The following is a 142,052-nucleotide window of genomic DNA, read 5'->3' on the forward strand; positions in this document are numbered from 1 at the left end:
GAGAGAGAGAGAGAGTGAGAGAGAGAGAGAGTTAACACCAATACTTCTCAAATTATTCCACAAAATAGAAACAGAAGGAAGCTTTCTCAATTAATTTTATCAGGCCACAGTTACCCTGATACCCAAACCACATAAAAACCCAACAACGAAATAGAATTACACACCAATTTCCCTTATGAAAATAGATGCAAAAATACTCGATAAAATACTTGCAAACTGACTCTCAGAACACATCAAGATATCATCCACCATGATCAAGTAGGGTTCATCCCAGAAATGCAAGGATGGTTCAATATATGAAAACAAGTAAATGTAATCAATCGGTTGGGAGTATAGCATGGAGGTCCTTGTGCTCACAGGTCTCCAGAGAAACCAGAATGTTAAGCACGCAGGATTATCTTCCCAATGAAAAGGAGAAAAACCTGTTCTTCCACCCAGAAAGCAGAGAATTGGAAATGGTTAACAGCCTGGTGATCTGTGTTATCTATTGGGCCAGACCACATCAAGATCCCACAACTGGGACCAGAGGTGGCAAACAGGCCAAATGACCTTCATGCTCTCTGTATGACTGAGACCAGGCCAGACCCTTAGGCCCTTAAGCTAGTACTAATAGCCTATCTCTAGTCACCATCTTCTAGGAAGAAATGACATGTACCCTGAGTCAAGTTCAATCTAATTATACTCCTTTGTGCACCTGTATAAAAGTCTGGTCCAAGTTGATGAAGTCAGTCTGCACCAGGTTTCCATTCTATCTCTTCCCATGGTTCCCTTCCCTGTATGTCACCTGCAGGGACCACCTCAATAACTCACATGTAAATAAACTGAAAGAGAAAAACACCCACATGATCATCTCATTAGATGCAGAAAAGGCCTTTGACAAAAGTCAACACGCCTTCCTGAAAAAGTTTTGGAGACATCTGGGACACAAGGAACATACTAAACATAATAAAGGCGATTTTACAGCAAGCCCATAGACAGCTCCAACTTAAATGGTGAGAGGCTCAAAGCAATTCCACTAAAATGAGGAACAAGACAAGGCTGTCTACTCTTTCCATATCTATTTAATATAGTACTTGAAGTTCTAACTAAATCAATAAAACAACTAGAGATCAAGGGAATACAAACTGGAAAGAACAAAGCCAAAGTCTTTGTAGATGATATGATACTATACATAAGTGACCCCAAAAGTTCTACAAGAGAACTCCTACAGCTGATAGACACTTTCAGAAAAGTATCTGGATACAAAACTAACAAAAAACAGTAGTCTTCCTATGTACAAATGACAAAGAAATCAGGGAAACAACACCTTTCATAAAAGTCTCAAATAATATAAAGTACCTTGAGGTAACTCTAACCAAGCAAGTGAAAGACTTGTATGATGAAAGATTCAAGTCATTGAAGAAAGAAATTAGGGAAGATACCAGAACTTGGAAAGATCTCCCTTGCTCATGGATTGGTAGGATTAACATAATAAAAATGGCCACCCTACAAAAGAAATCTACAGATTCAATGCAATCCCCATCACCATTCCAACACAATTCTTCATGGAGTTTGAAAGGACAATTCTTGGTTTCACATGAAAAATCAAACCAAAAGCCCAAGATAACTAAAACAATCCTGAATAATAAAAGAACTTATGGAGGTCTCCCCATTTCCAATTTCAAGTTGTACTATAGAGATATAGTAATAAAATCCATGTGGTACTGGCATAAAAACAGACATATTGATCAATGGAATTAAATTGAAAGCCCAGACGTAAATCCACACACCTATGGACCCTTGATTTCGATAAAGAAGCCAGAAATATACACTGGAAAGAAGACACCATCTTCAACAAATGGTGCTGACAGCCAAGGCAAACACAGAAAGACCCTGTCTCAAAAAACAATAAAAGAAAAAAAAAATAGGACCTCATGAAACTGAAAAGCTTCTGTAAGCCAATGAACACCATCTTTTGGACAAAGCAGCATCCTACCGCATGGGAAAGGTTTTTAAAAAATTTTTTTAACCAACTCCATATCTGATAAAGGAGGACTAATATCTGAAATATATAAAGAACTCAAGAAACTAGATATCAAAAAACCAAATAATCTAATTAAAAATGGGATACAGATCTAAACAAAATTCTCAGTAGAGAAATCACAAATGGCTGAGAAGCACATAAAAAAAATGTTCAATATCCTTAGCATCAAGGAAATGCAAATCAGAACTTCTTTGAGATTCCATCTTACCCCTGTCAGAGTGGCAAAGGTCAATAACAAAAGTGACAGCTCACTGTGGGAATGATGTGGTGATAAGGGGAACTCTCTTCCATTGATGGTGGGAGAGCAAATTTGTACATCCACTATGGAAATCAGTATGGCAGTTTTTCAGAAAGATGGAAATTGGTCTACCTCAAGGCCCATCTATAGCACTCTTGTGTGTATACCCGAAGGTATACACCATCCTACCACAAGGGCACTTGCTCAACCATGTTCACTGCTGCTGTAGTCATAATAGCCAGAAATGGGAAACAACCTAGATGTCCTTCAACAGAATAATAAAGAGAATGTAGTACATTTACACAATGGAGTATTTCTCAGCTGTTAAAAAATGACATCATGAAATTTGCAGATAAATGGATGGAACTAGAAAAAAAATAATCCTGAGTGAAGTGTTCACTTATATGAGGATACTAACCACTAAATAAATGATAAGAATGTGTGGTGGTTTGAATTAAAATGACTCCCATAGGCACATAAGGAGCAGCACTATTAGGAGGTGTGTTCTTGTTGGAGTAGGTGTGGCCTGTTGGAGGAAGCTTGTCACTGAGATGGGCTTTGAGGTATCACAAGTTCAAGCCAGTCCTAGTGGCTCACTCTTTCTTCCTGCTGCCTGATCCAGATGTAGAACTCCCAGCTATCTCTTCAGCACCATGTCTGCCTGCATTCTGCCATGCCATAATGGACTAAACCTCTGAACTCTATGCCAGTCCCCAATTAAACTCTTTCCTTTGTAAGAGTTGCCATGGTCACAGTGTCTCTTCGCAGCAATAGAAACCCTAAGGCACCAATCTATAGTCCATAGGCCCAGAGAGGTTAGGTGCAGAGGAAGGGACCATTAGGGACACTTGGATCTCCCTGGGAGGCGGGAATAGATTTTATGGGTGAACTGGAGACAGTGGGCAGAAGGGGAAGATCAGGTTGGGAGGGGAGATGGGGTTCAGGGAGGGAATGTGGGGAGAGACAGCTAGAGGTGAGGGTCATATGAGGGGTGGTATGGAAACCTTGTGTAGTGGAAACTTTCTAAAATATTTGAAGGGGATTCTAATGAAGTCTTCAAATAATGAGGGAAAGAGAGCCCCAACTGGCCACCTCTTGTCACTAAATGAAGCTTCCTGTGCCAGGACTGGGTTACATTCAATTGACTTGTTGGCCAAAGGTGTCCCATGAAAAACTCCCAAACAACACAGTCTGTTGCTTCTAGGACAATAGGATGCTTTTCACAAGCTGGCAGCAAGGCCCCATTGCTGGACATAACACCCACACAACTCACTGAACGTGGGAAGGTCAAGCTAGTGCCTATATAGACTCTTTACCCCACTGTTCTAATGCCTTTGGTGGAGGAAGGTACCATTCAGGCTACCAGAAGAGAGATGTAAACACCAACACAGCCACAAAACCTTTGATCTACAACCTGACCTGCTAGAAAATTTTGCTAGGGCAATGGTGGCACAAAGCTCATGGGAATAACCAACCAATGCCCGATTTGACTTAAGTCTCACTCCACAAGATGGAACCCATAACCAACTCTGCCCGGGCGGCCAAGAATTAGAGCCTAGATATCCCAAAGACCTAGGGTAAAACCAAGTACTACTGGTCTAAAAAGAAAAAAATAGTAAAATGACTCATAATGACTTTTTGCTATGGTCATAGACCAGTGCCTTATTCAGCCATCACCAGAGATGCTTCTTCCTGTAGCAGATGGAAACAAGTACAGAGACCCACAGCAAGACATTATAGAGAAAGGGTGGAGGGAGGGAGGGAGGGAGAGAGAGGGAGAGAGAGCTGGAGAGAGAGAGGAGAGAGAGAGAGGAGAGAGAGAGAGAGGAGAGAGAAAGGAGAGAGAAGGAGAGAAGAGAGAGGTGGGGGAAGGGAAGACCTGGAAACACACAGTTCTAAATGGAATATCTCCATCAAATCCCTCTCCTCATAGCTCAAGGAGCCTTTTACAAGAGGAGGAGACAGAGAGGGAAGACAAGACCCTCTGAATCAACTGAGCAAAACTCATGTGACGTCACAGAGACAGAAGCAGCATTGCACAGGGCTGACACAGGTCTTCACCAGGTCCTCTGTGTATGTATTATGGCTTCCGGGTCGGTGGTCCTATGGGACACCTGAGTGTGTGAGGGAGTGGGTCTCTGATTTTTTATGCTTTTTCTTGGGGCCTCTTTTTCCTTCTGTTGGTTTACTTCCTCCAACTTCGATGTGATAGTTTCTGTTTTACCTTATTATATTTTATCTTGTTATAAAAAAAATAAAATCACATGTACAAGAATGAAGTAAAAATTGAATTATTGGCTCCCATTTTTCTGCTTGAAAAATGGAGAAGCCTTCTGCCCTAGTTTGCTTTCTGTTGCTATGATAAAAGGCCACGGCTGAAAGTGAGCTAAGGAGAAAGGGTTATTGGTTTGCAGGTAGTCAGCAGTCAGCTGTCATCCAGGGAGCTGAGGCAGGAACCGAAGGCAGGAACTGAAGCCGAGGCCATAGGAGAATGCTGCTTACTGTCTTGTTCCCCTTGGCTTGCTCAGCCTGCTTTCTTATCCACCCCAGGGTCGACCTGCCCAGGCTGGACTCTCGCATACCAATCAACAGTTAAGAACTTGCCCTGCAGGCTTGCCTACTGGCCAAGTTGACAGATACATAGATGATAACCCGCACACATTTCTTTCCACATTCACCCTGTCACCATGCCAACTGCTTTTCTCAGTCTCCACAGAGCATCTGCCTTCCCACACGGTGGCACCTTCCTTCCGCTCCAGATGCTTCCAGGACAGCAGCACAGGCCTGTCCTGGTAAAGCATCTCAATCACAGGTCCAACCCAGCTCCCAGTCCTCCACAGGGGGCCAGAGCAGGAAAGCCAGTGACACCCTGTGTCTGTGGTGCCAGCCTATACCATCTGAATCCCACAACTTCTTGTGCATGACCTTTTTAGTTTCCCTAAAGTCTTTCTCAAATGATGGTTTATTTTATTTTATGTGTATGGGATGTTTTGCCTACATGCATGTCTTTGCATCGTGTGCATGCCTGGTGCCTGCAGAGGTCAGAAGTCATGGCATCCCCTGGGATTGGTGCTATGGATGACTTTTGGAAGATATGTGGGTGCTGGGTACCAGCCCAGTTCTTTACAGGAACGACAAGTGCTCTTGATCACCAATTCATCTCTCCAGCCCCCAACTCGTCCTTGTCTCTGGGCTGGGGGTTTCATCCAACTCAAGGCCATCAGGTTAAGACTTCTCTAAGGAGAACACTGTTGGAAAATGTCCCACTGAGGGTTCTGATTGGTCAAGCATGGGTCACATGCTGATCTTTGAACCAATCAGACGGTAGAGTATTTCCTCTAGAAATTCATAGCTCCCCATTTGGGGAAATAAAATAACTTTTGAAATATAATTCAGTGGGCTGGACAGTTTCCCTCTTCCTACACTTTGTGTTTAAGAGGCCCTAGAAACCTGGACCCCTAGAAACTTACACACACACACACACACACACACACACACACACACACACACACACACACACTCCTACCCCATCCCCACTCTCACCTATTGTTATCTATCTTACAGGTAAAACCTTATTTACCAGTTGTCCTATTTTCACTTCTGTTTGTGTGACAAAATACCCTGAAAGCGATTTAGGAGGGGATTATAGCCCATCATTATGGGGACGTCAAGGCAGGAGCCGGAAGTAACCAGTGACATCACATCCACCATCAAGAGCAGAGAGAAACGAATGCAGGCGTATTTGCTTGTGCCGCTAGATTTCTTGACTCTTACACAGTTCAACGTGCCATGTATAGGAAATGGTGCTGCCCACAGTGAGCTGGGTTTTTCTCTTAACTTAAGATTATCTGTCACAGACATGCTTCCAGGTCAACCTGACCTAGGTAATGCCCACTGAGATTCTTTCTGAGGTGATTCTAAGTTGTATAGTGTTGGCAGTTAAAGTATCCAGCAGGGTACTGTCCCACAAGCCTTTTGTAAATCATAGCTTTCAGCCCTAATGTCTTCTTCTGAACTGTGACACGCAGGCTCCAATCCTTGTCCCCTAGGCATTCTGTGCCACTCTGACTGCCTGTTCAATGTTGTCACCCTCCCCCAGAGGTGCTAACACAATAGCTCAGAAGTCTTCTTCCTTTATTCACTGTGTGCTTTCTGTCATTCCTCTTTGTAATATCTCAACTTTGCCTCTAACCTTCATATTTTGAGCTTTTCTGGAATTGCTTATTAAAAAGAAATAATCTTTTGGAGCTTCGGGAAAAATTAAGATTATTTAAAAAAAAAAAACAACAACTCTCTTTTAGAGTAGGATTTTCTGCAATGTTCAGGCCACTCACCCCAAGCTCTCCACTGTGCTTACGCTGTGCTCAGTGTAAAACTGCAGTTGCATGCCAGACTGTCTGCCTAGCATGCACACACACCCATGTAGAAACCAAACCCTCACTCAAATGCCTGGGTGTCATCACAACCCCCAGCACTCTGCAGAGGGTACCGAAGAGGAAGTTCTGGTGTGAAACAAGAAGTGTGAGAGACCGAGGAAGGGCAACGGTCACAGGAAGCTGTTCTCTGAGCTACTGTGTCTTGGGCACCTCTTGTCTTTTCTTTGTAAGGGCGCTGCAGCCCTGGATCTACAGGGAGGCTTCGACTGAGCCTGAAGCTTTGCCACTCCTCAGAGAGCCCCCTCTCCCCCACGGCTTTCAAGTGAAGATATTTTTTCCTTCCTTTAAGAAAGTTTTGCTGGTGAGATGGCTCAGAGGTTAAGAACACTGTCTGCTCTTCCAAAGGTCCTGAGTTCAATTCCCAGCAACCACATGGTGGCTCACAACCATCTACAATGAGGTCTAGTGCCCTCTTCTGGTGGGCAGGTGTACATGCAGGCAGAACACTGTATAAATAATAAATAAATAAATCTTTTTAAAAAAGTTTTGCTGTACTTTGAGAGTTTCTATAAACATCTGCAGCTGTGGCTGGAATGGGCGCTGTTTTCTGTTAGCCTAAAATTGCTTCCCTCTTTCCCGGGGGTGTGGAGCACACTTCTCAAGGAAACCTCACCTCTTCTTACCTCCAGGGAGTGAATTTGGCTCCACAGCAACCATTCACTGTTCTGGACTGCTATTGGTTCGAGGATCAGCATGTGACCAGTTACCAACAAACCAATCAGAATCCTCTGTGGGGGCATTTTTTTTCCCTCCTGTTTCGTTTTTGTTTTCCACTTGAAGTCTGGTAACAGGTAGGGCTCAGTTGTAGGTGGCTGCCAGTCACACAGGAAGCGAGCTGGTAAGGACAAAGGCTGAGCATAGAGCTTGAGCTCCTGGATACAGCCATTTCTGAAGTCCAGAATCCTACGATCTCTGGAGCCAGTCCCCTTTTGTTGACACCTGAGTAAATAAAACTTTTTATTATTTTATTTTATTTTATTCGAGACAAGATTTCTCTGTGTAACAGCTCTGGCTGTGGTGGACTCTCTTTGTAGACCAGGCTGGCCTCGAACTCACAGTGATCCTCCTGCCTCTGCTCCTGAGTGCTGGGATTAAAGGCATGCGCCCCCATGACCGGCGAGTAAGTGAAACTCGAGTTACACAACGCCAACACGATCCTGAATGAGGCCCCTGCTGCCCTTTCCTACTCTGTTTCGTGTTAGCGGGCATCTGCTGAAAGCACAGGTTGAAGGGCCCCTTGAACAACTGGAAAGAGAAGCCATTTCAGGGTGAGTGGATGGCTCATCCCCCATCCAAAGGCCAAGTTCACTCCTCACCATGAGGGAGGGAGCAGGTGGGCTGGAGAGATGAGGGCGGAGGACGGGCTGACTCAATCACTTCTTGTTTTTAATGGCGCCTCGTTAATTTCCTCTCCTGAGAGATGGCTTCGCCCTTCACCTCCAGCCTCCATTAGCCATGCAGCGCTTTGTCAGCGCATTTATGACAAATTAACTGCAGAGGAGGAAACGGCGTCGGGCAGCAAGGACTCTGCTCGGGCAAGCTCCGGAGCTGCACTCCGCTCCTGATAGACACCCTTCACTATGGACCTCACTCAGGCCAGCTCTGAGAGCTGCCTCCGGCTTTCAGCTGGGCGGAGGAGGATGATTGGAAGAGCCTGCCACCCAGCACTTAGCTCGCACTGACAATAGGACGTCCCAAAGCAGCCTGCTCTGGAGACTGCAGCACACCACTGTGTGGTGGCACAAGATCCCCGTCCACAGCGAGCCTTGTTGTCGAAAATATGACTATAGCTAACTGTTTATTTTTAAAACCTGTAATTATCGTGGTGATATTATTTACCCAGTTATCATATCACAATAAAAGGTACAGACACTGGATAGATTTTTATAAGCCTCATTTCACTAGGGTCAGGGCAGATACTAACCCTTTAGCTCTCAGTCCCACAGCCTATGCCAATTGCTCTAATCATTTCTGTTTGGGCTACTTTCCACCTATAAATCCATAAACACTTGCACACGCTTCTTATCTGGGCTGTTTTCCCTCATCCCCGCTGTCCAGCCTTGTGCTTCTCTCTCTGCTAGCCCTTGGTGGCTCAGCTTCCTTCTGCCTCTCACTTCTGCCTGAGGCCCAGGCTTCAACATCTTTATTTAGGGATAATTGGGGAACATTCCTTACATCACGTGGGTACAGGAGATGGTTCAACATTCAGTAACCAGATCTCAGGGCGCTGAAACCAGCATCTGAAAACACAGTGCCGGAGACCCTCCTCCACCGGAGCCCCATTGCCCAGCTTCCACAGAACACATTAGAACCGTCTGGCTTGTGGCTAAGACTTGTGCAAACAATCTCTGGCCTTGACTCCTCCATTTCCTTTGCTCTTGGCTTCCTTTCGTCCCAAAGTGCCCCCTCATCTCTGTTGCCATACTCTGGGCTCAATGCTCTTGGTCAGATCAGGTCCCCATAAAGTATGGTTCAGATCCCAGGCTTCCTCCCTCATCTGACCTCAGAGGTCTTCAGCTCCCAGTGTGGCTCTGGTGCCCAGGAGCTGCTGACCCGGATCCCACACTCCCGTTACCCACTGCCACCATCCCTGCTGAGGTGGACCACTGATGTCCAACTCCTTGTAGCCGAGCATCCCTCTCTGTAGTCCCAGGGCCCAGCGTTTGCAAAGACCCCAGAGGCCCCAGAGGATTGAGAGTGAGGAAACCACACTATGAGCCATCGTTCTCCGACGCGCGTGGCTCCTGAGGCTCTTGCCTGACCGGCAACTCTTTCCTGAATGCTTCAGAGATCTGCCCATCCACCCTTGGCCCGTCTCTGCCCTCCACCTTCCACAGCCTTAGCGTCTGTGACTGTAGTGGCTCTCTGGCTCCAGGCATAGCCTTTGAACACTAGTAGCCAAACAGGAAAGCATCCTATTGCTCTGGCCCATGACTGGTTAGAGATAGCACATTACTCAAAGCTGTCATATGTGCCTTTCATTATTGGGAAGGAGGTCTCCCCACTCTGGCAGCCATATTGGGGCACAGGGACTGGGTGGCCAGGAACCATCTTTACCAGTACAGACAGAAGCAGAAAAAAGAAGGAGGGGAGTAGAGGTTCTGGGTCAGCCAAATCCCTGGGTGCACATATCCCTGAAGCAGGAGCTACGCCTGCAACACTCTACTTACACTTAGAAGCAACATCTTGTCCCTTGTTGTGTACACACACACACACACACACACACACACACACACACACACACACACACATCACAGCTTTCTGTCACCAATAAGCAAGTCAGTCTGGTTATCTGGAGAGCTGAGTGGTGAGCCTCGCTGGAGGAGAGTTGACAGCAAGGATGGGGAGCATGTGTAGAAAGGATGGAGCCTGGGAGAAAGCATGCAGGGTGGAGGCTGGGTGAGAGCATGCAGGGTGGAGGCTGGGAGAGAGCATGCAGGGGATGGAGGCTGGGAGAGAGCATGCAGTGTGGGTGGAGGCTGGGAGAGAGCAAGCAGTGTGGGTGGAGGCTGGGAGAGAGCATGCAGGGTGGAGGCTGGGAGAGAGCATGCAGGGTGGAGACTGGAAGAGAGCATGCAGGGTGGAGACTGGGAGAGAGCAAGCAGGGTGGGTGGAAGCTGGGAGAGAGCATACAGGGTGGAGGCTGGGAGAGAGCATGCAGGGTGGGTGGAGACTGGGAGAGAGCATGCAGGGTGGAGGCTGGGAGAGAGCATGCAGGGTGGAGGCTGGGAGAGAGCATGCAGGGTGGGTGGAGGCTGGGAGAGAGCATGCAGGGTGGAGACTGGGAGAGAGCATGCAGGGTGGAGGCTGGGAGAGAGCATGCAGGGTGGGTGGAGGCTGGGAGAGAGCATGCAGGGTGGGTGGAGGCTGGGAGAGAGTATGCAGGGGATGGAGGCAGAATAGTAGACAGAATGAGTGGAGGTGCTCCAGAGGCTTCAAAGGCATAGAGCCTGTGTGAGCTCAGACACTTCTGGTGAGCAGTAGAGGTCGTGGGTGCGTGAGAGAGAGAGAGGATGCACTGCACTGGATGTCCAACTTCAACACTAAGATTTTCTAAGCGGCAAGTGCAGGATTAGTCTCTGGTTCAGGAGTGGCTGGAACCAGGAACAGACACCACATCACAGCACTTCCTGCAACGACAGGGCATCCCATCTGAGTGTTGCATGCAACACTCCTGGCTGGGCTGGGGAGGACGTCAAGATTCCCTCTGAAACCCTGTGCTGAGCCGCACCCCTCCACCATCATAGATTGGCCCAGGGAATAGCTTCTGGGCGTGGCATCCTACACCTCACAAGGGGAGGCAGAGCAAAGGGGAAGAATGCTCGCACCGCTGGGAGGCTGCACGTGTCTCCATCCTCAAAGCTCCACTGGCCTTCCCCAAGCACTCAGAACCCCAAGGTGCTGGAAATGTTACAGTGACCTTGCCCCATGCATCTGATGACATCACCTCACCAAGGCCACAGCGTAACCCTTGCTTGCTGATTGGCCAACGCCAGTTGATTGACACATGAGCCAGCTAATCATTCCCGCCGGGAGGAGCAAGGACAGAAGGGACAGATGCTAGAGAAGTAGGGTGGACTTGGTGCACCTTAAGAGAGAAGAGCGTGGGGCCCCCTGCCCACTCCTGGCTTGAGTGTGTTATGATGGCAAAAAGTTGCTCACAGTGTGTGAATCCTGAAGGGCTAAGGTCACGCTGACAGGTTCAGGGTCTAGCGATGCACTCTCATTTAAAAACGATGCCTCACAGCTACATAGTGTAAGGAGAGCTTCGTATAGGGTATTAACCTGGTGCGGGAGGGCGTCCTGCGTCCTGGGACCTGAATCTAGGAGGCAACCCCTTTACCACTGACCATCTCACTGGCTCCTGGTTTGATTTTTAAAGTCAGTTTTCGGAGTGACTTGATGCTCTTTAGTCCGATGAGACACTAGCTGTGGGGGTGCTGGTTATGGCTTCTTCTAAGGCACCGAATGTGGTACTGAGTTTCAGAGGTACCCCTTTGTACAGATGTATGGCAAGTCAACCGTGATACCCCCACCCCAGTGTTTCCTCCGTCCTCCTGTTGGTCTCTTTTGTTCCCCTGACTGGTTTCACTTCTACTTTCAATTTTCACTTCTATGTATGTGATTTTTTATGAATCTATGCCACAAATGAGAGAAAACATGACTCTCGTCTTTTTGAGATGTCTTTTATTCACTTAGCATGGTGGGCTCTGCAGCCCTTTCCCAGCAAGTGACACGACCTCATTCTTTTGTGTGGCGGTGTGCATACGCCATACATCCTTTACCCTTCTTTTACTGTTGGACAGCAAGGGTGGTTCCATGTCTTCGCTGCTGGGGACAGCACACAGTCTACATGGATGGGCAGGTATCTGTGCTCTGTTGACTTTTCCCTTCTGGTTAACACCCAGGAATGATAGGGCTGGCTCATATGATTGATGGATTGATCTTGAGGCAGGAAAGGCTGGTTTTGGCTCGTAGTGGCAGGTGTCAGCTTATGGTCCCATGCCTCCATTGTTTTCTGTCCTGTAGCAAAACACAAGGGTGTGGCAGAGGAGGGATGCTCGCTTCAGGGCAGGCAGGAAGAAGGGATAGATAGAGACCGCAGGGGAGACGGCCCAGGCCAGGACTGGGGCTGTGTTGGTAAAGCCCTGTGAAGTGTGCGTGGAACTCTGTCCTTAGCATCTCATAAGCTGGATTTGGTGGAACATGCCTATAATCCTAGCACTGAAGATGTGGAGGCCAGAAGACCAGAAACTCAAGGTCATCCTTGGCTACATGATGAATCAAAGCCAGTCTGGACCACATGAAACCCTGATGTCTTCAGTGACTCTTTTCCTCCGCCCTGCCAAAGTCTCTACCCCTTCCGGTAATGTCCTCAGAAAGCAAATCCATCTGGAGACTGGCATGTGGATGATCTCGGAGCCCTTGGAATGACTTCACAATGATCAGTCCTAGCCTAGGGCCAAGCTGTCAATACCTTGGCCTTTCCAGGGAGTATTATATCACATCCAAATCTCAAAAAAAAAAAAAAAAAAATCTACTCGGAGCCCTGAGTGCAGCCACAGGAAGTCCCACAAGCCACCTGCCTGTGCCCTCTCGGCCTCTCACCTCACTCCTAAGTCTGACAGCTCTGTGTCTGGGACTCCGTCCTCTCTAAGCACAGGTTCTGTGGGCTGGGGGCTGCTGTCTTCCAGAGTCATAGCTCTCAGCTCAGAGGTGAGCATCATGGAGTCGCTGGGGGTGTGGAAAGTGCTTCCGAGGGGTGTGGGTTTAGAACTTGCACCTGGAGGGCGGGTGGGGAGAGAAAAGGACAGTGAAGGAGGAAGGGAGGTCACAGGTCTCTGTGCTGTTTAGTTCTCTAGGGGTTACAGGTGTGCTGCAGACTCCTCCAAAGTGTGTGCCCACACCCACTGCAGTCGGTTTCTACTTGCCCACGTGCTCCACGACCTTGTTCTCAAACTGTGTGTGTGTGTGTGTGCGCGCGCGAGCGTGCGCACGTGCACGCACATGTGTGCTGAGGTCAGATGGCATTGGGTGGAAGTTGGGTCTCTCCTTCAACCCTGCGGGTTCTGGGCATCAAACTCAGACTTGGCAGCAAATGCCTTTACTCACTGATCCATCTCACTGGCCCAGGAAAACTTAAATTCTACATCAAGAGGCCACCGTTCACACCCTCTAGGTCTCCCAGCTCATTTTAAATGGAATGGAGGCATTTCACATGTGCCTTCAAGCTCTGAAAGGCCGGGCACCCACCAAAGCTTTGGGCTCATGGGTGACAGCCCCTCTCATTTTCCAGAATACTGTCCCTGTACTGCTCCCACCTCAGGGCATTGGCAATTGCCATTTTTTTACACTTGCAGCCCCTCCCCAGGATTTGTTGGCAGGTCCCTGTTGGGCCCCCCTGTTTCAATTTTCTCACAGATACACCTTGACTGCAGGACTCACACTTCCCCCATCTGGGAGCACCCATGACTTATCCATCCTGAAGTGTCCCTTCCCTGGGCTCGGTGACAGTGACCCATGGCCCACGGCCTGTTTTCCCTGAGTGAGCCATACAGCACTCCACCATCGGGGTGTGGGGTCCACTAGGGACCTGGGCATCCTGGCCCCTCCATGCTGATCCTAACATAACCATGTGTGGGACTATTTGTGTATGGTCCTCTTACTCAAAATCCAAGAAGTTTCTGCTTCTGTCCTGCTCAAAGCCCTTCTGCAGCTCCCGATTGCCTTGGTGTAAATTTCTACATCTTCCTGCAGCCTGGAGCTACACGCTAACTTTTGGTCCACTCCCTGCCTTCCAGACCCTTGTGTCCTTGCAGCAGTCACTGCCGGATGGTCAGAGGCAGGGTGGATGAGGGAGGAGGGGTACACACAGACACCTGTGTCTTCTTTCGGTTCTTCCCCGTCTCCAGACTCCGCGACTCCATCCTTTGACCCAGGGTGGATGGTCATCTTGTTGCTGTTGCCAATGGTGGCATCCTCCAGCAAGCAGGATTTGATGTGGACTCTCTGGGCTATGTCCCCCTCAGGATGACAGCCTGGCTCAGGTGTTTGCACATTGAATGAAGTTCCTGGGTCAGCCGTGGTGGCTGAGACTTTGAGTAAATCAAAGAGAGAAGCCGGGAGAAGTGAACAGTTGCACGGGGACCTGGCATCTACCTCTAGGCTGGCTGTCCCATCCCCACAGCTGACTCTCACCAGTGACCTGGTAAGCCTTTGTCTTGCCACCCCACCTCGGTGTCCTGGCACATGTCGCCACAAGCCTGGGAACCACCTCTTACCCTGAAGCTCAGCAAAACCACTCTGGCCTCAGCATCTTCCTCCCAGCCTCTGGAGCCCTCCCTCCCTCTTCTCTGTGGCCAGTTCCCGGACAGACGGCAGATCAAGGACCTGCTAACCAAATATGGTTCACACCTTTCCTCTCCCAGCCCCAGCTTCACCCCAGAACCCCCTACACCCCGACTGACTCCCAGAATCCCCTGGGCTCCTCTTCAATTCTGCACTCAAAAAGTCAAGGAGTGTCCATGCTCAAAAGCTCCCTTCACTCCCAGAAACTGTCACAGAAGGCCACCTCAGAGCCCTGTTTGCTATTCTCCTACTCACCATTTTCTCTCTGGGGGCACTTCTCCCAGGCTCTGTTAGTTCCCCCTGAGACCAGTTCCTGCCAGGCCTCTGGCCAGGTTCCTTAAGTCACTGAGCACTGTTAGTACAGTTCACTGTGCTGGTCTCCCTCTCCGCTTCCTTAGGCCATCATGCAGGCCTCTGCCTGTCCCTATGACCTGGCTTCCTCCCTCTCAGCCTCCACTTTGTGGGTGATGACTGGAGTTTGCTGCATGTGGATGCTTGGAGACTGGGGACCCCGAGAGCCAGATCTAAAACCTCAACATGCTATTCAGAGACCCTTCCCAGGGATCAGGGCAGAAAAAAATTCCCATCATGCTTCTCTTCTCACAGAGACACTGGCTGGCTTCAGGTCTTTTCTAGATAATGTGAGGTGGTGGAGGTCACGGTACCTGGAGGGCTGCCACTAAAGCTATAAGCAGAGTGCTCCACTGGATCCCTCGGGAGGGTCATCTCATTGCCATGGCCCAGCTGCACGCGTCGGAGCATAGACTTCTCCAAGTGGATGTGCTGAGCTCCACAGGCACCAGGTGGGATGCCCTGAGCAGAGGGGTCCTCTGGCACAGGGAGAGAGGGATGATAGGGCATCCTGGGACCTGGGAGGAGCAGAGCATTAAGGATTTGCTAGAGACTCTAGATGGCTCTGTCCTAAAGGTCAGGGCACCAGAGGCAGCTGGAGTCATGCGGTCCGCAGCATTCCCAGCTGGGCTCCGGGTACTGTTGGGGCACCTGTCTCCTGGCTGTCCTCAACCTTTGACCCCATCAAAAGAAAGCCCCCTGAGTGGGAAAAAGTCCTCCGTGCCTCTTGACAAGAAAACTCAGGTCTGCCCTGGGTTTATTTCCTGTGTGCTCAGTTTTAGGCTCATTTTTATAATTTTCACATTAAAGAAATGCAAAAACTTTCAAACACATTTAAGTCTGGAAAAAAAAAAAAAAAAGGTGAGCCATTTAACATCCATAATTAAAATAGTCCCAGTCGGGGAAACAGGCCTGCAGTAGAACAGATTTCTCCCAAGGGCATGGGGGAGAATCTGGGTTTGGGACTGACAGTTTTGTGCATGAGTGACTGGGCCAGAGTGTGAGGTCCCCACACCCTCATATGCTTATTACAGAGGAAACACTCACTGGACAGCACCGACTTTCATCTAAACCAGGTGCTGAGGCTGGGGCATGGCTAGGAATGGGTAAGAGCATAGCTGTGCAGGCAGGAGGACCTGGGTATGGATCCCAGCATCCACATAAAGAGCCGGTGTAGCTGAACACACCTGCACCCTAGTACTGGGTGGCACCGAGACAGGAGGATAGCTGGGGCTTCCTGCCTGCAAATCTTGCTACAGGTTCAGTGGGACACCTTGACAGGACAGGACACCTGACATCATCTTCTGGTTCTGAATGGGCTTCAGTAAACACACACACACACACACACACACACACACACACACACACAAATACACAAACATACACACACGTAGACACACACACCATACACACAAACATGCACACACATACACAAACATACACACACATGCAACACAAACATATGCCCATACACACACACACACACATACATAAACATACACACATGTACACACACAAACACATATACATAGATGCACAAACATACACATATGCATGCAACACACACACACACACACACACACACACACACATGTAGATAGATTCATAGACAGATAGAAAGCCACTGAGTGCAAGATGACCCCAATTTTTCAAGGCATAATTTGAGAGTGAGCCATGTGTCCAGAGCAGAGAAGTGCAGCTCCCACCATGCCCAGTTGAGAGAGAAGGAGCTGAATTCTCTCATGCAGATGGACTAGTGGGATCCCTGCTCCTCATTCTGAGAAAGGCCGTGCCTAAGGCCCCGAGGATAAGGAAGTTGCCTTCCCCTCGAAGGACCAAGTCCCCTTTCCATTTCTTTCCCGACCCAGGTACAGCAGGTGACCCGGCCAGGACGCTGCTCTTACCGGATTCACCACATGCTCCCTGTATTTGCATGACGTTCCTGTGCCCGATCTGGATGGCTTCCGATTTGGTGATGGAGATGTGGCTGTGGGGTCCTTGTTGGCAGATCATGTTGATTGGACTCTGCTGGTAAATAACCGCAGGGGACTCTTGTCGGACTCCAGAATGAGCTACAGGATAATAGTCCATTGATTTGTTGTCTCAAGGGCATAGGGCTCTCTCTCTCTCCTATGGGCAAACCCAAACTTCCCTGGGAGCTTGCTGTAACAAGAGCCCAGACTCCATCTGGGGCTCAAGAAAGAGGGCGCAAGGTAAGATTCAGGAGCTGCCTGGGCCTGAGCCCAGCCTTCCTTCCTCCCATCTGACGGACACAGTGGAGCCTCAACTGGAGCATGACCTCAGGTCCCTGCAGCAGGTACCTTAGCTGTGTATCCTAGCCACAGTGGCTCATGGCAAAAGATTGTGGCCACTCCCACCTCGCCCTGTCCCTGCTCTCAGATCCCTCAGTGCTGAGCCTCAGGCTCCTCCCACTTCAGCAATGGCTAGAAAATGCCTCATGTGTTTTGCTGTGCTCTGTTGGCACTATTGAAGATTTAGATATGTCCCTGTGTTTAAAAGCTGCCACCTGGGGTTGGAGAGATGGCTCAGAGGTTAAGAGCACTGACTGCTCTTCCAAAGGTCCTGGATTCAATTCCCAGCACCCACATGGTGGCTCACAACCATCTGTAGTGTGATTTGATGCCCTCTCCTGGCCTGCAGGTGTACATGCAGCCAGAGCACTATATACATAATAATAAATAAATAATAAATCTTTAAAAAATGAAAGAAAGAAAACCAAACCAAACCAAACCAACAAAACCCAAAACAACATTTTTCCCCTAACTACATTTCTGTAAAAATGAACATACTTAGGCTGGGACATTTTAAATGTTCATTTCTTCTTCTGTCTTTAAAAGATATTTTTTCAGGTGTAGTGGTGCATGCCTTTAATCCCAGAATTTGTTAGGCAGAGGCAGGCAGATCTCTGTGAGTTCAAGACTGGCCTGGTCTACATGGTGAGCTCCAGGACATCCAGGGCTACACACACACACACACACACACACACACACACACACACACACACACACACACACACACACACATTTAAAAAGAACACTTAGGGGGTCCCTGAGAGCACTGGACCTCAAACACAGTACCACTACATCTAGGGATCTGCTGGGGCCTCCAGGCCTCTATGCAAGCCCAGCCCAGCACTCCCTTAAAGAATCCCACTCATTTATCAATTTAGGTTTTGTGGGGAGTTTTAGGGTTCAGGCTAGTCTTGAATTTGCAGTTCTCTTCCCTCTGCCCCCTCCTGTGTGCTGGGATACGTGCCCTGCAGCGTCATGCCTGGCTTCTTCAAGTGACTAAAATGCCCAAGATGGACAAAATGCTCACAGAGAGTCATTGTCACCTTCAGGCTGACCCCTGACCCTGTGTCCAGGCTGAGCGATGCCAGCGTGTCCCTTCCTCCAGACCTTCTGCGTGTGTAGCTCTTAGCGCCCTCTGCAGAGCCCCAGGCTCCTCTCTCCTTGGCAATGGCTACAAGAAACCTTGTATGTTTTGCTGGTTCCCACTGACTTTATTAAAGATTTGTGTGTGTGTGTTTGTGTTTAAAATCCAGCTGCCATCTACACTATCACTTGTCTTCCTCTTGTAGCCGGAAATGCTATGGGCACTGTGAGTGAGGTAGGCGGGCCGGCCCACACCAGCCAAGGCCAGAAGCTGGACAGCCCCCCCTCCTCTTTAGTCCTGCCAGCAGCCCCCACCCTGGAACCCCTCCCAAAAGAGGATCAGTAAAATCGGATCCTGAGGCTAGAAAGGTGGCTCAGTGGTTAGAGCATTGGCTGCTCTTCCAGAGGGTCCAGCACACAGCACCCACATGGTGGCTCACTGCCATCTGTAACTCCAATTCTAGCCAGGAGACCCTGTTCCTTCCTTTAGTCTCTGCAGGCACTGCATGCATGTGATGCATATACATACATGCAGGCAAAACACTCATACACATAAAATAAAACAAATCTAAAAACAAGAGAAAACAAAAAAATCTGACCCTAGACCATCCAATCCTTAGCCTTGACTTTTCAACCTGACCCTGGATGACCCTCTCCTGATCGTTGACCTTCCTGACCTGACCCTTGACCACCCACCCTTGACCCTTGACCTCCCCAAACTGACTTTGACCTCTCATACCTAGCTCGTGACTTTCCCGACTTGAGCCATAGATTTTCCATGTCTGGCCATCATAGCTCAGACGGTGGCTGTTCCTCATGGCATACAGCCGTGGGTTCACATCTTTGGCCGTCTTCATCCCCAGAGCCTTGGAGATGTGCAGGGCCCTGCAGGGCCCGTTGGCTTCTAGGAATTGGAAGATTCTTTCATCTGCAAGGTGGGAAGCAGGCTTTTAACAGGAGGAGGGTCTTGGGCTTGCATCTGCCGACCCCCCACTGGCTGTGGCCTGGGACACCTACTGAAGCCCAGGAGCATGGCCTGTCAGAAGCACAGGGTCATCATTCTGAGTACAGTGGTCATGTGGAGACCAGATATGTGAACGAGGCGTTAGCCCTAGAGGCTGGCTCAGGCTGGCACCGCAGTGTCCACGTCTTGGCCATTTAGAGCCCTTGTCTTCTAAGTGTGGGTCTGGCCTCTAAGAGCCCCGTGGAGCCTCTGTGTTTGGCACAATCCCATTCCTCTTAGGGACACAGTGGGCTGGGGTTCAAGGGCTACCCATCTGCTTGGGTCACAGTTTGGGGGTCCTGAGACTGCTTCCCTTCCTGTCTCCATCTGTGAGGTTGGGTGAAGGCAGGTAGCCTTGGGTACAGCATCAGCTCTTGGAATGTGAGTCCTTTCTGCTCAGTGGCTATCAAAGTCGCCCGACGGCTCCGAGGGAGCCCTCACCACCAGCCCTCACTGTCATTGTAACTGCTGTCTGGACGGTGTCTTCACTACTGCTAGAGTCTGTTGCACATCTACTATACACAGGCCTCGGCTCTACATTACCTCCATCGGCCAGAAGAAATCAAGAGACAGGGAGGATGGCAGAGCTCAGATTTGAAGCCAAGTCTAAATCTGGGCTTGCCCATTGTCAAAATGGCGCTTAAGCTGGGGGCCTCTGCTCTTCCCCTACATGGACAGAGTACCGAGGCTGGGCTGCGCGGTGGGGTCCTCGGGGATGGCAGGGGTCCCATCTGCAGGAGCATCCTCGCCTAAGCACCATGTGGCAGGGGCTTCCGAGGACACTTTGGCCTCTCTCTTCAGGCGGTAAAGGACTTGATTAAGTGCTTTCTTGGGCGCTTGGCACTTCTTCACCAGCTGGGCAACCCTCACAGGGCCACCAGCATCGCTCAACACCCGCAGGATCTTTTGCTCCAAATCATCTCAGGGAGGAACAGAGAGAAGAGCTGAGTCAAGCTTGGTCCCCATGGGCTGCCGGCATCCATGCTCCAGAGGTGAGAAAGATCTCCCCAGAGAGCCCAGAGCAGAGAAGGCACCCATGACCTGGGCCAAGCAGACAGCAGCGAGGGTACCACTCAGGGGCAAGGGTGCCAGTCAGGTTGGACCCTGGGTCCAACCTGATGTTTGAATGGCCAAATGGTAGAGAAATGTGCAGGGCTGTCCTGTGTGCCGGTGTGGAACCCCAAACAGGTAGGGACCCTTGCTCTCAGACGGTGGAGCAAGAAGGAGAGGCATGAAACCAAGTCTGGCCTCCAAAATGCCTCTATGATGCCCCAATGCCTCTTCCAGCATGCCCAGGGAGTCAGTCCCTTGCTCTCCAGGTCAGCACTCACATCGATGGCATGGGTATTCCCAGGTCAGGACCCAACAGACATGAGACACACACGCCTCCCTCTCCCATGCCTGATGGAGAAGGAGCCCTGAAAGCCCAGCCCACTTCCCCAGCCTCATGCTCTGCTAGTCTCGCAGATGGCCACCACCCAGCCTCCTCTGTGCCTGACCCTGAGGGCCACCCAAGCTCCGCCTCAAGCTCCTTTCAACACACCTGCCTGCTTTTCCATGCACCTTCTTTTACCTTAGCCCCGCCCCTCCCCAGACAAAGTCTCACCATATGGCTCAAGCTAGCCTGGAACTGACAGCAATCCTCCTGCTTCAGCACCACCTCCACCCCAGTGCTGAGGTTATAAGACTGAGCATCTATTCCTGGTTTGGCTTTGCCTTGTCTTGCGAAAAACTTTGCTGGGGAATGTGTCCTGTAGCTCTCCTGCACTCTCTCCTACCACTGACCACTGGCCCTAAGGGTACACAGGGCACGCAGAGGCATCTCCAAAGGGCGAGCTTGAAGGACTGACTGGATGCAGGGTCTGAACTTGGCAGTTTAGGAAACAGAGGGCTGGAGGTGACGGGCTAGAAAGGTTTAGGGTTAGAAAATCCCCAGGATCCAGGTGAGCTTTAGTTCCTGGTCTTCTCTGCCTGGCCCCGAATCTGCCACCTGGCCTGGCCCTGAATCTGCCACCTGGCTTGGCCCCTCCCTGATAGCTTTCGAGCAATAATGTCTAGTATGTTGTGAGGACTGAAGTAAGAAGTGATTTTTAAAAAGAAAGAAAAAAAGAAAGAAAGAAAAGCAGTAAACTAGGTCCTGTCCACAGCCTCATGCCCTGCAGCCTTGTGGCCCCCAGACAGAGCCCAGGGATTACAGCAAAGATTCCACAAGGTTGGGACTGGATCATGACTACAGAACCAAGGCCACACCTCCTTTATCCAAGCCAAGTCCTCTCTCACAATGGCAGTGCTGAGTCTGAGGCCTGTCACAGGTCTCGGTGACCTCCTCCAGGTCAAGGGTTAACGCATGATGTGAGAGTTGTGGGGTGAGGGACCCCTGACCTAAGCTGGCTTCCCTGTGGTGCCCTGTTCCTGAGCCTTCCCTGATGTCCCTGAGAACTGCTCCTAGGGAAAGGCTAAGAGCCATAGACACCTCACCAGGGACTACAGCTTACCTCCTGTGCTCAGGTCAGCAGGAGCTTCAGCCATGCTCACAGAAGCCTCAGGACACCTTTGGGGCTGGGGGAGGCAGGCTCCAGCACTGTAGCCAAGCCTGAGACTCTGAGTCCCCAGGAAAGGGATGGCTTCGTGGACCTGCAGACACCAGCTGCTTCCACCCCGGAAACAAATACCAAACTGGCTCCATCCCCACCCTCCCCGGCAGCTTTCTGGAGAAAGAGAAAATGAAACTTTGGGGTGGTTCTCCAAAGAAACGATGTCGAAATCGGGGTAGGATAGGCGAGCAATCTGGAGTTAGTTGCATGGTGTGACGTAGGAGAGGGGAGCCTTGGCCTCTGGCGTGGGAATGCCCACCTGGACCCCAGCTTGGAGAGCGAGACCTTAAGGAGCGCCCTCTGAGAGTTCTGTGAGGATGGAGATGGTGACCTAATGAAAAGGCACCTCCTGTGCCTCCTCTACTTGTCCACAGGGCAGGGCTAGCGCTGTCTACCCAGATTCCTTCTAGAAAAAGAGCCCCTCAGGCTGGAGAGATGGCTCGGTGGTTAAAGGCACTGTCTGCTCTTCCAAAGGACTTGGGTTCAATTCCCAGCATCCACCTCAGAGCTTGTAACTTCAGTTCCGAGCGATCTGACACACTCACATCGATGCACATAAATAAAAAATAAAAATAATAAAAAAAGAAAGAAAGAAAAAGAGAGGCCCTCAGTTTTCATAAACACTCAAAGGTGAGTGATCCTCTGACAGTTCAGACATCACTCTGTTCCAAATTACAGAAGCACACAGAGATGGCCTTGTGCCCACAACTTGGCCTAAAATGTGCCCGAGTCTGGGTCCCAGCTACAGGGTGTGGGTGAGGAGCAGAGGGCAGGACCTTGGGACCCCTGTTCGGTAGCTTTGGTACACAGGTCAGGACAGGAGGAGGAAACGGTGAAGGAGATGAAGTGCCTGCAAGAAGTCTGCAAACAAGCAGCAAATGTCGGGCCCCCAGACAACTTCACCTCACAGAGCTTGAGAAGAGGCCACCGGACAGTGGTTTTTATCATTTCTTTGAGGGGCGGGGCAGAGTCTGCAGAACCAGCCAAGGAAAAAAGCAAATTGTACTGCCCATTGCTATCCAAAATAAATAAGGTCACCTTTTAAATGAGCTCTCAGCAGGGCTCCCTATAGGTGCCATTTGGAGACTGGCCACAAGGGGGCGCTCGCTCATCAATCGCCTTTTGCCGAGAGGGTGGTCTTGGTCCCAGGCTGTGGTAGCTCCACGCTTAGATAGGCTTCTGGTCACCCTTGCTCTCCTCACCTCTTTTTTCAGCATCTTTTATTTCCCCTCCTTTTTCTGAAAGGAGTCAGAGCCTAGGTCAGTGGTTCTCAACCTTCCTAATGCTGTGATCCCTTTAATACAGTTCGTCATGTCGTGGTGACCCTCAACCATAAAATTATTTTCGTTGCTACTTCATAACTGTAATTTTGCTATTGTTATGAATTGTAATGTAAGTATGTTTTCTAGTGGTCTGAGGTGACTACTTGATCCCCACAGGAGTTGTGACCCACAGGTTGAGAACCGCTGGCTTTTTTGGTGGTTTTTCTGGTCAGCCTTAGAAGTCAGTTCCCTGATGGACTTTGGTCTCATCCAGTTGCATTCCCTCAGCTCTGCCCTTGTTTGATGACGGCCTCTGCATGCTGAACTCCCCTCCACCCCTATGCTCCAAGGCCCAGCCCGGCGGAGTTACCTCTGTGTTTGTCCAGGACTCATTCACGCACAGTGTGAGGAGGGTCCCGTCCTGTCTCTGAGGTCCCCATCATGAAGCCGTACCATGCCGCACTGTGCTTCCCTGAGATGTTTCTGGGAACCAGCATCAGAACCCACAGCGGGGCGGGGTGGGGAAGGCCAGGACACACATGGGATGGTCTGGGAGTGGTCCCAGCCTCCTTCCAAAGCAGGCTGGAGCCAGGCAGTGGTGGCACACACCTTTAATCCCAGCACTCGGGAGGCAGAGGCAGGTGGATCGCTGTGAGTTCAAGGCTAGCCTAGTCTACAGAGTCCAGGACAGCCAAGGCTACACAGAGAAACCCTTCCTGAAAACAAAACAAAACAAAAGCAGGCTGGAGTGGGACCCACTCCTTTGTGGCTATGGGCACCTAAACCTCAGTTTCCTTAACTAGAAAGACAGAGATAACAAGCAAGAAAAGGCATTTCTATCCCACACCCCACATGCACTCACAAAATTTGTGTAAGCAGAAAACATGTTTGGTGTTTTCTGGAAACAGGAAAGGAAGTTAGGTTCATGAATGCCCTGACCTTCCCAGCATTCCACCATGTCAGAACCTTAATGCTGTGACTCTGCCATGGACAGCTCAGCATTCACGACTCTTTTTTTCTTTTTCTTTTTAATGTTTGAGACAGGGTCCCACTGTGTAGCCAAGCTTGCATTCTGTTTCCTGACCATCATAGCATCATTTCCTGAGTGTCAAGACTATGTCATACTGTGTACTGGAATTCTTACCTCTAAAGGTTTGCAGTACCTTGTAACCTTTATCTTTGTTTAAGATAGATGTCAGAAAGAAAGATTTATAAAGATGTCAAGCTGATTTCCAACACCGGGACGACCTTTTGCCTCTGCAGCAGTAGATTAGACTGTGCAGATGTACCTGTTGTCGTTGCTTGCAACCGTTGGCAGGCACCCCAGATTTGGTGCAGTCACTCGGGTTCTTTTTATCCTGTTTCTCTGCCCTTAGTAGCCTCTTGGGGGCAGGGGTTTGCCTTAACTCTCAGAACAGTTGCTGGAGTTTCACCCGTCACACGCGCATTCCTTCGCACAGGAAGGGTGGGTGTCTCAGACAGCTCCCGCTGTCAGCTAAATACAGAACAACCTGAGGGAGTCTCAGCTGGGAGGGTTGCCCAGGCCCAACTGGCTGTGGACATGTCTGTGAGACAGTAACATGTTAATGATTGATAGGGAAGGACCCGGACCACTGTGGGCAGCATCATTCCTAGGCTGGTGTCCTGGCCTGTATATGAGACAACTGGTCAACCAGGAGCCAGTAAGCTGCGTTCCTTCACGGTATCTGCTTCAGGTTCTTGTATCACTTCTCTCTGTGATGGGCTGTGAAGTATGAGCTGAAATAACTGTTTTGGTTTGTTTATTGTGGGGTTTTTTTTTACACCCAAATGTTTTAATGCAGCAGCAAAACTAAGCGAACACAGTAGACAGCCCACCCCCCCCCCTTTGAAGAGCGCATCTTGTGGGCTACACATGCTTTCTACTAATAACCTATCATACAGAACTTAGTCTTACGGTTCCGACCTCCATGGAATGCTGGGAAAGGTGGCCTACATTCTGGATCACTGTGCACCCAGATAAAATTGGGGCTGTGCTACTTCAGATCACAGCCATATCTATCCCAGTAGATACTGGCAGAGACCTAGGTATCCTTGCCAATTCAAGGCCCTTCCTCAAAGAGAGCAAGGACATTGCCTTTGTGTCTAAGTGTTGAGGTTGTCTGTCCCCTGTGTCACCCAGCCTCTTTCTCTAGCAGATGCTGTGTGGGGTCTAAAGAAGCTGTGTCTGCAGCCTCAGAGCCTCTGCTGTGTTCAAGGCCAATGGGGAGGGAAGGAAGGTGCGTGCTTCCTCTTCCAGGATAGGAAGGGCCCAGAGGTACAAGATGGCATGCCAAGCTGGTCTCTCTTTATCCTGGAGAGAGCACTTTATGTTTTTCTGGAAACTACTAGAACTCTCCGCCCAAAGCAGGGGATAATTACATGTTACTGATCTTGAGGCTCCAGGTTTTGTGATGTCTCTTTGAAAAGAGATATATTTTTATCACACACCGTGTTGGCAAAACCTATCTCCTTTCCCTCCCCATAAGCAGGACTGTGATGTAAGACCCTGGGGAGGCTGGGAGCTAGCGTCGGTCAGAGACGGGAGGTGGCTGGTGACAGCAAGGGGATCCCAGGTGTCTCAAGTCCCCACCTAGAGAAAAGAAAAATGAGCATTATGGCAGGTGTGTTTGGGTGACAAGCTTCCTCTTTCCCTAGAGGTATGGGTCCTGTAAGGCAGAGCAATCAGTGGACCTCAGTGTCTCCCTGTCCACTAGAGTCGGGCACACTTGGGCATCTCCACTTGTTGGCCTTGGACCTTGATGAAGGCCTTGTTCTTTACGGTCTCAGTCCACAGTCCTTAACCCGGGTCCAACTGCAATGGAGGTCCCTTCAGAGAGCTGAGCATGTGTTGCAGGATGCTTGTCTTTTTGCCGCTGTCCCCAGCTGCCCCTCTGTGTGACAAAGCCATCTCATTTGTCATCCTAGTCATTCACCAAACAGTTTAGACACCTGGTGTGTCTAAGTGGTGTGTGATATCAGTCCAAGGTTGAGTTAGAAGGCTAGGCACCTGCCCAGGCCCTCAGAGAAACCTTCCACCTTTCCAGCTGGGGTTTGGGGAAGGTAGCCTATCTTGACTTGGAGCTGGCCATCAGCAGGAAGTGGGCCAGAGGCCAGGGAAGACCGCCACTGGTCAACTGTGGTGTCCTTCCCTCTGAGCCACCTGTTTCAGAATTGCTTTTCCTACATTTAGACAACTGCCCTGGGCTCAATTCACACCTTCTCTTTTGAATTTTATAGTTGCAACATTGTGTTTTACCAACTTTAGTTTTTGTTTTCTTTTGTTTTGTTTAAGCAGAGGCCCTCACTCTTTTCCAGGCTGGCCTCAGATTGGCACCAAATCTCCTATCCCAGCCTCCAGAGTGCTGGGATTACAGGCATGCATGGCTGGACTTCACAGTGTCTGTGGTGTGTGTGTGTGTGTGCGCGCGCGTGCATGTGCATACACGGAGTGCCAAGTGTCTTCCTCTATACTTCTCCACTGTATTTTTTAGTCATGGACCATGGAGTTTACTAATCAGGCCAGACTGGTGGGCCAGCAAGGCCCAGGATAGCTAGGTTCTGGCAGCCCCAGCACTAGAGTGTCAGAGCTGCAGATAGGAGCTGCCTGCCACATCTGGCTTTTATGTGGGTGCTAGGGATTTGAACTTGGGTTCTTAAGCTTGCATGGTAGATCCTTTACCACTGGACCATCTCCCTAGATTTTAAAAACACAAGAAACTCCATCAGTTAGAGCTAGCCACAGTCTCCTCGCCAAATGTCACACTGAGAATGCTTAGCGGGCTAGAATATTTCACTATAAATTCTCTTCAACTATAGTGAAGTATCATGAAATTTTCATGACAGCTAAACGGGGCGATTAATGCATTTGACACGATGCTTGGGTTTCCAGACATTTAATTAAACATTTAAGGTGGTATTTTTTTTTCCTTCTCCCCATAGTTTGAGGCTGAAACTCTTCACTTTCCTTCACGCTATCAGACCCTCACCTGTTGGGTGTCGCCAGCACTCAGTCTGAGCTGGGCACCTGGGACGCACACAGCCAGCACTGTTCTTGTCTGGGCTAGATTCTGGCTCTGCCTAGGAACTTGTGGCTCTCTGTGTGAGTGACACAGAGGCTTAAGAGGCACCTGGTTCCAAGGAACCTCAGAAGCTCAGGGTGCTGGTAAGGGTAGCTGATGTGTGTGGACACCAGGCCCCAGTGGCCTGCCACCAACCACTTCCACATATGCTTTGTGGAGGTGACCCTGGAGAAAATGTGCCCCAGGAGCAAGCTGGGAGTAGGGGGCTGTGCAGGTGGAACCCCAAGAGTGGTGGGGGAAGCAACCTCTGTAACGCTTGGAGTCTGCCACCAGGAAGCTTGTATAGAAGGTGGGCAGACAAGTGCCCCTCGTCCTGCTGGCAAGCTTAGGTAACCCTGAACTGAGGCCAAATGGCAGCCACCCCTGGGCCTCCACCTCTGTATTGACTGAAGGTTTTTAAAACCTTGGGCCTTCCTTGGCCTGGAAGGATGGCTCAGAGGTTAGGAGCGCTGACTGCTCTTCCAGTGGTCCTGAGTTCAATTTCCAGCAACCACATGGTGGCTCACAACCATCTGTAATGTGATCTGCTACCCTCTTCTGGCCTGCTGGTATACATGTAGGCAGAGCACTGTATATATAATAAATAAATAAATAAATAAATAAACAAAAACAAACAAACAAACAACAACAACAACCTTGGGCCTTAAAGACAGTTCTATATGAAGTAAACAGACTATGTACCGGGTAATATGAGTGTGAGTGTGTGTGTGTGTGTGTGTGTGTGTGTTGGGGGCAATGGTAAAACCACCTTGGATCTCTTTTGTGGGGGTTTGTGAGCCCCACCCCCAGCTTCCAAGAGCCTTGTGTTATAGGCCTAGCACACAGGGATGGGCATCCATGTCTTGATAGGACCCCTCTCTCTATTCCACTTTTGGGTAGAGGACCAGGACCTGGTGCTGGCTCACCTGAAAGGCCTCCCTGGTATCCACCTGTGGTTGGGCTTCCTTCACCAGCAAACAAACAGCTTGCTATCCCCTCCTCCGGGGTCAGGGGCTAACATTAAACCTCTCGCACACAGCCTGTGTCTCAGAGCTGACTTCTGAAGACCTTACTTGAGTTTCCTCAGGTAATGATGAGTGATTATTTCCCAAGAGGGAAGAAAGGTCATTAATGTCTGGGCACGTCCTTTAACAGCCCTCCTTTATTGGGGCCACTTGTGGAAGCAAGGGTTCCCTCTGACGCTCCAGTACCACAGGAACTGAAATAGAGGTTGAAAGGCTGTCTAAAGGTCCCCAGGAGCCTCTGTCTTTCCTCCATGTGTCCTCGGTTGTTGCACAGGATGGGAGTGGACAGACAGGAAGGGAGAGCTACACAGGAAAAAAAAAAAAAAAAAAAAAAAAGAAAGAAAGAAAGAAAGAAAAAGAAAGAAAGAAGAAAAGAAAAAAGGGAGAAATTCCACTCTCCAATGAACTGTAAGATTTATTGTGTATTGTGGCTTTTCAGCACGCCATCATTGGTACCCAAGGTTGTAGGTGCATAAAGAACAGCGAACAGCTTCTTCAGGCCTGGGCCCGGCCTCCCACAGCAGCGGGCTCCAGGAATGGAGGAGAAATCACAGATGTTGGCCAGGAATGGGAAGAGGGTCCAGGAGACAGCTGCAAAGGACAGCATCCCCAAACCCAGCCCCAGGACAGTGTGCCGGGGGAGGGGTGACAGGCGACACAGGTGCTGTGGCCCACAAGACAGAGGGCAGTGGCATCTCAGGGTAGGGCCAGGCTCTGAAGTCCAGAGCACAGATCGGAACATTTATTTCACTTATCACTGTAATATTCCATGGTTCTGAGAGCTGAGGGGCACAGAAGTCAGTCACGCAGGCCACTCCCAGGACCAAGAACAGAGAAGGGATCTGCTTTCTGCCTGGCCCTGACATGGGGGTGATGGGGGCGGGGGGGTCACGTCTTAACTGTTTGCTAAGACAATAGAAGGTTCTTTTGCAGCAGGCAAAGTCCCGAAGACCCCAGCTCTGCAAAGCCTGTATGCCTTACACAGCCTCAAGCTCTGCAGTGGAAATGACCACTCTGGAGCAAATGCCTTCCATGAGAATGTGGGGCAGAAGGAACCAAGACCTTTCTCATGACCTCATGGGGCAGCAGACCCCCTTCCCCCAGGCCAACCAGGTCAGGCCCTCTCCCATCAGGGCCTGCCTGACTTGCTGCTAGAAGACAGTGTGGACCAGCATCCAGAGAGCATGGCAAGAGCTCAGGCGCCCTGCAGTGTGCGGGGCTTGGTTGGTCTGCTCAGGACATGAGGTACCTGCCTAGGACAAGCCCTTCCCTTCAAGCTCCTATCCAAGGGACCCCTCTTTTCAGCCCAGGGTTCTTACCTGAGGGAGTAGGTCTGGCCCTAAGCCAGATGAGGTCAGCAAGCTCCCACAACAACCCATAATAAAAAAGCAAAGACAGTCAGTTTGGCTACCGAGGACAGTGGGCACACCAGCCTGGCGTTCGGCTGAAGTCACATACACAAATGAGGTTTTGCTTGTCTAGATTTCCCACCTGGACAGGAGGCACATGCAGAAGGCTGAAGGGACGCTAGGGGACCTCACCAAGCAGGACACATCCACTGTGGGGAGGAAATGGTGAAGGCAGGTAAGCTCTTGGTGAACTGGCCCCAAGAGTGAGACATTGTACAGTAGGGTCCCTGAGCCCTGAGGGAGCACTCTTCCTCAGTAAGGCATCAGATATTGTGCACACAAGGATCATGGGACATCTTAGTGACAGCAAACTCCGATGTCTCTCTTCTTTGAGAGAGGAGTTGGTTTCAGGTCAACCCCTCCTGGCGAAGTGGGTCTCCCGGGAATGTTCTGGTAGAGCGGATCTGCAGAGCTCCAGGCTCAGCGGCAGTGGGGCACCAGGAAGTATCCTAAACTTAAAACATCGTGTGTATAGACAGACATGAGGGCCTGAACTCCAGAAGACTTTCAAGTGCTGTGTACAAGGTATGGCCTCTTGTCTCGTTTACTTGTTGGCTTTCTGCAGAAAATGAAAACACCTCAGGGATGGGAGGGTGAGATGGGGGGTTGCTCCCTGAGTTCCTGCAGAGCCACATGAAGAGGGGTGCCTCTGCCCCTAATAAACCAAACCCATAGAGCTCACACTACACACACACACACACACACACACACCCTTTCCTCTTGTATCCACATAAGACAGAACAGCAAGCCCCCTAGGAGTCCCATCATACCCCAGGAAATGAGGCCCCCCCCAATCCCCACAAAGAAGTAAAGAAAACAGACAAGTGATCAGATCAAAACCAACTGTTTTCCGGGTTGAAGTGGATGGTGCCAGGGAGGGGGAGAAGGAAAGTCATTATGGAGGCTGATGTACGGGCTGGTGTTGGTGGTCGTTTCTTCTAACCCTTTTGGGCTTCCTGGGGGAACACTTGGGCTCGTCCCTTTCAATCTTGGGTTGACTGTTAACTGGCTTCTTGAAGTGAAAATCAATATGGAGGGGAAATAGACGGTCTGAGGTCATGCAGCTAACACCCTGGGCCTTTCCCACTTGCTGCTGTAGCGCTGCACACACCCCAGCCTCGGATCACTGGACTCCAAACCTCTTCTGCAAGAAGTGAGCCGCTGAACCCCCAGCACCGAATGCAGGGAGTCGCTTTAGCTTTGGGGGCACACCTTGCCCCCTCCACTGAACCTTCATAGCTTTTGTGTTTTAAAGAGGAAGAAAAAAAAAAAAAAAACTAAGATTCCTTCGGTAACAGTTTATTTTCATATTGGGAAAGGCATCTGGAACTGGGTGCCTCTATGGGGGCGGTCCTGACTCAGCTGTAACCCAGAGGGACACATGGGTCCCCTTTGGCAGGGAATGTGTAATTGTCCACAGCCTGTCTGAACAGAAACATCTATTGGCTGGCAGGCGCGTGGACCTGGGGGCCCCGGCCTTCCTGCATGGGGGGGGGGGGGAAGTGGGGAGTGAGGGGGGGGTATCTGCTTGCAGGTGCATGGACCTGGGGGGCCCAGCCTTCCTGCACAGGGGTGGGGGGCCTCTGAGACCCATGGGGACACCACCAATGCTCTGCTTAGACTGCAACTCTTGATATTTCTCCTTCAAGTCTCAACACACTCTCTAGAAGTTTCCATCAAACAAGCACTGATATATTATATTAAAAAATAGTGCAAAATCTCAACATTTATATAAATAGCTCTAAACCCCTGCTTTGTAGGTTTTTTTTTTCTTTACAAGGTAATACACACTTTCGGAGTTGGCACTCAAAAAATTGCCATTTTTTTTTTCTCTTCTAGTTCAGAAAACAACTTTTTTTTTTAATAGGCCTCTTCTAATACAAAAATACTCCTGCTCTCCCACATACAGTGTCTCTTATTTTATATATATTTATATATATAATATTGCAGATCTTAAACAAAGGTTTTTGTGCAAATATGTCTTTAAAGTTAAGTGAAACCATCATAAACAAAAGAAATTAAGCATTCACGCACGGAGCTCAACTAAGAACAATGGAGAAAAAAAAAAAGACTAGTGGATGATTTTTCTCTTTTGCCTTCAAGACACGGCTCAACAAAGAAACGTGGTTTTTTGTTTTGTTTTGTTTTTTTGTTTTGCAAGCTTTCTGAGCTTTTGCATTCAGACCACACAGAACATGTAAATATTTATACACAGGGAGGATAACTGACACATGCCATATGGCCTGCGTGCCCCCTACCTTCCTTCCTCTCTTCTCTTGTAAGAAGTGCAGAGTGTTTTTTTTTGTTGTTGTTTTTTGTTTTTTTGCGGTTTTGCCTACTGGTGCCCCTAGGCCCCACTCTTAGAGGGGGTGGCCTTTCTGTTTCTCTTTTTCCTTGTTCTCCAGGGGGGCAATGTGATGGTGATGGAGCCGGGTCCCCTCTAGCAGGGAGGGTGGCCCGTTACTTTGCTGGTGCTGGAAGGAGGACCCTGGGTAGTGACCGATGACCTCATTGTAGGTGGGAGGTGGCCCCTCCATGCGCCCACCACTGCTATAGCAGGTAGCGCTGATGCCCGAGTTACTGCTTGGGGGACAGGGGCCTCCCAGCATGGTGCTGTCCATAAGGTCGCTGTCGAAGATGGTCCGATTGGGGGGTGCACGCACAGACTCTCGGTTCAGTTCCAGCTGTTGCTCAGGGTCCCGTAGCTGGAGGGTGCAGGGGCCCTGGTAGGGTGGAGGCTCCTCCCCGTCAGACAGTGAGATGGTAGGTGGTAGGGCAATCTCATGCTGCAGGTAGGGGTACGTGGGCTGGAAACGGCTCCGCTGGACGAAGGGGGGCACAGCCAGGCGGTCAGTGGGCCGAGGTGGGGCATAGACCTGTGGCTGCAGGGGACAGAGTAGAGTCATGGAGGGAAGGCAGGCTCAGACTGGGTCCCCCAGACTCAGAGACTGAGCTGTGTGGGGTCAGGAGGGGCTGCCCCAGGTAAACCCCTGGAAACAGAGCTGGCTGGAGATGTTGCTGTGGAGGCTCCCCCGAGTCAGGGAATGTGTGTGATCCTGGACAAGGCCCAGCCACTGAGAGCAGGGGGTACCGCAGGAGGAAAGGTGGAATTTGGTCTTACCTCTGCCATTCCGCCTGACACTGTACTCTCTGAGGGCCAGAGGCATCCTTCCTGTAAGGTAGAAAGGGATATGGAGTCAGCAGTGGACACAGCTGGTGACATAAGTTTCCGCCTATCCCAGATGCAAACTTTTCACCCTGGAGTGAAGTCTTGGGCCTATCCATTTCTCGTCCTCCGCCCTTGCCACATCTGTGTGTGTGTCAAAGACATTGACTGGCTTTGTTGGCTCCTCCCTCAAGGCTCCTGCTGCTGTCCTGTCAGGCTTTCCAAAGCACATATCTGATCTCTCAAAGCCTACAGGCAGCTTCCCTGGGCACTAGAGCAGACCCCTAACTGGCTTATCAGGAAGCCCAGCATGGTCTACCTGCCTCCGCCTTCTCTGCCTTATCTGCTCGCTCTCTGTATGACCGTGCCCAAAATGTTTTACCTTTGACCTCACAGGTTTAGCACCTGAACATGTGGACACGTACACTTGGCTACAGAAGGCAGTGCATTTAATGTTGAGTCGTCACAATCAGCTGACCCCTCTCTCTCCCACAGAAGCCACGTCTGGCAGGTCTCAGCACACTAAGCGTGGCCACGGGGGCCTTTGGACTGGCCACTCCACCGCGGCCAGTTCCCTGTTGGTATTCAGTGCCCGTGTGCCAATAAACTTTATCGCTTAGAAACTCTGACATCTTTATCGATAAGCAGACATGCAGTCGCTTGTGGGATGACTGTCACTGAGGAGGATCATGTCCTCGGCTGTGGGGGTCCCAAGAGGAAAGCCAATTCTCCCAGGAAAGAGGGTTTCCTTGCTAGGGCCAGTGGCTCTGCGCTACCCTGAACGGCCCTAGTGTAGCCACAGGCCTGCCGAAAATCTGTGTTAATTTTGTCTTGTTATGTACCTACAGGAGCAATACACTTGGACATTCAAAGCCTGAAATTTGGTCAGGTACCAACATCCTGTCACCACAATCCAGGTAAAGAAAGACACATCCTCCCATCACTCTAAAATTGTTCTGGGCAGCCCTGGCTGTGAAGTTTGAAGAAGAAGTCTCGCCTGGTGCTGGAGCAGCCTGCAGTTCGCCCATTGGCCACTAGGCGGAGATTCTTCATCTGCAGGTGGAGATTATCTCTGCATAATGGCCCAGGCTGCCTTTAAATTATACAAGCCAGACCCACAGGTGTCTCCTGCCAGCTCTCCTGCTGTCCTCATCCCACCCACTGGAGCCTCCTTCAGTTCGCTCTCCCCTACACAGCCACCCAGTCTACCTTGCCTGGGCACTTCTGCCTGCTGGCCGGTGAAGGACTGAGCTGGCCTCCAGCCCTGCCTTGCAGGTAAGTCAAGTACACACTGGCTTCTGGAAGGGAGCCAGCTGGGCATGCAAAGAGCCTCAAACAGGCTTCATATGCTGCACCCCCCTGCCCCACTCCCCAGGGTCCTGCCTACTCTGGCTCTGCTCCCTCCTACAGGGCCCACTTCTTCCTACTCACACCCTCCCCCAAATCTGCTTAGACTCTTTAGCATCTAGCCCCACCCACCCACCACCACCCCAGCAAACCTCGAAGCCCTCACACGTGGTCCTTTGCCTAAAGCATGCACAACGCAGGCACCACTCCCCTGCCTCCGATCCCAGCTGTCCCAGTGAACATTTACTGTCAGTTTGACATGACCCAGAGACATATCCCAGAAGAGGGAATCTCAACTGAAGAACTGCCTGAATCAGACTGGCCTATTGCCGCCCACCCGCCCGTTGGGGAGATACTGTTTCCGCTGATGACTGATAAGGAAGGCTCAGCCCACTGTGGGCGGCACCACCCTTGGGCAGCCTGGCCTGAGCTACATAAGAAAGCCGGCTGAGCGTGAAGAGGACAAGCAACGCAACGCTCTGCCAGTTTCTGCCCCAGGTCCCCCTCTAACGTCCCTCAGTGATAAGCTGACCTGGAAGTGTAAGCTGGGTATAAATAACCCCTTCCTCACCGAAGCTGCCTTTGATCACGACGCTTTAGCACAGCCACGGGCAAGTGAACTACAACACTAGCCCTTCCCTTCCTACACACAGTCTCATCTTTGCTCAGAATAGCCAGGCTGCGTGCCTCATTCTCCCTGCAGAGCTGCAGCTGTGTCGGAAGGGACTACCACATCCCCTATGCCTAGTGTCTAGTGTGGTTCATAGCACGTGCTTAGGCTACAACGGCCTATCACTTAGCCTTCACTTAGTGTACCTTAGCCCTGGAGTTTCAGGCAGCCACTGTGGGGAGTGGAGGACAGGGATCAATCCTGTAGCCAATGCTGCCAGCCTCAGACGGCAGTGGGGACAGCCCCTCTCTCCCTTCATATGGCACTGTGTTCCTTGACCCTACTGACGATGTTGAGGCTCCTCCTTGCTCTGTCCACACTTCCTTGGGTGCTGGCCCCTGTCATGGGATCACTTCTCAGTTGCAATGCCGAGTTCACCATGGCTTCTCTATAGCCCCACCCTCTGGACCTCCTCCGAAGTAGGAGCCTGCCAACCATTTCCACAACATCAACTCTCCCCACAGCATGAGCTCTCACAGAATAACCAGAAACATTATACCAGAAAACAAAACAAAACACCTCCCCAAAAAGTATCTGCTTTGTTAAACCCTAATCCTCACAAACACTAACAGGCATGGTTGTATGCCAATAAAACTTTATTTATAAGCCCAGGCATACAGCCCTTGGGCCAGCCAAATTGTTGAGGCCTGATAATGCCCACCTGGCTTCAACTCCAGATTAGAGCTACTACTTGGGAAATCTCTTGCTTGGAAAATCCCTTCTGGCTGCTTCCAGACAGGGCTCTGCTTGTCCTCAACTCCACAGTGACAATCATTCCCTCCTCATGCACAAGTGGCCACCATCAAATTCTGTAAAGCAAACCTCTAGAGGTGGGAAGCTGGGAACCACCCTGTCCCAGGCTGAGAAAGGTCTGATGGATCCAGGCTCTGGCTCCCGTTCTGGCTAACCTGGGCATCTGGTTTTACTATGGTTTTGCCTTTGGCTTCAGAACTCGGACTCTTGGCAGGCTGTGTTCCCATGGGTACTAGAAGGCCTAGGCCAAGCGTTGATCCGAAGAAGATAAAGCATGACTCTATCCCAGGCCCTAGCTAAGCTCCTGGTCAGAGGTGACCTTGTTGACAGGCCATACTCCCCCAAGGAGCCACTGATGGGCAGTACAGCCAGTCCAACAGCAACAGTTGCAGACACAGGCTGTGAGGGGTGGACAGGAAGTCAAGGCAGGGACCAAGTGTCTGAACGAGCGCCTGAGGTTAGTGGATGCTTAGGAACAGGCATGTGGGTCCTTCCCTGACCTCCCGTCAATCACTTTTCTTACTGTTTATCACGGGGAAAATGTATCTCAGAGAGAGAGGGACAGAGAGAGAGAGAGAGACAGAGAGACAGAGAGAGAGAGAGAGACAGAGACAGAGACAGAGAGAGAGAGAGACATGAGAGGAGAGAGACAGAAAGATGAGAGACAGAGAGAGACAAGAGAGAGGAGAGAGACAGAGAGAGAGAGAGAGAGAGAGAGAGAGAGAGAGAGAGAGAGAGAGAGAGAGAGAGAAGCAAGGTGAGGGTGAGAGCTGGCTTTACCCTGCTCCTCCTGTTCCGGGTCTGGGGAGAGGTGATCTTCCCAAAGGCAGGTGTGCTGAGGTGGAACTGTGGCTTATTCATACACAGGTAGAGAACCCCCACCCCAGTTCCCAGAGACATCCAAAGCGCCAGGCCTGGATGGGCAGGTAAGCCTAGTGTGACACACTGAGCCCAGGCAGACAACAGCTGTATCTAGGTCTCTCTGGGAGGCCTCAAGGCCTGGAGACACCTCAGAACATGCTATGTTGGAAAGAGAGGGAGTCCCAGGGCAGCTGTCACCTCCTGCTCCAGGCCTCCCCTGGGCTCCCTGTTTATCCAGCCAGGTGGCACTGGGGAGACAGCGAAGGAGACGCTCTCTTTGAAGCTCAGTGTCTGGGGTGGAGGGCCAGAATCGTGTCTGTCTCAGCAGCTGAGCATAGGTGCCCATGTAGAAAAAGCTCTCCCGCTGCCATCTGTACCCAGAGCCTCTGTCTTTTCATCCACTCTTGGCTAACAACACCGGTGCCACAATGGGCAGTGAGACCTCCACACGACGACAGCACCCACGAGAGCTGTCTGGCCTCAGGCAAGTGCTCCACCTCTATGAGCCCTAGTTTCTTCTCTGTGAAGGAGTAAGCTGGTACTGTGTGGGGAACACTTGCCAGGTAGCTGGCAGTGCCTGTTGCTAGGTAACAGAGATAACAAATGAGCCAGGTGCGCCAGGGCATGGCAGGCAGGATTCCTACAAAGCAGGTGCCGGCTTTGCCCTCAGGATGTGTCTTGGGCTTCAGTCAGGAGTGCCTGTGCCTGTGTCACGGCTCTTGCCCTGATGAACTGGTGACGCACTGAAACTGAGCCTGACGCAAGCAGAGACGCCCAAACCTGCCAGGAACAGCTCTGCTTCTCGGGCCACGGCCAGCTCTATCTTGGCTTAGCCCTTATACTCTAGGTGCCTCTGCCAGCTTGGGACATCCCCCAAAACGGGGGGCACTGTGCCCAGTGTGCCCCTCCTCCTAGCCTCCCTGCACCTGCTGAGCCACGCTAGAGGTGGACTGCCTCCTAGGGCTGCACATGTGCTAGCTCCCTCCTGCCACTGCCTGCCTGTCGGGAGAGTGGCTTGCTATCCTGCATGGTGAGCCACAGAGAGACTATGCCTTCCTTCACCCTACTGAGGGCAGGATAGAGCTCCCCAAGGGGGCCTGATGTACAGTCAGGAGGGGCTAGTCCCACCTAGGCCTTGACTCTAGTATCCCGAGTTGGGTTCCCAGGAAGTCTCCAGCACTCGTAGTGCTAACCCATCAAAACATAAGCTTATAATGTCAACCGGGGAACCCTCTGGCGCATTGGTTCATCCTCAGGAACACAGACAGCAGTTTTACGTTCCTCAGGGGTACCAAGACCAGTTTTGCTCAAGGCTTTCATTTGCACGTTTGCTTGCACTAAGTTACTCTAGGTGACTGCCCTTGGGATGTAAATGACTTGGGACTAGTCACACAGTCTCACATAGGCTAACACGGGGCCCAGCACACATGGGAACACTTGCATCTTGGACTCTGAGGATGGCTGAGCCCCAGGACACTGAACTCCGATGCCAAGGCTAGCTGTATTTGGCCCTCCCTCCCTCTTGAGAGTGTCATGTCTCCAACTGTGAGGCTGGACCTCAGAGATGCTTACTCCCAAAGCCAGAAGCCCTCTGTGTGGAGGCCCTGCCTGTATGACTTCTTGTCACTCACAGTCTTAGGATGGAGCTCCTGCCTGTTGTCTCCTGTGTCCGGGCAGCTTGGGCACACAGGGAGCATTCAGCAGAGAGCTGGCGGGTGAGGCAGCTGGTGGATGAGGTTGCCTTCCAGCCAGAGATGGCTAGCTTACTATGTCAAGCCTGGATTACCCAGGAGGTGCCCTTGCTGGCTCATACACCTGAGGAGCCAGAAGAGACTTGGACCCTGGGAGAGGACTCCCCGGTGTCCTGTTGCTTCCAGGGCCTCCCAGGGCACGTGAACTACATGGCCCAAGTGCTGGTGGCATGTTGGCAAGAGGGTAGGACTGTCACTTCCTTCTATCTAGGTCACAGCCCAAGACTGGTGACATCTTTCCCACACCTCTGTCCTGGTGGGCACCGGGTCAAGCACCAGCTGCTGTCTCATTGCTTTGTCTCATGTAGCTTCTCAATGGCCTTAGGAGGCATGACATGCCACCGCATGCCCTAGCTGTCTCCCCTGAACTGCCCTCCCGACTCCCAGCTCCCCCAACGCGGTGCCCACTCAGCCTGTAGCAGTAGAGATTAGCATAGTGGGGCTCGTTGGAGAGGCTCCGCGGCGCCCACAGAGTCATACCTGAGGCCTGAGCTCCCTCTGGAAAGACAGCAGAAACTTCTCTGCTGCTGTTGTTGGGGGTGGGGGTGGGGGTGGGAAGCGCAGAGCCTGGCACACCCTCACTTCTGCCCTGAAAGTGCAAATTCCCAACTTTCCTACAGCTAAAACCTCAATGTGCCCCTGGGCCTCAGAGCATTGGTTCCTGTTCTGCTGACTGGGGGAGGGGCAGCAGGGGACTTGGTGGGGGGTGGGGGGGGGTGGAGGGAAAGCCACAGGCTTCCAGGCTGACTTGTCACCCATGTTCAGTCAGAGTGTAGTGTGGAGCTGGCAACCTGGGCTGCAGCCCCAACGGTCACTCACCGATGACAGTCCGTCATCTCTCCTCCTGGCCTGGCTGTGTCGGCTGATGAAGGAACGGGCTGACAGCTTGTAGTGGCTCAGCAGGCACGTAATCATCACCACCATCACCATCATCACGACCACAATGACCACTATCTGCACGAACTCCAGCTCCGCTGTGGGGCAGAGGGACACATGAGACTTCAGAGCCGGCCTCCAAAAGCTCCCACCTACAGAACCTACAGGGGTGGGTGGGGTGGGATGGGGTGGGGGTGGGGTGAGGGCCCAGCTCAGAGACCCTGACGGGGCCCAGCTCCAACCATGGACAGGCATGAAGACCCAGTCTCGGCCCTCAGAGATGCCAAGCATGGCTTGGCTCTCAGAAAGGAACTTGTGTTTTGTATCCCTGTGGCCAGGGTCCTTCCACCTGTGACTCCTGGAGAAGGGCAGTGGGGGAAGGAGGAGGGGGCTCACATGGGCTGGAGTGGGGTGTAGACAGAGGTAATACATGGCCATGCGTGTACGTAAGACCAGCCCAGTGCAGGGCTCTCCATTATCCTAACACTCACACACCCCAGCAAGCAATGTTTCAACTTTCCTACGCCCAAAACAACGGCCCAATTGATGTTCTACTCCCCAACCCTCACCCACACCAGCAATACTCAATCCTGCCTACCAACAACATTGCAACCCACCTGTATATCCCCAAAAGAACATCCCAGTACCCCTACACACCCCAACTCCCCAATAACATCCCAGTCCTCCTACACATCCCCCCAAACAGCCCAACACTCCAACCCTTCTTCATTCACCAAACAGCCTTGTGTCCCTATCTCAACACTCTCGCACACTAACACCCAAACCCTCCTATACACCCCAAAATAACAGCCCTACACCCCAGTGTTCTTCACATAACTTTCCAACCCTCCCACTCTGCAGAACAACAGCTTGAAGTACATACATCCTGTATACCCCAGCACCCTCATGTTGGGGCCAACACTCTTAAATCTCAAATACCCCAAAACCCTTCTACACCCCTCAAAACAGCCCCACCATTCCTACATATCTCAGCACTCCCACATGCACCCCTGAAACCACATCTCAATACTGACACCCCCCACAAATACCTCAGCAAGCAACAGGACAAACCTGGGACATACCTCAGACACCCCAGGAAACACAAGCCAACTCACAAGCACACACACAGACATACCACAAAAGCAAATGTGCACATGTGCGCAGGCGTGCGCACACACACACACATACACAGCCACACTGATAATGTATTAGAACATACACCTTACAGGCACAAAAGCTTAGACTCACCACACAGGGTTATGGTTAGAGGCCCCTCCTAGTGACAGACTCAGACAAAAGCCAGGTGCTGCACAGGTTGCAATTCTCATTTGTTTCAGTCTACACTCCCCCCCACACCCCCACAGGCGCCTCATTTTCGGTTTTGGTTTATTTCTCCCCTAGAAGCAGGAAAAGCCTTCGAGTGCTCGGAAGGGAAGGAACTATTTTGATACCGTGTAAGCGTGTAAGTGGGTGGTTCTGCTGACTCTGGGCGGCCAAGGCACAGCAGCTGGCTGCAGCTGGTGCCAGTAGAGACCCCAACAACAGGCAGGATGTCAGGGGCCATGCAGGGCACTGGATTAAGCAGGTAGAGGGACAGCAGCCCTGCCAGAGGTGGAGGGAGGCACAGTGTGATGAGCACTCCCAGGCCTGGGGGGAAGACCTGCTCACAGGACCCCCAAGGCCACAAGTTCAGTTGCAAGGTGGCTGACTCAGCTCTGTGCTTACCAGTGACAGGAACTCAGGAGGGCCTGAAAGCCACCATGGACCCAAACCTCAAACCCAAGCAGGACTGACCCTCTCTGGCTACCACCATGGTTTCCTCAGTGCCTTGAGCAGGACAGCACACCCAAGATGGGCACTTTACTGTGATGACTCGGCAGGAACTCACAGAGCCTCTCGCTCCCACCCCACTGTCCCAGGAGATCCCTCAGCTCCAGCCAGTCTCTGCAATACCCTCCTCTCCCGCTCCCCACAGGTCCCTCACACCACTGGGCCTCTGCGTGTACTACGGCCACACTCAGGCAGGGCCCACTATGCTACCAAAATCTCGGCCTGCAGGACTCATCTCCCACAGCAGAATGGCCCCATCAAGTCCTGTGAGCCGTGCAGTGTCCTTCCCCTGACATAAGCGCTTTCTCAGATGGGAGGATCACAATGTCCAAGGACCCAAGCGTGGGCTGCAGTTGGGAGTTTCTGAGCCAGGTCCACCTCACCCTGGAGGAGCCAGGCTGGGACAGCGCGGAAGTGATGAGCTACAGGGCTCTGTTGAGATTCACCTATGGGACCCCTTCTACTGGGCACTCAAGCACCATATATACAGAGCCTGAGTGGGGTCAGAGTGAGGCCGAGATGAGGTCGCTGCAGCCACGCTCACTCCCGTCTCCCCAGGAGAGGCGGGTCCAGGGCTGGACAGCTTGCCCTGAATGTGCCAGGCACTCAAGTCTGGCTGTCGGGAGCCAGGATAAAGCCCTGCATTCAAGGAACACAGGGCCGGCTTTGTGCAACACCCACACTCCTCCAAAGGGCCCGCAACTCCCTTCAGCTCAACTCTGCACTCCTCTCCCTGGCCTGAGACACCCCCTCTGGCTTTCTCTGGGGCTTCTGCCCACATCAGGCCTAAAGGGAAAAGGAGATGTAGGCGGCCTTTGTTCCTGTCCTCTGGCAGCCAGAGGGACTGACTGGAGAGGCTGCCACACTCCTCCTGAGGGTGGTCTGGGGCCCTGGGAAGGCTGGCAAGACAGGAGCTGAGGCAGCAGGGAATGACAGACGTTGACAGGATGTGGGGACAACAGGCAAGACTCCTGCAGGCCCAGATGCCGTTGACAAGTCTGGGTTCCTGTGTGCAGGAAGTGGGAGAATTGCTTCCCCCAAGTGAGGGGAGGAGTCTGTACACACAAATTTGGCAACGGGGTTCCACAACTACCAACTTTTGCAAGACAAAGGCCCAGAAAACTTATAAGCCAGGAAAAGGATTCAAAATGAGAAACAGACTCCACAGAGTTATATAGCAAAGGCTTTGTGTTAAACATGGCTGACCATTGACCAGGACAGGAAATGCCCACAGCACTGCTCCTGTAGGGGTCTGCAGGGTGCCCAACACCCACTGAAGCAGAGGAGGGTAGTATAGTAGCAAGAGAGGCTACAGAAGACTCCAGTACCTCCAAGGCAGACAGACACACAGACAACCTGGAGGACAGCTTCCTCCGTATTTCACACAGGCCAGGTACAGCTGGACCCACCCCTGCAAGGCTGGGCGGACAAGCAAAGCCAGGGTACAGACCACGTAGCCCGCAGCAGAGCTGAGAACGCACACTCTGGATTAAGGCTCTTTTGAGAAAATACAGGTTTAAAGTGAAGTGAAGCCAGGCTCACAGTTCATGTCTGGCATCCCCGTATCTGGGAGGGTAAGGCAGGAGAGCTGTTGCCAGGTCAAAGGGCAGCCTGATCTACACAATGGTCCATGAGGCAAGACCTTCTCAATAAATAAGGAGTCCAGTGACATCCTAGCAGTTATCAAACCTTTAGCCAGCGGTGTCGAGAAGGGAGCCGTTCTGTGTGGCAAGATGGGAGAGCGCCATGGTTGGTCCCTAGCGATGATGGCCATGAGAACCTGTCTCAGAACAACCCAAAGTGGGTGTAGCGGCACACACCTTAAAATGCCAGCACGGGGCAGAGCTTGCATTTGTGCCAAGGAGGTGGTAAGTCAGTTTCGGGCTGTTAAGGATAAGGTGACATCCTGTCAACGTCTTTTGGCGCCTGCTCTAGAGAACGCACTGGGTTTGAATCCCAAGCTGCCACTCCTTCCCTCTACAGATTGGGGTGTGTGTGCGCGTGCGTGCGTGTGTCAGGATGGACATGCTGCCCTGCCCCCAGGCCTCCAGTTAAGAGTGGAGTGCAATATGGGGCTGGAGGGCTGAGTAGATCCACCTGGCTCCCTCTAGCCTCGGTGAGGGTTTTCCTAGACCAGATCACCCCCCCCCCACACACACACACACAAAGCCTGTGCCTCAGGGGACGGCAGCAGCGTCCTCCTTGGTTAACAAGCAGCTTGCACCAGGCCCTGTCTGGCCTCCTGGCTGCAAACGGAGGAATTAGGAATTGGCACTGTCTGAAATTTATGAAAATCTAATCTCATTAGGCCTGCCTGGTGGAGACTCGGCGGGCGGCCTCACTGTCATTCTGAGGAGCCCTAGTCGCTGGGGTTCCGGCCACTCCATCAACACTCCTCCCCCACTGCCTCTGGTATTTGAATATGAACTGGCTCCCCCATGCCCTTGAATTCAAGTAAAATTAGACCAGACGTCAAAGTTATAACTTTGTCATCTCGGGTGCCATTTCAAACACCCCCGAGGGTGCATTTATTTCTTAGTGTAAGAACTTTTATGATTTTTTTTAAAAAATTGCTTTTCCTCTGAAGGATTGGGGAGCGAGCAGCAGGTGGTGCTGACGTTTCTGGTTTTCAGGACAGACAGACAGGCTTTCAGAGTGCTGCCAGCTTCTGCTAGGTACCTAGCTCTGGCCAGGTGACTTTGAATGACTAGGTGAGACTTCCCACGGCCCTGTATCTCCAGTCACTGCTACCCTGAAAGCAAAGGGAAGAGAGAGACCTGTCTCACGAGGGTTAGAAAGGGCCTTTCCATTTTTTGGTAGTTTTGTCTGTTTAAGGGTTTCATTTTGTTTTTATGTTTTCCTTTCATGACAGGGTGTCACTCAGGCTGTCTTGAAACTCACTCTGTAGACCAGGCTAGCCGCCAAACTCACAGAAATCACCCTACTTCTGTTTCCCAAGTGCTGGAGCCAAAGGCTATCCTATGCCCAGCTTGTTTTGAGGCAGGGTTTTGTTTTGTTTTGTTTTGTTTTTTGAAGATTTATTTGCTTTATTTATTGCATATGAGTGCAGCAGATCTCATTATAGATGGTTGTGAACCACCATGTGGTTGCAGGGAATTGAACTCAGGACCTCTGGAAGAGTAGGTGGTGCTCTTAACCACTGAGCCATCTCTCCAGCCCCTTGAAGCAGGTTTTTATGTAGCCAAGGCTAGCCTCAAACTCAATATACAGCCAAGGTTAGCTTTGAACTTCTGATAACCTGCCTCTACCTCCCACTGAGATGGCAGTCATGAAGCCAGGCATAGGGAATGAGGTCCATACCTCAAGGTCCCGGGGTTCTAATCCTAGCCCTATCACTTACTAGGCAGGGGGAAGTGGCAATCTCAGTAGATGATATTCAAAGATTGCTCTGGGAGTCACTCTCACATCAACTCCTCCCGACACCCGGCCCCAGGGCTCTGTCCTCTGATGACTGTTCCTCACGGCAGCCACCATGTCCCAGTCAGGACCCTCACTGCCTCTAGGAAAGTTTTGTTTGGGTTTTTGTTTTGTTTTTCTTTACACTCACATGCTTGTCCCCACAGTACTTCCTGGTCTTTGCTCCAGCACTAGCACCAGCACCAGCACCCGTGGAATTTTGCCCCTGGGGCACACTGTCCAAAACAGTCCTAGGATCCCATCCTTTAGTTTATTTCTGTAGCATTCATCCAGAATTCTCTATATGACCCAACAGTTCATGCCTTGCATCTGTCTCTAGGACACTGTTATGAGCCTATCTATGCTCTGTGGTGTCCCCAATATCCGGTAGACTACATACAACACACGTGTTCGATCAGCGCACACATCTTTTCTCTTGTGAAGGGGTTAGTGTGCCTCTGTGGGTTTGCAGAAGAGGTTGAAACCAACTGGGAACCACAGGACTCCTCAATAGCAATCAAAACAACACGCAAAGCATGGCCTTGGGGCCAGGGAACGCTGACAAGAGACCACCACATAGGACGAGCCCACTTTAGCTTGACTTACAAAGCTGAGGACCTGCGTCCAACCTGTGAAATGTCAGCCATGATAGGCTACACCTACAAACCCAGCACTTTATCCATGGGGTTCATCAGCCAGCTAACCAAAGAGCCACAGGTCCCTGAGAGAGACCCTGCCTCCAAAAACTCCTGAGAAACCATACCAGAGGCTGACCTCTGGCCTCTGTGCCTGTGCTTGCAACCTGTATGAACACACAAATATATTCCATTAAGAATAAAGGGCCGAATGTGGTGGCCCATGCTTGTAACCCCAGCCAGCCGGTACACAGGAGGCAGAGGCAGGTGGGAACTCTGTGAGTTCGAAGCCAGCCTGGTCTACAAAGTGAGTGCCAGTACAGCCAAGGCTACACAGAGAAATCCTGTCTCGGAAAAAATAAATAAACGTTGGACTTTTCTACACAGATCCTACTTTGAGGGGAACACAGGGAACAGCAGGTATATGCAAGATGACAACCATGAGGACCCAGAGCAAACTTTGTCCCACCCAGGAAAGGGGATGTCTCTTCCATAAGAACACTTCTGTATATGACAGTTACGAACGTATACAATTATTATATTTTTAGTAATATTTATAATAAAAAAAAACAAGGTGGAATTAAGAAACATGTCCATTTCCAGAGCAACCGAACTTGTAACAAGACCAGACACTCAGGAGGTTTCTCTGCTGAGACTATCACTCACCCATGTGTGACAAAGACTTTTGGGGGCACTGTCTGGGATTGGAGGTGGGGGCACAGGCTAGCCGCTGCACTGTGTACCCCCTCCTCGAGGCAGGGAGGGGCACTAGGCATTCCCCAGGTTCCATGAGACAGTCAGCTCACCATTTCCTTTAGGCCTTTCCTCTTTATGTGGAAGAGGAGGAGGACCCGTGGCCACACCCACATCAACAGCTGTGACAGCCAATGGCCCATGGTCTCTCCTCAACATCAGGACTCCAGAGACAAAGTTGCTCTCTCTGGGCCTTCACATACTTTGTAGCAATGAGGATGAGGAGGCCCCCCCCAGAGCACTTCTTCCCCACCATGTTTCTCATGGTCGGGGAACCCACCTGGCCTTCTCATAGCTCAGCACTGTTTACTCCATGTGCGTGCGTGTGTGCATGCGTGTGTGCGTGTCTGTGTATCCACCCACCCATTCATCCTCAGCCACCTATTCCCCCATTCATCCATGTTTGCATCTGTCTATCATCCAACCATCCATCTAGGCAGGGCCTCACCCATTCTCCATCCACCTTCTTCTCCTTGCTGGAATCGAGACTGACACTTTGGGCCCTAAGAAGCTCTGTTAGATCCGGGCACATCCCTGCACCTCCTTTCAAGGCTCAGTGTGCTCATCAAGCTTCCAGAGTTGACTGGAGAGCCCTGGACTACCCTTTCCCTGGCCAGGAACAGGGTCAGGCATACCCCCCCCAACTGTGCAGGCTCCACAGGGGTCTCCTCACTGGAGGAGGGACAGGCACTGTCTCAGCTCACTACCAGCACCAGCCGGTTTTGCGTGCTTCTCTCCTGGGTTGCTGCCTTGAGCTGGCTTGCAAAGGACTGCCAGGTGGGGGTGGGCCGGCTTCTCCCTGCTCATAGCAGAGAGAGAAACTGCAGACCACAGTTCCACCTCCAGGCTAAGCTGTTGTGGCCACACAGGAGGCCAGCACTGAGCACCACGCACTGAGCCTTCAGGCGCGTGCAGGGCCTGTGAAATACAGAGTCCCAGGAAGGTGACAGGCCTGTCTAATCACTTGAGAGCCTCGTGATTAAATGCTGCTTCAATAAGGTAAGGCAAAGCCGCACCTTTTATCTTCCTCGCTATTACCCAAATGGAAAGAACTAATGGGCCTTTTTTCTATTGTCACCAGCATCGAACATCTTTTAAACACCCGCTGTCAGCACAGTCAATCCTGTTCATGAGTTATTGGCAGGGCAGAGAGAATTCACAGTGAGAGAGCGCTTCCATCCATGTGACTGGGGATGTACCCAAAAGATATTTAAAATAAGTCAGATGGAGCCAGTGGTGAGAGGGCCCAGGACAGGAGCCTGTCTGCAGGTGGCAGTGTGAATGGCCACTGCTTTGGAAGGGCGCGCTGGTAGTGACTTAAAATCAAGCGTGCTGCTGGGCGAGGTGACTGCATGCCTGCAATCCTGGCACTCTGGGAGGCAGAGGCAGGAGGATCTTTGTGAGTTTGAGGCCAGCCTAGGTCTACAGAACCTAGGCCAGGCCAGCCAAGGCTACATAGAGAAACCCTGTTTTGAAAAAAAATTTAAAAAACCAAGCATGCTGGTAACCTTTCAACCCTGCAATTCTAACTTCCAGAGTTGCATGTGACAGATTTAACATTAGCGTGCCCTGCTGATAGCATACATGGGTGTGTGGGGGTGGGGTGAGGTGGGGTGGGGGGAGTACCACTGCGTAGAGCATTTCTGAAATGGACAGCTAGACGTCCCAAAGTCACCCAAAAAACCTGACACACATCATTACAGGAGTCAGCGCTATCAAAAGACGATCTCTGTCACTCAGCCTTGGTGTGAGCAATGTCTGGGGCTCCGCAGTCCCCACTGTGGGACTGCCCTGTATATTTAAGGGTGCTCAGCAGGTTTCCTGGGCTGTACAGTCACCTCCTTTGTAGCATCTGGATGTCGTTCCAGATGTTTTCCTATGTGCCCTGGGCAAAGGTCACTCTGGCTGAGAGCTGCTGGCTCACAGGCCTGCTGCCAAGGGAAGGAGTCAGTTATGGTGGGACAGGAAGAAAGGGACACACAACAGAGACCCATTTCACAGAAAATGGAAAAAAGCAAAGAAACAACAACAACAAAACAAAAACCAAATTGAAAATGGTAGCGTCTGAAAGAACAAGACTGTATTTTTATCTTCTGTATTTCTCTGTTGTTTGCATTAGTGTATGCAGTACACACACCACACACACACACACACACACACACACACACACACGCTCACACATGAGTGCAAGTAATCTTGAATCTAGCTGTCCGATTTTTTATGTCAGGTCCTCATTCTTGCCTACTGAGCTATGTCTTAAGGCCTGTTGTTCGCCTTTTTAAGAGAAGTGTTCATTCAATATTTTTTTACCTTTTGAGACAGGGTCTCACTACATAGATCAGGCTGGCCTCAAACTTACAGAGACCCTGCCGGGCGTGGTGGCGCACGCCTTTAATCCCAGCACTCGGGAGGCAGAGGCAGGCAGATCGCTGTGAGTTCGAGGCCAGCCTGGTCTACAAAGTGAGTCCAGGATGGCCAAGGCTACACAGAGAAACCCTGTCTCAAAAAACCAAAAAAAAAAAAAAAAAAAAAAAACCTTACAGAGATCCACTTGCCTCCTAAATGCTGGGATTCAAGGCCTGGGCCACCATGCCCGTCTACGGTCATCATCTTAAAAAATCTCAATGACATACTCAAAAGACCCCTCGTACAACCTCCACGTCTGTTTGCATGTGAGGAGTTTTTGAGCGTTGGCCAACACCGCGCAGCACGCCCTTGCACCCTGGGAGGTGCCTGTGTTCCCTGGAAACCAGCATGTATTTCCCTCAATTACTTATCTTCAAGGGCCTGGTATTTCCCAACAGGAGTCAGGACTTCAGCACCCAGGAGAAGGGAAGTGAACTAGGGCTCTGTTTCCAAGGCTCTGGGACAAAAGGCTCAGCTCTGAAGCCGGGACACAATGCAGTGGGCATTGAGCCTCTTCTCAATGGCCCTTCATTCAGCATTAGGGGCCTCACTGACGCCTGCCGCGTGCTGAGGAGCCAAGGGTCAGCTGGGAGGAGTCTCAGAGCTCGCCTGGGGAACCAGGGACCCGGGGACAGGGACTGCTCTGTCTTTCAGGCCCAGGGAGGGGTGGCCATTATGCTTGGCCCTGCCTGGGACAGAAGAGAGAGGCTGGGATGGGGGGCAATGAGAGCCTGCCTGTGTCCTAAGCCTAGGTCAAGTGCCTGATATTGCAGTGTGCAGGCTCCTTCTCTGTGCCTTAGTTTCCACTTTGGGAAAAGCAGAAATTCCCAAGCTGCTTCTCTGTGAGGCTGCGGTGCTGATGGAGTCAACAAGTATATAAAGTGCAATGTGGGCAGCTCCACAGTTAAGGTTACGAACAGTGCTGCTCTCACAGGGGACCCCAAGTTCCATTCCCAGTACCCACTTAGGCCGGCTCACAACTACCTGTAACTCCAGCTCCAGGGGACCTGACATCCTCTCCTGATCCCCCAGGGTATTCATACACATATACACAGACATACACACACAGAGGGAGGAACCAACCTCTTTTAAGTACAAGGAACGGAGCACATAAAGTCAGCTGCCCTCAGTGAGGACCACTGGGAAGGGAGGCCTAATATACCTGCCCAGTGTCTGCCCAGTGAGGGCAGACCCTTGAGGGCCACCATTTACCACACGTGACCTCTCTCGTGCAGCCAGAGCTACCCTTCCCTGCTGACCCTCTCGCCCTGTACTGGAAGCCATCTACCTCCCTGTTTTGTTTGTTTTCCTGGCAACTTTAAGCTCTTCCGTGAAGGACTTGGTTTTGCAAACACCACCTGATCCCACCTGCTAGGACGTCTAAGAAAATGGTTGAGTCAAGAGCGACAGCCTCTCGGCCTGTCTGGTAGACTCTGTCAGACGCAGCCCAGTCCAGAAGGCACCCACAGTTGACATGAGCATGGCCTCCTATCACCCCTCAAAGCCCAGCACCAAAGAGTTGCCACCTGTAACCACCAGGCTGCAAAACCAGACCATTGCAGAGAGACTCTCAGAGTTCCCTTGCCAGTCTCTCCTCGGCGTTGGTGGCTACAGTGGTGTTCATACAGCAAGGACGCTGGCAGTGTATCCACATGTGGCTAGGCAAGCAGCAAGGACCTCACAGGCCACACCCCTGTCCTAACTTGATGCTGCTGTTCTCTCTGTGCGAGCGTGACTGGCTGCCTCACCTTCAAGGGCTTGTTTTCCCCAATGTAGACACCTTCCACCCTTGACCCTCTTTTAGGAGAAAGTTTGATTACATTTCATTTATTCAGTGGCTGTGGCACAGTGCATGCCAGAGGACATCTGCAGTAGTTCCTGGGAAGTTCTTGGGAAGAAAGGACGTGATCCCGCTTCTGGTCTCCATAGCACTGCATGCAAATAAAGCAATGCCTACGCATAGGCAGAATACTCACACATAAAAAATAAAGGCAAGCATTTTAAAATTTAACACAATACAACCCAATCTGATATATGCTGAAGAATGGTGGTAAGGAAGTAGTAAAAGACTTGGTTTTCTATAATTAAGCTAAAGTCTTTGTTTTCCCATAATTAAGCCATCCTCTTTCAATCAGAGCAGAAAACAGCTATGTTCAGCAAAGCACTGCAATCCATGACATACGAAATAGTCTCAGATCTGAGCTGAGGCACTTTGAGGCAGCGTCTGTCCACTGGCGACATGTGGTGTGTGATGGCATGCCCGGTGCAAAGAGCACATGTTCCGTGTTTGGAGTCACGGCTGGGGTAAGGCTGAGCGAGGCAACGCAGACCAGCAACCGTGAGCAACACCTGAGACTTATTACAACTTGACGGCGTTACATTTTGCTTTTTCAGTGCATTTGGAAACCTGTGCCCATGGCCAGATTCTTCACAACCCCCAAATCCAGTTATGCAGCCCCAGATGGGGTGACGGCCCACAGTTTACAAAGCTGGGGCTTCCCAGCCTCCAGACCCCACGACCAAATGGTGCTACCCTCATTCAGTAGGCGTGAGAATCCCACAGGAAAACAACAACAACAACAACAACAAAAAGAAAACACAAAAAAAAAAAAAAATGGATTGCACGCTGCCTCGCTCACCAGAAATCTACAGGACACAGCTTATTGCTGGAAAAGGAGATCGAGGATTGCCATACAATCCTTCATCTTTCTAACATTTGTACACGTGTGTCCACCCCCTGCCTCAGTGTGCAACTTTATTTGGAGCTTCTAGTGTTCTGGGGGAGGGGGGGCGGGCCCTGATCTATCTAACAGGCTTAGCACCTTCACAGAGATCCCAGGGGACTCAGCTCTTCTTTCTTTGCCTCTCCTCATCTGTGCACACCACAGAAGTAAGGATATAGGTATAGAACAAGCCAGAAGGCAGCCCTCGCCTAGCCCCAATGTGCCAGTGTCCCAGTTGTAAGCGCCTCTGTTCCCAATAGCTCAAGAAGATACTTGTCTGCTGTCTGAGTCACACAGTCCCCTGGGTATTGCTCTAGTGGCCCGAGGTGACTGGTACACTGTACAGACAGAAAGTCAGCCTTCGGCTGAGCTGCGGGTGTAGGAGTCTCCACACCGGGAGGTGGACTGATGCAAGTTAGTGGCTCCTCTTGGGGACAGGGGATGTCAGCAACCCACTTCCTGCATGCATGGACACAAAGAACTATGTCACATGAGAGACTTTTTGCTCTTGACGGGTCTTACCTTGGAGCCCTGACTGTGCCACAGACTCATCTGAGTTGCGCTGACCTGCTGCCAGGCCCCAGAGCATGGTGACTCAAAGTTTCGAGCCCCCACCCCCCACCCCCAGAATGCCCCACTTCTGCTTAGACTTATTTGGACATATAGTCAGTGATCTAGAATCTTTTTACAGCTACTGACAACATGCAGAGTCGAACAGGCAGGTGCAGGGGGGCACTGTCATTTCACAATTGTCCCTGCAGCTCTCTCCAGGGCAGGCCTTTAAGTCAGACTTAAAGATCTATAGTGATTTGTTCTGAGTCACACGGTTTAATGGTTAAGGATGGACATCTCCTCCACAGGGGACACAGGGACCCGGTGATGCAGGCAGATGCTCTATAGGTGTGTAAGACAAGGCATATTGGTGCCTGCAGGAAGTGGCCTCAGTGATAACTCGCAGGACAGCCTCTCCCCTGGCTTTCCTACCTCAGTCTCTAGAAGCAGCAGCCGGAGGGCAGAGGCCCAAGTCCAAGGGGCTTATGGCAATGAAAGGCCAGATCCTGGTGACACATGTCCTCTTGATAACCTGCTGAGCCAGTCTGAGGAAGAGCCTGGGGCCTAGATTAGCCCTTTCAGGCTGTTTGGCAGTTATGTAAGCAGGGTCCCCTGGAAAAAGTGTTCCAGCTAGCAATCAAGGAAGAGTGGTGCTACATACAGGAAGGGGCATGGCTGGGCTGGTGGCCTCAGATACCAGCCACAGATCACATGGGAGGGTTTCCGGAGTCTGTGGGTCCGTCCCTCCCTCCCAGAGGCTGCTCTGCCCGCTTAGCTCTGTCTGGCCCCGTGGGGCCCTCCCCAACACCTCCAACTGTCTATGTCGCTTCCTGTTCCTTTCCACTCACTGTGCAAAGCAAACCCCAAGGAGGCAGTGCAGTTCCCCAGCTGCCCCAACTGAGCGTCCTAGAGCAGGCTCTTTCTTCTAGCCCCAACTGCTGCTTCCTTTCCAGGGAACCCCCTAAGTAAAAAGCCTCCATCCCAGGAAGGGCAAGGAAGGCTCTGATAGCATCACCAAGGAAAGCTGGGAAGCCTCAGAGAAGCCTTGCTTCTGAGCTCTGAGACTGTGGGGGGAGGGGGCAGTGAGCAGTGCTAGCAGGTGGCCCAGCTCTGGGTTCAAATGCAGAAATGGTACCACCCACCCCCAGGAACTGTGGGTAGCCACTGAATGGCTTGACTGGCCCAGAGAGGGCATAATGTGACAAAGATGTCAGACACATGTTTATAAATGACCTGCTGTGGCTGGTACAGGCAAATGCAGGTAAACGGAAAGCAAGGAAGAAAAAGTGACAGAAACCAAGAACTAAAGCATTCCATCTCAGGACAGACCCACAGGGGCCCAGCAGTGGCCGCAAATGTTGAGGCAGCCCTTCCTGAACTCAGGACTCAGAGCTGTTCATCCAATTACAATCACCCTATGCCCTAGTCATGGCTTAGGGATCAGGAGGGCCGAGGCCACAGAGACCCTGTGATCAACCCTCACAGGGTTTATCTACAAGTCATCCTGCTTTCTCTGTTGCACCTCCCACTTCCTGCTCCCCCCCCCCCCCTTACCCCCCCCCCCCGCACTGTTCTGACACCAGCACTACAGGGGTTTGTTGATGACTCCTCAGAGCACAGTTAAAACTCTGCAAGGCAGCCAGGCATGGTGGCACACGCCTTTAATCCCAGCACTCGGGAGGCAGAGGCAGGTGGATCGCTGTGAGTTCAAGGCCAGCCTGGTCTACAAAGTGAGTCCAGGATGGCCAAGGCTACACAGAGAAACCCTGTCTCGAAAAACCAAAAAAAAAACAAAAACAAACAAACAAACAAAAAACTCTGCAAGGCTTGCCTCTTTCCTCTCGCTGCACTTCTCAGATCCTCTACTGCTTGCATTTTCCAGCCCTCATAGCGTGGTCGTTGTCCTGACCCCCCAGAGGCCTTTATATGTGGTTTTGCCTGCTAAGAGCACCCTCACCAGGTCTCTCATCCCAGCTACATCTCACCCCTCTGAATCAGTATAAGGTCTGTTTTGGTTAGGAAGGACTTCACAATGTCGACTCTGGAGTTTCTCAATATCTAAACTTCCTCCTTCCTGGTCCTAATAGCAGCTGAGTCTCTTGGCTTGCAAGGAGGACTGCCAAATAGCCTGAGAGTAGCCAGCACAGAGGGAGGTTCAGGCAACAGCTCACCAGGAGCAGGCCAGGAGAATGCTCTTTATCCACCTGCCTGCCAGGTTACTGGTGTTTGTAATATCACCTGCTGGGAGGCACTTTGGGAGGGCCCCTATCTGTTTCACACATACTGTACCCACCATGCTAAGCATCAAAGGCCACATGGAGTGCCACTTGACATTCGAAGGGTTCCACCTCCAAAGTCCACGCACCAGAGGCCCAGAAGGACATGGGTTGGAGAGGGGGGGGAGAGTTATGGAGAAGGTAAGGGTCTTTCCAAAGCAAAGAACTCCTGGCCACTGATCCCAGCAGACAGCAGCTTCCACTCACCCCAAACCCTGGGCCAACTAAATAATCACAGAAGCTGTATGTGAAGCTGGCACTGAGGTCCGTTCAACAGGGTAGGGTCAGATAAGTGTCCTAGAGTCACACTCTGGAACACTACTTGGCAATTAAAAGAACCCAGCTACAGCTCTGCCTGGCAACCTGGGTACATTTCAGGGAATTACCGAGTGAAAAAAGAAATCTCAGAAAGCTATACACCATTATGATTCCATTTATATAACATTCCTGAAATGACAAAATTATAGAGATGGAGAGCAGATTAGACGTTGTCAGGAGAGGAGGAGGTGGCTAGAAAGGGAAGGACGCTGAATCTCGCGGATGGGACTGTTGGGGGCTCAGCTGTGGAGGTCACACAAATCCACATGAGATTAAAGAGCACAGAATGAACATGCAGGCCTCAAAGGTCAGCTGCTCAGTGGAGAGCTGGAACGGTGGGCCCTGGCCTCAGTGCTGTAACCACAGGAAGTGCTGGAAGCTAGGTGCCATGGCCATCTCAAAGATTTTGGGGGTTCCCCCCCTAAGTGAATTGTCTAGGAAGGCACCATCCCTCCATGTCACTGGGACCACCCTGCAGAGGGCATCCTCCCGGGGCACAACTCAGACAACCCCCAGGATAGCGCTGAGCTACCAGAAGAGAACAAATGGCAAACTGAAGCCCGTTCCCCAACCCCAGCCTCTCCCTCTCTCTCCCTCCCTTCCTTTTCTCATCTCATTCTCAACCCCTGGGCCCCACCTTCTACTCCTCCCAATCTCCAGTTTCGTCCTACTCTGTACCCCAGCCTCCCCCTCTCTTTCCACCCCAGCCCTCACCACCCCCCAGCCCCCACCCCTGCCATCTGGCTGCTGCCGTCAACCACATGGAACCAGCCCCCGGCTGCCATCCTTCAAGTAGAAGTCTGGCTCCCAGTTTTGAAGATTTAATTCTAAACACGCATTTAAAATTTAGAAACGGAGAGAAAATCCCAAGTCACCTGGAGGTGGTGGCTCCTGTTATCTCCCTCATGAGAAAAGACCCTTCAAAGTCTTTCCTAAAGGCTAACAGGAGGGAGGGAGGGAGAAGGGTGTGTGCCTCCCCAAGCCATTGCACCCGGGACGCAACCAAGTACTCTCAGCGCCAAAGCTAAGCATCAATGCATCAGCCGCGCAAAGTACTTCCTGATGTGCCCAGTGTTCGTGGGCTCTAAGCTGCAACAGTTACAGCACCGTGTGGCAAAATGTGCAAAGTGGCACAATAAACTATCAGTGTAGCCCCAGCACAAGCAGCAACCCAAGTGACTCAGAGAGCCCTGGTACACCCTCCAGGGACAGATTCCAAGGCATCTCTCAGGACAGGCTCCAGCTGTGTGAGCGAGCGAGCCCTGGGGAGAGAGGAGGGCGTCGGCACCAGGGGTGATCAGGGTGACCTCTCTGGGCTGGTGAAAGATGAGGCCGAATTGGAAGAGAACTGACTTCAGACTAGAAGTGCAAATGACCTGAGGCAGGAGTGCTGGTCTCATCTGAGGAAAAGAAGGCCATTGCTCCTGTGCCTGGGATGAGATGGCAGTTGCTGAGGGCCGGGGAGGCAGTATCAGGGCGTCCCAGTGGGAAGTGGCAGTCCCAAGGCACAGGCAGCACAGACAGTGGAGCTAGAAAATGATCGAGGGCTTTGCAATGTGAGCCTGAGTCTCGCTTACAGATCAACACTGCTAGAAGTCCCACATCCAAAACCAACCCCCCCTCTTCCTCAGATGACTGCTGCAGCCTGGCTGGGCCCCATCAGGCTCCCCTTCCTCCAGCTCAAATATAAGAGGAAATGCTGTGACCAGCTGGCATTAGGCAGCTCCAAAGTCCTTCCGAGATCCCAGGTAAGAACACGCTTCCACTATGCCCGGAGTCTCTAGAGTCAGAAGAATCAGCAGACCAGAAAAGAGAACGGCTCAGCAGGCAGAGCCGGATCTTAGATACAGGATGCCCATGCTGGGATCCACGCTTGCACATAGCACAGAATCTGGCTCATACCAGGGAACCCAGGTGGGGCTTCTTCTCAGAAGATGCCAGTGCAAGACACTACACCCGGCACTGCAAGTCTCTGAGCAACTCCTCCTTAAGACTTGTGCTGGACAGACAGGGACCAGCTGGGCAGATGTTAACTACTCCACCTGCATCTAGAGACTGCCTCAGACGAACTCCAAACTCCCATGCTCTTAAGACACTCTGTGTTTTACAAAGGAGGGTCCTCTCTAAGCTGACACAGCCAGTTGAGGCTTGGGCACTGTCACAAGAGCGTCAATAGACCCCCTCGCTTGCGGCATCTCCCTCGGTGGGAGACTCTCCCCTAGATCTTCCCACGCCAACAGCTACCTATCCCGACACTGCTTCCTCATCCCTCACCCCTACCCACAACTACTTCATGAGTTGTATGACCTTCAATCATCAGAGCACCCGAGACTTCCCTCTACCTCCAGGTCTTAGCTGCTTAGGGACAAGACTCCCTCACCACCAGCCCATCGCCAGCCCCTTAAGCAGCACCCAGGGGTTCACTTAATCAACAAGCAAACAATGTGATGGCCCAGTCTCCCAATGTCACCCTCTTTCCTTTCCCTGGCATGCAGACACCCACGGCCAGGCATGGTTAGGCAGAAGCAGAGGTTCCGGTATTACAAGGGTGATGCTTGGCCATCAGACCACTGTGGGACCTCAGGCATGCCACCCTGGCTGTTCTCACAGGAAGAGGGAAGCACCAGCCAAGCCCCCCCACTCCCAACCTCAGCACAGTCTGAACTGGGGTGGTTCAGACCTGTCTCTCTCCTGGAAGACGGGAGCACAATGCCTGCTAAGTTGTTTGCCCCAAGGTTGGCTTCCAGCTGACACCCCACAACCCAGAAAATGAGAAAGGATTGATGGGTGTGCCCCCATGTTGATTTCTGAGATGTTCCCAAAGCAGCCCCGCCTCCCCACCACCTAGAGCCCAGGTCCTAAAACCAACACACCCCACCCCAGAGGAAGGCAGGCTCAATGGAGCTATAAATACTTCAGCTAAAGCTGCTGGGGAGTCGAGCTTTCTGCATGAGCAGGCTCCCCTGGAAAGGGAGGCGGCTCGCCAGATTTGTTCCGAATTATGAAAATAGATGTTGTCTCCCCGCCACATCTGTTTTGCCTGACACATGAGCAGCAATTCGCCTCCTAAATACAGCATTGCCCAGAGCCAGCTTGAGTTCTCAACTACAGAGGGAGAAGGGGGAGGGAGGAGAGAAGGGGGGGGAGAAGGGGGGAGAAGCCCAGTCATCCCAGACTTTACCCCAACTCCTCTCCTGGGTGTCTGTGCTGTGAGCGGCCTTCAGCTCTCCTTGAACAAGACGAGACTGCAAGTTACAGTGAGCAGGGGTCCCTTGCCACTTAGAAAGAGGTCACTAGGCAGGATTATTATTTTAAAAATGCAAAAATAAAATAAAAATAATAGTAACAAGAATCCCTCCGACCTCCCAACTCTAGGCAAGAGTACATGACATTTTTAAACATTTTACTCATTTTATTGGGGGCAGGGTGAGTTGCAATGGCACACATGCAGGTGGAGATCAAAAGACAACTGAGGTCAGTCCTCTTTTCACCATGTGTGTCCTGAGACGTTGTCAAACTTGGCGATAAGTGTCTTTACCTGCTGAACTGTCGTCTGCCTGAGGGTGCGTTTTTGTTTGTTTGTTGGTTGGGTTTTTTGTTTGTTTGTTTGTTTGTTTTTGATGTGGTGAGCAAGGCCAATTTAGAGAGAGACCAGGCACACTATCCCACGATGGCTCGGTGACCCATCACTGTCACCATGCCCCACTCATCCCTTCAGGACAGACCCAATCATGGCACAGCTATGGCTGCCAATGGAGGACCCAGAACTTCATGTGTGGCCCAGCTTCTCATGGGCGGCACATGCCCATGGGTGTCCTGGGAAGCAGGGACAGAGTGAGGGCACACACATACTTTATAGACTAGCAGGTTTGCGGTCTGTCTCTCCTGAGTTGTTCCTTAAGTCTCTTCCCCTCAGATACCTCCTTTTGGAGTTTTCGCCCTAAAGACCAGGAGAAAAAACTCAGTGACATTTCTATGGCAAGCCCATCCTCGGTGCTGCTTGGGAGTCTACTGGCCTTTGGGCTGGGAGAATGAGGAAGGGGAGGAGGAAGGGGAGAAGGAGGAACAGGAAGAAGGACCTCAGCGGTGACAAGCATGCTGGAGCTGCTCACCCCCTCCCCCAAGTCACACTCACGCCTGGACAGTGAGCAACTGCCTGCTGCCTGAGATCCTGAGTATTGGGGTGCATATGGAGGGCTCAGGCCCAAAGGGGACCACTGCTTTCATGTAGTAGAAAGAAGATCAGCCCAGGGGGACCCCTGGAGACATCTGATGAGTCAAAAACCCTTATCCCTTCCCACTTTGTATGCCCCCCAACTGTGTAAAAAAGATGGCGCTGCCCAGGAAGGGGTGAAGATGTACGCTTCACTGCTGTGAGGACAGTTTGCGGAGCAGAATGAAGGTCTGGCTGGAGCTGGCCAGGACAAGGCTGGACTCTATCCTTAGCCTCACTCTGGAAGAGGCTGCAGAGCCTCCTACAACCCCAGCCCTGGGCCTAGACAGACAGCTGGGCCTCAGCTCCACTGGGTTCCCACTGGGTTCCCAAGTCCTCAGGCTGTGGCTGCCTCACAAGGAGGGGAGGGCCTGGCAGAGAGTTGGGGAGAAGGCTGTGAGGGAGGTGCCACTCTGGCTATTGTAGATTTGAGGGACTTGACTGGTATCTCAGTTCCTGTGGGAATGGGTGAATGGGGGGACCTAGAGCTTCTCCACCAAATCATTCACCCCCTCTTTGTCCCTAGCAACAATGGCCCAGTAGCTATGGCGATGAGGCTAATTACTCAGAAGTGTGTATTAGAACAAAGCCTCGGGGCCCATTTAAGTAGCCCCAATATTTACTTCCTTTAGAAGCCACTTTCTGGTCTCTGTGCAAGGAGGAAAGGGGAGGAGGGAGGGAGGGAGGGAGGGAAGGAGGGGGAGAAGGGGGGGGGAGAGAGAGAATACAGAAGAAAGGCAAAAAGAATTAGTGAAACAAGTTGCAGAAGGGAATGTAGGCCCTGCTCACCCTTAGAAAGGAGACCGAATGTCCTAGCATGCCCCGCCCCCCACCCCTGGTATAAAATTAGCACAGTCAAGTAAATGTGTTATAAACACAAAGACCCTGCCAGGAGGCAAAGTGCTTTAATTTAAGGGGGTAAGGAGAGAACATTCTGGGGAGGGGCAGGCGGTCCACCGGGAAGCGAGGAGTCTGCAACCTTCCCACTTAGCGCAGGCAGAGGGAAAAGCCATTTCCCCGGAGAACACGCATCTGTGGGATGTCTAGACAGTCATAAAGAGGACAATTACACAAGAAAGACGCTGTACAGTGCGGTCCCTTGGCCTTTGCCAGGGCACCGCCGCACGCGTTGCTAACTGCCCAAGCAGGCAAAAAAAAAAAAAAAAAAAAAAAAAAAAAAAAAAAAAAAAAAAGACAGAAACAAGAAAGGCTGGTGTGGGCTGGAACAGGCAGGGCCCACAATGCTTTATGAGCCAGTGTTTTGAAATCCCACTTGAAGTAAGCTGGTAAATGAACCCAACCAGGTCTCTCTCCTCACACAGACCAAATATTCTGCTGGCGTGCAGTCTAGACACACAACAAAAGACTTTTTACAGCTAGCAGAGACGCACTGACAAAGTAGCCATTTACAGACCCTGCTTGCTTTCTCTGGCTACAATTTGTCAGATGGACTTAAACGAAAATGCTAAGTTATGGGTCTGGTTTTGGTCTGCTGGTGGGCAGGGAGAGGAAGGGGGCTGGAAAGAAATAGGAAAAAAAAAAGTCACCTGACTGAGCTGCTCTCTGGGATGTTCTGAGGGCTCTCCCACCTAGAAGCCACAATGTTGGGGTGGGGGGACGGGGGTGATGTTTACTCAGAAGTGTGTATTAGGCAAAGGGTTCTGTTAGAAAGCATAGGAGTGCTTATTTGACCTGGGGTGGGGTGGGTTGAGAGGGAACTTTGGGGTGCACCTTCCACTTTGCATTGTGCAGATGGAGCCCTTGTTCTATTGTCTGCAGAGTCACTAGGAAAAGGGTTATCCTCAGTTCCCAAGAAGGGGTTGCTCTGATGTGTCCATAGGGACAGACTCAGGGTGACCCTAAGCCCCTGTTACTCATGCTAGTTCGAGAGGAGCTGGCACCACACCCTGGAGGAACTGGGCTCCAGCACTGGCCTTGTACCATCACCTCCTATGTAATAACCTGGCAGTGAGCGGGGACAGGGTTCCCTTGGCGTTATGGGTCCCTGGCAAGTGCCTGAAGGGCGTCATTCCTTCCGGCAGCTTCTTCTCCCCCTTTTGCCACGTGCCAGCCACATGGTAGTCTACAGGAAGTGGTCTGTGGGCCGTGTCTGTGCTCCTTACTCTTCTCCCTCACTCCCCAGAGGTTGGCATGCAGACATGGGACCGTAATCACAGACCGAAGCCCCACTCGGCCACTCAGAGGCTGTGGTCCAAGGTCAGTCTCCTCTACGCTTCTTCTATCTCCCCAACAGGGAGGCTTAGTTCCAACCACCACCAGACTGTTGTCACAACTATTGCCCTCATATGGCCAGCCCTGCACAGGAAGCAACAACCCGCTGACCTCCTTCTAGAACCAGGCACTCAGCCCTGGCTTGGGGTCACATGTAAGGTAGGTGACACGAAGTACCCTGAAGCAGGAGGATGTGGGGCGGGAGCAACTCAGTGGGGTGGGTATAGTGCTGGTCATGGGAGGTGAAGTGCTGGGCACAGTGAGTGGAGTGCTGGGCAAAGTAAGTGAAGGGCTGGGCACAGTGAGTGGAGTGCTGGGCACAGTAAGTGAAGTGCTGGGCACAGTGAGTAAAGTGCTGGGCACAGTGAGTAAAGTGCTGAACACAGTGACTGCTTGGAGAACTTCCCAGCCCGACGTACAGGATCCCCAGGAGAGATTGATTACACAAGCCACTGGTGAGGGAGGCCTTGACAGTCCTAGGGACGCTCAGGGAATGCCTTCTGGAGAGCCACGGCCTCAGAGTTCTGGGATTGAGCCTCAAGCACTTTTCTGGGCATTGGATTCTCACGCTCATTTTTAATGGCTGTTCCTCCTATGTGCCTATGTAGCAACAACCATGGCTCGTCTGTCCGGGAAAACGCTCAAGTTTATCTAGACAGATATGCAGGTCCCCAGAGCATCTGCCTGGGACGGGCACACACCAGGCCCTGGAACAGCGTGTTCTTTTGTTAGGGACTTCCTTCTTACCCAGGCTGGACTTGCCCCAGGCTCTTCAGAGAAACCAGCTACCACAGCCTGCCTGTCACTTAGCACCTGACCCTGAAGCCAGAATAGGGCCTTGCCCAGGATGCCCAGGGCAGGAGGAGAAAGAATTCACTTAGCTTCTGCATCTAGGGCTCCCACTACATACACCCACTTGTCACCAGAGCAGACAAAACTAATCAATTACCACACCTTTCTCAAACAGCCCAGGCCTGGCAGCAGAAGCTAACCCTCCCCAAGGTCCTGAAAAGCTCCTAGCCAATCAGGTTTAAAAAAAAAAAAAAAAAGAAAGAAAGAAAGAAAGAAAGAAAAGAAAAAGAAAAACAAAAAACCAAACTGTCTGGCAGGGTTGTTCTCCAACACAGGGTCTCTGGTCTGAAGGGAATGTTGAATTATTCAGGAGAAATAGGAAAAACCGAGACGGGGTTCAGAGCTCACTTTCGGAGCAAATGAGGCAGTGGGTCCCAGGAGCCGCTCACAATCCCCACTGCACCACTGTCAAGAAGGGCCTTTTCTGTCGTCTCTCACCCACCCACCCCCCCCCCCACTGTGAGTTCTGTCCAGGGACGAGTCTCTCACCTCATACCGACCCGGGCTCTGGCTGTCATCCACAAACACTAGGCATGGTACCCTGGGCAGCCAGGTCTGTCCCTCTGCGGTCTCTACCTTCACCATAATCTCAAGTTTGCCCCTTCAAGTGGCCCAGTCACCCATCACCGGTGTCTTGGAGCTGGAAGAGTGACCTCTCACTGCCCTCCACCCCCACACCACAACTGTTGAAGATTCACTGGCCCGCTACCCTCTTCTGCTCTGAACCCCACAAAATCCCCCAGCACTTAAGGCACCTGTTCCTCCCAAAGTCCAGGAAAGCTCCACCCCAAGACTAATGGCTTTTTTTTTTTTTTTTTAAGATTTATTTATTTACTAAGCATACAGTGTTTTGCTTACATGCATACCAGAAGAGGGCACCAGATCTCATTACAGAGGGTTGTGAGCCACCACGTGGTTGCTGGGAATTGAACTCAGGACCTTTGAAAGAGTAGTTAGTGCTCTTAACCTCTTGAGCCATCTCTCCAACCCTGACTACTGGCTTAGCTGGTGACAAGGCCCTGTGACCCCAGCCCTGGGGGCTTCTCCTGGGCACAGAGAGCCTCAAAAGGACAGGTGTCACGAGAAGACAGATAACTGGGGACATCACATAGCAGGTAGCTACAGCTCAGCCACAGCTCAGCTGAGTACCACTAGTTCTCTTGCTCGCTTGCTCTGTCTCTGCTGTCTCACCACCACCAGTTTTTCCAGACAGGGAGGGTTTCTCTGGGTAGCCTGGGCTGTCCTGGACTTGCTTTGTAAACCAGGCCTGCCTCTGCCTCCCCCTGAGTGCTGGGATTATAGGCATGCGTCACTGCACCCCCTCACTGCATCCCCCCCCCCCTGAGTGCTGGGATTACAGGGCATGCGCCGCTGCACCTGACTTCACTGGTTTCTCACCACCCTCTGCATCCAGGTGGCCCCTTCACTTTCGGGAGCCGCTCTAAGGGCAGCTGGCCATGGCGCTGAGCCGTCAGAACCTATCTGAGGGCTGCTGATCTTCCTCACCAGGTAGCCTCTCCATTCTCCTGCCTAGCTTGAACCGGTAAGTTTGCCTTTGCCTCTTTTAATTATGAGGGCATCGCACTGGGGATGAAGTCTCTAGGCCTGGGATGCACTGAACCCCAATCCCTAGGATGACTGTCCTTAGCACTGTGTATGTGGTGGCGGTGGCAGCGGCGGGCGGGTGGGGTGGTGGAAGGGATTTTACTGTACGTTGTGGAAAGTTGAGCCGTGTCCCAGGTTCTACCATTGAGTGCCACTAACACCCTCCACACACTCGTGCTTTTTGAAAGAAGTCTGCAGACATTACCAAAGCCCAAAGCATCATGGTCCTAGAAAGGCAACTGAGGCTCCACGCAGTGAGGACCCTCCTGATGAAAAACTAGAGCTGGGGAGCCAGCCTCTCCCTGGCCAGATGCGGCTCTGGCTTGGTACATGCTAGACCTTCTTGTCACCAATGGGCATGGTGACTCGGCACACAGCTGAGGTTCCTGTCGCACTGGGGACTTTTTCCAATCGCCCCTCTCTTGCCAAGACCTCAGACATCCTGGCCGGGCAGAGGCAAGCACGGAGTGCCTGGAGTTCCTCTGGCACAGCCTTGGCCCGACACTGCCTCTGGGCCTTTGTCTCCACTGGCAGCCTGCCCCAGACTTACTGGCACAGGCAATGGGGTTTTATTTAGCCAGTGTCAACTAAAGCTGGGCACACAAACCCAGTGGGTGTCAGCTGGACTGGGCAGGCAGGGGTGTCTCTGTGGGGAACAGCCTGGGTTTCCGTGGTGGGCTGGTCGCATGCTGGGCTGCCTCCTTTGAAGCTCCCTTTCTTGTCTCAGGCCAAATCTCACTTTGGCTCTTCCCCAAAGCCTCACCCTTCAGAACTCAAGGGAGCAAAGGTTCAATGCCAGGCTCAATGTGAGGCAAAGCTTTGTGTGGTGGGGACAGGGTCTGATCTCCTCAGGGAGAAACGCTGGTTAGGGAGCCTGGCATTGTGGGAGACACTTCTGGGACACCACACATGGCCTATCCTTTCCAGGGCAGAGACACAGCCCTAACCCAGTGTAAGGACTCTGGCTTGGGTCTCTGTGAACTTGGACGGCTGGAACCCTCTATCTGCCACAGATCAGTACTCAGGACAGTATCCACGCTCTCACAAATGGTCACTCTTACCCTAGTCAGTTAAGTGCAGCCAGGCCAGGGTGACAGGCCAGACCAGGAGTCTTCCCGAACCTGATTTGAATCAGGGAAGGGGGCCACATGCTATATGATCTCTGGCTCCTACTGACCCTCTCTGGGCCTCGGGAATCTGATCTGTAGAGACTAGAACCACATGGCGGCGCTCTCACGTGCTATACAAGCCTCTGGCTTAGGATGAAGGCCTACCTCTGGTTCAGAGGGGCTCCTAGAAGATGAGGAGCCACGTCATGCCCAGTAGCAGCTGAGGTCTCCCCAGCCGCTTTAAACGTGATAGTCACTCCCTTCCCAGCAGCCCAAGTCTGGACACCTGGCATCACACATGTGCCAGAGAAGACTGAGGTCCAAGCATGTCCTTACCCGTTTAAGCAATGGCCACAGGGAGAGGTAGGCCTGTGTTCATTCCCAGTGGCCCCCCGTTTCTATGGTCACTTAAACCCCATGGCAATTCATTTGTCCCGATTCAAGGGGCAGCCTATTTCCCTATGGCCTCCCATGTGACCGTTCAGTGTTTAAGATCACTCATTCTCCACGGAGGCTCCTACAGAAGCCCATTTCCCTGTGGCCAACCGCTCTCTGTGGTGGCTCACGTGGCTGCCTGCTTCCAACAACGCTCAGGCGACAGCCTGTTTCCCCATGGCCACCCACTCCCCATGGTTACTTACTCCAATGACCACCCACACCATGTGGCAACTCAAGTATGGTGCACACCCCATGGTCCCTCACTCTCACGCCAACTCCCACAACTCCCAATCCTCACCGCCTGTCCTCCTCCAGACCTGGGCAGCCACACCTGAGAATGCCGTGTGTAGAACAGCCCCAGGACAGGGACACTTTGGCTTTTTCCCTTATTGTCCATCAAATTCTTTGAATTTGGAGTCAAATAAGGAACTCTCTGCTGTCTCTCCAGCCTTAAGAATTAGAGTATTGTCACCATGAGCCGAGAAACACACCAGCTGGCTGTCTGCAGTCTGTCCTCTGAATGGTCACTTAGATACACTGTGCCCATGTCCACAGCATAAAGCTCTGGGTTCTTTTTCCAATCCCCTCTAGGTGACTTATATAACACACCACCTCAGCAGAGAAGGGCTTGGGGGGGGTCAAGGGCACAGCACCTCTAAGATCCAGGGTACCCAAATTTCATCCCTCCAGCATTGATCTAGCCCAATGTAGTGAGTGCGTGTGTAACTCTGACCTACCGTTCAGGGGACAATGACAAGGACGAGTCTGTACAGGATCATCAGCTCACACTTTCAAATGATTTCTACCTGCATGGGGGGGGGGAGGCAGGGGGAGGGGCAGCTAAGCATCAGGTGTATGTGCGAGTCTGCAGCTCTGACCTATCGAAGGACGCTCAGAGAAGGGAAACAGCTAAGGCTCTGAAGCTCATTAGTTAGTGAGACATCAGCTGACTCTGTGGAGTGGGCCTGAAGCTCTGAGGCTCCTGTCTGGAACCTGGAGCCTAACAGAGGAGTTGCTAAAGTGAAGGCATTAAGCTCCAAGTGGACCCAACGCACAGCTAAGAACTACTGTGCCCCCAAACGGTGGTACATCCCCCCGCCCTGCCACAATCTAGACTCCAGCTTACAATACTCATGGCCAGTGGGGGTGAGGGGGCAGCGTCTATAGAGGGGCAGACCTAGGACCCTCACTCATGTCCTTGTTGGCTTCCTGACTGTCACACTACGTGTACTTTCAGATACTGCTGTCTAGCACACAGTAGGTATTAAGTAAGTAACACAACTCAAGGACTTCAGAAGGTGGTGTCTGAGTGTATGGAGAAGCTGGTGACACTGGTAGAACCATGGAGCTGTGGAGCGCATTGGTGCCTGGAACCCCTGCACCTGGCCTTGTATGGACAGCAGAGGTATTGCTTGGAAGGCACCAGACCACACAAGGCCTGTGGCAGGGGGATGGACTCTTTGGTGGAGGAGAAAAGAAAACAGCTGTTCTGGAACCCTGGCTTAGCATCTCTGGCCCACAGGAGGAGGAGGAGGAGTCAGTCTAGCCTGCGTCTCTCCAACAAACCCTGCCACAGCACTCCTGGCTAGAGAGAAGAAAACCCCACGTTGTCTTCTCCAAGGTGTCCCGAGCCACAACCTCTATCCAGACCAACACTGGCTGCTATGGTCACTTCAACATGGGACTGTCCACTGACCGAGTATGTAGGCCACTCCTGCAAAGATGAGAAGGAGGGTGCTGGGGCTGAACTGTGAGGGCTCTGCCACCTACCAGGCACGAGGCATCACGCAAGTGCCTCCTAAGTGTCAGTGTCCACAGCCATAGGAGGGAACACCCAGCCCCGACACTGAGAACCGCCAGAAACGGCTGGAATCAAGCACCCCTGAATACACGATGTTCGGTTGTGTCTCAGCAACCCAAGGGGCTGCCAACCGCTGTCTTGGACTTCAAAGCTTACCATGGCCCTCCATGATGCTCAATGTCTTCCTAGTAAGTAATTAAACCAAACTGAAATCAGAATTCACCAGACCCAAAAAAAAAAAAAAAAAAAAAAAAAAAATCAAAGCACAACACAGTGTCACGGTCCCCAGACAGCCCTGAGCAGCACATCCAGGATGCCCCTACTGGGCCTGGGAGCAGGCCAGCGGCCCTCAGCCTCTATTCCGGCCCGGGGCCAACATCGGCCTACCCCAAGTCGGCTCCACGCCTGCCAGTTCCAGGCATGTTGGCATTCCAGTCGGCCAGCCTCAGTGGCCCCGTGGGCTGCAATAAAAATTCCTAGACAGGTAGTCAGGTCGGGAAGCCAGAGCAGGATAAGAAGGGAGGTGGGGAAGTGTGGGAACTCCCTCCTCAGACCATAAGGGCTGGGGGTGTCTGTTGCCTGCCTAGGTGCTCCTTTGGTTCTGGACTGGGTTGCGGAAGTTGAGTCTAGGCTAAACCTGCCATGCTGTCCACCTGAAGCTTGAAACTCCAGGGCCATACAGGCTTCTGCTTCTTTTCTTCCTAATGGGTCTCTCTTGTTCAAGGAGGCTAGCCAGCAAGGCACGCTTGCCGGCCAGGAAGCCACTCAGACCCTTGCACAGTGAACACACGTTTTCTATTATTCCAGGGAGAGGAGCTCGGGACCTTACATAGCCCCATTATGGGGGCAGTTATGGCAAGCCCGCATGCTAGGGTGCAATGAGAGCCTGCTGTGGCACCCTGAGATTAAGGTGACCCCAGCACCTGGAGGAAGTGACCATGCTGTCCCTCTACAGGTGCAGGAAGTCCCACACCAACCCCACGTCCACATGAGTCTGCAGCAGCCCCTTGTCCCATTGTATGGCCCGGGCCTGGGCCTGGGCCCCTTCCCTCCTTCACTGCTCCCAGACACAAACCACAACCATTCCCCCAGGATCTGACCTAATGACTTTCACATGGCCGAGGGACCCGAGAAGGCCAAATAGCAAAGCTTCCTTTTAAGGGGGTCTTTTAAGGGGAACCTTGGTTTGCAAGTGTTATGTTCTGAGACTGGGTTCTATCTGAGTAACCCCAATTGGCCTTGAGCCACAGAGGTCTGCCTGCCTCGGCTCCCCCACGTGCTGGGCTTAAAGTAGGTGCTTCTAAAAGACCGGGAGGGGCGTGGCGTCCTGGACATGTCTTGCAGATGCCACTGCCATTCCTCCCAATCTTTTGTCATTTCCAAATACACTATGAAAGGAATTAAAATCACTTAATATCTCTCAACTGGAAAAACTATTCATGTTTACTTGGTTGTTTTGTTTTGAGACAGGGTCACATACGGCCCAAGCTATGTAGGGAAGGGTGATCTTGAACTCCTGATCCTCCTGCCTCTTGTGAGGCACACATCCCTACGCCACGCTCAGTTTATGCAGGGCTGGGCATGGAACCCAGGGCTTCACACATGCTGGGCAAGCACTCATGACTGAGCTACAGTCGCTGCTCACAGTTAGACTCTTTTTCCAGTGCTGGGAATGGAACTCAGGACCGTCGCACACCAGGCAAGCGCTCTGCCAACTGAGCAGCACGCCCAGCTCTCCAACTTGCTTTTACCCTTCAGTTTTACCTTAAAATCCGGTGCCTCACAAAGCCTGTGTGGGCCATGTTTAACTTGCACACAGTATCAAGCGTCACCCCGAGCACAGGTCTATTAGACATTAGTCAACCCCCCTTGTGCTGCAGCTCCCTATAGGGAGCAGGCTGTCATGTCTCCTAAGGCCTCTGGGGACTTTCTTGGTAGGCTGGATACCTGAAATCTCCTGGAGCCAGCCCAGCCAATCACTAGCCATGTACACTTCTCCTCTGAGGCTCAGTCTCCCCATCTGTACAATGGATTTAGGGGGGCAATGCTGGGGTAGCATGTAACACCGTGCCTTGCACGCAGCAGGCGCTGAGCACATCAAGGAAGCAGGCTGCGTGCCGGGCTGTCTACACAGCCCTGTGGACCCTGTGGGTGGCGGGACAACAAAGGACCAACATGACAAAGGATCAGCATGTTCCTTTCACAGGAACACACTTGTGAAGCCACGTGCCCTTACCCTTAGGCCACTGTGCTACAGGCATTTCCTCCTAAGGAGTACAGGGGAGGAGACCATAGCCTGTGAGCCTCACCCGGTCCTCAGTTCCCTGGAATATCTAGCTATCCATTTGGACGGCCGTGTGGCAGCCCAACCCCCATAAGATGGGCAGCTCCGTCCTGCGGTCTAGCCTGTCTGGGAGCACAGCAGCCTCTGAGTTCACCACCTCTGAGTAACCGCCTCCTCGAGACATGACTCACACCTGTCTGGGGTCACCCACATCCTCATTCCCTGCAGAGGCACAAGGGCCAGGTGAGGCGGGTGCAGGCAGAGGCGCTCTGGGCCTTCGGGGTCACACAGTCCCAGAAGTGCCAAACCTACCATGACTACAGGGCTCTGTCTGCCCCTTGAGTCCCCATGAGATGGAGGTCTTGGCCTCAGACGTGGTGGCAGGAGGGGAGGGGGAGCTCAGATTCAGGTTGCAAAGTGTCTCTCTCATGTGGAATTCTACTGAGTCCATTTCCTGGGGTCCCAGCCTGGCCCAGGTAGCCCTTCTGCGATGTCCAATGTGGCTGTTCCCCGGGTCATCTACACTTCAATATCATGGTCTCAAAGTCAGGAGGTACTGTGAGTGAGCCGACAAGGATGCTGACTATAGGACCCTGGAGCCCACAGCACGGCAGCCTCTGGGGACAGGTGCAGAAGGAGATGGGGATAGGGGCCTTGGGAGAGACAAAAATCTGGAGTTTGCTAGTATCTGCACGTCCTACCAGGGTAAGTGCCACATCAGGGCCTCGGGCTGAAGTCTCTCCCACCCCCCACCCCCACCGCCTGCCCCCTCACCCTCAAGGAGTTTAGTCTGCAGAGAGAGGATACAACCTTCCAAATGCTGACAGAGAAGGAAATTAGGAAGGGGAGGGAGAAGATGGGGAGTGGGGTGGGGCAGTAAAAGCCTGGACTTGGGTCCTGCTTCTGCAGTATCTCCAAACTTCCAGCACGGGCTTGCCAGCGCCTTGCTCCTTGTCCTAGCACCCTGTTGGTCACACTGACCCCTTTTTCCTCCAGTTGCAACCCAATACTGGACGGTTCCTGTTCTCTCATTCTTGGAGCCACGGGGATCACTGCCCGCTGGCCCAGTGACCCTTCCAAGAAGGGAAGGGTGTGGTAGAGGGGAAGGTTCCCCGGCCAGCCAAAAGGGACACACACAGACCCAGCTGGACAAGTCTGAGAGGGCAAAGGGAGAGAGGGGGACTCAAGTCAGCCACACCCGACACCGTGACAGGTGGCTCCAGAGCTTGGCTCTGTCTGGGCAGGCTAAGCCCAGGCTTCGGGAACCCTCAGCCCAGGTTCAAGTCTGCCTCGCAGCTCTGTGCTGAGTGATCTTTGGCAAGTGCCTTGGCTCCACCTCCTCGTGTGCACTAAGGTTGCCATGAGGATTTTAACGAGATGGGGCATGCGGAGTGCTGTGAGCATCTGCCGCTGCTAGGGCTTAAAAAGCCACCACTCGCTGTGGAGGGAGTGCCCGATGAGCAATCTCCAAGCAGACAGAGCTATGAGGTGTCAGGTTTGTTCCTTGAATCCTGACGAGGTCTTCCAGGGTCTCTCTTGTCTTGCTCTTATTTATGAAACACTCCCCTACCCCCCCACCAGCCCCCATCTCTGAGCCTATTCCAGAGAAAAGGCCCCACACCGCTCTCTAGAGTGTAAAGGTGCTTAGGATAGAAAACATGTATGAGAGAAGCTGGCAAGATAAACCAGAAGCTTCTATATGGGCTGAGGTTTGGGGTGCTGGTTTTAAAGAAAGGCAAACAAAGTGTTATCAGGGGACTGTTTCACTTGGTGTCTTACTCCAAGTGTAAGCTTGGAACAGGTCTCTAATATATATTGAAGGTCTGGAAGACCCGAGAGCTGAAAGTAGGGCTGTGTCACCTACAGCTCAGGGATACAGCAAAGGGCAGACTATGATTTGTTAAGTAGCCCAGAAGACTCTACATTACATTAACAAGGAGAAGCTGTTCAGAGGCTTATACTGGGAGCCATACCTCATCCTGCCAGGACTCTGCAGCCTCTACTACTTCTGGACCACCCTGGCTCAAACCCACTCTAGGGCACACCAGCATTACCACTTGAATAAGGATCTGAGCCCAGCAAGAGGGTGCTGCAATTGATTAGCAATGTCTGCCATGAGCAGCAAGTGGAGTACTTAATCAAATGGCAGGAATGATACAGCCCCAATCTATACTTTGAAAGTCACAAGGCAGGTCAATAAAATAACCAGCAAGTCTTTGGTGAACTTTCTTGTGCTACCAGGCCAGTAATTGGACAGACACTGCTGACATGCTCCATACGTGGCCTAGGAGCTGGTGACTGGAGAATAGCCAAGCCAGGAATATATGTTGCACAGAGAGGGCAACCCAGCAGGAAGTGTGCTGATGCATAATCCCAAGAGGTCAGCCAGGAAAAAAAAAAAAAAAAAAAATCAAACAATCAGGTAAAAAAATCAGGTAATTATCAACTCTTGGATCCAAACTTACACTTGAAATCTCAAGTTAGGGCCATTGGAAGCTGGCTGTATAATTACACCTCTGGGCCACGTGGCAAGCAGCTCTAATTACCTCCTAGATGGAACCAAAGTGACCATTTTAATCTAGAGCCCAAAGCAACTAGTAAAATTAGACAGCAACAGCACCACATGGAAGTCCACATGCCTGACAGCAGCAGTACAAGGACCCTGCCACAGCGTACATCCAATAATGATCAGGAGAGAAATGGGACAGGCGAGTGGTGGCTTTTTATCACGGGGGCCACACAGCTCCAGATCCACTTTTAGTGAGTCTTCACCATCCTAGCTAAAACAGCTGCAGTGGTCAAGGCCTGGCTGTGGTACGTTATGGTGCCCAAACATATCCAACACACTTCCTTTCCTACTCCCACCTCTGTCTCCCATCCCATAAGTAGATTAGAGAAACAGCTCCCTCCTACGGCTGGGACCCCAGGGCCACTGAGTTTGGCCCTGCATGAATCACTTGGTGGCTCACCAAGACTGCATTCCCAAGCGACCGAACGGTAAGGAGGAGGTGCAGACACCAATAAATGAATCACACCTTCCGTAAGACCAAACCTTTGGCTTCTGCAGACACCAATTACCAAGTAGAAAGGGAAGAACAAAGAAATTACTCAGGGTGTTTGCGCAAAGTTGATTCATAGGTTCACAGAATTATTACCAACTAAATTGTTTGTGGAAGGGCAATTAGAGCTATGACCAGATGCGGCTCGTCAGCCAGGGAGCTGGGAAACTGGGAAAATGGAGGTGCGTGTGCACATTCCTGGAGGCTTCCAGGTTTGGGGAGCCCCCTTCCCTTTCGCCATCTATCTTAAGTTCTGTATGTGAGCAGACAGCCACATGGAATGTACAGGAAGTCAGAACTTCCATGCAGAGTTCAGGCGTTTGGTTGGAAGGCTAAGACACCAAACCCACATGGAGCGGTTTGGATCAAAGCATCATATCTGCTGTGGAGCCTGTCCATTAGAAAGGGAGTCTCGGGGCTGGAGAGATGGCTCAGTGGTTAAGAGCACTGACTGCTCTTCCAGAGGTCATGAGTTCAATTCCCAGCAACCACATGGTGGCTCACAACCATCTATTATGAGATCTGGTGCCCTCTTTCGGAGTTCAGGTGTACATGCAGACACAATACTGAATATATAATAAATAAATCTTAAAAAAAAAAAAAAAGGAAGGGGTCTCCTGCTCCCAGGCAGAATCCTACTTGGCATTAGTGCTGGCACCCCCACATCGCTCACTGAGCACTGACTTCTTGCTAAGGAGCCTAATGGACGGGAGGACTACTCTAATCACTTCAGCACAGAAACAAGGAGGGCCTCACAACATCTGGAGCTACAGCAAGGCAGGACGAACCAAAGACACCCCTACCCCTGGAGAGCTCTGTTCTGTGGGACACCTTCACCTCGATGTGGGTACACAGGGCTTCTCTTGGAATCTAGTCTTGGTGGGTAGTGGGTGACCAGGTAGCCATGACCACTGGGGGTTAGAAAGACCTCTCAGGGGAAGGACAGAGAGTTTTGCCCATATTTTCTAAAAGCTGGGTTTGGCTTCCCATTGCCCTTCCCCACAGGACAGACAGCCTTGAAGCCAACTTTACCTGGCCAAAGCTTAAGGCAATTCAAGAAGAAGGAGGAGGAGGAGGAAGAGGAAGAGGAGGAGGAGGAGGAAGGCTCAGGCCCCGTCAGGAACCGAGCAAGGGATTTGATTTCACTGAACCCCGCCCCTTGTGGGGGAATTAATATGCTTTTAAACAGACAACATATGTATATAAACATTATAATGTCTTTAGGACTGTTTATAGACAGGAAGATATGTCACTGTGAGGTCCAGTCGCAAGGCTCAGCAGGTGAAGGCGCTACTTGACGCCACGCCTTAACACCTTGAGTTCAATTCCTTGGGACCATGGGAGGATAAGATGAGAACAGACTTCCTCAAGTTGTCTGTGGATTTCCACACAGGTGCAGTGACAGGCACACTCATACATACAAAAAATAAAAATGCTTTATTTGTATTTGTATAGCGTTGACCCTGGGACACCCACACAAGCCCGTATCTAGACCCATCACTTCCACCGGACACTCTCAAAGCCATGGATGCACCTTCCTTCCTGGATCCCTTAGGGACCAACAGAACTCTTACGGCCCTGAAATATGGGAAACTATGGGTAGCAGGAGAGGCGACAGCTGCACAGGCCGACCCCAGCATGACCCTTTGCAGAACACTGCCCCATTCTCCTGGCAGCGATGGGAAAACTGGTGACCAGTGCAAACCCACCCCTCCACGGGTTATCCGTTGCCATCTCTGTACCAGAATCGATCGTGGGGTGTACCTGCTTAACAAGGGTTAAGCACAGCATACTGCCACCCCAAATATGGGTATTAGGAATGGGCAAGATAACAGCAGTTTCTTCAAACTGAGCCATGTGACTCTCCAGATCATGTGCCTGTCCATCCATGGAGGAGGCCAGTGCTAGCAAAGGGGACAGGACAGAGGAACCATTAAGATTCTCAAAACAAATGCCTATGAAAAAGCTGAGCCTAATGGCACAGGACTCAGCTACTCAGAAGGCTAAGGCAGAAAGACCACAAGCTCAAAGCAAGTCTAGGCTACGAGGCCACCCTGCACAACACAGTGAGGTGCTGTCTCAAAAGGGCTTGGAAATGTAGCTCAGCGGCAGTGTTTGTGTTCACCACTTAAAACCCTTGAGTAAGCCACGCCTGTAATCCCAGCACTTGGGGAGGCAGAGACAGGCCGAGCTCTGCAAAGCAAGTCCAGGACAGTCAAGGCTACACAGGGAAACTGTCTCAAACCGCCCCGCCTGCGCACCCCTCCTCCCTCGCCCACCGCCCCTCGCAAAAGAACAAAAACAAAACAAAACTTTCGTCCAACTCATAGGGATCTGCCCGCCTCTACCTCCTGAGTGCTTGGAATAATGGTTTGAGTTGCCAGGCCCAACTCCAAAACTTTCTTCCAGCCACACTGTGCAAGAACCAACTTTACCTGCATTGGCCCCAGGAAGTCAGTGGCTCTCCAAGTCTTCTCCCAGGGTCTTCATGAAGGAGACAGTATTGTATTTTTGTCATTGTGACACCCTTAGCAGGGCTACAACAACCGCTGGCTAACCCCAGGTTGGGAGACACCTGGGCTGTGGTAGGAAGGCACCAGCACCAATTTCAGCTCTTGCACCTTGACTCATTTTGAAATTTCTGAGCCAGCGGGTAGGAGGCCAGGGCACAACTTCCTGCTCCAAAGACTAGGAACTTGTGAGCATTAGAAATAGCTTGTGCCAGGAACTTGCTCAGCTCAGCAACTGTCTCCACAGCCCCACAGAGTGGGTGTCATGCCTCTTTCCATCTTACGGAGGGTAAGTGGAAATGCAGAGGGATCTCAGCTTGCCTTGAAACAGAAGGTTTTCCTTCAAAGCCTGTACGTTAGCCAGGTGGCGCACACCTGTAATCCCAGCACCCGGGAGGCAGAGGCAGGGGCATCTCTGTGAGTTTGAGGCCAGCCTGGTCTACAAAGTGAGTCCAGGACAGTCTCAAAAAACCAAAAAAGGAGAGAAGGAGAGAGAGAGAGAGAGAGAGAGAGAGAGAGAGAGAGAGAGAGAGGAGAGAGAGAGAGAGAGAGAGAGAGAGAGAGAGAGAGAGAGGGAGAGGGAGAGGGAGAGAGAGAGAAAATGTATGTGTGTGTGAGGGAAAGTGCAAGCCTGTACACTCACCACATCCTGACCTGCCTGAAATATTCAAACAGGTAGGAATAAACACCTCGGCCCTTAGAAACGTCAGGGCCAACACAGACTCTGTTTCCCTGATTAATAGGATTCAGTGACAAACTACTGGTGACAGCAGTGGGGCAGACCCCAGCATCTGCCACTCTTTATAAGGAGCATCACTCTGCACGCCGTCCCACCCTGCCTAACCAATGCCTACGGGGTTGCCCCTCAGGCTCGCAAACATTACAGTGAACAGATAGAGGCCCCAGCCTCTGAGATTGGTGATTGAAGGCAAAAACAGACACCAAATGACTACTGCACAAACATCCAATGCATGCCAGGGCAGGTGTGAAGGTTCAAAGAGAAAGGACCAGAAGTCCAGCCAGTGCTCCCTCAACCTCAGCTCTAGGAAAAGGCTCCTAAGTGGACCGTTCAGCAGCAGCTCTTGTACTGTCCCCAGATGTCACTTCACCTGAATGACACAGGGCACAAGCGTGGGACAAATGCTATTAAATGTCAGAAGGCATTCTGTGTCCTGTGATGTCCCCAATAATGTCTGGATTTGGTCCCTCTGGGGACATTTGTCAGTCACGTGTCAAACCCTGCCATAACACATGCTGGTGCTGGGGTTCCAGCAGAGACTGGTTCCCCACACACCCCAAAGGGGCAAACACATTTCCAGGGAATGTCCGGGCCTGGCTAAGTAGAATGGCTCCTGAGGGATACAGTGGCAGCTGATTGGCTGGTACTCTCACCCAACAAATAATACAACAGAAGCTTGCAATCCTAGCGTTAATGAACCACTGCGGCAACAGTAAACCTTGCAAAGAACACTGGGTGTGGTGTGGGAGGTAGAAAGTGTGAGTGATCATCAGTGACTTGGGTTGGAGTTTCAGTAGACAAGTGTCTTCCCCTCTCCAATGCCATTTTTTCTACCTGCAGACTGGTAGTAACAATAGCTCTCCCACCAGATTGTTTTTAAGACTGAGTGGAGAGGAAAATAAAATGCGTCACTAGTACCTGCACACAAAAATCTCTTCCACATCCAACCAGAAAAGGAAAAGAAGTAAACATCTACTGGTCACCCTGGGAACAGAGGAGGGGAGCCATTCTGCAGCTCCCAAAAATGCTGATGCCCCAAACTTTTGCAGGTTCTAACACCCCCTCCCTCATCATGGTGTTATGAGCAAGCTACTGGGGAATTTCCCCCAGCCTGCTGGCAATGGCTTCTGCCAATGACTGGTAAGACCCTGGTGGGACCACCCCACTCCCAGCCGAGGTGTCAGGGCTTAGCTCTATAGTGTCCCTGGGCAGGAACACAAGGCTGTCGGGTTGCCATGGCTTCTTGAAGGGGCACAGCCCACAAGAGCTGGGGAGTGACACTGAGGACTGGGCCTTTGTACTGAGACCTAATAAAGGACCCTGAGCTCCCAAAATGTGGGCCTCTTATCTGCCCCTTAGGGCGCCAGTCTTGTGACCCAGACTCAGTCTCTGGACGTGATGGGGGGGGGGTGTTAACTTCATGGCTCAAGTTAGTGCCTTGTCACTGCTTTTGCCCCCAGCATCTGTACCCCAATGCTGCTGCGACTAAAAGACCTTGCTGGCAAGGCCTAAGACACTGTCTGGGCCTCCTGCGCCAGAGCAGGCATGCTGGGGTTTCCGCCAGCTCTGTCTGCGGTGGGCCTGGCAAAGACAGGGATTATGACACCAATATTCAATTACTCACTTTCAAGGTCAGCATCCCGGGTGGGCCTGTAGATTCCAACGTTCCCAGCTGGTCTGAGGAAGGGGAAACCTACCCTCAGCAAAAGCTTTCTAATACGGCAGGGTGCCAGGTTGTAACCAGCAGTGGACAGGGCAAAATAGTCACATCTAACCAGTGCCCACTCTCATCCCCCACCCCAGAAGAGACCACTGTGCCAGACAATGAACTCCAGACCCTTGCCCGGTCCAGTACAGGAGTGCTTTGACATCATTCAGACAGGTCACATGACAGAAGGCAAGGCAGCAACACCTTTGGGCTTCTCTGTCCTTCTGACACTTGGTGACCTGCAGGACAGGTCCTTCAATGGTAGACTATGTCTGTGGGTGGGTTTTGTAGGTTTCTTTGGTGAAAGAGGAAAAACAAATGAACGTTGTCATCAGTTAGAAGCCAGGAACAGCAGAAGCTGTGTGGTCTGGTCGGTTAGGGCCCTTGCCCCGCAAGGCTGTGAGCTCTACCCTCAGCCCAGAAAAATCAACCCGTTAATCAATCTATGAGTTTTGACACCACCATTTCACCACCCAGACCCTCTGTACTGAAAGGTCTAGTCCACATGGACATGCACATGTGCTAAGGGTGGGTTGAGTGGAAGGGGGAAACCTTCCTATTAATTAATTATGTATTTATCTTGTAGTGCTGGAGACGGAGCCCACAGCCTCACACAGCAGGCCAGTGTTCTACCACTGAGCAGCACTTCTAATCCATGTGGCCTGAGGGAGATCTTGCCAGCTCCCTAGCTCCCTGAGGGCACCGCAGGGTGACTGCAAAGGCCCTCAACTGAGCTACACTGGCTTCTGAAAGCTCCTCCCTTGAGGGACAGCACAGCATGGTACCTTCTTCAGGGTTCCCTAGGACACACAGAGAGCAGACATGTAGCTCCACATGTGTGTAGGCCCCGCCTGTGTCATATGACTTTCAGAAAGCAAACAGGCCCGTCTGGCTCAAGACTACAGTCACAACACTCAGTTCCGCTGCTGCCTGATGACCTAAAACCCAGACAGCAGGAGGCCTGTGCGTTAGGAAAGCAGTTGCTGGCCAATATGCACCGTTCACCCTGGACCCAGAAACAGCCGCCTGCCCTGGAGCCAGAACCTTCACCAAACACCCCCAGAGGCCGCCTGCCTTCCTTCCCCTGTGGTATACAATGGGCACTCAATAAAAGCTGAGTGGCAGGTGTCAACTTCAAGGGCAAGCGGCTGATGTCTGAAAGGGCCCTTGCTAGCACCCAAGCGTCTCTGCTTGAAGCCAGCAGTGGTTCCCAGCAGCGCCTGTGCAGATGGCTGGAGACAGTCTGTGTGTCACAACTAGGAGAGAGGTACTAGCATGTGGTGGGTAGAGGCTACCTGCACGGGCCAGCCTTCTCCCTCCCGGCCTGGAGGCCTAGTCACCCTGGATTCAAGCAGTGTTAAATACACATGGTGTGCAGAGAAACCAAGGGAGGGAAAACCGCATGTCCTATGGGTGGCTAATGGTTCAGAATGGGGGTGGGGGTGGGGGAGGGAGTGCCCATGGGCACACAGAGAACAACCTTGAGTATTGGTCCCTGGGCCTGTAGATATCTATGTCTGTATAGTGTGCCTGTGCACACGTGTGTGGGTATGTGAGTGCACATATAACTTTTTCAGAATTGGTTTTCTCATTCTATCATGTGGGCCCTGAGTCTTGAACTCAGGCCAGTCTTGGCAGTCATCACTATTACCTACTGAGCAGTTTGGAGACAGGGTGTCTCACTGGCCTGCGACTTACAACTGTGTGTCACCAGCCTCAGGTGCACTGTAAGCACTTTGCCCACTGAGCTCTCTTCCCAGGCCTGGAATGGTTTGGGTTAGAGCTGGGGACGGAATCATCCAGTGACTCAAGGACCCAGGCAGACAGAGGTGTTGACACACTGAGCTGGTCTTGCATGGGCACCTTCTAGGGCCCTGGTAAAATGAAAGCCAACCGATTAGGGCTGGGTGGCCCTAGCACCTATCAGTCCAGAAGGTCCGCTCTCGGCACCACCTATCTGCTCTGCAAGCCATAGGCAAAGCAGGAGTAGAAAGCCAGGGGTTCAATTTTGAGATGTAACAGGGGTGGAAAGAAAAATGTATATATGTGGCAAGGGATGGGCTCCTCGAAACATCTGTGTGAGCCCTTGGGCTGTGGACTGACGCTGGTTCCCAAAGAATTCTTTCAGGCTCTTAGCTTAAGGTGGAGTCCACTCTGGCACCCAAGTTCCAAATGCGAGGAGCAGTACATGGGGTCCAAGAGAAACAACCCCAGTCAGGGACAGAAAGAGTCGGAGGCCTCAAGCCAAGCTTCTTATCTCTACTCCCTCACGTTTCCTGAAGCACAGGACTTCCAAGCTCCCTCAGCCTGTGCCAGGTCTGACCGTGGAACAACAGGACGGAACAGCAGGACGGAGCGGTGGGCCAGGAGAAGCCACCATCACTGCAGCCTTTGCTGAAGCACAGAGATGGACTCCGAAGACTATAGCTTAGTGACAATGGTAGGCTATCACTCGTCCAGTGAGGCCCAAGAAGGCTTAAAAGTCCCTTCTAGGGCTGGAGAGATGGTTCAGTGGTTAAGAGCACTGACTGCTCTTCCAGAGGTCCTGAGTTCAATTCCCAGCAACCACATGGTAGCTCATAACCATCTATAATGTGATCTGATACACTTCTTAGGCTGCAGGTGTACATGCAGGCAGAACTCTATATACATAATAATAAATAAATAAATCTTTAAAAAAAAAAAAAAGCCCCTTCTAGAAGTCTCTTTTGTTAGGGACTTCCTTCTTATCCGGTCTGGACTTGCCCCAGGCTCTTCAGAGAAACTAGCTACCACAGCCTGCCTGCCACTTAACACCTGACCCTGAAGCCAGAACAGGGCCTTGCCCAGGATGCCCAGGGCAGGAGGAGAAAGAACTCACTTAGCTTCTGCATCTAGGGCTCCCACTACATACACCCACTTGTCACCAGAGCAGACAAAACTAATCAATTACCACACCTTTCTCAAACAGCCCAGGCCTGGCAGCAGAAGCTAACCCTCCCCAAGGTCCTGAAAAGCTCCTGGCCAATCAGGTTTTAAAACAAAAACAAAAACAAAAAGAAATGGTAGGATATCACTCGTCCAGTGAGGCCCAAGAAGGCTTAAAAGTCCTTTCTAGGGCTGGAGAGATGGTTCAGTGGTTAAGAGCACTGACTGCTCTTCCAGAGGTCCTGAGTTCAATTCCCAGCAACCATATGGTGGCTCATAACCATCTATAATGTGATCTGAAACACTCCTTAGGCTGCAGGTGTACATGCAGGGAGAACTCTATATACATAATAATAAATAAATAAATCTTTTTAAAAAAAACGTCCCTTCTAGAAGTCTCCTAAAGAGAAGGCCCAGGGAGAGTGCCCTGGCAGGTACTAACTTCTATTCCATTAGGTAAAATTGCTTCAGGTTCCTTCCTCCCACCCCATTGCTACCTTTTGAAACAAAGAATTTATAGGAAACACCAGGCCTAAGGCGTTCTCCAATCCGGTTTTTAGGCAACACTACCAATAAACTGTTACATTTTTTCAGCGAGTCCCTCCCTGCTTTACTCTCTCTTTTAGAAAGCAGACTGTGCATACACAATGTGGGGACAACCCTGAACTGACGGGGTGGGTGGCAGGGTATTTCCAGGCACGAACCCTGGGCGAGCCTCTTACTGCTCTTATCCCACTGTTGGTGGTGGTGGTGGTGGGGGAACCCCAGGTACCACCAAGAGGTTCAAGCCACCTTGGTCTCAACCAATCATTAGGGCAAATTAGGTTGTCAGGCTTGGCAGCATCTCGCTGGCACTAGAGTTGGTTCAACGAAAGGACAACATTAAGAATGAAGGGTTTTGCTGTTTTTCAAAAGTCAAGAGAGCAGAGAAAAGACAAGACCAGAATGCCACACTGTGCCTCGACTTTGGAATGCAGTGTCATATGAAGTGGGTCTCTCACTTCCGTGGGGAGGGCCCCTTAATGATGAGAGGAGAGAAACAAGACAAATCCACGGTGCTGCGGCGGTCAGCCTCTCCCGGGACATGTGAGGACTTATTTTAACAGCATCCTCCTTTAGTTTCATGAGCCTCTCCAGATCACACAGGGGGGCTCCTAGGAAGCAACGGGGTCCGATGCCAAGGAAAGACCACAAACACTGGCTCCTAGCAGGCTTTCTGGACACCTCCCAGCTTGGGGCAGTGCAAGGCAGCTGGGGAGAAATGGGATGCAGTTGTCACAGGGCTTTCAATTCCAGACTGGGGGGCCAGTTGAGTGAAGGCAAAAGGATGAGGACCCACCACCCAAGCCCAGGTGGGGAAAGTCGAAGGTTACTTTTACCCCTTGTGCTTGCCTGTACACACTGGGGTGTTGGGGTGGGGGTGCAAACTGTGGCAGCTGCCTGCGGAGCTGCCTGCTCATGAGTCACCTAGCGACTGCCCTGTTCTGTGGCAGTTGCCCCTGGGCTCCACTAGAGGAAGGGTGTCTGGGTTAGGGGGAAGGCTGGGTGCCCTTTTGCCTGGAGTGCTTTGGGGTAAGATGGAGCGACTAAACAGAGAGGCAAGGGGTACCTCAAAAAAAAAGGGGGAGTTAGGGGAGGGGTGCAGAAAATTAGAGGCAGATGGCAGGGGTTTCAATTCTTCACTCTACCCAACAGCTACCTGGGTGGGCCACAGAAGGGAGTAGATGCTCCCTGGTCGCAACTTCTGGTGGTACTGACGACAGCCCGAGGTTCAAGCACGCCACTCACCACCCTGGGTCTACCACCTCCAAGGAGGTCCCAACACAAACAGCCCCAAAACTTTGACTCATTTGTAACCACCGTCCCAGCCAGAGTAAGCCAAGCAGTCCAGACAGAGGCTATTTATAGGAGTCCGGGACAGACATTCACAATGACACACACTGGGAATCCGCGGTGGGCTAGACGCGCCAGCGCTGAGCCCTGGATTCAGACACCTGGACACGAACGGTCCCTTAGATCTGGCTGGATTCAGATCATACCCCCAACCCCCTCCACGCGCACGCACCAAATCAGACTTACAACGATGCAGGGACACTCAGACCCACACTTGGCCAGCACAGACCGCGACTCAGATCCCCAGACACTCAGAGACGCGCCGAGACTCAGACAGACAGACCAGCGCACTCTACAGTCGCACGGAAACCCGGACGCATCGCCACCGCCACTCCAGTCACACGCCAGGAGCCCTAGACACCTCCCGGGCCAGGCAGTGTCTCCCCCGCCCGCTCCCCCGCCCAAAGTTGATAAAGAGCCTAATTGCTCCATCGCCGCGGCCCCTGGGGAAAACGGAATGGAAACTTCCCGGGCCCGGTCCGCCTGGCCCTCCCGAGCGGCGCGACGTCCCCGCGGAGCCCCGGGTCCGAATCGGGCCGGGCGGGGCGCGCGCGGCGGGGACCGTGCCAGGCTCGCAGCGCCGCGGGACAAAGCCGGGCCGGCCGCCAGCTGCCGCGAGCCTTCGGGAGGGCGCGCCCCGGGCGCGGCGGGCGCAGCCGGGGAGCCTGGGCGAGGCAGGCGCGCGGCCCCCGAGACCCCACGCGATCGCGATGTCCCGGGCTGGGGATCCCACGGGGCTGTCCCGGGGGGACAGGGCTCACTCACTGATCTCCATGCTGGGGAACAAAGAGCGCTGGCAGTTGCACGCGCAGGAGACATTGGGCTGCCCGGCGGCGGCGGCGGCGGTGCCGTTGACCCCCATCAAGCGGTCACGAACGGCGCGGGGCGCGAGGCGCGGGGCGCGGGGGCGGCTCCGGCCGGCGCGCGGGGCTCGGGCCCCGCATACAGCGAGCGGCGCAGCGCGGTCTCCGAGCGCCGCCGAGGTCCCCGGGGCGAGCTGAGTCCCCCGGCCGCCGAGCGGGAGCTCCGGGGCGGGGAGCCGTGGCCGCGGGCGGCGTGCGGCGTGCGGGGCACGGGCGGGCGGCCGGGGCGCGGGGCCGCCGGACTCAGCCTGCGCGCCGGCCGATCCGCAGCTGAGCGCCGCCGCCCGCTCCTCATTCAAGTCCAAGGAGATCGGGTTGCGCTGCGCGCCCGCGGTCGGAGGCAGGCAGACGGTCTGACGTCAGCGCTAGACGGGGCTGCCGGTTCCCACCGCGCGGGGGCCGCGGAGGGGGCGCGCGCTGCGCCAATCCCCGCCGACGGCCCCCGCACCCTCCTCGGCCCGGGGGGCGGGCCCGTCGCGCGCGGGGCGGGCTCTTAAAGGGCCCGAGCCCCGTGCCCGCATAGACCCGGCGCTCGCACTGCGTAGACCCGGCGCCCTCGGGAGTCCCCAGGCCAGATCCGCGAGAGCCCCTGGGCCTGCGGCAGCCGCCACCATGAACAAGGTTCAAGACGAGACGTTAAGGTGTTTCCCTCCCCCAACTTCCGCCCCTGGGGTCTTCCGCTCAGCCTTTTATGGGGGCTCCAGAAGACTACAAGGTTTCTGGGACGCCTTGGGAGGGTTCAATGCATGAAAGTCAGAGCTTGGAGAGCCCTAGGTAAAGACCCACCCATTGCCAGATTTCTCAGGAGACTCTCAGTCTTGGTTCTGAGGCTACGTGAGGTTCCAGAAGACCCCCACCCCCACCCCTTAGCGCCACTTTAATTGGGCCTTTGGCTGGGGCTCCCGTGGAGAACTCTCAGAAGCACACCCGGGCCATGGTCTTGTAAATTAGTGCCCTGGACAGAGGTGGGGGGGGGTGTCATTGTCCTATGGCACCCAAGCAGTTACACACCCTCTATCTACTGCCCCAAGGGCCACTGGCTGGGGTGTGTGGCTCAGAGTGTGAAAGGGGTCATGAGAGTGTGCTTTTTGTTCATTAAGTTTTAATTAATTACAGGAACCTATGCTCTGGCTTCAAAGATATTAAACTGTTACGTAAGAGGCTTCCCATCCCTAACGCAATTCCAGCTTCAAATGTAAAGTGTGTGTCTTTGATCCCTTCTAAACTTCCAGTTGTGTGGTGTGCCTACTGTGTGCCAGGAAGCGCGCCGCAGCAACTTGGGGGAGAGGAGGAGGGGAGGAGGGGGAGACAAAGCATTATTTGGCTCCATTTTACAGCCAGGAAAAGTGTTCAAGGAAGCACAGGTTGAGGGCGCAGAAAGGTAGAACCCGAGTTCTGTCTGCCCAGGCAGGTGGATACCTGTCCCGGCCAGCACATGACCCTACTTTAGGGCTCTTCAGGCCATGCCCTCCTACCTTTAGAGAGGGGAACGCTTTTACAAGTTATTGTTGTTTTATTTTTAATGGACTGGATGGGAAAAGTTGAGCTGAGAGAATAGTGTACAGTTGGCAGAGCAGCCCAGAACGTGGGTTCCTTTGCCCCGCCTTTGGGGGGGGCTTTCCGGGAGGATCCACCCTGGAGCCTAGTGTCCTGCCAGAGGGAGATCCCCTGATGCTCTAGCCCATTTGTTTGAAGTAGCAGCTCAGCTTTGGTTTTGTTTTTATTATTTACCTGTTTATTTATTTGTATATGTATGGATGCTTTGCCTGTGTGTCTGTGCACCGTGTGTACACTTTATGTCCCTGGAGGCCAGAGGAAGGCCATGGCTAGGTACCCTGGAACTGGGGTTACAGATGGTTGTGAGCCACCATGTGGGTGCTAGGAACCGAACCCAGGTCCTCAAGAAGGACAGAGAAATACCCTTAAGGAAGGAGCCCTTACTCCAGCTAGAGGCAGCTCAGTCTTAAAGCCACAGCCAATCCAGGGCAGGGCCATGTATTCATCAGGAGAGGCTACCTCTGTCCCAGCACTATTTCCTCAGCAAGTCCAGGGTGTGGGAAGGTCTGGCTGACATTTGACCCTCACCTCTGTAAATGGAAGGAAATGGTCTAACTAATCTTGCCTGGGAGGGTACGGGAGAAGGTGGCCTGGGTTGGCGTCACCCCAGGCCTACTCACCCTAGCTGTTGGAACTGAATAACCTCCATATTTCACAAAGAAACAAATCGAAAGTAACTCCCAAGCCAATTTTTTTTTTCCAAAAGGTTGGGCCATGACCCAAACAGGGGAGGAAGTTCACTTGTTTCTTATTCTAACACAGGTGGCAACTGTGTCTTTTCTCCATGGGGGTGGGGGGTGGTGGTTGTTCAACCTCCCAGTCTTTCAAGATTGGCTAGTTTGGAAAGAATCTTGGCAAAGGAAGTGAAGGAAAGGAAGCTGGATCAGCTCCCCCAGGACTGTAAAGTTCTGAGAGTTGGGGGTGGAGGGGGAGTGCTTTGCAGAAACAAAAGGTGGGGGGATTTGCCTAAAAAATTTTAAGTTGGAGGAATTTAAAGCTTTGAATTCCTTTGCATAAAAGTTTCTACAATGTGTGTGTGTGGGGGGGGGGGGGAGTGCTGTGGAATATTGGCCCTTGGCGGGTTACCTTTTATAGAAAAGAATAATAAAGTTTTTTGTTGTTGTTGTTTTTGTTTTTTTGTTTTTTGTGAGGCCATTGGAGACTGCCCTGGCTATACCCTCCTTTCAGTAACTCATTCCATCAACAAACTCCCCCTACAGCTGGGGACCTTGGCAGAGGAATTCAGGGGCTGTAGCTCCTATCCTCCAGAGGTCTCAGGGGATCTGCCTTGTCTGTCCACAGGGAATGTCTTGACCTTGGTTATACTGGAAATAAGGCAGCTTTCAAGTGTGTATGTGTGTGTGTGTGTTGCAAACCCAGGACAAGCAGCTGAGGTGCCTATTTGACATTTCAAATCAGACCTGGCTGCCAGGTTCTCCCAGCATCCCTCAGTCCCTACCTTTGACAGGGCATGGCTGGCATACCCCACCCTCTGCCCTGAACTGTCCATCCCAGGAGCTGAGCTGCCCATTCCCCAGAACCTCTCCCTATATAATCCTACCTCTTTGTGCCTTTGGCCTCCTGGCTGCTGTACTTAGTTCCCCTCTCTCCCTCCTGCTCCTCCTCTCCCAATGTGGTTCAAGGTCATGACCCCTCTGGACTCTCCCAGCTGCATCTGCCACTGGCTGTGCTCTCCCACATATCTATAATAAATTTTCTCTTCCATCATACCTAGGAGCAGTCATGTTCTTTCCTTTCCTTTTCATTATTTTGTTTTGTTTTGTTGGTTTTTGAGGCAGGGTTTCTCTGTGTATCCTTGGCTGTCCTGGACTCACTTTGTAGAGCAGGTTGGCCTTGGAACTCACAGTGATCCACCTGCCTCTGCCTCTCGAGTGCTGGGATTACAGGCGTGCTCCATCACACCCTGCTTCCCTTTTTATTTCATCACCACCACCAGCACTACTGTCATCATTATTATTCAGTGTGCTGGTGTGAGAGTGGAGGTCAGAAAATGACTTGCAAGGGTTGATTCTTCTTCCATGTGGGTTCCAGCGATTGAACCCAGGTCCTCTGGCTTGATTGACAGCCAGTTCCTTTACCTGCTGAGCCATCTCACTGGCCTTTTTAAAAAAAAAAAAAAAAAAAAAAAATGTGTATATGCCAAATGTGTGTGAGTACTTGGGGAGGCCAGCAGGGGGCATCAGAGCCTCCGCAGCTGGAGTTGTAAGAGATTAGAAACTGACAAGGATGCTGGAAACCAAACTCAGGTCTTCTAGCAGATCAGTGCCATCTCTCCAGCCCATGAAGTAGCTTTTACACAGTGGAGGTTTTACACAGGTAAAAATAACCAGTTAATTCAGTGAGTTGAAAAACCAACCTTCCTGTTGCTCTGACCTCCTGTTGACCTGTCTGGGTAACAGCTAGGACCACCGTTTACTGGGTGCTCAGCATGGGCCCTGTTATGTTGACCCATCCCTTGAGACTGCTTAGCTTCATGGTGTCTGACATGAAGCTGAGTGTCCAGCATGATTGTTGGATGCTCAAAGACTGCGTGGGCATGGCTGTGTGACCTCAGCTGAGTGTTTTCACCTTTCCGACTCTGCAAAATGGGACAGCTGGGGGTGGGGGGCAGGCGGGGCGCCGAGGGAGGAGTTCAGGACCTGGCAAGACTGTGTGCTATGGGGAAGGCATAGCAATCTGTACTTACTGAAACCCCAGGGCATCTCTGGGAAGGGAGGATGCTGCTGTCATTGAAGTTCATTTTACAGGCCAACAGACTGATGACGGCTGGTCTATGGGTAGGCCTCTTTCTAAGGCAGACAGTAGGAGGTGGAGGCCGCCAGAGAAAGCCCAGGACGCCTGATTAAGTCTGAATTTCACAGAAGCCTTGTTCAGTATCTCCCTCACAACATTTGGGACATCCCTGTGCTAAGGTACATATCTTAGTTGAAGTTCAGTGTCACCCGATGGCTGTCATTTTCATTTGCCAACCCTGCTGAGAACTTGGCTTTGAGGTCACAGCCCACTGGGCACTTTCTGTCCAGAGGGAGTGAGGCAGTGTCAAGATGGTGCTAAGTGGACGTGGGAGCACTCTTTCTACCAGAAATGGTGTGCTTCTCCCCATCAGGCTAAGAGAGTCAGAGAAAGAGCTTCATGCCTCCTTCCTTTCTTTGCTTTTTTTCCCTTTGCCAGATACCTGGGGTTGCCATTAGAGCCTCCCCCAGCACCATACCTGAGCCACATGCATAGCCTTCTTTTTTTTTTTTTTTTTTTTTTTTTTTTTTTTTGAGACAGGTCTAAGTTGCCCTGGATGGCCTTGAACTTGCAATCCTTCTGCCTCAGCCTCCTGAGTAACACACCATCGTGCTTGGCTAATTTATTTGTTTGTAAGGCAAACAAAAAAACAAAACAAAACAAAACACTGCCCTGCTAGTTTATGCTGGGCTCCAAGTGGTCCACTGGCTTAGGGCTAAGAAGCCAGAAGAGCTAGGACAACAGTCACAGGGGCTAAGCAGAAGCCAAGGCCCAAGGGGTACATATGTGGCCTCCCACTGAAGGCCAAATGGGAGCTGGCCCTCCTGGGATGCATGTGTTTGGAAGTGAGACCAGCTGTACATGTATGAATATGTGTAGAGACAGACCTGATAGAAGCTCAGACAGCAGAAGGACGGCTATGACCAGGATTCGGGCAGCATTTCTGGGAAGGTGGGACCCAACTATGAATGACAGGGAGGGGCAGCGAGCGCCAAGGCTAAAGCCTTGGGTGGCCCTGAAGCTATGGGCCCTCTTGGTCTCAGGAAGTCTGGAGTTTGGGATCTATTTCCCAACCCAGCTACAGTCACGGGATTATGAAATGGGTTTGTGTCCCCAGGCAACTGCTGGGACAGGCCTTTCAGGGACTCCAGACAGCATGGCCCTGTGCCCTACCCCTGGGCTGGATCTGCTCCAGAGGAGCATTCAGAGAGAAAAGGAGCTTGTCCTGGCCTTGAAGGGGCTTTGCTTTGCTCTTTGCCGTGCTGAGACGCCAGCTGCGGGCCAGGCTCCTTCTCCAAGCACCACACATACCCACTGGGCCCCGTGCTCACTCCAGACGCCTCAGGCTCGGCTCCCTGTTCCGCTGTTCAATGTAGTCTCAAACTGTATGATCATTAATAATTTTTGAGCAAGGGCCCTCAGAAATCCTGTGGCCAGCCTTGCGCAGATGCAGGTCCAAGCTGGCTGCCAGATGAGGGTGGGTAGAAGTCAGCATGGGCTTTGAGGGTGGCAGTGGTTCGTAGTGCCCACTGGCCGCCCATAGCTGGGCACTGTGGAAAGTCATGGCTCAATCAACAAAGAGCCTGCTGTGAGAAGACTCACTGGGGCCAGCCCTGCCCCCTCACCTCTTGCTACACCAGCTTCCTGGGGATGGAGCTGTTGTCTCAGGCCTTCAGTGACATACCTACTCAACTCTTCTCCTGGCTCATGACCTTTGAAAGTCCTTCCAGCTGAGGCCTTTCCCCAGGTCATTCCCCACATGCATTCAGCCCTGCCTAGTCTCTCCAGACTTTCTTCTACTTAACTGCCTGCCTCTCACATTCTTCCTTGTAATCCCATAAATATGCCTTGGGGTCCCATAGAGAGCTAGTTCTTAGGACACTGGGCCCCCAAATCCTGGAGTCCAAGCTATTATAGCTCCCATTTGACTGCGGGGGGGGGGGTGGGGGAGGGTACTGAGGGATGGGTCAGTTTGGGAAGAGATGTGAAGGCAGGTACTTGGGTCTGAAACCAGAGTGGGATGAGGTGCACCAGGACTCAGCAATGGTGATTTTCTGCACCTCTTCCCCTGACCCTCTGCCAGGCACTCAGGCCACCTCAGCCTCTTGGACCCCAAGATCTACATTCAGCTTTCTTTTTCTTTCTTTCCTCCTCCTCCTCCTCCTCCTCCTCCTCCTCCTCCTCCTCCTTCTTCTTCTTCTTCTTCTTTTTTGGTTTTTTGAGACAGGGTCTCTCACTTTGTAGACCAGGCTGGCCTCAAACTCACAGCGATCCACCTGCCTCTGCCCCCTGAGTGCTGGGATTAAAGACGTGCACCCACCACGCCCGACCATTCAGCTTTCTTTATGGTTCTCCTTCATACAAACTTATTTAGGAGGCCGAATGGTTTGTGTCTACAGCAGACCATGGGGTGGGGTGAGAGGCAGACCCTTCTGGATGCCCTGGGAGGGACCTCACCTAGCCAGACCTGGGTGGCGGTGGGACAGACTCTCAGTGAAGGTGAAGAGTGGTAACCTGAGGTAGCAGCCTGTGCATGCTTGTAGGTGGGACTTGTCTGGCCACCACAGGAAGACAAGGCCATAGCTCTTCTTTCCTGTGGGTCCCCATGGCCTTGACCAGGCTGTGTGGAGCAGAAGAGGCTTGGGAGTTCTCTGTGGAGTAGCAGTCTAAGGATGTCTGGTCACAGAAGCGTCCTGATCTTCATTCCTTGCTAATAACGCTCTTCCCTGCTCACTCATCTCCAGTTCCCAGTTACTGTGCACCAAGTACCCAGGCACCTGCTCAGCACCTACGGAGAACAAGTACTGGCCTGGTGCTAGATTGATCCAGAGTGTCTATATGCACGTGCGGTGAGCTTGTGAGTACATGTTGCTCTCATGTGTAGATGTGTATGCAAGTCCATGCTCTGTGTTGTTCTCTGGGTGTCTGTGTGTAGCAAGTTTTCTTGGTTATGTGTCATGTATTAGGTGTGAACACAGGCGCTTAGCCATTGGGCGCATGTCACTGTGGTTGAAAGTCCCAACAGTAAGGTTCAGTAGCCATCATGTCCATGCCAAGGACAACGTCACCTGCCTAGCTCTGTCCTTCACTGTGTCCCCACTCCGGAGGAAAGCTGACCCAATGAAAAGACAGGACTTGGAACCCCAGCAGGAAGGCGGGAAGCAGAGTGAAGGGAGGAACAGAAAAGGACCCTTTCAGACAACTCTGTCTTCTCATGAGTAAACTGAGGCCCAGGAAGGGCACCAGAACTGAGCCCAGGCTCTGTCCCTCCTGGCTCTAGACCCCCAGACTTCTTGGGGTCTTCAGTCGCAGAGCATCTACACCGTGATACCGCAGGTGGAGCCTCAGACCGGCTGGAAGAGCCAGAAGTCTGACCCGGGTCTGAAGCTCTCCCCCAAAGACCCGTCTTCAGGTTGACTCCATGGGTCAGAGGTACCTGCAGAAAGCATCTGTGTCTCTTGTCAAGAACCATACTTGTCACTGGTTAATATTGTAAAGTGGTGGTTCTCACTGGTGTGACTGGCTTCTTCCTTCCCTTCCTCTTTCCCTCCCTCCCTTCCATCCTTGCTTTAGTCTTTATTTCCTCTTCCCTCCCTTTCTTCCTCCCTTCCTCCCTCCCTCCCTTGTTTTGTTTGAGACAAGAGTCTCCAGGCTGCTTTCAAAGTCTTGATCCTCCTGCCTCAGTGTCACCTATGCTAGGATTGCCCACATACAGAGTGCCAGGACATGGCTGGGGCCTGGCATTCTGTAGATGGGTGTTGAAGGAAGCTGGTGCCCCAGAGCAGCTAATCACAAAGCATGAGGTGAGGCTATACTGTACCCCAGGCTCTGCACCAGGCTTGGGGGCAGGGGGATTACACACAATAGTGTAGCCTGATTTGAGGGTGTTGGGCCTCAGGTTCCTCTTTTAACATAAGCTCTGAAATGTGCCACCTACTGGCAGGGCCACTGTTAGGACCCCATGGGGAGAAAGGTCTCTTTGAAACTCCATACAAGACACACTGAGCCCAAATTTCCCTCTTCACAGACTGTTTCCTGCATTTGATATGAGCTTTGCTCTCTGTCTTTAGCCCCAGCTGGCTGTCCCTGCCTGTCCTTAGTATCTGGTCCCAGGAATAGCAACTTCGATGTTCCCAAAGGCCTCCCAAATACCAGAGAAACCTGGCACCATAGCACCCCAAAACAACCCCTTCCTCCCAAGAGTGTGGTGCCTTGTCAACATGCCAGGCACTGCAGCTGCAGCCCCGTGCCAGGTTGTAGGGACTTTGAATCTGCAGCAGGAACCTCCCGCAGAGGAACACCGCCCTCGGTCCTTGCAGGGTTTGGGAAAAAATGTCCAGGCTCCAGTTTCACAAAGAAATTGGTGCTGCAATGTGAAACAGAGGCAGGAGCGTCTGCTTTGTCCCCAGCTGCCCACGTGCCTCTTCACCGTGCTAGCACAAAGCAGTGCTCAGTAAACAACGCCGCGCAGTCAGGCCTGCCTGAACGTGCCAGCAATCCAAGTTTTTGAGAGGTGGAGGCAGGAGGATTATCACAAGTTTGGCCTACATAGAGAGTTCTAGGCCAGCCTGGGATGCCACGTGAATCCCTGTTTCAAACCACCCTCCAGAAAAGGCAGTATAGACGAGGCCATGACTACGGCTTTCTTTTTACCTCAAAAGATAAGAATGTTGATTCTATTCATTCATAAAAGTAAAAATGCAAGAAAAGGGGTGGGGTAGGCAGTCGTTAAATAGTTGAATAAAGAGTGTCAAAGATAAAGCTGGCTGGCTGGGTGTGGTGATGCACACCTGTCATTCAGTACTTGTGAGGTAGAGGAAGCCAGAGGGTCAGGAGTTCAAGGTCAGCCTCCACTACTTAGCAAGTTCCAGGCCCACCTGGGCTTCATAAGACCATGTCTCAAGAAAAATAAAACAAAATTTGAAAAAATAATGCGACTGATCAGAATCAAGTTTCTCAAGTGTTATGTTTGCTCTGTTTTTGGAGACAGGGTAGCCTTGACTGTCCTGAACTCACTTTGGAGACCATGCTGGCTTCGAATTCACAGTGATCCTCCTGCTTCTGCCTCCCTGAGTGCTGAGATTAAAGGCATGTAGCACCATACCTGGCTGTTTGTTCTGTTTTTTACTAGTGTTTGAGCTAGGCATGGTGGCGCACGCCTTTAATCCCAACACTCAGGAGGCAGAGGCAGGCGGATCACTGTGAGTTCGAGGCCAACCTGGTCTACAAAATGAGTCTAGGCTACACAGAGAAACCCTGTCTCTAAAAACAAAATTAATTAATTAATTAACTTATTAAAAAATGGCAGAGGGTAGGCAGGGTATGGTGGCCCCGCCTTTAATTCCAGTACTCTAGAGGCAGAGGCAGGAGGACTCTGTGAGTTAGGCCCAGCCTAGTCTGAAAAACAAGTTGTAGGCCAGCAAGGGCTACACAGTAAGATCATGTCAAATAAATAAATAAGGAGTATTTGCCTAGCATGTACAAAGGCCTGGGTTCCAGCCTGGTCTACATGCCAAGGTCTAGGCCAGTCTGGGCTGGAATGATAATAATAATACACTAAATAAATGTGTTAGAGTGCTTGCTTGCTCAAAGTCCTGCGTTCAATCCCCAGTAATGCATAAAATTGGCATGGTGATACATACCTGTAATTCTAACACTTGGAGGGTGGAGAGTGGATGACCAGGATTCCAGGACACAGCAAACAAAAGCCTCAAGGCTGCTTAACTCTGCTAAAGAACAACCTTTTCTCCCTGCGGCTTTTTTAGCAACTTAAAAAAGGCTGGGAGGCGGGAAGAAACCGATGACATCACAGACAACCCATAATGAAATGGGAAGACCAATCCCAAGTTTGGATTCTGAGAGAGGCCAGCCCAATTGGACACAGTTGCTGGTAGTCTGGACCAAAGGAGGAAGAGGGCAGGAGTGATGGCAGTGCTGGGGACTTTGTTCCTTCTTAGTGAGGGTGCCGTTCTCCCAGCATGGCTGAGGATCTGAGCCAGCTGACTCAGCCTGGCTGATCCTGTTTCTACCAGCAAGGTTTTCTGAGGACCCAGGACTGGCTGTTGGCCTTCACAGAGCACCTTCTTATGTGTAGTTCCTGTAGCCTTGAACTTGTGATCCTCTTGAGTGCCAGCACAGCGAGCTTGTGCCCTTGATCTTAGTCACCGTATTGCTCTTTTTTAAGGCCCTAGGCAAAGCCCTAGCTACTAAGACATGGGAAAGCAGCTGCTTGGAACTGCCTGGTAGTGATGGGTAGTAACAGTCAGGGAAGTGTGAACGGACGGGCCAGGCCTGTGCCGGGCTGGACACATGACCGACACATAGCCTGTCCCTCCTACCAGGGAATTGGCAGTGTCAGTTGGCAGTCACCTGCTGGTGGCTGAGGACAGCCTGCACACACACATGCTTTGCATTTTTCCTGCATGATTTTTTTAAAAAATCTTTTTCTATGCAGGGTATAATGGCGCATGTCTTTAATCCCAGGATTTGGGAGGCAGAGGCAGGTGGATCTCCGTGACTTTGAGGCCAGCCTGGTCTACGAGCGAGTCCAGGCTAACTGGGATATACAGTGAGACTTTCTGGTTCATTACCCAGCTATCCTGAGTCTCTGGCTGTGTCTGTCCCTTGGTGCACCCTGGAAAAAAGCCTGCAGGTGGCACAGACACCTATTCAGCTATCAGGAGTTTGTCACTTTGTCCTCCCTCTAGACCTGGAATTCCTGGATGTCCGCTGGGCCCTGGTGTCACATAGGGAACAGCTTGAATGTGTAAGTGCTGTAACTGGTGACAGGAATTTTGCATCAGCCCATGCTGGGGACGCTGGGCAGGGTAACAGCCTGCTGAGCCTTCAAGTTCCTCTGTTAGTGTTTTGTTTTGTCCTCCTAGTTTGTTGGGAGGAGAGAGGTGGTGTGGCCCCGAGCCTGGCACACAGAAGACACTGTACAGTGGCTTCCTATCTTTCCTCTTGAGGCAGCTGGCTTTGAGCAGCCAAAGATGCTGCTCCTTACCTGGAGTTTGGCAGCTTCTGTAACCTTGAACTCTTAGAGGCCCAAATGTCTCATTCTCCCACAGAACACCACTGGGAACTGAGGTCCTAGCTCAATATCACTCTTGTGGAGCTCTGTGTAAACTGAAAAAAACAAAAAAACAAAAAAACCTGGCCTCCCTTCAGCAGTTGCAGGGATGAGGCTAGGGGCTTGGCTTTGTTGGTAGAATGCTCAGCTGACATGCACAAGACTGTGGGCTCCATCCCCTAATCTCAGTGCTCAGGAGGATCAGAAGTTCAAGGACATAGTGAGTTTGATGTCAGCCTGGGAGATGCCAGACCTTGTCCAGAAAGGAAGGAGGGAGGGAGGGCGGAAAGAAGGGAAGGAGGGAGGAAGGGAAGGAGGACGTCAAGTTGGTGACAACGGAATCAGTCTTTCTAAGGGCAGAGCCTTGGGTGATGGCAGATTCTACACTGCTCCATACTTGGGTAACACCTTTCAGAACAACAGGCTCAGCAGGGCTAGCAGGATGACAGGGTGAGGGCTGTCTCCCCTGAGCTCAGAGAGACCACTATGGCACAGTGTTTGGTTCCTGTGGCTGTGGGTTAGGCGGGAACCCTGGTTTATAGGATCAATCCCCAAATGCTAACTACGTCCGGGGTTGGTTCCCTTCCAACCTTAGCTTTTGTTGTGATGGGACATAAATACCATGACCAGTGCGACAGCACCTGACGCCATGTCAAAACACGGAACACGTCTGCTTGTCCAGAAAGCTCCTGTGACCCGTGACGCTTAGGCCATAGTGGTCAGAATTCCAAATTCTTCCCTGTGGATGTGTGAACCTCACAGGCAGTTGCCTATGTGTCCTTTCCGGTCCTCTGTAAGGCCCAAGTGAGGGTCCTGTTGCTGTACCAGTATTGGCAGCCTCTTCACTGTCCAGAGTATACATTCCTTTGTGTGACTGTACTGCCCGCCACCATTCCCACTCTTGTTCACACCCTTGGCTGGCCCCTTCTGCCGAGCTTCTGTGAACATTTTTGGGTTTTCTTTTTCTTTCTTTCTTTCTTTCTTTCTTTTCTTTTCTTTCTTTCTTTCTTTCTTTTTTTTAACAGGTTTCTCTGTGTAGCCTTGGCTGTCCTGGACTCACTTTATAGACCAGGCTGCCCTCGAACTCACAGAGACTCGCTTGCCTCTGGCCCCTTGAGTGCTGGGATTACAGATGTGTGCTACCACACCCAGCTCATGTTTTGGTTTTTCAATGCCCAGGACCCCGGTCACCAGATTATGAGAGGATCAGTCTTGAAACTAATTGTGCAAATCAGAAAGGATTTCTGAGTCCATAAGTGCACACACCCACACACATACTACACACACACACACACACACACACACACACACACACACAGTGCCTTTGTCCTCCTGAGGAAACAGAAGTTGTCAAGAAAACAGACAAAATCAAAACTTCCTGCTCTAGACTCAGTGGAAAATCCTGCCTCTTTCTCTTCACCCCAAACCTGACCAAGCAAGCACCTAGCAACTCCATACCTCTTGGCCACAGACGAGAAGGTCACCTTTTCCCCTGCTGAAAAACAAATTAGGCTTGACTGACATCTGGGAAGCAGACAAGACCTCCTTTAGGCTAAGCATCTCCAGGTGACTTAGAGAAAGCCCTAAGGTTTAAGTGATGTCCCCACCCCATGCCTGGGGCTCAGGGCGCCAGAACCCTGCCACTTCTGATTTTCTCCGTCCTTCCCTCTGAAGTAATGATGATTGCTGCACGGCCTTGAATGTGGCCTGCTTCCTCTCCAAGACCTTTGCTTCTACTCTGGAGTGTCTGGGATGTTTTCATTTAAGCAGCCTTTCAAAGGGTCACTGGCTTGGGATCATCCTCCTTTTTCCTTGGGGTACTAGAAGGACCTGTATTTGTTCACTTGCCCACTGTCTTTCCTCACTCAGCTTTGCCCCTATGGAAACAAGAACCTGTCTGATTCGGTTGTCACGCCAACTTGCAACCCAGTGCAGAGAAGGCTCAGTGGAGATGTGTGGGTGTGGGGTGAACAGAAGCCCACCTCCAAAGAGAGGGACCAGCCTTTCAGGCTGCCACTTCCATGTGCAATTGTTTCCCAGAGTGTAGACGGTCACATGCCACATTTACAGCACCATTTGTTTCTGCCCCTTTTGGTGAGGTCCCAGGTTCAAAGTGACCAGGACAGCCTGAGTGGGGCTATGGGAGACAGCTGTCCAAGGTCAGCGGGGCTACCGAGTGTATCTCTGGTAGGAAACGCCCTCATTCTTTCTAGAAGGGAGTCTGGGTTTGGTAGCACAGGCCTGTGATTTCTGCTGCAATGGAGGCAAGGCAGGAGGATCAAAAGTTCAAGGCCCACGTGGGCCACTTAATGACGTCCTGTCTCAAATTTTAAAGAGAAATAAATAAATAAATAAATGGTAGGCTGGGTCTGCAGCTCGGTGTCTGAGCATTTGCCTAGAGTGCTTGTAGCTCTGGTTTCATTTTAAGAGTCACAAACAGAGCCGGGCATGGTGCCGCACACCTTTAATCCCAGCACTTGGGAGGCAGAGGCAGGCGGATTGCTGTGAGTTCGAGGTCAGCCTGGTCTACAAATTCAGTCCAGGATGGCCAAGATAACATAGAGAAACCCTGCCTCGAAAAACAAAACAAAAAAAAACAAACAAACAGAGTCACAAACAGTATAAAAGGTAGGCATCAGCATCAGGGTCCACCAACAGCGATGCTTTCTTGGTTTGTTCTGATGGACATTGACCCAGCATTGCAGGGACAGGTGGACAAGGCTTCCTCTGCCGAGTGAGGTATGCCTGGTTCTTCTAGGAGGCTCTCTGTGTAGAAGGCACATTGTGTCAGTCCACACTGCCCCACGTCCACATCCACAGCCAGTGACAGGCGAGGCTCCAGAGGCATTTAGTCCACAGATCCGGGAAGGACGAGGGGAAAGAGCAGTGGCTTCCACATTGACTAGGACACACGGAAGAGCCAGGGCAGCATCCATCACATGTCTGCTGCCTGTGTCACAAAGGCCTCCATTCCTACTGCGTACCAAGTGCTGTCTTCACACCTTCCCCTGCACTGCCGTTTAGACTTCCCAGATCCCTGTGAAGCGGGTCTGATGACTGTTCCTGGGGAGTAAGCTTAGGATCAAGCAACGGATTTAAACTATAGAGGTGGCTGGGCGTGGTCTCCACTAGTAGAGTGCTTGGTTGGCATGCATGGAGTCATGGTTAAACTGAAAAAAACAAAAAAACAAAAAACAAGATGAATGCATAAATACATATAGCCGGACATGGACATCCTTGGAAGCAGAGCACTGCGGGCAATGGTGATGACTGTGGTGGTTTGAATAGGTTTGGCCCCCATAGACCATAGTGTTTGGCTCATAGAGAGTGGCACTACCACAAGGTGTGGCCTTGTTGGAGTAAGTGTGGCCCTGGAGGAAATGAGTCACTGTGCAGCGGGCTTTGAAGTCTTATACACCAAAGCTAAGCCCAGTGTGGATCGCAGGCTCCTGCTGCCTGAGGATCAAGATGTAGAACTTCTTGCATTGATAGCGCAAGTCTTTAATCCCATCACTCAAGAGGCAGAAGCAGGATCTCTATGAGTTCGAGACCAGCCTGGTCCACAGCGCGAGTTCCAGGACAGCCAGGGCTAGACAGAGAAAACCTGTCTCGAAAATCAGAATCTATCGAGCTGTGTCTCTTCCTCCAGCACCATAGCTGATGCATCCTTCCAGGTCTCAGTGGGAACCGCAGCTATTCAGAGTCACCACAGGCAGTATGTCAGCAAATAGCCAGTGCCTGCAGCAGAACCTCATTTACAGAAGAAGGCACAGAAATGTGAACAATTGTCACTTGTTCTAGAATGTTCTTCAGTGGGCTCTTAGCTGATGGCCTTACCAGGGCAAGGACAGGACAGAAGTGCAGATATAGGCAGTCATAAGCCACCTGTCAATAGCACTGTGAACCACTGTGGGTTTTTTTTGTTGTTGTTGTGTTGTTTTGTTTTGTTTTGTTGTCTTTTTTTGTTTTCTCTTTTTGAGACAAAAATGTCACTACCATGCAGCTATGTCTGTCCTCGAACTCCCAGAGATCCACGGGCCTCTGCTTCTCAAGTGCTGGGATTAAAGACGAGAGCCTCCACACCCAGCTAGCAGTAAGCACTTTAGCACTGAGCCATCTCTCCCACCCACCAGTTAACTTTTTTTTATTACTCTGACCAGATACCTGACAGAAGCCACTGAGGAAAGGAAGGACACACTTGGCCCATCACAGCAACTGGAGCTTGAGGCAGCAGGTCATGTGGCCTCCACAGTCAGGAAGCAGAGAGATAAATGTGGAGCTCAGCTTACTTTTTCTTTTGTACTCTATCCAGGACCCAGCCCACGGGATGCTGCTGTCTACACGCAGGATGGATTTTCCCATTTCAACCCATGTAGAAACTTTGTCTTAGACGTGTCCTGATTCTGGTTGCACACTGTGCTGGTAGCTTTTATGTCAATTTGACACAAGCTAGAGTCATTTGAGAAGGAGGAATCTCACTTGAGAAAATACCCCCATGAGATTGGCCTGTGGGCTAGTCTGTGGGGAGCCTGTATCATCCCCACTCCAGCTGTAGCTTCTAGGTGGTGGAGAGGGGCAGTGTGATAAAGACATCTCAGCCCTCGGAAACTAAAACATTTATAGTCTCTGGCCCTTTAAGAAAACCTTGCCCACTCTAGGGCTAGATCAACAGGGCACATGTGACTACATACAAGAGTAACCATGCCTGGTGCCCAGGGGCAGGGAGGCAGGGAGGAGAATCTTTTTTTTTTTTTTTTTTTTTTTTTTTTTTTTTTTAATTATTTTTCTCGACAGAGTTTCTCTGTGTAGCCTTGCCTGCCCTAGACTCACTTTATAGATCAGGCTGGCCTCGAACTGACAGCGATCCACCTGCCTCTGTCTCCCGAGTGCTGGGATTAAAAGTGTGCGCCACCACGCCCGGCTAGGAAGGAGAGTCTTATTTACTTGGCTAAGGGTGCAGCCTGGTCCTAGGGTGTAAAGAGCATCTGAAAGACTCTAGTCAGAAGCTGCTGGAAGCTAAGGCTCTTTTTTGCCATGGATGTGAGTGCACACAAGGCATCAGTGTCACGTTGAACCCTGTGCCAGGCTGACTGATGCCTGGGCTGTGGGGTTACTGGAGGAACAGGAACAGACACAGGTGTGGTGGGCTGGTAGGCGGGCATACAGGTGAGCGGGTACACCTGCCTTAGGCCTCCCATCTTCTCAGCAGGCACACAGTCGGCATGAGCCCCCCGGGGAGGTGTCTCCATGTGGGCCTGCCTGCTGACCTCCGTCAAAGTGTCTCCCACATCCTGGACACTTGTTCTATGTTCACATCCAGTGTCCTTCGGCTGGATGACCTTTCCCTTTTGCTAAAGCACAGAAAGCAAGCTGTCTGAGATCGGAGGAAGCGCAGTCACCTCTTCCCTGTCACCAGCACCTCAGGCTGGAATCCTCACCCAGGATTTCGGCAGGCCCAGGCTGTGTCATTCTTTCATGGCTGTCTGTGCACCCAAGGGCTCCTCATGACTGCACTTGGTCTCCAGGATAAGAGACCATGGTCTGTTTTGCAAATGACAAGTGGTACAGCAGTGGCCACAGCAACGTCCTGTGGCTTCTCTCACAAATCTTTTATTTTTGGCCCAAGACAGCTAATGTGTGGCCAACATCTCCAAGGAAACCAGGACGCCCAGAGCAAGCTGTACCCAATCTCCATGCTAAAACCATCTCTCTGCTAATTCTGGCCTTGCTGGTATTTATTTAATTGTCTTAAGACCCCAGCATCATTTAGTGTGTGTGTGTGTGTGTGTGTGTGTGTGTGTGTGTGTGTGTGTGTGTGTTTGTCATGACATACGTGGACAGGTCAGAGGACAGCATGCGAGAGTTATTTCTCTTTCTGTCCTGTGGGGCCGGAGGATCCAGCTCTAGTTAGCAGGTCTGGAGGCATGTGCCCTTACCCTCTGAGTCATCTGTGTGTGAGAGATTTTTTTTGTTGTTGTTTGTTTTGTTTTTTGATTTTTTGAGACAGGGTTTCTCTGTGTAGCCTTGGCTGTTCTGGACTCCCTTTGTAGACCAGGCTGGCCTTAAACTCACAGCGATGATCCACCTGCCTCTGCCTCCCGAGTGCTGGGATTAAAGGCGAGCGCCACCATGCCCGGCTTGAACCTTGGTGCTCTTGATGTTGAGGACAACCTACTTTCTGGGCATCCTCCTCACTGCCAAAGCCTTGTGTTCTGTCTCACTTCCCGGTGTGACAAACAAAATGTCTCCATACCGCACCAGTGATCCTCTGGGGTTATGGCGTATGATGAAACACAAGATCTCTAGTTACATCTGAATTTAAGGTAGCAAATGCTTTTTAGTATTCATTAATACGGCCCAAGCATGTTCCACACCTGTACTACAAAGACAATCCGTTGTTTATCTGAACTTTGAGTTTAACTGAGTACCTCGTATTTTTATTTGCTAGTATCTACTAGGGGTGGAGAGCTGGCTGTGGCTTCTGGGTAGGTTGGAGCCTGAATTCTTAACCACGATGCCTCGGTTTCCATTCCTGTCAAATGCATGTACTCTCGGGGCCTGGTACCTTGTTGTGCAATCTTGGGCTGTGCAGGTGGTATGACACCATGCAGAAGGGCTCCTCAACGCCAGCTGCTGTTCTCTGGTGACTTTCTAGCGGCCTCTGTGCTGCAGGCTCGGCCGCTGGGTAGCCTCCTTGTTTTTCTTTCCCACTTTCTTCTGCCTCTTGTCCTAGATTGCCTCAGGTGACTTGAACTCAGAAATATACACACAGACCAACACCCTAAGGATGGGTATGGGGGCTGGAGAGATGGCTCAGTGGTTAAGAGCACCATCTGTTCTTCCGAAGGTCCTGAGTTCAAGTCCCAGCAACCACATGGTGGTTCACAACCATCTATAATGTGATCTAATGCCCTCTTCTGGTGTGCAGGTGTACATGAAGGCAGAGTACTGTATACATAATAATAAAGAAACAATTCTTTAAAAAAATAAAACAATGGGCATGAGGGGGCTGGAGAGATGGCTCAGAGGTTAAGAGCACTGTCTGTTCTTCCAAAGGTCCTGAGTTCAATTCCCAGAAACCACATGATGGCTCAAAACCATCTACAATGAGATCCTGTGCCCTCTTCTGGGGTGCAGGCATACATGTAGACAGAACATTGTATAAATAATAAATAAATAAATAAATCTTAAAAAAGAAGAAGAAGAAGAAGAAGAAGAATGGGCATGGTGGCACGCGCCTTTAATCCCAGCACTTGGGAGGTAGAGGCAGGCAGATCACTGTGAGTTCGAGGCCAGCCTGGTCTACAAAGTGAGTCCAGGACAGCAAGGCTACACAGAGAAGCCCTGTCTCGAAGGGAGAAAAAATAAAAAAAGAATGGGCAGTGTGTGCTGAGCTCTGTAGGTGCATAAGTGGAGCATTTGCATTTACTGCAAAGAGTCCAAGTGCCCTGCACTGGGGGACAACAGAGATTCAACATACACCCAGGCACTGCCTTTGACAGAGTGACGTGACAGGTCTTCAGGTAAACAGAGAAAGGAGAGCAATAAATAAGGACTGTGGTCAAAGACACCCCCTGTGGTGGTTTGAGTAAGTATGGCCTCCATAGGCTCCTGTGCTTGAATGCTTAGTCATCGTGGAGTGGCACTTCTTGAGAAGGGTTGGGAGGTGTGGTCCTGCTGGGGTAGGCGTGGCCTTGTCGGAGGAAGTCAGTCGCTAGGGGGGTGGGATTTCAAAAGCCCAAGCCAGGACCAGTGTCTGTTCCTACAGCCTGCAGGTGTAGAGTCGCAGCTCCTTCTCCAGCACCATGTCTGCCTGCGTGCTGCCATGCTTCCCGCCATGATGATAATGAACTAAACCTCTGAAATGAAGCAAGTCCCAATTAGAACCTATCTTTCATGAGAGCTGCCATGGTTATGTGCCTCTTCGCAGCAGTAGGACAGTGACTAAGACAGCGCCCTCTTCCCCTGTCCCTAGGTCCACGGATCTTGAGTCCCTTTGGCACCTCCTTTGCTCCCAATCCGCCCACCTGTCTATACACGCTGCGTTTCTCCTCTGTCTCACGTTGTGTTCCTGAGGCCCTGTACACCTCTGCACTGTAGTTTGGTAAGTTCGGGTCTAGGCACACACCCATGAACTCAGCCTCCTCACAAAGTGACCCCACACGCTGATGTACCCTCCAGAAGGTTCCTTCTGCCCTTCATGGCTCTGCTGTCCTGTTACAGGATTCTCCCAGCAACCACCGGTTTACTCTTGTGATACCACAGCTGTAGCTGACTTCATTTCCCTATAGTTCAGCGAAGTGCTTGTTCAGTTTGCTCTGCATGGGGTCTCATTTCTCTTTTCTCCATAACTGGTTTGAGCGTTGCTCATGCTGGTCTGTGTTTGTCACTCTTTCTTTCTGAGACAGGGGGTTTCTCTGTATAGCCTTGGCTGTCTTGGACTAACTTTGTATACCAGGCTTGTCTCGAACTCACAGCGATCTGCCTGCCTCTGCCTCCCGAGTGCTGGGATTAAAGGCATGTGCCACCACTGCCTGGCTGTGTTTGTCACTTTTATTTCAAAGTCTCCTCCTGTTGCAAGGTATACTGCAGCCACCTGCTGATTTACGGTACAATTATCTACCCGAGTCTAACGTCCATACAGGACGTTGTGCAGCACGCCCAGCCAGGTAAGTGGATTTCCTTCAAGTAAACATCCCTAGGTAACTAAAGCTCAGAGAAAGCAACAACACCAGGAGGCTGGAAGATGGCTTAGCAGGTAACAGCGCTTTGTGTGCAAGCACAAGGACCCGAGTGTGGATCCCCAGCACCCACATTAGGAACTGGGAGTGTCCACACGAGCCTTAACAGCAGTATCGGGTGGAAAGTGGAAACCAAAATCACCGGGGCTTGCTGGCCACCAGCCTATCGGGCTCGCCGATGTCCTTTTAGCCTCTGCATGCACATGCATTGGTGTGCACACCCATGTGTACACACATGTACAAATACACACACACACACAGAATTGGAGCTCAAGATACATAGAAGGACACACCAAATACATGCAATACAAATATTTTAAAAGCAGAACCAACATGACTGGCACCCTGTGACACCTCTGTCCTATTCCAAGGTAACTTTTCACTCTGAATTGTAACACCTGGGACTTTCTGTGCACACAGCACATGGTTTTAGTATCACTCTGCAGGCCACCCAAGGCCACTTAACCCAGGGGAGGAGTGGAGCCCAGCTGCCAGCCCCTGATGTCAGAGTCCAGCTTCATCACTTATTCACATTCTCACCAAATGTCGGCTGGGGTGAGTACTGACAGAACTGAGAAAGCTGTGACATTGAGAAGCCAGAAGTGAACACACAGAGTGTGGAGAGGTGGAAGGCACACCTAGGTCAGGCAAGCTCACTTTTTTGTTTTTGTTTTTGTTTTTCGATTCAGGGTTTCTCTATGTAGCCTTGGCTATCCTGGACTTGCTTTGTAGACCAGGCTATTTTCCAGCTCACAGCGATCTGCCTGCCTCTGCCTCTGGAGTGCTGGGATCACAGGCGTTCACCACCATGCCTAGCTCAGAGGTCACTTCTTATCACAGACAGGTGTGAGGAGCAAAGGGCATCCAGGCATCCAAATGAACAGTCCCTCACATGTGCCCAGGGCACATGTGTCTGAAAACACCCTGCTCATTCTATGTCCCAGGTACCACCTGGTCTACTGAACAAAGTGTTATAAAACATACTAGTCCACCAGAGAGGAGGACATAGACAGGCTTGTTCTAGAATGTTCCTCCTGATCTTAAGTCTGCTTTCTGGGCATATTCTGCATTACTTGGAGAGCCACATGGGGACAGCAGAGTGGGAAAGAATTGTGTTGGTGGAGACAGCCTGAGGACCTAGTAGTACAATAAAAGGTAAAGCCAGCTTGCATACCCTCCCTAGGACCAAAAGGTACCTCTTTCTGAATGGTAGAGCTGAGTGAGGCTGACTGGTATGCACTGGCCTGGATTGACTCCCACACCCCCTCCCCCCAGTCACCAGCTGTGGAGATGGAGCGTTCTGATCAGCCAAGCTGATCTCCAAAAGAGGAGTGGTGAACAAGACCCAGCTTAACCTCAGGGACCGAGCACATTGATGGCGGTGGTTGGGATCCCTGAGAAAAAAGGGTGGATGGGAGGCTCCCCTTAAACTATCCTGCACCTCATAGCCACATTTGCATCTCAGACCCACAGTCCCAGCTCTGCCTGGAAGAGTCTGTCTGGAAGTCTCACAGTATCCTTGAACAGCAGCCCTGTCTATTTCTCACACAGAATCACCATGGTAGTAGAGCCCCATGGAGCCCTGGCTGGCCTGGAAACTAGCAGAGATCTGCTGGCCTTGAGAGTGCTGGCATCAAAGGTGTGCATTCACCTCAGCTTGTATTTTTCTGGTTCTTAAACCTTGTAGAACTGCAAGTTAAGCCACAGGTACATTGAAGATACCTGTCAGTATCTTGCTGTTGCCCTTGGTGCCAACCCCAGCCAGACAGTGTCCAGGCACGGCCCATGGACTCCAATCCTCAGTACCTGTGTGACTTGGGGGGTCTTTCGTTTTCGTTTTTGTTTTTTGAGACAGGGTTTCTCTGTATAGCCTTGGCTGTCCTAGACTGACTTGTAGACCAGGCTGGCCTTGAACTCACAGAGATCCACCTGCCTCTACCTCCCAAGTGCTGGAATTAAACACTTGTGCAATCATGCCCGGCTGTGGCTTGGGCTCTTAGTGAAAGGCTCTTGCCCTCAGGGCTCCATCTTCACTGAGTTATCAGTTGCCAACATGTGCAGAGTCCCGCCCAGAAGCACTGTCTGCAGAGCCTGTGAGGTGCCATTAGCTCTCCCATCTCCTTCCCTAAGTGAACAGCATTCAACTGAACCTTGCCCGCCAGCAAGTCCAAGAACCAGAAGAATAGGACCCGTTTGGTACATTGCTGTGTTCTCCTGAGTAAGAAGGCAGCAGCTTACCTGTCCCTTTCTCCAGGAAGCCTCTGCTCATCTCCCAGCCTGTATGTGTCCAGTTCCCATGATGCCCTGGGTGATGCAGAAGAGGACGTTGCCTCTCCTTCCCTTTCTCCTCTGTCCTTCCTGCCTTCTGTTCTTTTCATTCCTTCTCTCCCTCCCTGACCTGTGTTGGTCTTATGCTTGTGAAGGATAATGGTATCTTACCTACCCAGGGCTGGGGCTGCAGGCCTCCAGCAGCTGCGTGGCTGGGGCTGCCTTATTCCCAGATGATGGAAGAGGCTGGATGGGCGGAGGCATCAACCCTCTGCTAAGAGTCCAGGAGATCCAAAGTGCAGGGAATCATCCAAATGTAGATACAGATATGGTGCGCTTTCCCAAAGTGTCCTGTACAGCTGTCGTTACGGTGCCTGGCAGTACTCACAAGGCCCTGTGGGCACACAGTGAGAGAGCTGACTAGCTCTCTCACCTCTTCGGCATCTTTATCAAGAGGTCTAGCGGTAGGTTGTTAAACACCAGACACCAAGTTAAAATTTACTTTCAGATAAGCAATTAGTAATTTACTTGTATAAATATGTGTCAAATATCACACCAAGTGCTATACTGAATACAGTTCTTTGTTAACCAAAACTCTTAACTAACTGGACATCGTGTGTTCTTATTGGCTGGCTCTTGTAGCCCTACCCAGCAGAGAGATGTCAGACAAATCTTCAAGGATAAGTTTGTATCAGCTATCTCCTACCGTGTAACAAATTACCATGAACTTTGCAGCTTAGAGAACATGATCTTGTGGCCTTAGAGCTTGTGAAGTCAGGGGCCAGGGGTCAGGGGTCAGGCTGGTGAAGCTCCTTCTACCAGATAGAGAAAGACAGTGCCTGGGGCTGTGGGCTTTTCTGACACTGAACTGTAAGACTGGGAGGAATCAACCTCCAGCTTCTCTGTGTTCTTGATAAGATGCTGTCCCTGTAGCTGTTGGCTTATCCAAGGCCACTGAGGGGCAGGATATGCTGGTCACGTATGCAGCAGACAGGATCTCACAGACATGCAGTGTATGTCCACCCCTAGCATTGCTGCATTCAGCTGGTGACCAGCAGGCCTCAGGACACATGCCCACAGGGGAGAGGAGTCTGACCAGCAAGAAGCAAGGCCTTCCTTAGTGTCTGTCCTGCCCAGAACCATGTCTCACCTTCTCACCTTGGCCTACTCAGTCATTTTCCTTTCTCTCTAAGTGGAGCCTGAAGTTCAGTTACAAGCCCTGTGCAGCTGCTGAGCTTCAGAGCGTGGGCTTCTGAGCTGTGCTTGCTCTCTAACTCAGGCAGCATCTACTTCTGCCCCACCCACCCATCCACCCCTCTTCTTCATTATCGTTTCACTGCCAGGGAACTTCTGAGTCACAGGGTCATGTCATTGGCCACTTTGCAGGAATGCTAGGGTTCAGGAGGGCCCTGCTCTTAGACCCTGCGACAACCCATCTTCCTTGTCAACCTCACTGCACCTGGAGTCACCTAGGAGACACAGCTCTGGGGATGTCTGCCGGATGCTTCCAGAGATGCTTCGCTGACAGTGACTCGCCCTGAAGGTGGGTAGCACTGTACAATGGTCTGGGGTCCTGGGCTGAAAACAAAGCAAACTGGCAAAGTGAGATGAACGATTGTTTCTTGCTGTCTGCTTCTGGAAGTCTGTCCAGATAGAGGAGTACTAGCCTCACCTTCCTGGTGCTGCAAATTCTGCCATGCCTGTCACACTGTAGAGGACTGCATACTCAAGCTCATTAGCCAAAATAAAATCTTTCCTTAGCCGGGTGTGGTGGCGCAAGCCTTTAATCCCAGCACTGGGTATGCAGAGGCAGGCAGATCATTATGGTCAGCTTGGTTTACAGAGTGAGTTCCAGGACAGCCAAGGCTACACAGAGAAACCCTGTCTCTAAGGCAGAAGAAAGTGGAAATGAAATAAAATAAAATCCTTCCTTAAGCGGCTTTCTGTCAGATATTTTGTCACAGCGATGAGGAAACTAACTGCTACCAGGAGTGGGGTTGTTGCTGCAAGTAATCTTTGGAACTGGCTTATAGGAGGTATGTGGAAAAGTCTGGTGATTTGGACCAGAGAAGGTATTTATGTTAGTAGAGGTAACCATGGCTGTTATGGTGGGAGTTTGGAAGTCAAGAATGCCAAGCGCAATGTGGGCAGAGGAGAAGGCAGCTGGGAGGCCCAGCAAGACCTCGGCATCCCGGATGAAGGCCTCTCACTTCTGGCAAAGAGGGTAACTACATGCTGACACCTCCTGAAAAATCTGACTGAGGCTGAGCTCAAAAGAAACGAGCTAAATTGTTTGACAGGAAGTTTAAAGACAGCATGATGTGCAGGCTGTGATGTGGCTACTGTTCGCCAGCTTTATCGAGGCTTACGGTGGCGATCGAACATAGGAAGATGTGAAGAGTGTGCAATTTGGAAGGGAGGGAGCATGAGTGATATTGAAATCTTTGGCAGGCAGACAGACGGGGTGCATGTGAGGCAGCTATAATTGTTAAGAAAGCAGAAATGATTAAGGGGAAACCTTGTATTCTGCACAGAGATGATAAATGAGGGCAAAACTATCCATGGAAGGTTCCTGCCTGTAAAAAATAAAAAAATAAAAAAAAAATGTAGATTCATTTGAAAAGAAAGAGCCCCAAATCAGAATAATACCATATGGGGGTTCTTTGCCCCCCACCTGGCACCCAAGGAAGTGTTTTCCTAACAATACCCAGAGGTTGTTGGAGCTGTGGTCCAAGGGGACCAGGCTGCATCTCAAGCAGAAAGCAGAGCCTTTCACTGGGTGTTGGTTTCGCACACATACCAAACAACAACAAACAAACAAACAAACAGACAACCCCCAAGATTAATAGGGTCATGGAAACTTGCACTAAGGTTCCAGAAAGTGTCTCAGGTCCAACCCTATGGGATAGGCTTGTAATCCCTGCAGGAGGTCCTAGGAGGTCACTGCACGACGCTGTAAAGATGACGCTGTAAAGATGAAGTGGCAACGGGGACCCTGAAGTGCTGGAGATGCCAGAACCACATGATCTCTGCTAAGGAGAGTCGCAAGTGTGGCTCAAGACAACTCCGTGTGCTAGAAGTGACAGCACTGGGGTAGGGAGGATCCTGTCCAAGCTCGCCGGTGCCCAGATGGTGCCTCTGCAGGCCTTGGGGCGTTGGGCAGGAGCTTCGGGGATTGGTGCTTGTCCTGCTGGGTTTTGCTTTGGTCTGATCTTTCCTTGTTCTATCCCTGTTCCTCTCTTTTGCGATGCAAATGCGATCTTCTGTGCCACTGAGTGCTGGAAGTACATAACCTACTTTCTGATTTTTTTAAGGGCTCAGTTAAGAGACCGCCTTGGGTCTTTTAAGAGACTTTGAACTTTGGTGTAGTCTCCAGATGGCTCCCGTCTGTCTGCCACCTGATATGTAGTGTCAGAAGAAGCCCTGAGCAGTGTGTGGGGTGAGGGGGGATGGGGTGGAGGGGGTGGGGAGGTTGCGGGGGTTGGGGTTGGGGTACCATCTAGCTATACCATCCTGAGTCCCCACAGAAACCCTGAGAACAATGGCAGCCAGCTCAAAGGGTGTGAGTAGTACCTGGGTCCTAGTGTCCGTCCTTGAATAGCATGGCTTTAATGGAAGACAGGGGCTGCCATTAGGCAATGCTCAACACAGGCTTTCCTGACCCAGCAGTCTTCGAGTGGTCCGCTGGTCTTGTAGGGACTGTGGGCTGCTGTGATGGGCAGGAACCATGGGGCTGAGCTCCTGCTTGGGCCTTGCTTGGCACATTCGGGCCCCACAGTCAGGCCTACGCCTCCCACCCGCCCATCTGCTCCCTCCCTGCCCACTCCTTGCCCCCAGTCACCCTCTTGCCTCTTAGATGGGGGAAGCATCTCACAGCTCCTCCCCTTCCCCCTCCCACCCCCACAACTCCAGCCAACAGACCACATAAATGACGGTGCTGCCATGTTACAGAGTGCAGAATATCCGAGGTGGAGGAGGCCTGGCCTGATCTCCGTGGCTCTGGAGATCCATGATTTGTCCTAAGTACAGAAAGTGAATTGCACATTTCTGAAAATGAAAATAGCTAAGTTTTTTTTTTAAAATCTCCACCCGCCCCCAAAGATAAAAGCAGTATATGCTCATGGCAAAAAATAGACAAAACAGAAAATTATAAGGAGATAGTGGAAAGAATCCAGAATCTCACTGCCCAGCGACGATGCTACTTTTAACATTTCACTGCATTTTTTTTCCCTCAGGCTCATTTCTATGCAGCTTGGCACACATGGGTCTCTCTTTCTCTCTCTCTCTCTCTCTCTCTCTCTCTCTCTCTCTCTCTCTCTCTCTCTCTGTGTGTGTGTGTGTGTGTGTGTGTGTGTTTAAATATACATTGAGGCAAAAATAGAACCATACTATGAATGCTGGTTAGTGGATTGCTTTTTTCCCACTATCACAGCTTTCCACTCCAGTGAACACAGGTAGATAGTCATCTTTCAGGGCGGACGCATGCGCATTTGGCAGCATTTGCCACCGGGCAGAGAACATCCCCTCTCTTGGCTGGGTGGGCGAGTTCAGATGATGTCAACAGGCCTTCTAAGGTTGCTGACAGAGATTCTAGAGCCCAGGCCCTGGAATGAGTCTGGGCTGGTCTCATCCATGTCTTGTCTTGGGGCAGGTTTCTCCTGCCATATCTGAGCCTTGGTCTTCATCTCATTCTTGGTTTGGGGAAGGGATGATGGCGCAGTAGTTACAGCGTTTGTGGTGGTGGGAATGTGAGAAATGGAGTTCAGGTCCTGAAAACCTACATAAATCAGGGCGGGTGTGGTGTCCCAGGCCTGGAAAGGTGAAGACAGGGGTCCCCAGAGCAAACTGATCAGTGAGACTAGCCACACCATCAAGCTCTGGGTTTGATTGAGAGACCCTGCCTCAGTGACTAAGGGGAAAGATCAATCAAATAAAATTCCCAAAATCAATCTTGCTTCCACAGCTGGCTTGCACTTCACACACACACACACACACACACACACACACACACACACACACACACACACACACACACCGAAATGGAAAAATAAAATAAAAGAAATGGGTGGGTTGATTGAGTTGCACCAAGGAGTCCACAAGTGAGAATCAACTTAGGATGCTGAGGGCTGGAGCCAGCCAACCTCTGGAAGAGTCAGAGATCCCAACTGGCTTTTCTGATCACAAGGTGTTTTAGAGACCTTGGTACCTGCCAGGGGACAGAGAATCACAAGAGCACAATGGTGGCTACCAGTGTGATCACCCTTCACAGTGTGCTGTTTGCGACTTGGTACTGATACTTGATTCTGGCTCATAAACTTCTTGTGTGAGTGCAGATGAGGGAGAGGTAACCCAGAGACACTGATGTCAGGCTATTCACCACTGCAGTGAGGGAAAAGGTATGATGCTGAGGGAAATAGGGTCAAATCCTGGTTCTTCTTCTTTTCTTTCTTTCTTTCTTTTCTTTTCTTTTTTTTTTTTTTTTTTTTTGATTTTTCGAGACAGGTTGTCCTAGACCCACTTTGTAGACCAGGCTGGCCTCAAACTCACAGCGATCTGCCTGTCTCTGCTTCCCAAGTGCTGGGATTGTCTCCTCTTCTTCCAAGGCTGTTGTGGGATCATGTGAGCATTCAGGGAGATGGAGCAAAGAGTAACCAAGCCAGGGGAGTGGGTAGGAGGGGAGGGGTCTCGCTTTGTGTTGTCAGACTGGTAGGGTCTCCCTGAGGTCATGACCTCTTCTCAGTTGAGACCAAAGCCTCAGGTAGAAGGTGTCTCCTTTGGGACTGGTGGAAATATGCAATCTCGGCATTTTCATGTGACTGTGGAGAAGCTGAGCTGCAGTAGCCTGTCTGAGTCCACAGGGCTGCTTGGCACAGAGCAGGGCTTCCGGTGCAAGCCTTAGTGGCTGAGTCCGTTCCCGTCACGGGGAGGTGAGCCTCACTTCTCAGCCTTCTGGATATGTAAAAGAAGACTGGATCCTGATTTATATGTGAAATGTCCTGATATTTCAATTTTGGCAACCAGTTTAAAGTAAGTTAAAATAAACCAAGTGCAGAGAGCCAGCTCTGTGGGCCAGATGCAGCCCTAGGCTACTCTCTGGGAGCCCAGTCGGCCTGTCTCCACTCCTCCACAGCTGTGGGAACGCAGCCAGGTGGTTGTAGCTACTTAAGGCAGTATACAGGAGACAGATTGGATGCCCCCTTCTCAGCCCCCACCTCATGAAGCATGGCCCCCATGCTAGTTAACGTTGCTGTTGCTGTGACAAAATATACAGATAAAAACATCTCAGGAAGCACAGGTTTATTCTGGGTCACAGCTCCAGGGTGAGGCTCCATCACAGTGAGGGAGACTGAGGGAGATGAGGCAGTTGGAGGGTGAAGCAATGTCACATCCACAGCCAGGAAGCAGAGAGCGATGGACACACTCTGCTCCCCAGCTGCCTAATCCCAGCACTCAGAAGGCAGAGGCAGGTGGATCGCTGTGAATTCCAGACCAGCCTGGTCTACAAAGCGAGTCCAGGACAGCCAAGGCTAACACAAAGAGACCCTGTCTAAACCGGGCGTGGTGGCGCACGCCTTTAATCCCAGCACTCGGGAGGCAGAGGCAGGCAGGATCGCTGTGAGTTCGAGGCCAGCCTGGTCTACAAAGTGAGTCCAGGATGACCAAGGCTACACAGAGAAACCCTGTCTCGAAAAACCAAAAAAAAAAAAAAAAAAACCAAAAAAACAAAGAGACCCTGTCTAATAAACAAACAAACAAACAAACAAACAGTCCAGGGTTCCAGCCAGGGAATGGTTGCCACCCATAAAAGGCCGGTCTCCCCACCCCATCCCCCTCAACTCAGTTCATACAAGCACAGGCATAGGCAGAGGCCTGCCTCTGGGTGATTGTGGGGTTCTGTGAAGTTGTCAATCAACACTGACTATAGCCTGTTTCCTCCCTACATACCACATTCCAAAGGCACTTTGAAAAGACCACATTTCAGGAATGGCGTCTGCTCCAAGCAGATAGATAGATCAGTGGATTTTTTCCTGGCCCTCTTATCTTGTTTGGTGCATCTGCCTCCATGCCGCTCTCCCTCCGTATCATGTGATGACATCGGTGCCCTACCCATGACCTAGCACCCAAGTGGGAGAACCACTTCTACCTGGCACAAGTGTTCTAACACCTGGGCCAGTGTTCTAGAAACCCATTTGAAAAGCCAGGCTTGGAAAACGACCTAAATGTCTACCAGCAGGGTGTGCGGGTATATGGTTATGTGACAGTGTGAAGGGAGGGTAGACTCTAGAATCTCTCTGCAAGATCAGGACTAGAGCTGACCCCATAGCTGTGACTCTCAGCTCTGACATCCCTGCCTACTTTTGTTGATAAAGTTTTATTGGCACACAACTAAGCACACTTGTTTACATGGAATTTCATTAACTTATAGGTTATGCAGTGACAAGTGTCCATAGGAAAAGTAACATGGGGCCTGGAGAGATGGCTCAGTAGTTAACAGCACTTGCTACTCTTCCAGAAGATCCCAGTTTTATTCCCAGCACTCATGTTAGGGGGCTCACAACTCTGTATAACTCTACCTCCAGGATGTCCAAAGCCTGTCTCTGGGCTCTAGGAGTACTGGCACTCACACTCACATATCCATACACACACACACACACACACACACACACACACACACACACATACACACACACAATTTAAAAGTATATATGTATATATATATATACACATATATATATATATATATATTTTTTTTTTTTTTTTAAAGAAAGTTAACATGCTATAGTAGCTAAATATTTGCCCTCTGACCTTCTCGGAAAATTTTTACTAACCCATGAATAAAAACAATTACTACTAAGATGGAAGGTGCCCCAAGATCTGCTGTTACTTGGGAGAAAGATCAAAAACAGAAGGAATGAGGGGGGAAGGGAAGAAGGGAGGGATATTAGGAAGGAAGGAAAGGTGGAAAGGAAGAATAGAATAAATTGGACACCGTGAACAGTATAGCTATGTAAGCTGGTGTGTTTGACAGGTACAGACACTCTGGATCCTCAAGACATAACAACCCTAGCTGGCCTTCAGTGAGCTTTGAGGGGCTATGAAGGACATGAAGGTTCTCTTGAAGTTACCAGATGAAAGTCTTTTCATGGAAGGAAAGGCCTGAAGAGGCAAAGTCTCCATCCTGAGACCCACAGCTTTAGGGGCTGATCTGGAATTCCAATCCAGGCCTCTTAGAGAGAGAGAAACCTGTTTTTACCTTACGAATGTCCCTATGTTTGGTAAGTATGAAAGCTATAGGCTGGCTCCACACCTGTCCAGTTGCAGCCGCCTCTGCCTCTGCCACCCCAAAGCCACCACCTTGGGCACCCACCCAAGGAGCTTAGCTATATCCTCAGGGAAGTGCCCTTTTGGTTCGGGGCCTGCCAACTTGAGCTGGCACTCTGAGGCAATGGAGTGTTTTCTAAGACGCTGTATTTTATGAATGTTCTCAACATGTTGATATTTCACAGTGCAAAATCTCAGGGTGGCTGCTAATGCAACTCTAATGGGCTAAGGTGATTAGGCGCGACAGGCTTTTAGACAACGTGCTCATGGAAGGTGTTAAGAACATTTTAGGCGCCCTGATACTATTCCCGCCCGTCACAGACGGCTACTAATTAGGCTGCTTCGCTGTGCTTTGTCCAAGGAAAGAATGAGGAATCTACTTAGAAGGCGGATGGACTGTTCTAGAACACACAAGGAGCTGCTATCAGTTTGGGCAAATCAAAAGGCGAGGAAAAGTACACACGCGCCCCACAGGGAGAGGGCTGTGTGGGAGGGGACAGGGCCTGAACTCCTGCCTGCCCGGCTCCTCCAGAGGTGTGAGATCATCTTGTGTTCCAGCTAGTGCCAGGTCAGGACCAGCTGCTGGATGCTCCCTGCACAGGCCTAGCATCTGTGCAAAGTGCAACTGTGTGACCCCTGTTGGAGAGTTACTGAGCATTTAGAAAGGCTGACACCGTGGGCATTTCTGAGCTTGGCCTCTGTGTGACTGCATGGGTCACATGTTCCCAGAGCTGCCTCCTATCCTGGTCCATTCTTTGTGCCCTCAGTGTTCTTGTCTACAAAATGGCCCTAGACATATTTGCATTTAAATGATTCCAGTGGCCATGTTAAAAAAAAAATAATGAAGGTGAAATTCATTTTAATAATGCCTTTTGAAATTACATTTTTTTGTTTGTTTGCTTCTTTTTCTTTTTCTTCTTCTTCTTCTTCTTCTTCTTCTTCTTCTTCTTCTTCTTCTTCTTCTTCTTTTCTTCTCCTCCTCCTCCTCCTCCTCCTCCTCCTCCTCCTTCTTCTTCTTTGGTTTTTCGAGACAAGGTTTCTCTGTGTAGCCCTGGCTGCCCCAGACTCAATTTGTAGACCAGGCTGGCCTTGAACTCACAGAAATCTGCCTGCCTCTGCCTCCCAAGTACTGTGATTAAAGATGAGCACCACCATGCCCAGCCTTAAAATTACACTTTAATAGGCAAACAAGCAAAAATAAAGGAGTACCAGGCACAAGCAGCTGCCTTTCAAGTTGGTGGTCAGGGTAGCATAAGAAACTCCCAAACCACGTAGGCCATTGCTGCCTGTCCCTGGTTGCCGCTGGAGGGTCTCCCTGTTGCTAAAGACACCGTGTGCTTCAGACACAGAGCTCTGAGGAGGAGGAGACAAGCTGGATATGACCTGAAAGCCTCCTCCTTGAGGGCTAGTTTAGGAGTTCCGGAAGGTGCTATGTGAGCCCCCAAGGGAAGGGAGCAACTAATAGTCCTACCCAGTGATGCTCAGCAAGGAGAGACAGCCTTTAGGAGAAATAACGGCACCCTTATCTTGGTAGTAAGCAGCAACTGTCTAACAGAACTACGGCTAGTCTAACAGGCGGGAAATCATGCATGGCACTGGGAGTTTGGGCAGCTACCCGTGGGCTAGAGAGGTCATGGATCTCAGAGGAGAAGCTACCACTGGCATGTTACTAAGCCAGCGTAATTTCTAATCACATTCTAAAACATGTGCATATGCCCACAGACTAGTGTAGCTCTCAGCCCTAATCAGAGACCATTACAGAAAGCCACAACTGGTCAAAATGCAGAGGTCAATTGATTGTTATGTTACCAGCTCCAATGGCTACATCTACAGTACAACCCCTTTACCTAAGTCTCAGAGACAGAAAGATTGTAAGAGCCAGAGGCCAGGAAGTTGGCTGTGAGATTGTATTTCACAGAAGAGGGTCTCTACAAGCAATTAAAAAAAAAGTTATGGGGCTGGAGAGATGGCTCAGTGGTTAAGAGCACCGCCTGCTCTTCCAAAGGTCCTGAGTTCAATTCCCAGCAACCACATGGTGGCTCACAACCATCTGTAATGTGATCTGGCACCCTCTTCTGCAAGTACATGCAAGCAGCATAATAATAAATAAATAAATCTTTAAAAAAAAAAAAGTTATGCTTTGGAGCTGGGTGTGGTGATGCACACCTGTAATCCCAGTAATAGGGAGACTGAGGCAGGAAGTTAGCGATTTTGAGTCCAGCCTGGGCTATTTACTGGGAACTTGTCTCTATTAAGACAAAAGACCCAGCACTCGGGAGGCAGAGGTGGGTGGATCTCTTTGAGTTCGAGGCCAGCCTGGTCTACAAAGTGAGTCTAGGACAGCCAAAGCTACACAGAGAGAAACCCTGCCTGCCTCTACCTCCCAAGTGCTGGGATTAAAGGTGTACGCCACCACACCCGGCTTGAAAAACCTTAAAAAAAAAAAAAAAGGACAAAAGACAAAACAAAACAAAAACAAAAAACCAAAGACACACACACACACACACACACACACACACACACACACACACATTCAAAATGCTTTTATTTCAACATGCAGTCAAATAAGCCATTGCAAATGGCTATTTCACAGGGGCTGGAAGATGGCTCAGAGGCTAAGAGTTCAAATACCCAGCACCTGAACAGAAGCTAGCCGTGGCTGAGGGTGCCAGTGACTCCAATGCTGCTGGAAGGCCGGCCCATCTAGCCAAATTGCTCATTGAGCGAGGTCACCCTCCTGGGTGCCAGACTCTGGCCAGACAAGGGAGACTGAGTCCTCCCCACAGAAGGGCCATCAGGCTGGCCTGGGGAGGACCTCACCTCTGGGCCTGTTCATTCCTCATGTGTATGGAGCTCATTTGGGCAGGCCCACTCTTTGACATCACCAGAAGACATGAAGGGCGTGCTCACCTTCCTGCCCTGCCCTTGGAGTTCCGTAGGGATGAGAGCAGACAGACCAGGGTCACACACTGTGCTGAGGAGGAGCAGACGGGGTCCTGACCTATGACTCTTCCGCCAGCCTACTGTACACCCCAATCTGTCATTTCCATTTCACACATGCTGTCACAGCCGCCGTCCTGTCCTATTTCTCACAAACCTTTGCTCTAGAACATTTCTTTTTAATGTTGCATAACATTAGAAAAGGTTTTTAGGAGTGCTGGAGGTAAAGCCAGTGCTAGAGTGCTTGCTTACCAGCACCCCCAAGGTTATTACAAAACACCGCCTGCGCCATAAAGTATAAAGTACGGAGCATGTGACACACATGTGCGTATCATAGCAATGCGGAATATGCCATGTTGGAAGTTAGATCTCTGTTTATTTTAATATATTAGCTCCTGTGGTTGCCCTCACTTCCTCTTTTTCTCACTCACCATTTCAGATTATTCCAAGACAAATCCTGGACATGTTATGGCTCTATACACAGGTATCTTTGAGTTTAGTGAGGTAAATTTTGAACTCTGTATAACCACATTAAAGGAAGAGCTGCAAACAGAAAAGCGTGGAGACAAAGATAACAGTGTGGGGCGGTGCTGTCAAGGTGGGCCAGGCTTGGACTCAGGACTCCTGGAGGAGACCGGGCATGGTGGCACACGCCTTTAATCCCAGCACTCAGGAGGCAGAGGCAGGTGGATCCATGTGAATTCCAGGCTAGGCTGGTCTACAAAGTGAGTTCAGTACAGCCAAGGCTACACAGAGAAATCCTGTCTTGAAAACAAAACAAGACAAAACAAAAAACCAAACCAAAGAAGGATTCAGGGAGTAATAATGGAGTGACATTCAGTGATGCTCTCTGGGCAGCAGTGGGGAGTAAGAGGAGGACCGTTTTGTCTGTGCAGCATGCAGTGGCTTGGTGCTGCATCTGAGCATCCTATGGGGCTTGCACCAGCCTGTTTATTGTCCCGTGCACAGGTGAAGGCACTGAGGAGTGAGGCTTTGTATGGAGTGGATGAAAGGGAACTGAGCGACTGAGACACACAGACTGTGAACATGGCCGTCTCACAACAGAAATACTGACGATCCTACAGGTGTTTGGCCCATGAAGTTGGACGGCTCAGCAGTCCCAGGCTGGTGCAGGAGTCAGGAGGATTCCTGGAGAGCTGCTTAACTTCAGTTGGAATCTGAAGATAGGCTTGCCAAGATCAGAGGGCAAACGGGCAAAAAGCAAAGTGTCTGTGTCCTTTTCTGGGGGTCACCACCAGAAGGCGGGGCCCAGATTTGGGATGGCTCTTTCTGTTTGGAATAATCTGATTAAGAAAATCCCTCTAAGACTGGGCTGTGGTGGCGCACGCCTTTAATCCCAGCACTTGGGAGGCAGAGGCAGGAGGATATCTGTGAGTTCGAGGCCAGCCTGGTCTACAAAGAGAGTCCAGGACAGCCAAGGCTCCATAGAGAAATCCTGCCTTGGAAAACAAGACAAACAAAAACAAAAACAACAACAAAGCAAACCAGAAGAAGAAGAAGGAAGGAAGGAAGGAAGGAAGGAAAGCAGTTAAATAAATAAATAAAGTCCCTCGCAGGATGTGAACCCAGGCTTTGAGGCCAGACTGCCAGTGGTCCAGACCCTGGTGTACCTCAGTGTGAACTTGGGCCTGCCACAAACCTTAGGCCTTAGTTTCCTAACCAGCAGAGTGGTAATGAGAATGCAATGACACACCGTGAGGCTGAGACAAAGTATTCAGAGCACAGTGCGTGGCAGAGCTGAACTTGCTGAAGACAGTCGCCTCAAGATTGGCATTGCTTCTGAAATAGTCTGTGTACACATATGTACAAAGATGTATGCGTATTAGGCTGAGGCAGGACTTCTTATAGCCCAGACTGGCCTCTAACTTGATATATGGTAGAGGATGCCCTTAAAATTTTGATCCCCCTGCCTCAACGGCCGGAACGCTGGGGTTGCAGGTATGTGTCACCTCTCCAGGTGTGACTTTGAAGGGATGATCCTCTTGCCTCTGCCTCCCACGTGCTGGGATTGCAGACCTGCCCACTGCACCTGTTCCGTGTGGTGCCAGGGACAGACCACCACGACTTCCTGCATTCTGGGCAAGCACTTCACATCCCCAGTCCCCTCAATGGTATCACCAGCTCAGTGCCACTCCATTGTCCCCTGAGTGCCCCTGAACAGTACTGATTGATCCATTTCCCTCTAGATTTCTGGTGGGGTGAGATCTCTTGGTGTCGGAGGCCCCACCCATGTTTAGAAGCATTTAGGCTTCTGAGTCCTTGAAACTTCAAGCCACATCTGGAACTGTTGTCGGGCACCCCGGAGCCCAGCCTACCAGCCCATGACTCACCCCTGTTGTCTGGGGAAACCAATCAGCCCAGAAGACAGCCCCCACTGACTCTCCTGGGATCCCCAGCTGCTGCTCCTGGCATGAACAGCGCCACCCGCCACCCCCATCCCTGCCAGACACTTGGGCAGGCTGCCAGGCCTGACTGCCAGTCCCACCCTGATGGCAGCAGACAGCCCCCGCCCCGCTGGGCCTGCTGTGTGTGTGTGTGTGTGTGTGTGTGTGTGTGTGTGTGTGTGTATACACTTTTGCATGCTGCTAATTCTCCCTTCTCCTGGGCTGGGTTGTTTTGCTCTGGGCTTCAAATTCATTTTTAGATTCCAGCTGCCTCCCTTCCCTCATCTCCTGACTCTATTCTTAGAAAGGATATGCTCGGGCTTAGCAGTGAAGTAGACAGAAGTTTGCCCACGTGCTCCAGCCGCCTGAGATAGACTTAATTAAAAAAGAGACTTTGAGCGGCAGGTTCATTGGCCGGAAACGCAGCTGGCTGCAGAGGCTGCCACTGCCCGGGGTGCCCATGGCTAGAGCCAGCTCTGCGGGTGAATGCACGCTCCGTCGCCCCGCCCCCTCAAGGCCCAGCCGGGGATGCTCCTGGACTTTGCAGCCCGCCTGATGGGTTATTGGTTAAATATGAACTCTCTAAGCATGTTAGCTGCTGAGAGATTTTTTTTTTTTTTAATTAGATAAATAAATTTTAAAGGTTCTGCGAGCAGGGCTGCCTTCAGGAACCCGAGCCAACGAAATAAGCTTTGTCTGCTCTTGGAAGCTGACCTTCCTCAAGGCCAGCCTGGGAGCTCTCTGGAGGAAAGGCAGGGAGAGGGGAGAAAGGGCAAAGGAGGGGACAGGGAGCAAGATGGAGGAGGAGGGGAGGGGAGGGCCTGGGAGTTCGAGGGTAAGTGAATACCCAGAAAGAAAGGCAGCTCATAGAGGACCAGAGCCTGACAGAGGAACCAGACCAGCAGGTTAAAATCCTGCTCTAGGGGACTGGAGAGATGGCTCAGTGGTTAAGAGCATTGTCTGCTCTTCAAAGGACCCGGGGTTCAATTCCCAGCACCCACATGGCAGCTCACAACTGTCTGTAACTCTGTGATCTGACACCTTCACACCAATGCACATAAATTAAAATTTAAAAAGAAAAAAATTCCTGCTCTAACCATTCCAGTAGTGTGACCTCAGTCAAAGGGGCTTAACTTCTCTGAACTTCTCTTTTCTTATGTATAAAACAATAACTCCCCTCTTTAAGTCCACACAGAAAATTTCAGTGACCCCCGCACAAAACAAGAGATATTAAGTAATATAAAGTTATCATAATAATAAAGGACACAGATGCCCACCACAGAGAAAGAGAAAGGGCCTTCGGTGTGTGCAGGCAATGGGCCTGGCAGAGTGAGGCCAGCCAGCTGCGTTGTGGGCTTTAAGTGGGCACAGAGTTTCTGCCTAGACACTTGGGTGCTCCAGGGTCACTGTGCCAAAAAAGAAACAAGAGCTGGAGTGTTCCTGGGCAGGCGCTTGGGCACCCAGACTCAGCTGGGTCCAGTCCGTATGACCCAGGCCTGGAGCTGGGCATGTGAGTGAATAACTTTCCAGAAGGGTTCTTCTTGCCCTGTGTCAGAGTTGCTGAGCCCCAGAACTGCTGCAGACCGAAACCCTTGTTGGACAATAATACCCAGAAATAAATCATAGAAGAAACAGATGTGTTGGTCAGCTTTATGTTGCTGTGACAAAACACTTGAGAGGCAGAGAACACTTTAAAAGCAGGAAAAGATTTGCACTTTCAGGGATTTCAGTCTCTGGCTGTTCAGCTTCATTGTTTTGTCCCTTTGATGTCACAGCACATCTCAGTGAGGAGGGAGGGTATGAGCCAATGTCCCTAAGGACCTGAGTGACCTCACTTCCTGTTAGGATCTGAGTGACCTCACTTCCTGTTAGGCCCCCCTCAGCCATGCTTTAGAGATGAGCCTAAGCAGGGTCTGTGTCCTCACAGGGCTGATAATCTCCCTCTGATTTCTCAGGATAGCTATAGAGTCCTTCTGACTTTTAAAACCTAGAGAGCAATTAGCATATGCAAATGAACTTTCTAGTTCACACTGCAGTGACTTTCAGGGCATCCCACCTAGAGCCACTGCATGCCACATTCCATAGTTACCTTTCCCGCCCCGCCAGCTGCTTCCACTGTGGCTGGGCTGTTTTTATGCTTACCCATGTGGTACAATGGACCAGCATCTTCAGGCCCCTTCCTAGCATTTCCTGTCCATACAAAAGAACTCTAGGCTGGGTCAGTTGACAGAGGCCTGCAAGCCTGGCACTCAAAAGACAGAGGCAGGAAGATCCCGAGGCCTTGCTGGGTAGCTAGCCTACCAAGGCTGGGAAGAGGCCTGTCTCAACAGACAAGATTCTTACACTGCCCGTGTATAAGCATGGCTCTCCCTCCTCACCAAGGACACATACAGACGCCATCACAGAAAAGCACAACCAATCAAAATGCAGCGTGGTGGAGCTCCGTCCCAACAGATACATCTACAACAAAGCTCCTGCGTGTAAGTCTCAGCGATAATTGCAGAAAAGAGAGTGGAAAGATTGTAAGAGCCCAAGGAACAGGGAGTTTGCTGACACAAACAGGAGTGTGTCTCCTGGGAACACCAGCAGCTACAGTTTTGAAGCCTCACCAGCAAGGCTGTCTAAACACGACCTGAACAAGGACAGCAAGAGACATGCTAACATGAATTAAGGAAAGCCCAGGAGGCCTCGGACCTGCACAGAGAACTGCAGGCAACTCAGGGCTGCTGAGAGAAATACTCTTCCCTAGGGGAACAACACATCAGCTGTTTCTCCAATACCAAATAGTCAGCCCTGAAAACGTAAGCAAGTAACATTCTGTGGACCGGGAAGGTTGTATTTATGCACTTAGAAACACACACACACACACACACACACACACACACCACAATTCTAGGCTGCCTGGGGTTCTGTTTACTTTCTATAGTGAGTGATCACATGGCTGAGTGTCTTCTTATGGGCCTGCTGTCAGTCTGTGTTGACACTGGTGTGTGTGTGTGTGTGTGTGTGTGTGTTCATGCGATGGCTTGATCTAAAATGACCCCCAAAGGCTCATGTGTTTGACCGCTTGGTCTCCAGCTAGTGGCACTGTTTTGGGAGGTTGAAGAACCTTCAGGTTTGGGGCCCAGCTGAAGGAAGGATGGCTAACTAGGGGGCAGGCCTTCAAGGCAGTATTCATTCCTGGCTCCTGCCGCAGTTCTCCGGTGTTCTGATGCATTGACATGACAATTCCACAGACTCCCAGTGTCTCAGATGAAGCGTCTTCAGCATCTGTGCCTTTCGTATCACACAAACATCGCCCATGTAAGCTACATCCTTCAGATGTTTTGTCAGGGTGACGGAAAAAGTTACTGAGAGACAGCTTAAGGGGAAAGAACTTGGTTTCAAGGTTTCAGAAGTTGTTTTTTTTGTTTGTTTGTTTGTTTTGTTTTTGGTTTTTTGTTTTTTTTCCTATGGCTGCCTCTGGGCTGGGGTTAAACTCTTCCTGACTGGAGAGTGTTATAAAGCAGGCCTGCTCAGTCTCAAGCAACCAAGGAACAGAGAGAGCCAGGGAGAGGCTAGGGACAAGAACCTTGCACACACTCAGCTCCAGGAACCCCTTTCCTGCAACAAAGCTTCACCATCTCCCAGCAGCACTGCCCGATTATAGATCCATCGGCAAATTGAGCTGAGCATAAAGAAGGGTCCTTCTGAACCAGTTGTATCTGCAAGCCACCAGCGAGCAGTTGGGGTGGTTGTGTTGGTGGTGGTGGTGGGGTACACCTTAGGTTGAGACCCTAGCAGAACCTGACGATTTTGCACCTGGTATTATTGCAGGGTCTGGCATTGGTTCACTCAGCCCGAAATCTTCTGGAAGGCTCTTCACTCTTGTCTGCCTCCTGAGCTGGGGTAACGTGCAGACTATTCCTGAAGTTTCCTCTTTGAACTAGAGCTCCTGTACAGGGACGTTCCACTAGGTCCAGCCTCTTCACAGTACAGCCAGAGGTCGGCCAGGTCTCTCCTCAGTGTTTCGCTGGTGTAAAGGTCTGAGATAGAAGGGCCCGTCTGGTGGTAGTATATGGGCATCTCTGCTGTGGAGGAAGAGGGGGCTCTGGAGGGAGTAGCTGTCAGTGGTTGGTGGCCGTTACCTTTACCAGAGGCTCCTGGGAGTACAGGCACCCCAGCTGTCTGGGCAGCGGTGTCTGCTTTCTTAGTGTTCTCTGACTTGGGTCTTACAGAGATGGAGCAGAATCAACCAACTGTACTGGTACAGTCTGATGACTGCTCGTCCATGTGTGTAGATGCGTGCACTTGTGGGTAACAGTCTTGCAGCCTCACCTGTGCTCTCACTGCCATTTCCAGGTAGTACAATGCCCTCCCAGGAGAAGTCTGGTTCCCACTCCCACTGCCATCTTGGCCCCTGAGGCTCCGGAGTCTCATGCTGGTTGCAAATCTAGGTTCTCAGTCCCTTTTCTCTCAGAGTAGTGATGTGAGTGTCATCCCCTCCCTCTGTCAACTCCCATTTTTTCTCTTCTCTTCTTCCTCATCCCTTTCCCTTTTCTTCCTCTTCTCTCTCTCTCTCTCTCTCTCTCTCTCTCTCTCTCTCTCTCTCTCTCTCTCTCGCTCAGAACAGGCTAGCCTCGAACTCACAGTGATCCACCTGCGTCTGCCTCCCAAGGGCTTTGGATTAAAGGTGTGCACCACCAGGCCTCACACTTCTCTTTTTCTTATTGATAAACAGCCCTGGGGTGATCCTGGCTCTGGAGACACTTCCTCTTCTGTGACTGTGACAGTGTGCTGGGTGCACAGTCAGAGCTAGGCACTGGCCATCCTCCTTGCCCAGGATGGCCTTTACAGAGTATTGCCCATCTACAGCAGCAGAGCTGAGGAGAGGCTGCTTTGTCGGTGGCGATGAGTTTGTTCTGTCTCTGTTGTTATCACCTGCAGTTGGCTGTCCTCATCGTGGCCTATTGTGTTTCCAGATGTCACGTCTCTTGGGGTCATCCATGAGCCTTTCTCAGGATGTTCTGGGGCAGGGACCACGGAAAGCACAGACTGGGCTCAGCTTCTGCCTAGCGCTGCCCCAGCTTTAGTACAAATCTCACCTCCACCATGTAACGTGCATCCTGGGCTCCTCCACACTGTCACAAGTGCGTGGTGTCCTCACCGCATGGCGTGTCTTCCTCCCGGGAAGTTGATCCAAAGAGAACTCCAGGAAGAGACTAGGTCCCTGCAACCCTCTGTCACTACCATCCATTCTATTTGATAAAAGCAAACCAGGAGTCCAGGCTGGACTCCAAAGGACTGGCTCCAAGGTGGGAGGGGAGGATAACGGACGTGTTTGGAGTGACTGCAGGGTTTCTGTGTGTGGCCCTGGCTGTCCTGGACTGGCTTTGTAGAGCAGGCTGGCCTCGAACTCACAGAGATCTGGCTGCCACTGCCTCCCGAGTGCTGGGATTAAAGGTGTGCACCACCACGCCTGGCCTTTGAGAAATGTTTAATTGGAGAGAGCTTCTTGGTTGTGGATGGGCGTTTGTGTCTAGTTAGTCCCCATCTCTGTTCTGTGACCTCTGTGGGGAAGTTTTTGATAATGAATCTCATTTCCTTCATAGATATGCGCTTTTTATCCCTCTTTGGATTTTCCGTCTCTCTAGTGTCAGTTTTGGTGAGATACAATAGGAATTTGCCTATTTCTTCTCTGTTGGTCAATCTGGATCTGGAAATAGCCAGTGTGTTCAACCCGGTTGCTTGTGGAACATGTGATCAGGCCCTGTCTTTCTTCTTTTCTTTTTTTTTCTTTTTTTTTTTTTTTTTTTTTTTTTTTTGGTTTTTCAAGACAGGGTTTCTCTGTGTAGTCCTGCTGTCCTGGACTAGCTTTGTGGACCAGGCTGGCCTCGAATTCACAGTGATCCACCTGCCTCTGCCTCTTGAGTTCTGGGATTAAAGGTGTGTCTTTTCAAAACTCTAGCTTTGACTTTATTGTCTTTCTTTCTTCCTTTTTTATTTTATTTTTATTTGTTTTGTTTGTTTGTTTGTTTGTTTGTTTGTTTTGATTTGGTTTTTTTCTTCTGTTTTTTGGATTTTTTGAAACAGGGTCTCTCTGTGTTAGCCTTGGCTGTCCTAGACTCACTTTGTAGACCAACCAGGCTGGCCTTGAACTCACAGCGATCTGCCTGCCTCTGCCTCCTGAGTGCTGGCTTATGCAGAATTTTCACACATTATTTTTCTAGACCAGCTATGCAAAGTGGGATATTTCCCAGGCCACTACCAATGAGAAGGTTGTAGATGTCCCTATGTACAAGTGGCAATATGTGCAGGGGGCAGCATGCCAGAGCCTTACAATAGCATTTGGAATCAGTCTTCACCTGTCGCCACTGCCCAGGGCCTGGGTTGTCTGTTTGGTGGACACTTGTTTCTTAGTTTGGCAGTATGTAGCAGACTCACACAGCAGCAAATAGGACAGCCTGAGTCTTGCCTTAAAGAGTAGACATGTAGGGACAGTGGTGGTGGCAGCGGTGCACACCTTTAATCCCAGCACTTGAGAGGCAGAGGCAGGCAAATTGGTGTGAGTTCAAGGCCAGCCTGGTCTACAAAGCAAGTCTGGGATAGTCAAGGCTACACAGAGAGACCCTGTCTCAAAACAAAACAAACAAACAAAAAAAGAGTAGACATGTAAATCCAAAAGGGTGGCCCATATCTGTTATCCAAACACACAGGTGGCAGAGACCGGAGGGTCAGAAGTTCAAGATCAACCTCAGCTTTGACTGTAGAGAGTTCAAGGCCAATGTTGGGTGTTCAGATGCCATCTCATCAGCAAAAAGACAGTAGATGGGAGGTGCAGGCATGCTAGTGTACTCCTGTGATCCCAACACATGGGAGGCGGTGCAGGTGGGTCAGGAATTCTAGACTACTCTAGGTTACATGAGACCTTGTCTCAAAAAACAAAACCAAAGAGACTGGGACTATGGTCAGTGAGCTGGGTGTGAGCCCGTTCACCTCAGACCTGAGGGTAGAAGTGGAGTGGAGTGTGTGTGAGCATGTGTGTGCATATATGTGCGTGTGTGTGTGTGTGTGTGTGTGTGTGTGTGAGTGTGTTTAGAATAGGAGTGTGGTGTGCCTGGGAGGTGAGGACTGATGCTGAGCCCTGGCCAGGTGGGAAGGAAGGGCCCTAGAGATAGATCAAAGGAGCCTGCGCACAGCTCTGCAGTAGAAGTTGCAAGGTGAGTTCTACAAGATATGGAAAGGTCGTAGGGGCTGGAGCACATGGGAGTGGGAAGCAAAGAGCATAAAGTCAGAGGTGGCTGGTGGGATACAGGCAAAAAGACAGGCTTCCCGTGAGATCTGGCTTCCAGGTAAGCGCCAGACGCTACTTTAGTGTCATCACGGCTGAGTTTTGCCTGGGACATACTGAGCTCATGGGTACACTGAGAAATGTCTGGCTGTTTATCTGAGATTCTGGTTTCCCCAGCGGCTGGAGAGTTAGCTGGTAAAATACGTGAGGTCTCAGCCACCTGGCATGAGGCGGAATGTGGTAAGAGCAGGGTGGCCCCTTGAGGTTGAGTAGCTGCTTCCCAGGAGACTGGCAGCTCCAGGGAGCTGCCGAGGCTGGATTGGGTGAGTCAGGAGCTTCTGCTATCCCCCATCTCAGGGACACAGATGTCAGGGGCCGGGACCCTTTGATCCAGGTCCCTGGGACATGCCTCTCCCTGCTGTCAAGTGAGAGCTGCCGGGCCAGACAGGCTTGTGACCCTGGGTTTGTTTTTGTGGCTCAAAACTGAGTCATCTCTGGGCAGAGCTGGGCCAAGGAGTTTCCTGGACGGAAGTGGTGGCTCCTTCTCAAGGCTACAGGGTTCAAAGGTCAGCTGTCTGCAGCCTTAGAAGCTCCGGAACCAGACGGCTCTGTGTGAGAGTCCTGCCTGTCTCCCTCAGGGAAGTTGGTTCACCTTTAGAAGACAATTTCTTTGTCAGTAAAATGGATGGCAACAAACACCTCCCTCAAGGGCTGCCTGAGGGCTAGTAGAGACAGGCTTTACAACTTCCTGGGAACTTCCTAAATCCTAGGAGGCAGCACAGCTTAGCCATGTGTCATCTGCTTCTTCCCTCACTCACACGTCTCCAGAAGACTTACAAGTCAGGGAGGACAAGAAGACCCACCTGGGCCCTGGGGGGTGGGGTGGGGCAGCAGAGAGGTTTGAGTTGTGTGCTTTATGCTTAGATAGCCTGGGACCCAGCTTCAGTTCTGCTGCGATAGAGCCGAACAGCATCCGTAAAGAGGTGGGAACAAGTGGGCGTGGCAGTGTGCCACAGAGCCTGGACGTTGTGAAATCTGAGCTCCAAATGATGTCTGCACAGCTGGGTGCTGAAGGTCACTAGAGTTGAGGGAGCCATTCAGAAATGTGGACTCAGCAAGTGGGCTGGGCAAAGGCGGGTGACAGGCAGGTGGCAGGTAGAATTCAGCTTGAAGCTGTTCCCACGTGCTTTCCGTAAAGACAGTTCCTTGTGGGTCACTGCCATACTGACCCATTCTTGCACATGTTTCTGTCCCATCTGTCCTGCCTGGCCTCGATGGCTTCACATAGGCTCCGGAGCTTAGCCTGCCTTCCTACCTCTGCCTCCCAGAGAGGACTGAGCGCCTGCCCAGCAGGGCTCATATCCACGTGTAAGACTGGAGATAAGGCTCCAGGCCTTGCTTACTGGGGTGCTGTTGGTGTCTCTTCTGTGATGGTTGTCACACAAGTGTGACCCTGGCTTTGAATCTTGTCCTTGGGCATCCCATAGGGCCGGGTAGGTTGTCTACCACGCATGTTCAGGGCAGCCTGGGGCCTTTCTGGGATGAGCTGAGATATGGTAAAGCCGATATTGATGTGTGTAGATGGAGTTGAATAATCAGTGGCCAGAGGAGGCTCCTTATCCTCCAAGCTCCACACTGGCTTTGTGGGAAAGAGGGGACAACTTCGAAGTGCCCAGGGACAATGACGTGCCACACCTCTGGGTGGGGCACACTGAGCAGATTGCTCTGAAATTTAGGCTCTCCTGAGACCTGTGGCTGTGGTGTGGGGGTGTGGGGTGTGGCAGATGGGGTGAGTAGGGAGCCTTCTGCCTCCTGGGGCAGGCATGAGTCACTTAAGACCCTTCCCCCACCACTGCCCTGAAGACCTATCCCTCCTGGTCTGTGACTGCCATCGCCGGGTTACCCCCACCACACAACCTCTTCTCTCAAGCATACTCAGCACGCTCCCACTCCATGACCTTGTTGTTTGCTCCTCCTGGAAGACTCTCTCTTCTCAGAGAGGGCCCTTGGGCCTGGCTGGGCACAGGAGAATTGATGGGTCATAAGGTAATACCTTAGGATTTCCCCCAGAGACCGCCACACTATCTCCTCACATGTCTGCACAAAGTCCTGTTTCCACCAAGAATGTATGATGCTCTTTCTTTCTCTCCTTCCTCATCAGTGCCTGTTGGCCATTCATGCTTTTGACGATGGCATCCCCACAGGTGGAAGGTGGCTATCATGGCGCCTCTAGCCTGCATTTCCCTGCTGACTGGAGGTGCTGTGAAGTCTGTCCTGCTTGTTGGCCATCCATCTCTCCTTGGACCCAGGATTGGTAGCCCATGCCTGTCATATGGAATATGACAGTTTCTTCAGGAAATAATATTGGGGGAAATGGATATCTACACACAGAAGAGTGAGGACTATATCCTACTTTAGCCAGTTACCAATACCAATTCAAAATGGATCAAAAAACCTAAAAAACAAACAAACAAACAAAAAAAACAACAACAAACAAAACAAAACAAAAAATTACTAGGAGAAAACACATGGGAGATGCTGCAGGACATTGGCTCAACTTGTAATCCTCCTGCCTCCACATGCTGTGATTGCACCTGTCTCTGTCTGCCCATTTGCCTTCTCCTTCCTGGTTCTGGCTGCATCAGGAGCCACCAAGAATCCACCCTTCTCTCAAGAAGCCAAGCCAACAACTTCTCTGGTGTTGGAGCTCCTGGGAGATTTTGCTTTGTGGCCTAGCTGCTGGCTGCACCGTCTAGATTCTTCTGTGTTAATTGCTAGACCTAATTAAACAATCCTTGGAGCACTTCCTTCTCTTCCTTTTTGAATACAAAAGAATCCCCACCTGAAACCCCCCCTACACCAACTCCCCCACCCCATTGTCCTTAGCTTTCTGGTCAGTAGCTCTGAAGGAATTGCTTTCAAATCACAAAGTGATTTCAAAGTCAGTCCGCGCTGCTCAGCTGTAGGGAAGACTTTCAGTGAGTCCTCTCGGAGCAGCCCCAGGGGTTTGTGTGGCCTGGTGGACACTGGCAGCTAGGAGATTTGCTTCAGAGGGCACATAGTGAGAGACCCTATAGGTGCAGCTTAGCTGTCTCCCTCCCTGCTTTATCCAGTTAGTCCCATATGGACTCATTCCATTATCACACCTATCATCCAGGGGCGTGTGTGTGTGTGTGTGTGTGTGTGTGTGTGTGTGTGGTGTGTGTGTGGTGTGCACTATGTCAGGGCTTGGAGATACTGAAGTTCAAAGCCTTTGCGGAGTCTGCCCTCAGTGGTACCCATACCCGCTGACTGGCAGAATGCTGGGAAGCATCATCAAAACATCATAGGCAAAAGTGGAAGAAGAGCCAGACCCAGGGCCCCACCTCCTCAAAGGAAGTGCAGTGGCCTGAGTTCCTCTGAGGATAATTTCTTAGCTGGTGGTCCATTGCTGTGAAGAGACACCATGACCACAACATCTCTTATAAAGGAAAGCATGTGACTGGAGCTTGTTTACCTTTTCTGAGATGTAGTCCATTATCAGCATGGTGGGAAGCAAAGGGGTGCACAGGCAAACATGGTGCTGGAGAAGGAGCTGCGAGTTCTACATCTGGATCTGCAAAGGGGGTGCGGGGCAGAGAGAGAGAGAGAGAGAGAGAGAGAGAGAGAGAGAGAGAGAGAGAGAGAGAGAGAGAGAGAGAGAAAGAGAGAGCTGGTCTGGCTTGAGCTTTTCAAACCCTAAAGCCTATGCCCCAAAGGTAGGCTCCAATAAGGCCACATTAGGAAATCCCTGTCAACTAAATGACCAAGCATTCAAATAGATGAGCCTATAGGGGCCATTCCTATTCAAACTCCCACAATTATTGAGAGAGCAGCTTACTCCAAGGTGGGCGGGTGAGCTGAGGTAGGACCAGGTGGACTGCCCCACCCCAGGGCGTCCTATGCCCCAGTCAGCTGTTTTCTTACTCATTTCTGGAGTGCTAGTTGAGGGCCACAGCTCATATTCTGCAGCCTTCTAGAGGTTTTTCTGCTCTCTGATGGATCCTTTCAGAGCTTAATTCCTGTCTGTGGTGTAGGAGGAAGGAGGCATGGGACGGAGCAGGCTTGGTGGGTTACAGCAGCTCAGTTCCGCATTAGGGACACTTCAGGCCTCCAGGGCTCACTTCAAGGTGGGGTTCGTGCCTTCTCTACCCACTGCCCCAGGGGAAGACACTGGGCCTCTCTGACTAGATCATCCCACCCTTTGGGTTTTAGGAGGAAGATACTAATTTTTAAAGATGCCAAGTCAAGGTGCTGGATGACGCCACTCCATGGGCTTGAATTAAAAAGGCTAATGTGAGCTGTGCACCAGTGTTCATCTCTCCCTGACTGGGCGCAACGTGACCATCTGCCTCATGCTTCTGCTGCCAAATCACGCTGGGCTGTGTCCCTCAAACCGGAGCCCAAATAGCTCCTTTCTCCCTTCAGTCGTTTTTGTCACAGGGTATCGGAGCAAAGCAATGAAAAGAAGAGCACACTTGTTTCTCAGGGTTCAGAGGCATGGGGAGCTCTGTGAGCTTGAGGCTAGCCTGGTCTACACAGTGAGTTCCAGGCCAGCCAGGGCTGTGTAGCGAGACCCTAAAAAATAACTAACGCGATGAGCAACAATCATTAGTTGAATGTTTTGAAGTTGTGAGCGAAGGAATTTCAAAAGCTCTCAACCCGAAAATACGATAGACAGCTGAGGGGACCCTGAGCTGATTTCACAGCAAAACAAACAAACAAATAAAAAACTATGACAGCACCAGTGCATATTAAGCACCTGTTTTAAAAACCTAATCTTTACTTGACTGTGATGTGGGATTACATCTTGCTACACTCCGCTCTCTTCATTCCATTCGATGTATACAGACAACAGTCACCATGTTTCTGGCCTCATGATCCCCCCCAGACTATGATCCCCCCCAGACTATGGCACCCCAGACTATGATCCCCCCAGACTATGAAATCCCCAGACTATGACCCCCTAGACTATGATCCCCCCAGACTATGACCCCCAACCCAGGCTATAATCCCCTATGCTCATCCTCCTTTTTGTGCTTGCTCCTGGGGGTGGGACATTCCTGGTCCTGTGTCTGAACTTACTTCTGCCACTAAGCTTAGGTCTAGAACAGGCAGCCTGAGGTCTTCAATGAATTGGTGACTTCTTGTGACTTGGAGTTGTGACACTTGCTAGTATTCAGAGTAATCCCACATGTGTGACTTGTTTCAAAGCATCCTCAGGATGGGTCAGGTGCCCTGTTAAAGCAGCTATGTCTGCCCCCAGGTGACCCCCCTGTGGCATGCCTCCTCCTAAAAGCAACACCACAGAAAGGAAGAGAGGTACACAGAGATAGATATGGAGACACAGAGAGAGACGGAGACACAGACCAGTCTACACCTGGCCACCTGGTCCACTCACCAGTGCTTAAGACACATTGCTTGACTAGAAGAAGCTTGTTCAATTGCAGTTGTAGAATACATTAATAAACAGTGAAAGAGCCAGGCGTGGTGGTGCATGTCTTTAATCCCAGCACTCGGGAGGCAGAGGCAGGCGGATCACTGTGAGTTCGAGGCCAGCCTGGTCTACAAATGGAGTCCAGGACAGCCAAGGCTACACAGAGAAACCCTGTCTCAACAAACAAACAAACAAACAAACAAACAAAAACAATAACTAAAGAGCATCTGAAGGCCAACTTCAGAAGTCTTTATGCTGTTTTGAAAACATTTCAATTCTAAATATTTTCATTTTTGCATGTTATGCCTTAGCACAGGCAAACCCTGCCTGTATTCGATCTCTAGACCAAAAAATAAAGAAACTCCAACACAATGTGATCTATAAGCCCTTTGCCTTGTGTTTCCCAACATGGTGTGAGCTGTGTGCCCTTCGCTTTGTGTCCCCCAACATGGTGTGAACTGAGAGCACTTTGCGCAGTGTCCCTCTAACACGGTGTGAACTGTGAGGGCTTTGCCCTGTGTCGCTCCAACATGGTGTGAGCTGTGAGCGCTTTGCTCTGTGCCTCCAGTGAAAACTTTCTACATAGCTGTACTTTGGTGTCATAGCTAAGACAGGCCACCAATAACACTTTTGCATCTTTTTGGCTTCCTTGGGAATCCTTGTACTTGTTATGGGTGTGGCTTTAAGTCATGTGACTACCCTGTGGGCTCAATTCTCTACCATCCCAGTCAAGACTCTGGGAGCCAGATCACCTCCAGCTGGCAAAGCTCTACGGTTTCTCTTGAAGTATTCTGTGTGGACCCAGTAAGAGCCAGGTGGACTGTCTTATATTTCTGTTACTGTGATAAATACATGACCAAAAGTAACTTGGGAAGGAAAAGGCTTAATTCAGTTTACAGCTCTCAGATCGCTACTGAGGGAGGTCAGGAACTGAAGCAGAGAGCACTGAACAGTGGTGCTTATTGGCTCCTCACGGCTTGCTCATCCCATTTTTTTATTTTATTTCATTTTGATTTTTTGATTTTTCGAGACAGGGTTTCTCTGTGTAGCCATGGCTGTCCTGGACTCTATTTGTAGACCAGGCTGGCCTCGAACTCACAGTGATCCGCCTGCCTCTGCCTCCCAAGTGCTGGGATTAAAGGCATGCACCACCACACCCATTTCCTAAAGGCCAGTCTTATGGAGGCATTTCTTAATTGTGGTCCCATCCCCTCAGACAATCTGTGTTGAGTTTTACAAATCCACTACCCAGCACACTAGCCCATGGACCATGGGTGTGTCCATTCTCTGTCACTGAACTCTACCATCCAGTACCTGCCTGGACTTGGGGTAGCCTGGAATCCCAGGCCGCTGAAGTTCAGAATCCTCTGTGGACATAGGCAGAGGAGCAAGTGGCTTAGTATCATGCTCTCAAGACCCTAGGCCAGCGCCTGCCTCACAGGTATGTGCCGCTTGTCTGAGACCCATGCAACCAAGAAACAAATAAGTAAGGCACAAGTGGGGCTCACAGGTTGGTGTTGATGGCCAGAATACAATCTGAGGGGTTCCCATGCTTTACAACTCACCGGAAAGGCCCTGGTGCCACCCGGATGGCCAGGTGCAAGGAGGGTGTGACTGAGTTGAGGAGCCCTGACCTGGAGCTGGTAGCTACTGGACAAGCATTTGCCTCATGGCCAGATCCTTATTATGTCCCACCCCATTTCAGCTGACCCCTTATCCCTGCACAGAGGCTCTGGGAGATCAGTAGCTCCGGTGTGTGTCTCAGACTTATGCCCCTGCCTCAGCAAAAAGGGTTTTCCAATTACTTCTGGTCTCCTAGGCCCTAGAAGGAGATTGCGAGGTCTTTGGTGGCAGGGGTCTTCTTGGAGGTATTGGCCCTTGATCTTGGAGACCTACTGAGGAGACTGGGGCACAGAGAAACGAGGAGACCTGCTTCCATCACGCTGGTAAAAAGTGGCAATTTCACGCTTAATCCGTAGTGTCTATCGCCTGCCTGTTACTTCTGGTCTCTACTTCAGAAGCCAGCCAGGCTTCCTCTTCAAAGCCACCATTGTCTCAAGTGCATTGGATCCTCACTGGGAAATGACCATTCCTCCCTAGGCCCCAGATTCCCTTGTGTGTGTGTGGGTGCCTGCCTCACTGGGCGCCCAGGGCTCTGGTGACATTTATCTGCATCTGTGGGTCCACAGTGTTTCCAAAACATCCTCTTCTTTTCCCACCCCTGGGGTGAAGACTGGAATTTGGGATATTCATCTTGCCTGGTGAGCATAAGCTTAAATGAAATCCGCTTTATCTGCGGGAAGCTGTCAGCTGATAAAAAGGGAGAGAATTAACACACGGCTAAGCCAGGAGCGCTCCAGACAGCAGAGCCTAGCCTTCCACTTGGTTGCTGCAGAAGCCGCCGGGGGACTTCAGTGTCTGACCCCCAAAACCTGTCTAGACATTTCAGACACTTGGTAAACAAATAAATTGCTGCATAGGCAGCTGGAGCAGAGCAGGGGGTGTCTGCCACCTCGGGGCGACTGCAGGAAGATTCACACCCGGCTGGGGATGGTCTCCCGAGGACAACAAGCCTGCCAGCTTCCCTACTTTCCAGAAAGTTCTTTTCTGGGCCAGGACCCCGTGAAAGAGACTCTATTCCTTCAGGGAAGTGTGCTTCTAATTTCTAAAGATGATTTCCGATTTCCATAGCCATGTGGGAGATGCAGGTTCCCCTGAGTGTGTCTGTCAGGCTCACAGTGATGTGAACAGCTGGAGGCTGTCTTTCTAAGGCATGCCCTGTCCTTCATATTCCAATGAACCTTCCAGAACCCTGATCCAGTGAGGTAGAGGCTGGGGACCAAGGCAGGGGCATGTGTAGATGTTACTCTGCGTTACTTAGCTTTTGGGACTCTACAAACCCGCATCATGAGATGTTGTCACTTTGCTATGTGTGGAAAGGAGATTGCAAAGTGACATGAAACCCAGCCTCTCACATCCTAAGCACGGAGAACTCTGGGCCACATTTCCATGGACACAGGACTGAGGCCCCTCAGGTGCTGCCTGGAAACCCCAGGTGGGATTGCTACCTGGAGTGTGTCTTCCTGAGGCCACAGAACTCATTCACATGCAAAGGAAGTCAGTGTTCAAATCCTCATAATACCAATGGGAAGATACTTCATGCCAAGGGCCTGACTGCCCTCCCCACCTCTATCCCCAGATAGTCTGACAGGAAGGAAAGGGCCGGTGAGACAGAGGCTATAGGGATGGACCTCCTGGGCCATGTGCAGCCAGAACATGGGGACCAGAAAAGGTCGTCATGATTTGTCCCCAACCTGCTTCTCCTCACAGCACATGCCTTTTCAGGGGGCTGACAAGCAGGTCACCGGTGCACCGAGAGGTGCTGGGACGGTGGGATGTCATAGGGAAGGACAGAGGGGCTGGGGGCATTCTGACCAGGATGACAGGGCAGTTGCAAGCTGCTACTCACAAAAAGATTTTCCAACAGCTTCACCTTAGATACTGGTCCTCGGTACTGGGTGTTGCTGGCCTCTGCCTTCTCAGCCCACCTCCCCATGGCAGTGAGGGAAGTTGAAAGAGAGCAGGGAGCTGAGTACAGCTGTCTGCCCTGTTTGCCGCTTTCTCCAGGCCAGAGAATAGTCCCCTGAGTGGAGTGACCTAGGTCCAGACATCTCTGCCAGCTGGCAGGAAGAGGAGCAGGCTGTCTGGCTACAGAGCCTCCGGTGTGGTGAAGGAGGCTGAGTGACAGAGGAAGGAAACGGGAGGCCAAGTGAGATTCTGCAGGCTGAGGTTCAAGAACAATTTTTTATCGTTCTGCTTTGAAGGCAGCTTGGGAAAGTGTCACAGTCTCCGCACAAGTCAGTCTCCAGTGTGGAAGGGTGTGACAGTCACCATCACAGCCAGAGTGCACTCTGTGTGTGTGTGTGTGTGCATGCGTGTGTGCAGGTGCAGGGTGTGTGTCCTGGCTGTGTGCAAGGTGTGTGTGTGTGTGTTGGGTGTGTGTGTGTGTGTGTTGGGTGTGTGTGTGTGTGTTGGGTGTGTGTGTGTGTGTGTGTAGGGGGGGTGTGTCCTGGCTCTGTGCAAGGTGTGTGTGTGTGTTGGGGGTGTGTGTGTGTGTGTTGGGTGTGTGTGTGTGTGTTGGGTGTGTGTGTGTGTGCATGCGTGTGTGCAGGTGCAGGGTGTGTGTCCTGGCTGTGTGCAAGGTGTGTGTGTGTGTGTTGGGTGTGTGTGTGTGTGTGTTGGGTGTGTGTGTGTGTGTTGGGTGTGTGTGTGTGTGTGTGTGTGTGTGTAGGGGGTGTGTGTCCTGGCTCTGTGCAAGGTGTATGTATGTGCAGGGTGTGTGTTGACACAGGCAGATGGGACAGGAACAGGGCTTCAGGTTGGGCAGGGGCCACTGGGACTGGCCATGCTCTACTGACCCTATGCATGAGCCCTCCTCGCTCTAACATCCCGAATTGACTCTCCCGCAACCTAAAGTCCCCAGGCTGGAGTCCGGGAAGTGGAGTAGCCACATATGTAACTAGGGCTAAAGGACAACTGAATACGCTGCACAAACCAGAAACTACACACTTCCTTTTCCTTTAGAACATACTGTGTGACCCAGGCTGGCCTCACATTCTGGGGAATCCTCCTGTCTCATCCTCCCAAGGGCTCAGATTACAGATTCACACCACAAGGCCTGGATCAAATCACGACTCTTGATAGCTGAAGCTCTTCCTCGTAGGGCTGTCCGTGTTCTGCTGCTGGAAGGCCACAGCCTCTGCTCACTGCTGAGGCCTGGGACAAGCGTGGCTGCTGAATCTCACGGTCTGCACACTGGTGTGGCTCACAGGTGTTGGTGGTGGAAGCAATAAGGTCTGAATGGGATGTCTGGGGCAGCTCTTGGCCTTGTTCTAAGAACACTGATACATTGACAAGTCCCAAACGAGGGGCTGGAGAGATGGCTCAGCAGTTAAGAAAACTTGCTGCAGCCAGGAGGTGGTGGTGCACGCCTTTAATCCCAGCATTTGGGAGGCAGAGGCAGGTGAGTTTGAGGCCAGCCTGGTCTACAACGCGAGTCCAGGACAGCCAAAGCTACACAGAGAAATCCTGTCTCAAAAAACCAAACCAAACCAGATTCCCTCTGATGACCTCTGGGCACCAGGCACGCACACGGTGCACGGACACACATACAGGCAAAACACTCACACATTTTTATAAGTTACTTTTCTGCTGCAATAACAAAACACTATGATAGAGGTGACTATAAATCCCACTGGTTGGGAATAACTACCACAATTTCTGAGACAAACTTGAAGAAACCTTTATTGAGAATTGGCTAGGAGCGTGAACACTGCTCAGGTTTATACCTGGGCTCCCCAGACAATGGCTATGAATTATGTTAGTCCTACGCTTATAAAGGCAAAACCCACAAGGCTAAGTACTTCCTGCCCTTGTCCAATTGGGGACAAGCATAACCCTGGCGTACTTCCTGCCTACATCCCTCCCACCTACATGTGATCAAGTAACATCCTGTGCAGTTGGGGCAACCAACCTTGCTTACAGAAGTGAAAACATGTGCCTTGTTATTGTACCTGAGCAATAGCATGCCAGTATTTCAGAAAGTTATCTGTCCTTAGGCAACGGGGTTTACAGGTTAGAAGCATTTTTGTTTCATAGATCTCTTAAGCACAGTAATTAAAACTTAAAACATAACTTTAGCCCTCACAGCAACTTATAAAAGAAAGTGTCCAGTTGGGCTCGTGGTTCTAAGGGTTGGAATGCATTATGGGGAAGCAAAGATGTGGCGTCTAAGAGCTCACTCCTCAAAATGTACATCAGAGGAAGCCGCAAGCCTGTCCCCGGTGACACGCCTCTTAACTTTCCCCAAACAGCCACCAGCTGGGGACCAAGTACTCAAATATGTGAGCCTATGAAGGCCATGGTCTTTTAAACCACCACATGCATTAAGTAAAATAAATTTAAGTCGGGCATGGTGGCACACACCTTTAATCCCAGCACTCGGGAGGCAGAGAGGCAAGCTGTGAGTTTGAGGCTAGCCTGGTCTTCAAAAGTGAGTCCAAGATAGCCAGGGCTGCACTCAGAAAACCTGTCTCAAAAAACAACAAACCAACTAACCAACAAACAAAGAATTACTCTAACAACAACAACAATAATAATGAAAATAAAATTTAAAACAAACAACTCCCAACTTTCCTCTATATATTTTGAATTTCACTGTTGTTGTTTTGAGACCAAGGTTTCAGGTAGCCTAGGTTAGCTTCAAACTTGCTATGAAGCTAAGCATGACCTTGAACTCCTGTCCCCTTACCTCTAGCTCTCAAGAACTGGGATTACAGGTGTGCGCACCATTATAGTTTGTGTGATTTGTTTTAACAATGCAAACTAGAAGAATAAGAAGGGCTGGGCAGTGTTAGTGTCCCTCAGAAGCTAGGCAAGGGTCCAGGCATGCTACAGCAAAAACAGGGAACCCTGTTACAGCTCCCCAGAGTATCAGTGTTTCCTGAGGTGTCCCCAGTGGCATGTTCTACCCCAGGAATAGATTTTTATTCATGCAATAGGCTCTGTCAGGCCACTCAAAAAGAGTCTTTTTTTTTTTCCCCCTTCATGCCTGGAGGCCAGTCCATACCCGAGACCCAGCCAAAATGTGACATCAGAGAGGCAAACAACCCCAGAGAACCCTGGGAGGCTGTTGCTGTGGTTGGATTTATGAACACGTCATAAAGGACAAGCCTCCCCTGCTAGCCAACTTTGCACTGGGGCCAGGGTGGCCATTATGGTTTCTGCCCTGTGGTTGAACTCCCTAAGAATTCCTCACACTGAGCACATACCCCACCTCTGGCTTTGACCTTCGGCCTGCTTCCTCCTTACCACCAGTCCTTGAGGCCTGGGCTGTGGCTGATGTGCAAGTGAGGGTGAGGGCTTGCCTGAGAGAACCAGTCACTGCAGATGGAGAGGGAAGCCTCTGTGGACGCCAGGACCCTTCAAGTGCACATCCAGGTATCCAAGTGCAGACTGACCCCAGGGTTTACTCAGCTCCAGTAAAGCAGTCCAGATCCCCAGGCCTTTGGGGGCAGATGTCTGATGGATAGAGACTGATAGGTATTTTTCACCAAAGAGATGAGCTAATTCAAACCAAATTAGAGTAAATAAATTCAAGTTTATTGGGGGCAGCTCTTTGGCAGGTTCACCGATGCCAAGGAATGGGGGCAGGGAAGTCGCCATGCACAGGAAAAGCACGCGCGCGCGCGTGCGCGCGCGCGCGCACACACACACACACACACACACACACACCCTGGGCTGGAGAGTTCAGGGTAGAGGGTGGAGTATGCCAGCCATGCCCTGTAACAGGTAGGGACTGAGGGATGCTGGGAGAACCTGATGGCCAGGGCCTCTTTGGTTAAATGGGCACCTCAGCCTCTTGTCCCAGGTCTGAATGCCAACAGAGAGGCCTGTGGGACGCATGAGGTAGAAATCCTCCTTGGAGGTCCATCTTAACAGGAAGCTAAGCTGCTGCAATTCCTCCAAGAGGCTTCACATAGGAGGCCTGATGTGCCTGTGAAACCCAAGGCCAGCATGACTGTTGCAGCAGGGCTGGGGGGAGCTGACCCCCTCCCATCCACCTCCAATCTTGACCTCCACCTCAGAACACATCCTGTCACAAGGTGACATTCGGGACCTTTAACTTCTCTTTGCCTCCACAGTCTCAGATCTCAGGAAGAAGGTTTGCTCCTTACAGGCTGGGATGGAAGCTTGCTGGCCCCGGACCTGCCTTGGCTGTGGGCTGAGCTGGAAGTAACACCAGGGTCTGGGTCCCTCAGGGTGCATGGTATTAGTCTGGCTCATTTCCAAAGAGCTAGGGTGGCTGAAGTTGGCAGGGGAGCTTCGGGATTCCAAGAAGCCATGAGGCTCTCTGCTATCTGGTTCTTCTGTTGTTGTTTTGTTTTGTTTTTTGTTTTTTGTTTTTTTTGAGACAGGGTTTCTCTATGTAGCCTTGGCTGTCCTAGACTTGCTTTGTAGACTAGGCTGGCCTCGAACTCACAGAGATCCGCCTGCCTCTGCCTCCCGAGTGCTGGAATTAAAGACATGTGCCACCAGTGCCCGGCTGCTATCGGGTTCTTAATATGCCCCGAATCTAACATTAAAAGCATGTAACTAGCCGGGCATTGGTGGCACATGCCTTTAATCCCAGCACTTGGGAGGCAGAGGCAGGTGGATCTCTGTGAGTTCGAGGCAAGCCTGGTCTATAGAGCAAGTCCAGGACAGCCAAGGCTGCACAGAGAAACCCTGTCTCGAAAAACCAAAAAAGCAAGCAAGCAAGCAAGCAAACAAACAAACAAACAAAAGCACATAGCATAGCTATTAAAACATGTGATACTTGGGCTGGGTAGGGTAGCTAGCCATTAATCTTGGGAGGCAGAAATAGATCTGTCTTGTTTCATAGCACGGGGGACAAAAACACTGCCAGACAGAGCCCAGGCACTGATGGGACAGTGATGAAAGAGACAGGCCTACCCTGGCTCTCACACAGAACACATTTCACTCACCTAAGTTCTGCAAACACTCCTGCTATGTGTGAGACAGGGTGCGATCAGTGGGCCTGGGAAGTGCTTGTCATCAGCTCCCATCCCCAAGGAACCCAACCTATTCTTCCACTCATCTCCCTGGACGTTGAAAAGGAGGGAAGAAGGTGCTGTATGACATGGCAGAGGCTCTGTCACCCCGGGAGAAGATGTCTAGCCCCCACCCCTTGCACATGCCTCACGTTCTTCAGCTGAGCTCTGCATCCCTCCCATTTCGGCCCCAGGTTTTGGTCCTTCTAGCTTGACTCATCTAGGCTTCAGTTCCCAGGCCCTGCCCAGTTCCCACTTCTTCCTTGTGCTCTCTCACCACAGGCTGCTGCTTCCAGAAGGCATCTCTGATGTCTAGTCTACTCCTGGCTTGTAGGACCAGGCACACAGTAGGACCAGGCACACAGTAAGACCAGGCACACAGTAGGCTCTCCATTAATGCCCAATAAAGAGGCTTGGGTGAAGGGTTCTGAAGGACAATATAGCCCTGAAAGACAGATCTCTACTGAAGTAGAGCCCTTGGGCAGGGCTGGCATCAAGGGAACCTTTCTGTGTCTACCTGTGACGTTACAGGAATGGAGAACTGAGGCCCAGCTGTGGTGAATGTCTTGGCTAGAGTGGATGGTGCCTCCTCAACTATGGCTGGACAATGCCTGGGCTACTGCAGGCTCTGAGTCTCCCTGCTCAGGTGACCACGCCACCTCTCAGAGGCTCCAGAACTGTTTTGGTTTGATGTGAAGGGGTTGTAGAACCTTCAGAATTTTCCTGGGACTGCTGAGTCTCCCAGGGCCAAGGAATAAGACTCTAATCTATGACTCAACCAAGAAATGTATTGTGCCCCAACTCCAGAGGCCAGATGTCTGAAGCCAGATGTTGGCAGGGCACTGCCCTCTGGAGGCTCAAAGAAGTGTCCTCCAGGCCCTGCTGGCTACAGGTGACTGGGCAGGCCCAGGCCCAAGGCTCTTCTCCCCAGTTCCTGCTTTCACACGGCCTCCCTGCTTCTCTGAGCATTTGCTCTCAGAGGACACCTGAAACACTGCACTAGGGTGCTCTACACCAGGTCAACCACCTTGCAAGTCAGTCACACCTGCAGTGACTCTTACAGATACGTTGATTTAGGGACAAGACATGACCAGGCATAGTGTGTGTGCAGTCACTGCCTTATCCCCGACCCCACCCCAAGAACCTTGTGAACCCAATATAATGTCACCATCATTCCCTGGCTAAGGGAACTGAGGTTCCAAGAGTTGTCAGGGGGAATCTGCAGCTGTGGCCCTAAACCCTTAAAGCCAGGGACACAGGAGCAAACTGGGGAGCTGCTGAGTGGCTCCCCAATGGTGATTCCACTAGCTGATGGGGAAAGAAGCCCCGAAGAAGAGAAGAAGGAATTCTAGCCAGCCTCAAGAGGACAGAGCACAGCAGTTTAGTATGTTGGGCCGCCATGCTCGCTCTCTCCTTGTCTAGACAGGGCCAGCGTTCAGCTGCTCAGCCGGCACAGCAGCCCCTGGCACAGCTCCCAGCCTGGGGGATTCATTTACTTTGCATACGTGAGCAGACACCGCAGAGGTCCCAGTTGATGGTGGCGGTGGCAGTGGTGGTGGCGGCAGCAGCGGCATATCACCACGTCGCAGGGGGCCCCAGAGGCACTGGCTGGTGTGCTGGCTTTTCCCAGACAATTTAGCTGCTTACAAGTCAATAAAAACAAGGTTGTTTGGGATTGGGGGGGGGGGGCTTCATCTTCCAGCCGCGCCGCTGTCAGAACGCGTGACTGTGCAACTGGGACCGTTAAACTCGTAATTAGCTTTCAGAATCGGTGGGCTGGGAGTGGAAGGGGAGCAAGGGACCAGGGCCCTGGCTGGCATCTCACTGAGTGTTGTGTTTTATTTCTCTCTTGACTGCCACACCAAAGGGGAGTGGAGAAGCCTCTGCTGTCACTCATGGGCCAGTGAAGACAGAGACCACAAGCTCCATCCTTGTTTTGTTTTGTTTTGTTGTTTTTGTTTTTTCGAGACAGAGTTTCTCTGTGTAGCCTTGGCTGTCCTGGACTCCCTTTGTGGACCAGGCTGACCTTGAACTCACAGCAATCCGCCTGCCTCTGCCTCCCAAGTGCTGGGATTATAGGCACGTGCCACTGCGCCCGGCCCTTGGTTGTCTTTAATCTGTGTGCACTGCAGCCAGTTCTTTCCCCTCTCTGTGCCTCAAGTTACTCCTGTAGAAGTTGAGCTCTGGCGTTCAGGGGCACTAGAGAGAAGTCAGATTATTTCGGAACACTGCTTTTTACAGTGAGCTGGTCTGATCAGATTTGTATCATGTATATGGTGTGTGTGTGTGTGTGTGTGTGTGTGTGTGTGTGTTGTGTGTGTGTGTGTAAGGGTGCTACAGGACAACCTCATCAGTTGCTGCCCACTTTTTTTTTTTTTTTTGGCAAGGTCTCTCAGCAGGACCTGGGGCTTGCCTGGTTGGTTAGGCTTGCTGCCCTGTGAAATCC

The 142,052-nt window shown here is 51.3% G+C and overlaps 2 protein-coding genes across 4 annotated transcripts; both read right to left on the minus strand.

Annotated features, from left to right (window-relative positions):
• Positions 1-12,754: 12,754 nt before the first annotated feature.
• Zbp1 (Z-DNA binding protein 1) lies at positions 12,755-21,983 on the minus strand. Of its 2 annotated transcripts, XM_051143898.1 has the most exons (7): positions 21,790-21,971; positions 19,978-20,214; positions 19,031-19,219; positions 16,801-16,968; positions 15,211-15,375; positions 14,077-14,292; positions 12,755-12,980 (listed from the first exon to the last, which is right to left on the minus strand). In XM_051143898.1, the coding sequence occupies exons 1-7, from the start codon at positions 21,821-21,823 to the stop codon at positions 12,802-12,804; spliced, it is 1,188 nt and encodes a 395-aa protein (XP_050999855.1). In that variant the 5' UTR covers positions 21,824-21,971; the 3' UTR covers positions 12,755-12,801. The 2 variants fall into 2 exon arrangements, with proteins under 2 accessions (XP_050999855.1, XP_050999856.1); XM_051143899.1 differs by lacking the exons at positions 12,755-12,980; positions 14,077-14,292; positions 15,211-15,375; positions 16,801-16,968 and adding an exon at positions 17,727-17,890 and having other exon boundaries at positions 19,033-19,219; positions 21,790-21,983.
• A 9,350-nt stretch (positions 21,984-31,333) lies between these two features.
• On the minus strand, positions 31,334-82,254 carry Pmepa1 (prostate transmembrane protein, androgen induced 1). 2 transcript variants are annotated; one of them, XM_051143900.1, is made up of 4 exons: positions 82,113-82,254; positions 39,031-39,185; positions 32,785-32,835; positions 31,334-32,545 (listed from the first exon to the last, which is right to left on the minus strand). In XM_051143900.1, exons 1-4 carry the CDS (start codon positions 82,207-82,209, stop codon positions 32,024-32,026), a joined length of 825 nt encoding a protein of 274 aa, XP_050999857.1. In that variant the 5' UTR covers positions 82,210-82,254; the 3' UTR covers positions 31,334-32,023. The 2 variants fall into 2 exon arrangements, with proteins under 2 accessions (XP_050999857.1, XP_050999858.1); XM_051143901.1 differs by lacking the exon at positions 82,113-82,254 and adding an exon at positions 40,336-40,422.
• Positions 82,255-142,052: the final 59,798 nt, after the last annotated feature.

The sequence above is a fragment of the Acomys russatus genome, chromosome 4 (genome assembly GCF_903995435.1).
Source record: "Acomys russatus chromosome 4, mAcoRus1.1, whole genome shotgun sequence".
Lineage (NCBI taxonomy): Eukaryota > Metazoa > Chordata > Mammalia > Rodentia > Muridae > Acomys > Acomys russatus.

Coding starts and splice junctions, on each gene's coding strand:
- Zbp1 (XM_051143898.1), bottom strand. CDS start 21,823: ATGGCTGAAGCTCCTGCTGACCTGAGCACAGGAG. Junction 14,293..15,210: donor CTTTAGTGGCAGCCCTCCAG/GTACCGTGACCT, acceptor ATTTACTCAAAG/TCTCAGCCACCACGGCTGAC. Junction 12,981..14,076: donor AGAACCGAAAGAAGACACAG/GTGTCTGTGTGT, acceptor CCCGCCCTCCAG/GTGCAAGTTCTAAACCCACA.
- Pmepa1 (XM_051143900.1), bottom strand. CDS start 82,209: ATGGGGGTCAACGGCACCGCCGCCGCCGCCGCCGGGCAGCCCAATGTC. Junction 39,186..82,112: donor GTTCCCCAGCATGGAGATCA/GTGAGTGAGCCC, acceptor TCTGCCCCACAG/CGGAGCTGGAGTTCGTGCAG. Junction 32,546..32,784: donor TGTCAGGCGGAATGGCAGAG/GTAAGACCAAAT, acceptor TGTCCCCTGCAG/CCACAGGTCTATGCCCCACC.